This window comes from Ovis canadensis, chromosome 5 (assembly GCF_042477335.2).
Source record: "Ovis canadensis isolate MfBH-ARS-UI-01 breed Bighorn chromosome 5, ARS-UI_OviCan_v2, whole genome shotgun sequence".
Taxonomy (NCBI): Eukaryota; Metazoa; Chordata; class Mammalia; order Artiodactyla; family Bovidae; genus Ovis; species Ovis canadensis.
The window spans coordinates 37761209-37905387 of NC_091249.1; the positions used below are offsets into that span (position 1 = coordinate 37761209).

Sequence of the window (144179 nt, forward strand, 5' to 3'; positions counted from 1 at the left end):
GCCCTTAGAAAACATTACTACGAACAAAGCTAGTGGAGGCAATGGAATTCCAGTTGAGCTGTTTCAAGTCCTGAAAGATGATGCTGTGAAAATGGTGCGCTCAATATGCCAGCAAATTTGGAAAACTCAGCAGTGGCCACAGGACTGGACAAGGTCAGTTTGCATTCCAATCCCAAAGAAAGGCAATGCCAAAGAATGCTCAAACTACCGCACACTTGCACTCATCTCACATGCTAGTAAAGTAATGCTCAAAATTCTCCAAGCCAGGCTTCAGCAGTATGTGAACCATGAAATTACAGATGTTCAAGCCGGTTTTAGAAAAGGCAGAGGAACCAAAGATCAAATTGCCAATATCCTCTGGATCATGGAAAAAGCAAGAGAGTTCCAGAAAAATATCTATTTCTGCTTTATTGACTATGCCAAAACCTTTGACTGTGTGGATCACAATAAACTGTGGAAAATTCTGAAAGAGATGGGAATATCAGACCACCTGATTTGCCTCTTGAGAAACCTGTATGCAGGTCAGGAAGGAACAGTTAGAACAGGACATGGAACAACAAACTGTTTCCAAATAGGAAAAGGAGTCCATCAAGGCTGTATATTCTCACCCTGCTTATTTAACTTCTATGCAGAGTACATCATGAGAAACTCTGGGCTGGAAGAAGCACAAGCTGGAATCAAGATTTCCAGAAGAAATGTCAATCACCTCAGATATGCAGATGACACCACCCTTATGGCAGAAAGTGAAGAGGAACTAAAAAGCCTCTTGATAAAAGTGAAAGTGGAGAGTGAAAAAATTGGCCTAAAGTTCAACATTCAGAAAACTAAGATCATGGCATCTGGTCCCATCAGTTCATGGGAAATAGATGGAGAAACAGTGGAAACAGTGTCAGACTTTATTTTGGGGGGCTCCAAAATCACTGCAGATGGTGATTGCAGCCATGAAATTAAAAGACACTTACTCCTTGGAAGAAAAGTTATGATCAACCTAGATAGAATATTCAAAAGCAGAGACATTGCTTTGCCGACTAAGGTCCGTCTAGTCAAGGCTATGGTTTTTCCTGTGGTCATGTATGGATGTGAGAGTTGGACTGTGAAGAAGGCAGAGTGCCAAAGAATTGATGCTTTTGAACTGTGGTGTTGGAGAAGACTCTTGAGAGTCCCTTGGACTGCAAGGAGATCCAACCAGTCCATTCTAAAGGAGATCAGCCCTGGGTGTTCATTGGAAGGACTAATGCTGAAGCTGAAACTCTAATACTTTGGCCATCTCATGTGAAGAGTTGCATCATTGGAAAAGACCCTGATGCTGGATGGGATCAGGGGCAGAAGGAGAAGGGGACAACAGAGGATGAGATGGCTGGATGGCATCACTGACTCAATGGACATGAGTTTGAGTAAACTCGGGGAGTTGGTGATGGACAGGGAGACCTGGTGTGTTGCGATTCATGAGGTCACAAAGAGTCGGACACAACTGAGTAACTGAACTCACAACTACAAGTCCAGAGGAGGGTGATGGCTGCAGTGACGTCTGGTTTAAGGTTGGCATCTAATTCTCTCGCCTTGCCTCTTCTGGCCCCATGATAGGCACTGTAGTTCCAAGCATCACACAATTATGTTCAGTGCCTGACAGCAAGGGCAGCACAAGGGAAAGGAAGTTTATCCACTTCCTTGGCCATTATTGAAAGGAAAAAATCCTTTCCAGAAATCCTGGACAAACTCCTGCTGGCATGTCATTGGCCAGAAGCGGCTCACACAGCCACCTGTAGAAATATTAGTAGAAGCAGGTATTTTAGTACTAAGGAAGAAGGAGGGAATGGCTTCTGAGGCACAAGGAAGAATAAGGGCTATAACTACCCCAAGGTTAGGCTAGTCCAGTCTTCCTTTTCTGGCTTTGCTTAGTGAAGGCAGCAGATGGCAATTGCCCCAGTTTCCACTCCATTACTCTACTAGCAAACTTGCCATGTTTTCAACACATGAGCATTGCGATGGAAGAAGCCGGGGAAGCCTTGTACCTTCTCCACTCTCGTAACACATATTGCCTCTGTGAAGTGAAAGTCGCTCAGTCATATCCGACTCTTTGTGAACCCATGGACTATACCGTTCATGGACTTCAGGCCAGAATGCTGGAGCAGGTAGCCATTCCCTTCTCCAGAGGATCTCCCCAACCTAGGGATTGGACCCAGGTCTCCCTCATTGCAGGTGGCTTCTTTACCAGCTGAGCCACCAGCCATGCCCTAAATTTTTGATTCTGTCATTTCCATTAAGTTTGGGGCTGAAATTAAAATGTCATCAAGGCCATGCTCTCTCTGGAGAGACTCTAGGGGAGAATCTGCTTCTTGCTTCTTCCAGCTTCCGGTGGGTATTGGCTTTCCTTGGCTTGTGGTTGTATCATTCCAATCTCTACCTCCATCTTCCCATCACCTTTTCCTATGTCTCTCTGTAGTCACATCTTCCTCCCTCTTATATTTCCATATGATGCATGCATATACATGTGGTCACTTCTAGGGCCATCTGGGTAATCTCCACATCTCAAGATCCTTAACTTAATCACACCTACAAAGTCACTTTCTGCCATGTAAGAAAACGTTTACAGGTTCCAGAGATCAGGACCAGATATCTGTGGGAGCTAGGCTTCCTTGGTAGCACAGATGGTAAAGAATCTGCCTGCACTGCAGCAGACCTGGGTTCAATCCCTGGGTCAAGAAGATCCCCTGGAAAAGGGAATGGCAACCCATTCCAGTGTTATTGCCTGGAGAATCCCATGGACAGAGGAACCTGGTGGACTACAGCCCATGGAGTCACAAAGAATCGGACGCAACTGAGTGAATAACACACATGCATACCTGTGAAAGTCATGAGTCAGACATGCACAGTACATTATACTTCATATAATTCACACAGCCATAATACAGTCATTTCCATTTACTGATGAGGAAATGGAGACAGGGAGAATATGCAATTTTTCCAAGAACAAATAGTCATTAAATGGGAGTATCTGGATTTGAACCCAAGTTCTATCATTCCTATAGAAGTACTTTCCCAGCTGAAGGTGCCAAGACAGAGATCAAATGAAAAGAGTTTTCTCCTTTAAAGTTTTCTCCTAGATTATGGAATTTCCCTCACTTTCTCATATTTGGCAGGACTCCTTGTTCTAGTGTGTGCTTTATCCTTTCATACGTACGTAATCAATTTAAGTGCAGGGCTTTTAGAGTAATGTGAGAAAAGTATGCTGTACAAACTGTATTCTGGTGAGATGTTTACTGAATGAATGGACGTTCAACCAATCCATCAAAGGAACACCACTGTCAACAATAAGCGGTAAATAAGCCAGGTACTCCTTATCATTTTTAACACTGAAGACAGACCCTTCTAGAAAAGCTTTCTAGATTCTGTACTCTCAATATTTCAGCCAGTTAAGCCTTCTTCAGCCATTCATAGATCCCAGGAGAAGGTTTTCTAGATTAAACAGCCTATGGCATCAGATTCGTCATACTTCTGGCAGACAATCCTGGAACCCTTGGGCTATGGAGACCAGAAGATTTTTGCCCCTTGAAATGTTTGACCCATCCATCTCTGCATCTTGCTCAGGGCAGGCTGTTTAAACCCATCTGTATGCATGTTCTAAGGGTCCTTCCAGAAAGCTACCTATACCCTTCTCAAAGTCTACATTCTTTATAGCACTTTTTTTTAGTGAAATCATTTTCTATTCCTCTCCCCCATAAACCTAAACAAATTTCATAGTTCTTCACATCACCACACTCTGAGGGTCAGGTCACTTGGCCCAAAGGCTACATCTTCCTTCCACAAAATCTCATTCTCCCTTGGCCAGACTAGCATGAGAGCCCACATGCACTTCAGTTTATAGCCTTAAGCTGTCCTACCAGTTCTGAGACACCACAGGTATTGCTATTTTACAAAATACTGGAAGGATGTATTCAAAGGATAATAATCATAGAATTAAAATATTTTTTAAAATATATGTGGGTAGGTGCAATATGACAGTTCTTCATATATTTCTGATCAGCCTGTAAATTAATGTAACGCTTTAAAAAAACAGCTTGACATCATGTATCACAAATCTTAGACATATTAATGATCTCTGATTTAAGACTTCTATTGCATAAGTTGCTGTAGGCTGAGGTGCTGTAACTGATTCCAAACATGTAAATGGTTTAAACACAAAAGTTAAGTTCTCACTGATGTAAGTACTCAGGAAGCCTGGTTAGGGTGACTTTCCTAGACAACCTGACTTAGAGATGACTTCGAAATGAGGAGACTTCTTTCTAAATGCATTTCTAAAGCATTTCTAAAGCATTGTCATCCCTTATGCCACCATCATCTGCATCTGGCAAACAGAAGAGGAAAGAGAGCACAGGGAAGCTACATTCACTTAAAGCTTTAACCCAGAGGTGACAGAAATAACTCCCCCCATCTTCCACTGGCGAAAACTCATCATTCACCTAACTGAAAGAGAGCTTGGGAATGTAATCAAGCTATGTACTCAGATACAAGAGGATCTAATCTTTTGTTGATTAATGAACAGCCTCTGCCACATTAATTTTTCAAAAGAAATAAAACTGAATATTAAAAAAAAACCAATGTAGTGGGGATATAGACCCAGAACTCAGACTACATAAGTGTCAAGGACAGATAGATATATCCAGATTTGAATGTTGGCTTCTGGTCTTCATAGACTTCCCTGGTGGCTTAGACAGTAAAGCGTCTGTCTACAATGCAGGAGTCCCGGGTTCAATCCCTGAGTCGGGAAGATCCCCTCATGAAGGAAATAGCAACCCATTCCAGTACTCTTGCCTGGAAAATCCCATGGATGGAGGATCTTGTTAGGCTACAGCCCATGGGGTCGCAAAGAGTTGGACACGACTGAGCAACTTCACTTCACTCACTTTTTCTGGTCCTCATAAGTTGGAGCTCTGAGCCAAGTTACACACTGTCTAATTTTTAGTTGAGATAATCATCTCTCAAGGGGATTTGAAAATTAATTGGAATTTACTCTATTTAAAACACTTACTAAAGGAATTGTTACACAGTTATTGCTTGATGGGCTTCCCAGGCGACTCTAGTGGTAAAGAACCTGCCTGCCAATGCAGGAGATGCAAGAGACGCAGGTTTGATCCCTGGGTTGGGAAGATCCGCTGGAGGAGGTCATGGCAACCCACTCCAGTATTCTTGCCTGGAGAATCCCATGGGCAGAGGAGCCTGGCAGGCTATGGTCCATAGAGTGGCACAGAGTCAGACATGACAGAAGTGACTTAGCACACATGTATGCAATTGCACCGAATCTCTTGTTGTTCATCTTCCCTGCAGGTAAACACAACAGAATCTAAACATGTTGCCAATTGTCATTGTACTGCTCATCCAGGCTTCAGTTCAGTTCAGTCGCTCAGTAGTGTCCAACTCTTTGTGACCCCATGAATCACAGCACGCCAGGCCTCCCTGTCCATCACCAACTCCTAGAGTTCACTCAGACTCACGTCCATCGAGTCAGTGATGCCATCCAGCCATCTCATCCTCTGTCATCCCCTTCTCCTCCTGCCCCCAGTCCCTCCCAGCATCAGAGTCTTTTCCAATGTATCCAGGCTTAAATATCTGCTAATTTAGATAATAACTACAGTCCATCAGTTAATAGTATTTACAACAAAACCATGTGGCCAGCACTTAGAAGGGCAGTCATTAGCTAATGTGAGTCATTTCCAGATGATAGAGAGATCATTTATATTGTCTGTATGAATTTCACTTGAATAGTGTGGCATCTCCCAGGGTTGACCCTAACAGTAGATACTGGTGGCTTCTTATATGTTGACTTACTGAAAGACGCTGAAAAAGCCTACTCATTCTTCACAGCTGATGAGGTATGGACTGAAAGAACTCTCTCTAAGCTTGAGGGAGGCATGAGAGAGATGTAAGAAAGAGAAGAGTCAGAAAAGATTAGAACAGAAATTGACCAAATTAAAGTCTACTTGAGACAGAATAGGTGAGAGTTTATGCTGCAGTAACAGACAACCCCTAGTATAATACTTAACCCAACAAATAATTTTTCCTTATGTACATTATATATTCAGTATGGGTTAGAGAAGACTCTGACCAATGCAGTTATTTGGGAGGTGAAAGCTTCTGTGATCAGAGCCTTCTCCCTAAGTTGGTATACATCATTTATGACCACATTTGGTTGTCCCCTGCAAATTTCATGGCCACCTATAACGGACAGACTTTCCATGATATGCCTGGAAAGAAATTGGAGATCTTTGGCAAAGAGCATAATGACAACCTAAAACCGTCACTCTGTTTCTAAAAATGTTGGTTCAATGGTTTACTCTTTGCCCCACAAAGAGATTACATTTACCCCTACTCCAAGAAAGACAATCCAAAAATCCTATTCAAGGGACTTCCCTGGTGGGCCAGCTGTTCAGACTCCAGGTTTCCAAAGTAGGGAGCATGAGTTTGATCCTGGATTGGGGAACTAAATAAACTGAATATTGTGTGGTAGAACAAAAAAAAATCCCACTCAGTCATGGCATTAAGCTCAATATCTTGGATCTCTGCCTTATAGTCATCAGTTTCTACTTCAAATTTGGATGTAGCTACTCTACAAGTTAACTTTAGTAGCTTTGGATGTAGCTACTCTACAAGTTAACTTTAACTCAACAAGTTAAAGTCCAGCACACACATACACATATGCACACACATACCATACATTAGGGTATGCATGCGCTAATGCTGGCCACACTAGGAGGCTAGTTCAGGAAGTTAAGATCTGCTGAAAAATACTAGTTTAGTGGTAATTCTTCTGTGACTTTTACCAATGAGCATGATCAGTCAGGCATTTTATTCATGCTAAACTAAGGCAACACCTGGAAAAGATAGACACAAGGGCCTTCCAATACTCAATACCTTGCCAAATTAATCTGATGAAGTTAAAACTCCTATGTAGTCTGTCTAAAGATAATGGCACAGTTTACTTTTATCCCAGGCATGTTTATAGTTTTCTAGATCTGCAAAATTAAATTCCCTTGTGGGGCTGACTAAATTTAAACTCCAGACTCCTTTAGCAAATGTATTTCTCATCTATTTCCACCTCATCTTCTTCTCCCCTTGTCCTGCCTGTGTGGTCTATAAGCCCCTGAGCTCATTTGGACTGAAGGCTAGTGTCTGTGCTTCTGGCATCTAGTTTGTTTGGTCCCAACTGATTTTTCCCCTACTGAAGATAGATCTATAAACAGAAAGGGAATATTTTTTTACAAGGATGGGGAATTTTCACAGAGCAACCCTTTTCATTAACTGATGGCACAATTGGCTGAAAAATAACTATAGATGAGAAAGTATGGGGATATTTTTTAATATGTGTATTAAACTTCAAGAGGAGGGACACCAGGAAATAATGAAATAACCCTGAAAGAAGTACAGACTGCCAAACACCAAGGGGAATAAGCAATTGGAAAGAAAAACACATGGGGAGCCTTTAAACAGAAGTCAGTGAAGGAGACTCGCTCCTGCTGTCAAAGCATGATCTTTGTGCTAGCAGCATGGGGATCATCTGGGAATTTGTTAGAGATGCAGAATCTTGAGTCTTGAAACTTACAAAATCAGAGTCTGCATCTTAAATACATCACCTGGTGATTCATGTCTGTTGGTGCTGGCACTCATCTAAATGACAGTTATGAAAAGTTCTTAAAATGAAACAATAGAATTGTTCACATATTCTTACATTCAGAAAACATCGAACACAGTGCCTGACAACTAGTTGGTTTTCGTGACTATTTATCATGAAGATCAAACTCTCCCTTTTGGACTAGAAGTATTTCTTTTGCTGTGTAGAATATAATTGCTGAGATAAAGTTTATGTGGATGGCTAACAATGAACATGAAATCTGAAAAAACAATTTTACGTAGAGGAGTGTCTTACCACTCTGTTCTTACATATTCCTGTAAATGTACCCATGCATAAATCAGGTATACAAACATGTAAAATGTATTATAAATTAAAAAGCATAACCTTTGCCACATAAGCATCTTTATATAATAAACAGCACTTGGACACAGGGAAGTTAAGTGTATCCAAGGTCACATATCGTATAAGTGGCAGAATATGGAACAGAATCTAGTTCCTGTGATCATAATCTTACATTATATCTAATAACTTTGAGGCTTAAATATTTTAATTAAGATTAATTACAGTAGTAGTCCATGATGAATTTCAAACAACAATCAAATTACAATTTCAATGGTATGGTTTCAAGGTCATGTTCTTCTGGAATTTTAAACTAACACATGAAAATTTCATCTTCAGTTTAGCAATATTTTTCCATTATTTATAATCATATATTGTTAATGTTTGTTATGACTATGGGCTTACTCTTCTACTTTCTAAATAATTTGGTGTAATTTTAATTTAAACATTAAGGCTTTACCTCAGGGAAATTTTAATTTCACAAAATGTTATCAAAATTTTAAATCTGAAAGCTTTTCTTATACTTAAGTTGCTTTAATCTATTCAATTTTTGTAATGGAAACCATAAAATATAAAATGGCAAAACTAATTTAGTATTTCCCAAGTGTTATCACTATGCCATACTTTTTGTGTACCAGTAAAGTTGCTTTTCTTTAAAATGTTAATATATACTAGCTTCAAATTTTATTAGGCATAATAGCTTATCATTTATATCCATTGCATCTATGTGAGTTATGATTGCAATATAAAAATATCCATGCTCATGCAAGGTAAAATTCAAAGATAAGTTTAACACAGGGTTAACGAGTTTTGCTATTCCAGCCATATGCCTGCATGCTAACTCACTTCAGTTGTGTCTGACTCTATGAGACCCTACGGACTGCATCCTACTAGGTTCCTCCGTTCGTGGAATTCTCTAGGCAAGAATACTGGAGTGAGCTTCTGTGCTCTCGTCCAGGGGATCTTCCCGACCCAGGGATCAAGCTTGCTTCTGCCTGCATTGGCAGGTGGGCTCTTTACCACCAGCACCCCGTGGGAAGCCCTTTCTAGCCATATACTCAGTGTTAAATATTTTCTCAATAAAAAGTGAGTTTTCTGCACGTGTACATGTTCTCTCATAATCCGTGGCTTGAATTTTCATCTTCTTAACGATAAATTTAGAGAAACATATGGTCTCAATTTGAACTGAATTAAAGATATTAGCCATCTTCATAGTTAGTGTTTTGGTTCTGTTCAACTGTTTCACATCCTGAGTTCATAATCTCTCATTATCTAAAAATTTAATTGTTTTTCATTTCACACCGAGATTTGCAATCAACTTGTATTGAGTTTTGGTTGTGGCATGATGCCAAAACAAGTTTCATTTTCTTCCCACATGGATAATCCAATTTTCTTAACATAATATTTTGAAATCAATATAATTTTCCCACCACTCTTTAGTGCTACTTTTCTCATAAATCAGAAATTTACATGCATACAGGTATGTTTATGACTTCCCTATTTTCTTTTTTATTTTATTTTTGTTTGTGATGCTATGATAATATCATAAGTAATTTAACTGTATAATAAACCTTTAATTAAAAATTGAATTTACTTAATAGAAGGGTATTCAGATTTACCATTTTCTTTGGCATCAGCTTAAGTAAGTTGTATTTTTCTGAAGATGTGACATAGATTTAACTAACGTCCTAGAAAGGAAAAAGGAGAGAGAGAGAAAGAATGGGACAAAAGGAATATTTAAAGAGAGAACAACTAAGCATTTCCTAAAACTGATGAAGAGCTTCAATCGCTAGATTCAAGAAACTCAGATATTAATCAAGATAAATTTAAGCTAGTGGAAGATAAATAGGAAGATGTTTAAAGAAGTAATAACAGTTGAGAAAGGAAAGGCAAAGAGATACACTATGTAGAAAGTAGCAAGATGGTAAATTTTAATTCAAATACTATTGATAATGGTTATAATTTCAAATACTAATTACATTAAATGTAAATTACTAAGTGCTAGAGTTGGGATTTTTCAGAACATCTCAGATGTCCTAAAGCTATTCTATAGTCTCTGCAGAAGCTCATTCATTCCGTTTACCCTAACTTCTAGAATGTAATTTTTGTGCCTTAATTTTTAGCATTGGGGGTGTATAAGGTTCCCCATCATTGGTGGGCTCTGGAGGATAACTACTGTCCCATATCCTCCCAATTTCTTCCATAGTGTTGCTCAGCTTCCCTACCACAACTTCAGGGCTGATCAAAGACCCCTGGACCAAAATCCCAAAGAGATGCTGCATGTCTCTGCATTTGTGTCAAGACTTAATTCTCAGCATTTCTGTCTTCTCAGCCACTAATTGTTTTACTGTCTTGTTAGGATAGTGATCTTTTCAAATAAGTGTTTTATAACAAATTTTATGCAAGTTTTCTAGCTGGTTTCAGTGAGAAGCGTGGTCTTAATTACCTAATTTGCTATTACCAGCAAAGATAATTCCCCTCTTGCTTTTCACGTGCATAAGGGTTATCATTTCATCTCTTTGTAATCTAGTTTAAATGGCTTATTTATTTCTTAAACTTATTAAAACTAAGAGTTTTAATAGAATAGCATAAGATCTCATGGAAAGTCAGAATCTCTGAATTCAATCAATAATATTTTATTTAATATTTATAAGTCAAGCATTTAACAGGTTCATGGTATGCAATGCCTTATACCCAATTCTATCAATATTAAAACAGGCATAAGTTTTACGCAAACATGTTTAACATCAACTTCCTTTACCTTAGCTAACACTAAGGAAAACATGGGGAGCACAAATAAAATATTGGGGATATGGGGAAAGTGGACTCCAAATATTTATAGCTTAGAAGAAACAAGATAGGGATACTATGAAGCTAAAAGGAAGGATAGAAATCAAGGTAGATATGTGTAGAAGACAGATTCCACTATCTCTCAGTATTCCTAGGATCTGCTATGGCTCTTTGCAGCTGTTCTAGAATAGCTGGCAGTTTTCCTAGTATGCAAATAATGTTGAACTGGGGGCTCATGTGAGTATTTCTCCTATCTCAGTTTCACAACTTTATGCTTGGCTATTCTTGATAATGAAAACAAAGCCAGATGGTATAGCCAGTTAACAGGCTGGATGAGACAGCTACCAGAACTTAAATGAATAGAAGTTAGTCTTAAATAACCCAAAGGCTTGCAGTTGCTTTTCTTAGTGTGAATGAGCAATGTGCAGTCAATTGGCAAGAGATGGACTCAGTTACTTCAATACTTCAAGTTTTGCTTAATGCAGTTTTGTTCAGAAACTGTTTATGGATTAAGGAAGATTTCCTGATAAAGAAAAAACTTTGACTATTGAATAATGAGAACGAATTAGAAATGTTGAGAAGGGCATAGGGGGTGGATAACTGATGCAAGGAGACATCTAAGAGATATATTTTAAGATATTTTTATGTGACCACCAAAGGAGCAATTTCTGACTAAAAAGACACAAGGTTCTGACTTGAGTAATTGTGTGGATGGATAATGGTGCCATTTACTGTTACCAGAAATGTAGTAGGTTGAAATCCTGTGATGCATCAATATTTAAGAACTAAGTTGAGAAAGAGGGGCAAAGCACTTTGAGATAACGCAGAAATGCCGGAGAAAGTAGTGTCTTAGAAGTGGAGAGATTTGAGAGTTTCAAGAAGAAATAAGCACTCAAAGGTGTCAAATAAAGTCTGTATACCTAAACAGAAAATATTGCAAAGTCATTGGATTTAATGATATGTTGATCAGTAAGGACTTTTAGAGAGCAATTTTGGCATCAAAAATAAGATATCACTGAGTTAAGATGCAAAGGAAGGAAGTAACTGGAAATAAGGTCGGAGTAGACTTTCAAGACTTTCACTGTCTCAGTCACAGTGAGATGGGATGGCAGCTGTAAAGAAATGCAAGATTGAGGGAGGGTTTCTTTTACTTCTTCCAGAAGAATAAACTTAGAGACTGAGGAAGGCTCAGGAAACTGATAGGATACATACAGGAGGAAATGTTCATAATGGCTGGAGAAAATACCAAGTGAGAAAGGGGGTCTTAACAGAAAGTAATAGAAAGTGGTTGGCTATAATGTAGAAGAACGTGTTTAACAACAGGATAGGTGAAATTGCTTAAGGAAGATATAGATGTGAATATGTTTATAGAAGATGAGTTGTGTAGATGATGCATGACCCAGACCCTGAGCAGAGCAAGATAACATTGATTAAGCTGCACTCTGAAAACTCGGTAGAAGTTGATTTCAATGTAAATGTTATAATTACGAGGAATGACAATCTATAATAGTCATCCACATAATAAAGTATCTAAATAAGATAAAATATACTGTGAACAAATCCAAGAATTAGATTTTAATAAAAATCTTGCATACAAGATTGAGGTTGAATGACAATTATGGCATATAAGGGAGTTGCTCATGTTCCACAAAGATTATATTCTCATCAGTTAGGCTACCCTTAGACTTTAAGTACATACAGTCCCTCAGGATAGGGTGAGTATTTGAGACAGAAGTCAAAGAAGAGGACATAACTAAAGATATGATACAACATAAGAGCTCAGAAAAGGGCTTTTGAAGCTTTCACTACAACTTGCTGCACCTAGGAATCTTCCATTCATATTAACTTTTGCAATTTAGTCAGAGATCACACATCCCTGTCTGCCTGGTCTACAAGTGTTATCCCAGCCTCCTTTTCTATGTAGCATTTGTCATATGGTGAGCTTAGATTTAGGCACATCTAGTTGAATGTGAAGGGCTTCCCAGGTGGTACCAGTGGTAAAGAACCTGCCTGCCGATGCAGGAGACATCAGAGATGCGGGTTAGATCCCTGGGTCGGGAAGATCTCCTGGAGGAGGGCATGGAAACCCACTCTAATATTTTTGCCTGGAGAATCCCATGGATAGAGGAGCCTGGCAGGCTACAGTCCATGGGGTCGCAAAGAGTCGGACATGACTGAGCAACTTAGCAGCAGCAGTGGAATGTTAACACTAAGAAAGGTCACACTGGAGTTGAGTGAATATGTCAAGTTAGGATAGCCAAGAATTTTAAATCAGATGGTGATGTCTATTGAAATTTGTCCTAAGCTACTCCCAATGTAATTTGCTTTAATCTAATTTGACCGTGTTATTCTTGGTAATATAAGTTTAGTTGTTCAGACTATGGGAAATTAGCTAAGACTGAACTATTGACCTGATGATAAAAATCTATCCCAGGAAAAATGTCTAAGAGGCTCATAAGGCCCTGGAAGCTTTCTCAAGTCTCCTAGCTCCTAGGTTAAAACCCAGTGCCCTGGAAAGAAGCATTTATTTGCAGCCACAAGTGATTAGGAAAGGATTGTATTAACATTTTTTTAAGGAGAGAAAAGGGGCTTTCCAGGTGGCACCAGTGGTGGTAAAGAACCTGCCTGTCAATTCAGGAGACATAAGGAATGCGGGTTCGATTCCTGGGTGGGGAAGATCCCCTGCAGGCAGTCACGTCAACCCACTCCAGTATTCTTGCCTGGAGAATCCCATGGACAGAAGAGCCTAGTGGGCTATAGGGTTGCAAAGTCCACAAGGTTGCAAAGAGTCGGACACGACTGAAGCAACTCAGCATGCACACACACAAGGAGAGAAAAGCAGTGATAAAAAGGAAATCAAATTAATTTCTCCATCTTCTGTTAACTTATGTTTCCTTCTTTCTTTCCCTTCCCTATCTCTCTTCCCTTCTTGAAAAACCAATAATTTGAATATTGTTTCTTGAATACAAAAATCAATGAAAAATATTCAACAGATAGGTTAGGGATATTATGCTTTAGCTCAACGATTCACCAACTTTCACCTTATGAACACCTGGAGGGTTGTTAAAACACACTGCTGGGCCTGCCTCCAGAGTTTGAGTCAGTAGGTTTGGAGAAGAACCAGGTAACTGCATTTTTAACAACTTCTCATGTGCTGCTGCCACAGCTCCAGAACCACTCTTGAAAACCACTGGCCAGCTCAACCTAGCTGCTCAAAATTTCTTCTTCCTTGTGACTTACTTGAGAAACCCCCATTCATTCCCCAGCCACCCACCTAATGCCATCACCATTTAACTTCCTAGAGTCAGTGAAAATTCTGGTGTGCATTGAAATCCCAGATCACTTCTGATTAGTCATGTGCTTCAGGAGAGACTCTTTGTGACCCCCCCCCCCCCCGCCAGGAAGCTCCAAGAATTAAACTAGAACATGTTAAGTTAAATGGCTACCAAGGTGTCTGATCACAAATCCCAGAGTCCATTAGTTACCAACACTACGCTGATAGGAGGGTTTCCCTGGTGGCTCAGATGATAAAGCATTTGCCTGCGATGCAGGAGACCCAAGTTCGATCCCTGGGTCAAAAGATCCCCTGGAGAAGGAAATGGCAACCCATTCTGTACTCTTGCCTGGAAAATTCCATGGAGCCTGGTAGACTTCAGTCCATGGGGTCGCAAAGAGTCGGACACTACTGAGCTTTCTCACTCACTATGCTGATAGGAGATCCAGAGCATCTGTGAGAGCATCCTTGTGTGGTGAGCGTGCACAACTCAGACATCTCAGCAGGTCAGAAAGAACTCATGAGCAGTCACTGAAGCTTCAGTTATTTCACATCTTCATACAGATTCAGTTTTAATGATAACTGGAGATTTAAAGAAAGTGTTAAAAACAATTTAAATTAAATTGTTCATTTATTAAATTGAACAACAAACCATGGTTCTAATGTAGTGCTTCTTTCTTAAATTTTTCTAGGTTCTAGACTTACTTTGAGAAACTGAGAAAAGCTGTGGCCCCCTTTTCCAGGTCAGTGCAACCAACTTATTGTGGAAACAGCAATCAACTGAGGGATCTATGTTTTCCCAATTCAGAACCTTTTGTATTTAAGGTAGTATATTCACTGGTTCTGGAAATTAGGACATAGACACCTTAGGGTGTATGTAGGGGAGACCTTATTCTGTCCACCACAGCCTTAATTTTATTTACATGCTTCTAACATGGACAGGGAGGCCTGGTGTGCTGCGATTCATGGGGTCTCAAAGAGTCGGACACTACTGAGCAACTGAACTGAACTGAACTGAACTGAACTGAACTGAACATGTGCTAGCTCTTGGTAGATTATCTTTACCTTCAAGATCAGTAAAATACAATGAATAATAACTCTGAATGTCAGTTAATATTTGAACTCACTTTTAACATTTGGTAGAAGTTAGAAGTTAACATTTTTCTTAGAATAAGTTAAATGTTAAGGTTGCTTTTTTTTTTAAAATGCTATGAGGAATGGAAGGTGTTGGGGCAAAAATCCACTCATTTTTATAACCTATCAAATATTATGGACTGGAGTTCTCTTTCTCTCTCTTTTTCTCAAACTTATATTTTTATATTGTCACTAAGGGCCTTCCCTCGTGGCTCAGAGGCAAAGTACTCACCCGCCAATTCAGAAAACCTGGGTTTGATCGGGAAGATCCCCTGGAGTAGGAAACAGCAACCCACTCCAGTATTCTTGCCTGGGAAATCGCAAGGACAGAGGAGCCTGGCGAGCTATAGTCCATGGGGTCGCAAAGAGTCAGATATAACTTAGCAACTAAACAACAAACAAACGGTTGTTAAAGTAATACTTGTGTTCTTGCTAGAGGATTGTATTTTTCAAAGGACAACGTAAGTTTCATTCTACATAGTAGCAGAGAAAGGATCCAGGCACCAGTATATAAAAGCCTCATAGTCTCCTGGTATAAGTACACAATCTACTTATCCCTATGATTAATGTAATGCTATGGTTCTGTAAAGGGAACAGTCTGAAGCTGGCAACTTGGGCATGGTTGTCTGGGCCACACAGGCCAACCCCAGCTATTCTGGGCACTCAGGAACTAGCGTGCCAGCTACTAACACCAGCAAGCAGCAAAGAAGTACACCAATATCTTCACTCGTGTAGTTTACTTTGGCATTTGAAAGCATATTTAATCCATCTTTAAAGTACAATTTATATAAGGTAATATGTAGCAAAATGTGTTCTTGTAAGTGATTTTTTTCCATAATAATGGCCACTTCTAATTTTACTCTCCTTTTTTTCCTTCTGCTTATGGTTCACTACTGCTGCTAATACTATCAGACTCTGTGCTTGACTTCCGCATGAACCTGACTTAGCTGCTTTCCTGGAAGTCCCTGATGTGATTCCTAGTAGACAGTGATCACTTCAGGATACTTTCAATGATAGGTAACAGGAACTCTGCTCAAACTAACAGGAATTTATTGCCTCCTATAACTAATAATCCAGAAGAAGAGCAAATTATAGAGTGGTCTAATTAGGGCTTTAGCTCCACTTATCTGCAGTTGTCAAACTCTGTTCTTCCATGTGAAAGTCGCTCAGTCACACTTTGTGACCCCATGGACTGTAGTCTGCCAGGCTCCTCTGTCCACGGAATTCTCCAGGCCACATTACTGGAGTGGGTGGCCGTTACCTTCTCCCAGGGTTCTTTCCAACCCAGGGTTTGAACCAAGGTCTCTGGCACTGCAGGCAGATTCTTTACCATCTGAACCACCAGGAAACCCCAAGAACACCGAAGTCAGTAGCCTATCCCTTCTCCAGCAGATCTTCTCCACTCAGGAATCGAACCGGAGTCTTGTGCATTGCAGGTGGATTATTTACCAGCTGATCTACCAGGGAAGCCCTATTCTTCCATAGGTATCAGGTTCTTTTACTTGTTTGTTTTAGCTTGATTCCCCTCATCATTGTAACAGAATGTCATCAACAATGTTGTCATCAACAGTAATGGCATCCTGCATCTTCATTCATTCATGTCTGGCTGGAGAGTCTGGCTGGAGAGTCTGGCTGGAGAGTCTGGCTTTCCATTGTTCTTCCAAATAAGGAAGGACTTTCTCAGAAAACCTGCCCTGGTTTCTCATTAATTAGAATATGAAGCTCATTTCTGTTCTTAACAACTCACTAGTAAAGACAGCCGGAAGATCCCATGGACGGAGGAGCCTGGTGGGCTGCAGTCCATGGGGTGGCTGAGAGTCGGATACAACTGAGCGGCTTCACTTTCACTTTTCACTTTCATGCACTGGAGAAGGAAATGGCAACCCACTCCAGTGTTCTTGCCTGGAGAATCCCAGGGACGCGGGAGCCTGGTGGGCTGCTGTCTATGGGGTCGCACAGAGTCGGACATGACTGAAGCAACTTAGCAGCAGCAACAGCAGCAGCAGTAAAGACAATAGCAAGACCAACCACTTCTACCCCAAGAGATCAATCACACAGATCTTATAACTAGAAGGAGAAAATCATTATCATCATCACTATCATCAGCATTTCAGACAGATTTAGGGAATTAAACAGACTGCTCATTTATGAACTTCTTTTTTCTAGTAGAGACTCCCACTTCTGCCTCTTGCCAGTTATACCCTGAGGGCTTATTCCCTCAGCATGGAGCTTCAAGCAGGCTTTTTCTAAATTTCTTATATCTGATTCTTTCCTTCCCATGCCCCTCCTGCAAACCTCCCCAATCAAGCAATTTCTCTCTCTTTAGGGGTCTGCTAAATAAAAGTAAATAAATATACCATATATTATCCATTCATTTAATTGCTATTTAATTAAACTCCTTGTTTTTACTGACTGTGGTAGTTTTAAGGAGTACAAGACAGGTAGTTTGTAAAAAGTTCTTAATTTCTTTTTCATGATAAGACTAGGTTTATCTATAAGTTATTGTCTACATGTTGTTTCTTTTTTTTTTTTAGTTCTGTGTCAGTAACTAATGTCTAAGGAAAGCATATAAGAAGTCTGTATTATTGCTTTGCTCTCCTTACATACAGAACTTTCCCACATAGCCTATGAAAATTTCATTCATTTTACTACAAAACTCAATTTGAGCTAAATGTCTTTCATGCTTTCATGTAGCACACAATTAGATCTTAAAAGAGTCAAATAATTTTTTTTTAATTTAAATAGGTTTTGAAGGCAACTAAATAGTAAAATCGGGTATTTTGATGAAGATTAAAAACAGTTGACCATTCATAGATTTCCTTTTTCTTGCTTATCAATCACCAAAATATTTGACACAGAATTTATAGGCATAGGTTTGATCATTAGCTTTGATATAAACCAATTAGTTAATATCTCTCCCTTACTGACTTTCTTGGCAATGTCAAAAAAGAATTTCCTTTTTGTTTACTAAACTCAGTCTGATAACAATTTTTCATTATGTTATTGCCTCTTTGGCATAAGCTTTCATGTATCATCTTCAATAATTTTAAGATGTCTGCATGAGAATATAATATCTGGTCTCCATGCTGCAGTTCTTAATATATGAAGAATTGCTTTAACTTTCCATTAAGTTATTGACAATTTATATATAAAACATGTATCTACAGAAAACGTCATTTTTCGGCTCAGATGTTCACTTACAGATAATAGTACATTCAAGAAGTAGCACAAAGAGCTATGATAATAAAGATAGCAAATGTCTTACCTATTTCCATTTCCACACTTGGCAGCTCGGTGTCAGCACAAGTCTTTCTTTGACACACCGTTACTGATAATGGCTTCCTTGTTCATTCATCATGCACAATGAGGCCATAGTAATCCCTTGGCTGTTCTTCCTATTCCAGACCTAATTCACAGACAAATGGAAAGAAGTAAAATAGCTGTCAATCCTAAGAGATCTGCTCCATGAATCATTCTAGAAGACCCCAAGAAGCACAGTCAGTAAACAGTCCTCTGAATGTCTTTCTATAGAGAGGCTTCTTTATAATTCTATGTCAAGAATTAAAAGTTAGGGAATTTAAATTTCAGTTCAAACCAGAATTAATTTCCATTTTAAAAGGCAAGATTGCAGCACTTAATTTCAGGCAATTTTGACTTTTCTTACATCTATAATTTCTCTTAACATTGGGTCTAAGTTTTTGAGAGTGTGCTAAGGACACTTGGGGAGGAGGGGGACATTGGGCTACTTAAATAAACAATGATATTTGCATCAAAAACTACTATAAAAAATGAGAAAGCTCCTTGCATACTAATTTGCAAAGATCTCCCATATACATTATTAAATGGAAAACAGAATAGCATTTTATATGTTTGAAATGGGCACAGAAATAAGGATATATATTTATATTTATTATATTGTCATAAAGACATACTGAAAGTTATCACAAAAAATAAATAAAAATGATTCCCTACCATGGGTGAGAGACAAATGAGGATGAAACCAAGACTTACCATGTAATTTTTACATCTTGCTTTATGTTTTGCTTTATTTAAAACAATATGGTCTATTTAAAAGAAAATACAAATATTTAAGTTCTCTCTTGATATCATGTACTCTTCAAGTTCTTCATCTCTGTCCCCATTTAATGCAAACTTCATAAAATTATCTCTACTTTCTCACCTACCATTCACTCTTCAACCTATTTGAATCTGTCTTATTGCGTCTCCACCAGTTAAAAACTACTCTTGTTGAAGTCAGTCAGTTCAGTTCAGTTCAGTCGCTCAGTTGTGTCCGACTCCTTGTGACCCCATGAACCACAGCAAGCCAGGCCTCCCTGTCCATCACTAACTCCTGGAGTTCACTCAAACTCATGTCCGTCAAGTCGGTGATGCCAACGAGCCATCTCATCCTCTGTCTCCCCTTCTCTTCCTGCCCCCAATCCCTCCCAGCATCAGAGTCTTTTCCAATGAGTCAACTCTTCTCATGAGGTGTCCAAAGTACTGGAGTTTCAGCTTTAGCATCATTCCTTCCAAAAAACACCCAGGACTGATCTCCTTTAGGATGGACTGGTTGATTCTCCTTGCAGTCCAAGGGACTCTCAAGAGTCTTCTCCAACACCACAATTCAAAAGCATCAATTCTTCAGCGCTCAGCGTTCTTCACAGTCCAACTCTCACATCCAAGTCAGGAAGCAACAGTTAGAACTGGACATGGAACCACAGACTGGTTCCAAATAGGAAAAGGAGTCCATCAAGGCTGTATACTGTCACCCTGCCTATTTAACTTATATGCAGAGTACATCATGAGAAATGCTGGGCTGGAAGAAGCAGAAGCTGGAATCAAGATTGCCGGGAGAAATATCAATAACCTCAGATATGCAGATGACACCAACCTTATGGCAGAAAGTGAAGAGGAACTAAAAAGCCTCTTGATGAAAGTGAAAGAGGAGAGTGAAAAAGTTGGCCTAAAGCTCAACATTCAGAAAACGAAGATCATGGCATCTGGTCCCATCACTTCATGGCAAATAGATGGGGAAACAGTGGAAACAGTGGCAGACTTTACTTTCTTGGGCTCCAAAATCACTGCAGATGGTGATTAATGATACTTATTTTGCCAAACCCATGGATCAGTTTTCTTTCTAGCCTTGTCTTTCTAGGTCAATCAGAATCATTCTACACTGTTGAACTTTACCTTCATAGGTCTGTGACAATGTAGCCCTCACTCGCCCCTTACTTCTTTATCACTCCCATATTTCCACCTCCACCTGAGCTCTGTTGGTTCTCTTTATACTTTGGTCCTAGGCTTTCTGAGCTTGGTCTTGTATCACCTTTCATCCTGCTACTTGAGCTCCTTGAGTGTCCTGAACTCCTTAATTCTAAATATCTTATTTATGTGGCAATTCCAATTTTTTTCTCTAACTCAGACCATCCACTGAGATCTAAACTGGTGGAGACGAGTACACTTGGACTGTTCCCAGTATTGTACTACTACAGACAATGCCCAAGTCAGTGACCTTGTAAATATTTTTCTGTATATGTCCAGGTGCAACTCTTAGAATAAATTCCCAGAAATGAAATCACTAGACCAAAGATATCTGCTTTGTCAAGTTAGATATTGCTAAAGTGATTTCTATGGGATTATATAATTTTATACTTCCATTAGAAATATATGAAGGCCTGTTTTCTTATTCCCTTGCCAACTGTTGAGAAATTTTTGAATTTTGACAACATAAGTGCAAAATAGAAGCAAAGTGTACTTTCAGTATGTATGTGTTGCTCTTATTACGAATAAGCAAGGACATTTTTAACACACTTGAGAAAATTATTTTCTCCAAACTATTTATGTTTATAACCTTCATCTATTTTTCATTGTTGTTTGTGTGTGTTAACTCTACTACTTACCTTTTCTTTTTTTTAAAAAAATTATTTATTTTAATTGGAGGCTAATTACTTTACAATACTGTGGTGGTTTCTGCCATACATTGACATGAATCAGCCGCGGGGGTACACGTGTCCCCCATCCCGAAGCCCCTCCCACCTCCCTCCCCACCCCATCCCTCTGGGTTGTGCCAGTGCTCAGGCTATGAGTGCCCTGTTTCCTGCATCGGACTTGGACTGGCAGTCTGTTTCACATATGGTGATGTACCTGTTTCAGTGCTGTTCTCTCGAATCTTCCCACCCTCGCCTTCTCCCAGAGTCCGAAAGTCTGTTCTTTACACTTGTGTCTCTTTTGCTGCCTTGCATCTAAGATCATCATTACCATCTTTCTAAATTCCGTATATATGTGTTACTATATCAGTGTTTTGCTTTCTGACTTACTTCACTCTGTATAATAGGCTCCAGTTTCATCCACCTCATTAGAACTGACTTAAATGTGTTCCTCTAATAGCTAATATTCCATTGTGTATATGTACCACACTACTTACCTTTTCTAAGAGATCTTTAAGAGATTATCCCTTATCTGTGATGTGACTTGCAGATATTCCCCTAGTTTTTCCTTTGTCATTTGATTTTGTGGCATTTTTTTCCCCCAAACTGGAATTTCTCTTTTCTTTCTTCCTCCTCCAACTTTCCTTCTTCTTTCTCTTTCATATTTCCTCCCCATCGTCTCCCTCTGCTGTCTCCTCATTTTTCCTTCTTTCCTTTTATGTCGTCAAATATTTTTATCTTTCCATTTTGGTTTGTGAATTTTGAGTTGTATTTGAAAGGCCTTTGCCTCTCCGGTGTTATAGATATATTGGCCCATATTTTCTTTCATTGTTTCACTTTTAAATATTTCATGTGTTTAGGGGTTATCCTCATATACAGTATGTGGAATGAATTTTTTTTTTTTTTTACCAGAACATCACATAAGTTTATTTTCAGATGTAACAGCAATGTTAAAATCAACAAGTTTAAATCTTAACCGCACAAAGTAAACGTAGCTATTTAAGTATTTTTAAAGTTATTCCCTCCAAAAAACTGAGGGAGCTTTTCTTTTCCACCCCACATTCCACGGTTTCCCAATAGTTAGTTCTGTTTTTGGAGGAGTCTGAATTGACAAGTAAACTGCTTTGGGGATATTTCAGAACTTCTTTCCCCAAACGAAAACTAATCTGGGCAAATTATATATTGCATAGATTTCTCTGCAGATTCTTTTCTTTAGAACCTAAATGTTATTACCATATGATATAATTTAACCTATTTGCCCCAGAGAAAACAGCTATCTTCCCTAAAAAATACGATGGTACATTTTGCGATCTTCTAGTTAATAGAATTATTTTACCTCAATGATAATTATCATATTTCAGAATTAAGCAACTCAACATGGGACATTATTTCAGTCTTTACTGACTTCTAGGCACGTGAAAGAGTGCCTAGCTTCTACCTCTTCTACATCCTCCTCCTCCATAAACGGATGGAATTATTTCATGTAAGTCTGATGTAGGACAATTCACGTTTTACAAACACAATTTAGGTTAAAGTCAGTGACTAGTGTGGAGAAAGAAACACTGAAATGATAGGGAGCCTATACACTCAATTCAAAATTTAATATTTTTTCCTCCATAAATAATATGTACTTAGTTGTCATGAGGCAGCTATTCGGTTTTCATTAACCACATTTAGGGATACATTCATAGGACTGATTAGATAGTCCAGGTGAAATGGTTATAGAAATAGAGGCAGTGTCATCTCACAAAACTCATTTATATATCAAAATCTATTTTGACATCTGAAGTTTACAAAAAGACTGAATTCTTCAAACTAATCTTGCCTTCTGTAACTCAAGCATTCTTCTCTTGGCAAGAGCAAGCTGAAGCTTATCCATGAAGGTAAAGGTGCTCAATGCTAAACTTTTCTTCTAAGCTTAGATTTGGACTGCTTAAGAAACTGATACCCAAGAAATCAGCAAGGTCTTTCTACATTTTTACTATCTTAAGATTAGAACTCTATGAACTCACTCATCAACTATCTTCCTTTCCTATATTATTCTTGGCACTCAACTAAGACGGGTGAAGTCTACTGTACCTTGCATTTTCACATTCTCAAATAAGAATTTAAGATTATAAGATGTGCATAAACATTGTGTAAAATAACTTTGTCATTCAATGTATTTGAAGAGATGAAACTTGTATGCCAGAATTTACACAAGAGGACAAATGTTATCAACCAACCTTCTTTTTAAAGTCAAATGACAGAAAATCCAAGCTCTGTGCATTGTTTTAAGTCTAATGAAAACATTTCTTAGGCCACTGGTATTGGCAATGTAGAAAATTTTGAATATTGGAGATGGGATTATGGAGGAAAGCCTGAAAATTTTAGAGGTCTTCTATCTTACAGAAAGTTACTGACCAGTCAAGGCCACTCCCTAAGTGCCAGAAAATGATCTGGCATAAACCAGTCCTGTTGGTACAGGAGGTCACAGTGACATTCGTGTTATTAACACTTCTAGACTTCTACTTTTCCCAAGAACAGAAGCAATGTGTTTAATAGTTCCCCCTTCCCCAAATCCTTAAAGTCAGTATTACAGGCACAGAATGTAAGCAAATCTGGGATGTTCTCCAACAGATAAGCAATAGCACAGCTATGTTATTCTCAAAAATACTGTCTAGATATTCTTTCCTCTAAAATCAAATGCTCAGTGGCCACACTTCTAACAGACTGCGTTAGCTGACATTAAATGCATTTATTGTGCCACAAATCCATCTAAGCTTCCGTTTAGGTGTTTTTTTATATGTCCAGGAGACAATACCTACTTCAGGTTTATTTAAGGGCACTGACCTATCAAGGACATCAACTCCGTATTTAAGGTCTGACCAACTACTGTGGGTTTACTGAAGAAAAACAACAGGAGGAAAAAAGCAGATCACAACAAACCTCTTTAGGTCAGTTAAAGGCCATATCTCTAGCTGGGATATTAAAAAAAAAAATTAATCTCACCAGCCCATATGCTAAAAGATAATGCCACTAGTAACAATCAACAGCAGGAAAAACAAACCTGCTAACCACCAGCCCACTCATTAGCAAAAAGCAGTTTAACTCACATACTGAGACCAAAGTCTAATACTACCGATTCAAACTGTCCCACCCACCTTCAGCCACCAGCAAGGAAGGAAGAAATAACTGTTTAACAGAACAAAATAAGCTCAGTATTTCTTACAAGGATAACAACGGCCCAACTCCTGAGATAATACTCAGAAGGACAAAAGATGGAGTGAAGGCAATGTATAGGGATTAGTATCCCACAAAATCTTTAAAAACCCAAAGTACCACAAACACACTAAACTTGTCTAAGAGTTAGAGAACAAGATATTGCTGCTGCTTCTTTTTGTCCTTTGAAATATACAATATTTTGTAGGCTCTGCCCTTCAATGTGAAAGCAGGACATTTGAAAAAAAATGGAAATTTGACACTCAAATTTTTGGGACCCTATATATCTCAACTGTGAAACTAAACTGATCTATACCTTCTCCTTCCTACAATCAAACCACCTCACAAAAAAAAGAAAACTAAAACAATCCAAACATGATTAATAAGTCCTTAAAAGTTTAAAACTTTTAGAGGAAAGGGAAGCAAGTTTTGAAAGGAGGAAAAGAAAGAACAAGGAAGGGTGAAAGTTTTAAAAGAAAGGAGGGGCGGGGAATCAACGGGCCTCTCTTTTATTTGGCGACAAGCAAGTGCAAGAAAAGTTCATCTGTAGTTTGTTCAGTTGTCTGTCTTTTGCACGTCTGCGTTCTGCCCAGTAGGGACTTTAAGGTTTTTCTGCAGCACATGAGCATCTGCGGGCTCTATCCTCTTATAGTAGTTCTTCTTTGTCTCAATAATCTCAAAGCCAAACTTTCTGTAGAAGTCAATTGCAGACTCGTTGCTGATCTGGACATGCAGATAGATGTTGTCAAAAGTGCCATCCTTTTCACAGATGTTTAAGACATGATTTAACATTTTAGTTCCAATTCCTAGCCTTCGGTATGGCGCCAGACAGCCTAGTGTCATGATGTAAAGCCGCTTCTGATTCTGTGAATGATCCACCCTACAGCACACTGCACCCACTGCGATATCATTGAAATAGGCAAGTTTTGCTAGTTCGCCAACCTCCAACACATCCTTGTAGAACTTGTCATTGTAGCTGACTGGAAAGATGACCTGGTTTAATCTCTTCAGCTGCTTAATATTGTGTGGTGTCACATCTCCCAGCTCGATCCGGCCTTTCATCTTCCCCGCCTGCTGAGGCCGTTGTTACCGCCGATATCAACGCCGTTGTCGTCGCCGCCCTGAGCTCTCCGCGCCCTCAGCTCAGGCCACTCAACCCCGCAAGCCGGCCTCCTAGCCTAAGGCAAGGAGCTGAGCGGGTGACGGAGGCCGCGAGAGTTTAGCGCGGCCCTGCGTCTCCGGAGGGGGCGGAGGTACCTCCCGCTGCCGCGCTAGTGCAGCAGCTTCTCCACACGTGCACACGGGGAACTCGCCTCCCGCCCGCCGCCGCCAGCCAGCCCATATTTTCTTTCATTGTTTCACTTTTAAATATTTCATGTGTTTAGGGGTTATCCTCATATACAGTATGTGGAATGAATTTATCTTTTCCAGATGGTAATCTTTTTGTCTCAAGACCATTTATTTAAAAATGTACCTTCATTCTATTGCTGTCATTTGTTGTTGTTCAGTCCTCAGTCGTGTCCAGCTCTTTGTGACCCCATGAACTGCAGCAAGCCAGGCCTCCCAGTCCTTCACTATCTCCCTAAGTTTGCTCAAACTCATCTCAGTTGAGTCAATGATGCCATCCAATCATCTCATCCTCTGTCCTGCCCTTCTCCTTCTGTCTTCAACCTTTCGCAGCATCAGGGTCTTTTCCAATCAGTCAACTCTTCGCATCAGGTAGTGAAAGTATTAGAGCTTAAGCTTCAGCATCAGTCCTTCTAATGAACATTCAGGATTGATTTCCTTTACGATTGACTGGTTTGATTGCCTTGCTGTCCAAGGGACTCTCAAGAGTATTCTCCAACACCACAGTTCAAAAGCATCAGTTCTTCAGCACTCAATGTTCTTTATGGTCTAACTCTCACACGCATGCATGACTACTGAAAAAAGCCATATTTTGACTATATGGATCTTTATCGGCAAAATGATGTTTCTGCTTTTTAATATGCTCTTTAGGTTGGTCATAGCTTTTCTTCTAAGGAGCGAGCATCATGGCTGCAGTCACCGTCTGCAGTGATTTTGAAGCCCAAGAAAATGAAATCTGTTACTATTTCCACTTTTTCCTCATCTATTTGTTGTGAAATGATGGGACTGGATGCCATGATCTTCATTTTCTGAATGTTGAGTTTTACGCCAGCTTTTGCATTTTCCTCTTTCACCTTAATCAAGAGGCTCTTTAGTTCCTCTTCACTTTCTGCCATTAAAATGGTATCATCTGCATACCTGAGGTTGTTGATATTTCTCCCAGCAATCTTGATTCCAGCTTGTGCTTCATCCAGCCTAGCATTTTGCATGGTGTACTCTGCATATAAGTTAAATAAGCAGGGTGACAATATACAGCCTTGATGTACTCCTTTCCCAATTTGGAACCAGTCGGTGTTTACGTGTCCGGTTCTAACTGTTGCTTCTCTTCCTGCATACAGGTTTCTCGGGAGAGAGGTAAGGTGGATTGGTATTCCCATCTCTTTAAGAATTTTCCATAGTTTGTTGTGATCCACACAGTTGAAGGCTTTAGTGTAGTCAATGAAGCAGAAGTAGATATTTTTCTGGAATTCCCTTGCTTTTTCTATGATCCAATGGATGTTGGCAATTGGATCTCAGATTCCTCTGCCTTTTCTAAATCCAGCTTGTACATCTCGACGTTCTCAGTTAACGTACTGCTAAAGCCTAGCTTTAATTTTGAGCATAATTTTTTTTGAATATTGAGCACTTGAAGAATTTTGAGCATAATTTTTCTAGCATGTGAAATGATTGCAATTGTATGGTAATTTGCGAATATACAAATCACCATCTGGGAACAAAGTCATTTTCATAGTACTTGAAAAATGTAAGTCTACACTGCCTTTCTTTGGGATTGGAATGAACACTGATGTTCCAGTATTATGGCCACTGCTGAGTTTTCCAAATTTGCTGGCATATTGAGTGTAGCACTTTAACAGAATCGTCTTTTAGGATTTGAAATAGCTCAGCTGGAATTCCATCACCTCCACTAGATTTGTTCATAGTAATGCTTCCTAAGGCCTACTTTACTTCACACTCCGGGATTGCTGGCTGTAGGTGAGTGAGCACACCATCATGGTTATCCACATCATTAAAATTCTTGTCTTTGTTTCAACCTTTTGATCATTTTCCATTAGCCAACTGTCTATCCATGAACCAGGAACACACTGCTTTAACTGCTGAGTGTTTATGAAATGTTTTAATATGAGCTATGACTCATTAGCCCTCATGGCTCCTTTCGCAAAATTATCTTAGATACTTTTGCCTGTTTATTTTTCCACACATACTTTAAAATCACCTAGTTCAAGTTTAGTTTAGTTCTAGAAACAGGAAGTTTTTTTAAATGTTGGAAATAACAAGTCATATTTATATTCTGAGCACAATAACTGAATAGAGAGGAGAGATTAAATTCAGCAGAGAAAGGAAGATAATCAGGAAGAATTCTTAAGTTGGGGGAGAGAAGATGACTTCCAGAACATAGAAGGTAAGAACTTTTGATAATAAAAGGAACGTTCATCCCACAGCAAGAAAAATGAATGTAAGTGGCATGTGGACTTCCAGTTTTTTAAGTGTATGAAAATGACGGTGTTCCCAGATGGTGATTTGTATATTCTCAATAAGCGTGAGGCAGGCTATCAAACTGAATGCAGTGGGGTGGATGTGGCCTGGGAGATTGGGAAAGCATGGAGAAGTATGATATAGTAAAGAAAACATGAGCAACCAGCTGGTTTAATGAAGATTGGGACTGAATCTTAGAGGAGATATTTAAAATGCAAGTTCCCAGGACCTATATCCAACAAAGTTCCTGATTCAGTAGAGTTGGGGGAGCACCTGAGAATCTACATCTTAAAAGATGCACAAATGATTGTTGCTCACTCTGACCCTGAGAATCATGGCCTCTTGTTGGAGGCTGAGGACTGTGGCAATAAGGGCTTCCTGTAGTAATCAGATGAAGAGGAGAAATCATCTCTCTTCACAAGGTCAGGCTGCACTGACTGGGAAATGCAATCACACTTTCACCCTTTTTACCTCATTGTTGAAATATGACAGAGCACACAGATGGTAATCGTACAGCTATGCCCCTTTCTCCAGAAGGAAGTGAGTCAAATAGTTTACATGGGTGAAATGCCCATTTAAACCAGGAAACCAAAATTCTGACTAAGGAAAAGACAATGAGAGCACTGCAAGAGGTCAATAAACTCCACAGACATTTTTAATATTGCATATTAACTTTGACTTTTAATTTGGTGAAGATGTTACCCAGAGCTTTCCGGTCTGAAAACTACAGCCCCAATGATAAATCCTTTCACCAGTAAAAAAAACAGGTGTAACAAATCATGAAAGATTATCAAGAATGTGGTTCAAACTTGGTTTCTGTTATATATTTTAAATTTTACTTGCAAAGTAACTGAAATGTAGGCAGAATTAATAGCAGAGTGTGCTTCCTCAAGAAGATAACACTCGTGTATGAAATTTATAAAAAATATCAGTTTTTTAAATTCTTCTCTTGAACTGTCTTAAATCATCTTCTTTAATGTCAAGAAGTGATATAATCTACAGGGAAATAAAATATATTGAAAGAGAAGATGACAACTTAAAAATTATTTCTACTGAGAAAGGTTGAGTATATTACATTTTCTCCTGTAATAACTAATTCAATTCTCTGCTATCTATCTTATGGTTTCCTTAGAGATGTCAAGATAGTTAACTTTTAAGCTGTCTTAAAAGTATACATAAGCAGAGTTTTTCAATTCAAATGACACAGAGGGTATAGAGTAAAAAGTAAAAACCCACCCATTGCCCATCCAATTCTATACTTCTTAATCAATTAAGACTATTTGAAAATGTCCTTGCAAATATTTGTATTTCTCAATGTATTTTTAACAAATGATACTCTCTGGAAACTCTATACTTACTCATATAACTTAGAGATGATTCCATGTTAGCACATACTGACATTTTAGTCACATCTTGCAATCATTGCAGAGCATCACAAAATATAGATTCTACCTGTATTTATTTAGTTTTCTCTATTTTTAGGTTGTCTTCGATTAATAATATTGCCCTGAATTGAATCTAATCTAACATATATACTGGCTCACTATCAATAACTTTTTATTCCTATGAGTAGAATAGCTGGGTCAAAGTTATATGCATTTTATATTCTGACAGGTACTATTCTCTAGAAAGTTGCACTCATTTATAGGCCTACCAATAATACCTAGAAGAGTTCTATTTTTAGTATGTTGCCAGCTCTAGACACATCCAATCTTCATAATTGTTCAACTCTCATTGGTAAAAAGTATCTCATCCTAATTTTAAGTTGTAGTTTCCGAGTGTGTAAAGAACTTTAAGATTTCCTTCCCCCATTCAGTTCAGTTGCTCAGTCGTGTCTGACTCTTTGCGACCCCATGAATCGCAGCACGCCAGGCCTCTCTGTCCATCACCAACTCCTGGAGTTCACTCAAACTCATGTCCATCAAGTCGGTGATGCCATCCAGCCATCTCATCCTCTGTTTCCCCTTCTCCTCCTGCCCCCAATCCCTCCCAGCATCAGAGTCTTTTCCAATGAGTCAACTCTTCACGTGAGGTGGCCAAAGTACTGGAGTTTCAGCTTTAGCATCATTCCTTCCAAAGAAATCCCAGGGCTGATCTCCTTCAGAATGGGCTGGTTGGATCTCCTTGCAGTCCAAGGGACCCTCAAGAGTCTTCTCCAACACCAGACCCAGTGCTTCATAAATATCTGTAATTTTTCCATTGAATTTCACATTGTCTCTGCTATAATTATTATTTGCATTTTGCTTTTGTTTAGTCACTAAGTTGTGTCCAACTGTTTCTGACCCATGGATTGCAGCAGCCCACCAGACTCCTCTGTCCACTTCCCAGGCAAGAATACTGGAGTGAGTTGCCTTTTCCTTCTCCATGGGATCTTCCCAATCCAAGAATCAAACCTGCATCTACTGTGTTTCCTGCGTTGGCAGGTGGATTCTTTACCACTGTGCCACTTGAGTAGTTGTTTCGATCCTTTGTATTTCCATGGTGTCCATTGCAATTTCTTTTTAGTTTCTAATTTTATTGATATGAGCTCTTTACCTCTTTTTCTTGATGAGGCTGGCTAAACATTTATCAATTTTATTCATCTTTTCAAAGAGCCAGCCTTCAGTTTCATTGTTATTTTGCGTTGTTTTCTTTGTCTCTATTTCAATCATTTCTGCTCTAATCTTTATAATCCCTTTCCTTCTACTAATGTCGGGTTTTATTTGTTATTTTTCTCTAGTCACTTTAGGTGTAAGGTTAAGGTTATTGATTTGAGATTTTTATTTACTGAGATTTAAGCAAATAATTCAAGTAAATTATTAAGTAAATAATTTAAGATTGTGTTGCTATAAACTTCCTCTTAGAACAGCTTTTGCTTTTGTCCCACAGGTTTTATATCATGTGTTTTCATTTTCCTCTGTCTCTAGGTATTTTTTATCTTTGATTTCTTCAGTAATTCATTGGTTGTTTAGTTCAGCTCAGTAAAGTCGTTCAGTCATGTCTGACCCTTTGTGACCCCATGGACTGCAGCACACCAAGCTTCCCTGTCCATCACTAACTCCCAGAGCTTGCTCAAACTCATGTCTAACTAGTCGGTGATGCCATCCAACCATCTGGTTGTCATCTGCTCCTCCTCCTGCCTTTAATCTTTCCTAGCATCAGGGTCTTTTCCAATGAGTTAGTTCTTTGCATCAGGTGGTCAACGTACTGGAGCTTCAGCATCAGTTCTTCCATACTATTTCGCTGCCACGTGTTTGTGTTTTTCAGTTGTTATTTTTTTCTTGTAGTTGATTTCTAATCTCATAGAGTTGTGGTAGGAAAGGATGTCTCATATGATTTCAATTTTCTTAATCTTACCAAGGCTCACTTTGTTGTGCAGCATGTGATCAGGCCTGGAGAATGTTTCATGTGCACTTGAGAAGAATGTGTATTCTGATGCTTTGGGATGGAATGCTCTTTAAATTTCAATTACTTCCATCTGGCCTAATATGTCATTTAAAGCCAGTGTTTCCTTATTGATTTTCTGTCCAGATGATCTGCCCACGGATGAAAGTGTTAAAGTCCCCCACACTTACTGTGTTACTGTTGATTTGTCCTTTTATGGCTGTTTATATCTGCCTTAAATATTGAAATACAATGTGCATATTTATTAATTGTTAAATCGCCTTCTTGGGTTGATCCCTTGATCATTATTCAGTTTCTTTCTTTGTCTCTCGTAACAGTCTTTATTTCCAAATATATTTTGTTAGATGTGAGTATTACTAGTCCAGTTTTCTTTTGATTTTCATATTCATGGAATACTTTTTTCCACCTCCTCACTTTCAGTCTGTAAGTCTTCCTAGATCTAAACTGGGTCTCTTGTCAGTAGCATACGTACAGGTCTTATGTATGTACCCATTAAGTCAGTCTATCTCTCTTGGTTGGAGCGCTTAATCTCTTGAAGACAATTATTGGCATGCATTTTCTTATTGCCATTTTGTTCATTGTTTTGGATGTGTTTTTTATAGGTCTTTTTTCTTCCCTTCCTCCTTTGTTCTCTTCTCTTGTGATCTCATGACTAACTTTAGTGTTATGTTTGGATTCTTTGTTATTTCCTGCGTGTATCCATTGTAGATTTTCAGTTTGTTGTTACCATGGGATTTTGATAAAGCAGTCTATATATAGCCAAGATTGTTTTAAGGGGCTGGTCTTTCCATTTCAAATGCATTTCCAGTATTCTGCATTTGTGCTCTCCTCGCAGCTGCTGGTTTTGATATCATACTTGTGTATGAATTATTTCCTACCTTTACTATATGATTGTCTTCACCAGTGAGCTTTCCCATTCATTATTTTCTTGTTTCCAGTTGTGCATTTTCTTTTTCACCTGGAGAACTTCCTTTAGTACTGTTGCAAAACTGGTCTGGTGGTGCTGAATTCTCTTACCTTTTGCTTGTTTATAACCTTTTGATTTCTTTGTCAAGTCTGAATGAGAGCCTTGCTTGGTAGATTATTCTTGGTTTTTCTATCTTTTCATCACTTTAAATATATCGTGCCCTTCCCTTTCAGCCTACAAAGCTTCTGCTAAGAAATCAGCTGGTAACCTTATGGGAATTCTTTTATACATTATACATTGCTTTTAATGTTTTTCTTCATCTTTAATTTTTGACAACTTGATTACTATGTGTCTTGTATGCTCCTCCTTGAGTTTATCCTTCCTGGGACTCTCTGTGCTTTGCGGACATGAGTGACTGTTTAATTTCTCATGTTGGGGAAGTTATTGGCTATTATCTCTTCAAACACCTTCTCAGTCCCTTTCTCTCTCTTTTCCTTCTCAGTTCAGTTTAGCTCAGTTCAGTCGCTCAGTCGTGTCCGACTCTTTGCGATCCCATGAATCGCAGCATGCCAGGCCTCCCTGTCTATCACCAACTCCAGGAGTTCACTCAGACTCATGTCCATCGAGTCAGTGATGCCATCCAGCCATCTCATCCTCTGTCGTCCCCTTCTCTTCCTGCCTCCAATCCCTCCCAGGTTCAGGGTCTTTTCCAGTGAGTCAACTCTTCGCATGAGGTGGCCCAAGTATTGGAGTTTCAGCTTCAGTTATCACTCCTTCCAAAGAAACCCCAGGGCTGATCTCCTTCAGAATAGACTGGTTGGATCTCCTTGCAGTCCAAGGGACTCTCAAGAGTCTTCTCCAACACCACAGTTCAAAAGCATCAATTCTTCGGCGCTCAGCCTTCTTCACAGTCCAACTCTCACATCCTTACATGACTACTGGAAAAACCATAGCCTTGACTAGATGGACCTTTGTTGGCAAAGTAATGTCTCTGCTTTTCAATATGCTATCTAGGTTGGTCATACTTTCCTTCTAAGGAGTAAGCATCTTTTAATTTCATGGCTGCAGTCACCATCTGCAGTGATTTTGGAGCCCAGGAAAATAAAGTCTGACACTGTTTCCACTGTTTCCCCATCTATTTACCATGAACTGATGGGACCAGATGTCATGATCTTCATTTTCTGAATGTTGAGCTTTAAGCCAACTTTTCCACTCTCCTCTTTCATTTTCATCAAGAGGCTTTTTAGTTCCTCTTCCCTTTCTGCCATAAGGGTGGTATCATCTGCATATCTGAGGTGATTGATATTTCTCCTGGCAATCATGATTCCAGCTTGTGTTTCTTCCAGCCCAGCGTTTCTCATGATGTGCTCTGCACGTAAGTTAAATGAGCAAGGTGACAATATACAGCCTTGACATACTCCTTTTCCTATTTGGAACCAGACTGTTGTTCCATGTCCAGTTCTAACTGTTACTTCCTGACCTGCATACAGGTTTCTCAAGAGGCAGGTCAGGTGGTCTGGTATTCCCATCTCTTTCAGAATTTTCTACAGTTTATTGTGATCCACACAGTCAAAGGCTTTGGCATAGTCAATAAAGCAGAAATACATGTTTTTCTGGAACTCTCTTGCTTTCTCCATGATCCAGCGGATGTTGGCCATTTGATCTCTGGTTCCTCTGCCTTTTCTAAAACCGGCTTGAACATCGGGAAGTTCACGGTTCACGTATTGCTGAAGCCTGGCTTGGAGAATTTTGAGCATTTCTTTACTAGCATGTGAGATGAGTGCAGTTATGCAGTAGTTTGAGCATTCTTTGGCATTGCCTTTCTTTGGGATTGGAATGAAACTGATCTTTTCCAGTCCTGTGGCCACTGCTGAATTTTCCTAATTTGCTGGCATATTGAGTGCAGCACTTACACAGCATCATCTTTCAGGAAATGAAAGAGCTCAACTGGAATTCCATCACCTCCACTAGCTTTGTTCATAGTTATGCTTTCTAAGGCCCACTTGACTTCACATTCCGGGATGTCTGGCTCTAGGTGAGTGATCACACCATCATGATTATCTGGGTCATGAAGCTCTTTTTTGTACAGTTCTTCTGTGTATTCTTGCCACCTTTTCTTAAGATCTTCTGCTTCTGTTAGGTCCATACCTTTTCTGTCCTTTATTGTGCCCATCTTCACATGAAATGTTCCTTTGGTATCTCTCATTTTCTTGAAGAGATCTTTAGTCTTTCCCATTCTGTTGTTTTTCTCTATTTCTTTGCATTGATCACTGAGGAAGGCTTTCTTATCTCTCCTTGTTATTCCTTCTGGGACCCCTTTAATGCAAAGTTAGGTGCATTTAATGTTGTCCTAAAGGTCTCTTAGACTTTCTTTGCTTCTAATCATTCTTTTTGCTTTATTCTGTTCCACAGCAGCAAATTCTACCATTGTCTTACACAGCATCCTTATCCGTTCTCCTGCCTCTGTTACTTTCCTATTGATCTGTTCTAGTGTATTTTTCATTTCAGTTATTGTGTTGTTCTTCTCTGTTTGTTCTTTAGGTCTTTGTTAAATATTTCTTGTATCTTCTCAATCTGCTCCTCCATTCTTCTTCTGAAATTTTGGGTCATCGTCTTCATTATCATTATGCTGAATTCTTTTTCCAGTAGATTGCTTACCTCTACTTCATTTAGTTGCTCTGGGATTTTACCTTGTTCCTTCATCTAGGACATCTTCCTATGCTGCTCATTTTATGTGACATTCTATGACTGAGGTTTTTGTTCTGCTGGCTGCAGAGTTGTAGTTTTCCTTGCTTCAGGTGTCTGCCCTCTGCTGGATGAGGCTAAGAGGTTTGTGCAGGTTTCCTTGGTGGGAGGGACTTGTTACTGCCAAGTGGTGGGTGAAGTTGGGTCTTGTCCCACTGGTGGGCAGGGCTGTGTCAGGGAGCTTATTTATTGAGTAGCTGAGTGTTGATGAAAACTTTAAGCAGCCTGTTTGCTGATGGGTAGGGCTGTGTTCTCTCCCTATTGGTTATTTAACCTGACAAGTCCCAACACTGGAGCCTACAGACTGTTGTGTGGCATTACATCTTGATAAGAAAATGGTGACCTTCAAAAGGATTCATACCAATGAGTACTCTCCAGAATTATTGCTGCCACTGTCTTTGTCCCAGCAGTGAATGGCACCCTCCCTTCATGCCACCCTCCAACCTGCACCTTCTCAGAAGACCCTCCAATACTAGCAGATAGGTCTGGTCTAGTTTCTTACGAGGTAGCTGCTTTTCCCCTGGGCTTTGGTGTGCATGAGGCTTTGAGTGCATCTTCCAAGAGTGTTCTGTTTCCCCCAGTCCTGTGAAATTCCTGAGCTCCAACTCCATTGACCACCAGAGCCAGATCCTTTGGGGGTTCCTCCTCCCATTGACAGACTGCTCCCTGCCCCCCGCCACCCCCAGTATAGGAAGCCTGATGTGGGGATCAGAGCTTTTAATCTTGTGGGAAAACTTCTGTGTTATAATTATTTTCCAGTTTGTAGGTTGCTCACATGGCATGTATGGGATTTGATTTTATCATGATTACACCCCTCCTACCATCTTGTTGTGGCTTATTCTTTGTCTTTGGATGAAGGGCATCTTTTTGGTAGATACTACTGTTTTTTTGTTGATGGTTATTCGCAGTTAGTTGTATTTTGGTGTTTCTACAAGAAGAGGTGAGCTCATGTTCTTCTACTCCACCATCTTGTCACTCAATCTAGTCTTCAAAGATTTTAAGGAGCTATGAATTAGTATATAAAAAAAAGTTCATTCAAATTTATAGCATTTTAATCTAAATTTAAAAATATAAACATAAAAGCAAAACAGTTTTTTTTTAATGGGAAAGGTAAATAACAGATAACCAATACAAAAATTAAATAAAAATTTCATTTACTTAATAAATTTTTAATAAAGACAATAATCCATTTTCATTTACATAATAAGAGCATGGATACCCTTAGATTTATTTAACTTTTTCTATTCCTATTGATTTAAAATTTTTGTCTTAAAACTATGGATTTTTTCAAAGTTGACATTATTTTCTCTTTCATTTTCTTCATTAGAAAGTGTGACCTTTTGTTTATATGCTACTTATGATTAATCTTTACATTTAAAAAATATTTTCCTTTATAATATACATTTTTCTAACAATGCCAAAAAGGAACTATCTGCAACTTCTCTTCCAGCCAAAATAAATGTTTTAGCATGGGGAAGCAACAGGATGCAAAGGCAACTTTCTTTCTGGTTGTACAGAGAATTAGGTTTATGGGCAAAGGAGTTGCCTACTGGGCCTGCTTTTTGTCTTCTTCTTTTTCAACTTCCAATTTTGTATTGGAGTTTAGCTGATTAACAATGTTGCGAGAGTTACAGGTGGACAGCAAAGGGACTCAGCCATACATATACAAGTATTCATTCTTCCCCTAACACCCCTCCCATACAAGCTGCCACATAACACTGAGCAGAGTTCACTGTGCTATACAGTACTTTGAAGACCAGCTCCATCACCCACTCCTGAGGAAGTTAGCTTACTCTGATAAGAGAGTCTTTCACCTGCTTTTGGCTTCAGCCAAACACTGGAGCCTGGTGCTTCCAGATGGAGATAAGTACCACTGTGATTTTTACACAATTCTTGCGATACATTTCCTGGTTAACTATTCAGAAAACCTGTTCACATTCAAAGCCTTTATGCATCTGATCTTGGTGTTAACACATGGGTCCTATTCTAGCCTATCATTTCCCTGTATTGTTAGTGGTTTCTATAGCTCTGTTGAGGGTTTACCTCATAGCTCAGCCAGTAAAGAATCTGCCTGCAATGCAGGAATCTGCCTGCAATGCGGGGGTCCGCCTGCATTGCAGAAGACCTGGGTTTGATTGCTGGGTCCGGAAGTTCCCCTGGAGAAGGAAATGGCAACCCACTCCAGTATCCGTGCCTGGAAAATCCCATGGACTGAGAGCCTGGTGGGCTCAGTTCATGGGGTCGCAAGAGCCGGACATGACCTAGCAACTAAAGCACCACCAGCATAGCTCTGTTGGGTTTTAGCATCAACTTGATCTCATTTATATATCTTCCCCAAATTCCTAAATGCTTGGGGCTTACCAGTTTCCTGCTTTATTGTTTCATATTTTTACATTTCTTCTAGCATCTTCATGTGAATTTAGGAAAAGGGATATAGGAGTGTATGCATTTAGTCAGTTACCTTCCTGAATGAAAATTTACAATTAAAAACATCAAAACAAAACCTCAAAACTCATATTAATAAGGATAGTTTTATTGAGTTGTAAGACAGGGCACATAAAAATCAAATATTTGAGTAAAATGCAACCCTTCACTCAAAACTAGAAATTTTAAATATTAATATGTACATTTTTAGCATGTGTCTAAATGATTAACTACTTGTTTATTATTTTAAAACTTTAAGGCAGACATTTACTTATGCACTGGGTCTCCAAATAGATAAAAAGAATAATCAACTGAAGTTTGTTATCAGTTGAGACAAACTTAAATTATTACTTAAGGAAAAATTGTTTCATATTAAGTAAATACAGCACATGCGTAATTAATGTCAGTTCCCACTTTCCTTTTCATATTAAAGAATCACTCTGTTCTCATTCCTCCTAAGCAGCGTATGAAAATCCCATATATAAAAACATCTTAAAGTTTAATCTTCCCTAATATTATCTGATCATAAATTTCTTTGGTCAAGGGAACATATGATTTTTTCAAGTTATCCATGAAGTAAAGTGGGTCAGAAATTTTTAATGGACTAAATCCTTCTTCCACCAACTTAAACTTCTGTAGTTTGAATGTTCCTGTTGCTTCCATCTTTTCCTATAAAGCAATGATCTGGATTAGTGGAATCATTTAACATTACCTATGATATACAAATAAATGTTCAATAATACAGAGCATAATATTTAATTATAACATTTTTATGTCCAGTAAGCATCTCTATTTTTACTACTAATAATTTAACATTAAAAATTTTTAGATTTTTAAATTCTAAGTGCCCTTTAGAACACTTAAATCTTTACCTTGATTTTCCTGTAAACTTCATTCAATATATAAGAAATACGAATATAGTTAATAATTGATTACAACCGATTACAAACATGTCTAAAACATATAGATTTATCTGTCCAGTCCAATATCGATACAATATCATGTAGAAAGAATGCTACTAGACTGTAAGGAGATAAAAATTACAAAAGACAGCAATCTATTCCACAAGGCAGAACCCTGCAAGGACCAGAGAGCATAAGGAATAATCTAAAACTTGAGTTCCCAAACTATATACTGAGGTGCTTCATGGTACCTCAGTGAGTTGCCAGGGTCTCCATGGGATATTTAAATTTTTAAGGTAAATCTAGTGACATCTGATTTCACATAAGAAAACTACTGGCTCAAGGTACTGAACAGTTCACAGTTTCAATATTAGTTTGTGATACATTTTTTCCCATGATGTCATGTCTCTGGGAAACAGGATTTTCAGTGGTTGCTATCACAAAAAGCAAGCATAACCAAAAATCAATGTGGAATATGGAATTAGTCTGGTCCTGTTCAATATTTTGTAACTCCAAAATTTGAGGAGCTGTATAATACCCTACATAACATCTCCTTAATCCATCTGATTATTTAAATATGAAATACATAGATGCAAAAATCCTTAGCAAAATTCTAGCAATCAGAATCCAACAACACATTAAAAAGATCATACACCATGACCAAGTGGGCTTTATCCCAGGGATGCAAGGATTCTTCAATATCCACAAATCAATCAATGTAATTCACCACATTAACAAATTGAAAAATAAAAGCCATATGATTATCTCAATACATGCAGAGAAGGCCTTTGACAAAAATTCAACATTCATTTATGATAAAAACTCTCCAGAAAGCAGGCATAGAAGGAACATACCTCAACATAATAAAAGCTATATATGACAAACCCACAGCAAACATTATCCTCAATGGTGAAAAACTGAAAGCATTTCCCCTAAAGTCAGGAACAAGACAAGGGTGCCCACTTTCACCGCTACTATTCAACATAGTTCTGGAAGTTTTGGCCACAGCAATCAGAGCAGAAAAAGAAATAAAAGGAATCCAAAATGGAAAAGAAGAAGTAAAACTCTCACTGTTTGCAGATGACATGATCCTCTACATAGAAAACCCTAAAGACTCTACCAGAAAATTACTAGAGCTAATTAATGAATACAGTAAAGTTGCAGGATATAAAATCAACACACAGAAATCCCTTGCATTCCTATACACTAATAATGGAAAAGTAGAAAAAGAAATTAAGGAAACAATTCCATTCACCATTGCAACAAAAAGAATAAAATACTTAGGAATATATCTACCTAAAGAAACTTAAAGACCTATATATAGAAAACTATAAAACACTGATGAAAGAAATCAAAGAGGACACTAATAGATGGAGAAATATACCATGTTCATGGATTGGAAGAATCGATATAGTGAAAATGAGTATACTACCCAAAGCAATTTACAAATTCAATGCAATCCCTATCAAACTAACAGCGATATTTTTCACAGAACTAGAACAAATAATTTCACAGTTTGTATGGAAATACAAAAAACCTCAAATAGCCAAAGCAATCTTGAGAAAGAAGAATGGAACTGGAGGAATCAACCTGCCCGACTTTAGGCTCTACTACAAAGTCACAGTCATCAAGACAGTATGGTACTGGCACAAAGACAGAAATATAGATCAATGGAACAAAATAGAAAGCCCAGAGATAAATCCACACACATATGGACACCTTATCTTTGACAAAGGAGGCAAGAATATACAATGGAGTAAAGACAATCTCTTTAACAAGTGGTGCTGGGAAAACTGGTCAACCACTTGTAAAAGAATGAAACTAGATCACTTTATAACACTGCACACAAAAATAAACTCAAAATGGATTAAAGATCTAAACATAAGACCAGAAACTGTAAAAATCCTAGAGGAGAATATAGGCAAAACACTCTCTGACATAAACCACAGCAGGATCCTCTATGATCCACCTCCCAGTATTCTGGAAATAAAAGCAAAAATAAACAAATGGGATCTAATTAAAATTAAACGCTTCTGCACAACAAAGGAAAATATAAGCAAGGTGAAAAGACAGCCTTCTGAATGGAGAAAATAATAGCAAATGAAGCAATGGGCAAACAACTAATCTCAAAAATATACAAGCAACTTATGCAGCTCAATTCCAGAAAAATAAACGACCCAATCAAAAAATGGGCCAAAGAACTAAATAGGCATTTCTCCGAAGAAGACATACAGATGGCTAACAAACACATGAAAAGATGCTCAACATCACTCATTATTAGAGAAATGCAAATCAAAACCACAATGAGGTACCACTTCACACCAGTCAGAATGTCTGCGATCCAAAAATCTGCAAGCAATAAATGCTGGAGAGGGTGTGGAGAAAAGGGAACCCTCCTATACTGTTGGTGGGAATGCAAACTAGTACAGCCACTATGGAGAACAGTGTGGAGATTCCTTAAAAAATTGCAAATAGAACTGCCTTATGACCCAGCAATCCCACTGCTGGGCATACACACTGACGAAACCAGAATTGAAAGAGACACATGTACCCCAATGTTCATCGCAGCACTGTTTATAATAGGCAGGACATGGAAGCAACCTAGATGTCCATCAGCAGATGAATGGATAAGAAAGCTGTGGTACATATACACAATGGAGTATTACTCAGCCATTAAAAAGAATACATTTGAATCAGTTCTGATGAGATGGATGAAACTGGAGCCGATTATACAGAGTGAAGTAAGCCAGAAAGAAAAACACCAATACAGTATACTAACACATATATATGGAATTTAGAAAGATGGCAATGATGACCCTGTATGCAAGACAGCAAAAAAGACGCAGATGTATATAGTGAACTTTTGGACTCAGAGGGAGAGGGAGAGGGTGAGATGATTTGGGAGAATGGCATTGAAACATGTATAATATCATGTAAGAATCGAATCGCCAGTCTATGTCCGATGCAGGATACAGCATGCTTGGGGCTGGTACACGGGGATGACCCAGAGAGATGTTATGGGGAGGGAGGTGGGAGGGGGGTTCATGTTTGGGAATGCATGTACACCCGTGGTGGATTCATGTCAATGTATGGCAAAACCAATACAGAATTGTAAAGTAAAATAAAGTAAAAATAAAAATAAAAATTTAAAAAAATTAAAAAATGAAATAAAAGCATTTTCTTTCCACTTATATGCATTATCTTTACAAATAGCAACTAATTTATTATTTATTTTACTTTGTCCTAACTACTGAATAAATGAATGTTTAGGTATTTGTTTTGACCCAAGTGAAATCACTCAGTCGTGTCCAACTCTTTGCAACCCTATAGACTGTAGCCCACTAGATTCCTCCATCCATGGGATTTTTCCAGGCAAGAATACTGGAGTGGGTTGCCATTTCCTTTTCCAGGGGATCTTCTTGACCCAGGGATCGAACTTAGGTCTTCTGCATTGCAGAGAGACGCCACAGGGGGACCGTAGGTTTTGACCCAAGAGTGCTATGAAATAATTACTAAGGCACTACAGGTGCTATGGATCTAGAAAGCTTATGAATCTTCACTTTAAGGAACTTAAAGGAGACAAGGAATTTAAAGGATCTGTGTGGTAGTTTCAGGCATAAAGAAACAACCTGGTTTTAAGTCAGATGACATGTAGGCTCCATATCACTCACAGGTTCTATGAGTAGTTTGGCCATTTTTATACATCCTTATGAGCTAATTCAACTAAATCTACTTCTCTTTGAACTTTCTTCTCTAATCTCATCCCCTATCCTGCACTGTCATCACAGAACTAGATGTAATTGTGTAGAAGCATAAATTATTTTTTCTCTTTTGGAAAACTAGAAGTTCAGTATGTAAAATTTGATGTTCTGCCATTTTTAAAGAAATAACAAAAACATTATACTAGGTATTTTTCTCCAGATTAGGTAATTTTCATCAAAATATCACAATTTAATGGTTTCATAAGTTCCATAATTATAATATGCTAATTAACCTTACACTTATTCTTGAACTTACAGAGAACCGAAAAAAAATTTTACTACTGTGAAGAATAACATTTTATACATAGCATTTGTGCATCTTTAGTTATGTCCTAAGAGCAAATTTTTGGAACTGAAATTACAAAATCAAAATATATGCATATTCTAAGAGTGTGATCACACATTTACCAAATTGTTTTCTAGAGTGATGATAGCAATTTGTGCTTCCACAAGCAGACTGAAAGGACCAGTTTAACTGTATCTCGGCCATATTGAGTAATATCACATTAAAAATTTTTTTTGTAAATTTATTGGCAAAAGGATCCTTTTAAAATATGTGCTAAACAAATTTTTAATAAGATGGTCATCCTATTCATTTTGCCAGAAGTAACTTATACTTTTGCATGACTTAGATCAGATCATGAATTAATTAATTAATTAAATAATTGTGCTGCCAACTATCATGCACTATGCATGACATTATAGCAAATACTATAATAAACATACCACTCATGGATCATGAGTTTTAGGTGTTTAATGATTCTAAAATATCTTCTAAATTTGACAAGACTGATTTAATCTTTGGAGGAGTCTTGTGGCCAAAATATTTCTTCTGATTAATGATCATGAATTTTAAGTTGCCCTTGGAGGTACATGTTTAAAATATTATTTGATCCATCAACTTTCTACTCCATTAAAATATATTCTTCTGGGGCAAGATGGGAGGGACAGAAGAGAGCTGGGTGGAGTTATAAAAGGGTAACAAGAGGGAGCATTGTGGCAGTGGAATTGTTCACATCTTGACTATGGTAATTGATACAAGCCATAAAGGTTATAAAAATGTATGGAATGAGACACACATACACACAAATGAGTACAAGTAAAAACTTGTACAAGAGGAAATTTTAATAAGATGAGTGGACTGTATCATTGTCAATATTCAATAATCATTGTGAAAAATGGTACCATTAGAGGAAACTAAGTAAAAGGCACAGATGATTTTTCTGTATTGATTTTTACACATGCATGTGAATCTACAATTATTTCAAAAATTTCAATTAAAAATGTGCTACTTCTTTTTCATAATTACTGGATAATTCCATAGACTGTAAAGTCCATGGGTCGCAAAGAGTCGGACATGACTGAGCAACTTGCACTTTGGACTATATTTACCATTTCAGAGCATTGCTATAAAAATAATCTGAGATAATACATGTAAAAGGTCTTAAAATATGATGTCAATGGAGATGTACCTGTGAGAGTTTAGATGATACATAGCCAAGCAGTGACTTGGCCACAGCGAATTCTCAGCAAATATTTTAATAAACAATATTAAGCCAGCTGTTGCTCTATTAGGGATCTAACAGTGATATGACCCAGAAAAATTCTACATGATTATGTTAAGATAAGAAATAGTTGAACTATTTCAAATCCTAAAAGAATGATGTTGTGAAAGTACTATACTCAATATGCCAGCAAATCTGGAAAACTCAGCAGTGGCCACAGGACTCAAAAAGGTCAGTTTTCATTTCATTCCCAAAGAAGAGCAATGCCCAACAATGCTCAAACTACTGCACAATTGCATTCATTTCACATGCTAGCAAAGTAATGCTCAAAATTCTCCAAGCCAGACTTCAATAGTACATGAACCATGAACTTCCAGATGTTCAAGCTGGTTTTAGAAAAGGCAGAGGAACCAGAGATCAAATTGCCAACATCTGTTGGATCATCAAAAAAGCAAGAGTTCCAGAAAAACATCTACTTTTGCATTGCTAACTTCGCCAAAGCCTTTGATTGTGTGGATCACAACAAACTGTGGAAAATTCTTAAAGAGACGGAAATACAAGACCACCTGAACCTCCTCCTGAGAAACCTGTATGCAGGTCAAGAAGCAACAGTTAGAACTGGACATGAAACAACAGACTGATTCCAAATCAGGAAAGGAGTACGTCAAGGCTGTATAATTGTCACGCTGCTTATTTAACTTGTATACAGAGTACATCATGTGAAATGCCAGGCTGGATGAAGCAGAAGCTGGAATCAAGATTGCTGGGAGAACTATCAATAACCTCAGATACGCAGATGACACCACCCTTATGGCAGAAAGTGAAGAACTGAAGAGCCTCTTGATGAAAGTGAAAGAGGAGAGTGAAAAAGTTGGCTTAAAACTCAACATTCAGAAAACTAAGATCATGGCATCTGGTCCCATCACTTCATGGCAAATAGATGGGGAAATAATGGAAACAGTGACAGACTTTATTTTGGGGGGGGGGCTCCAAAATCACTACAGATGGCGACTGCAGCCATGAAATTAAAAGATGCTTGCTTCTTGGAAGAAAAGCTCTGAGCAACCTAGACAGCTTATTAAAAACCAGAGACATTACTTTACCAACAAAGGTCTGTCTAGTCAAGGCTATGGTTTTGCCAGTAGTCATGTATGGATGTGAGAGTTGGACTATAAAGAAAGCCAAGTGCAAAGAATTGATGCTTTTGAACTGTGGTGCTGGAGAAGACCCCTGAGAGTCTCTGCAAGGAGATCCAACTAGTCTATCCTGAAGGAGATCAGTCCTGGGTGTTCATGGGGAGGACTGTTGCTGAAGCTGAAACTCCAATACTTTGGCCACCAGATGCGAAGAACTAACTCATTGGAAAAGACCCTAATTCTGGGAAAGATTGAAACGGGAGGAGAGGGGGACGACAGAGGGTGAGATGGTTGGATGGCATCACTGATGCAAAGGACATGAGTTTGAGTAGGCTCCAGGAGTTGGTGATGGACAGAGAAGCCTGGCATGCTGCAGTCCATGGGGTCACACAAAGTCAGATACGACTGAGTGACTGAACTGATGTTAAGAGATGTTGAGGACTAATTTTGGGAAATTATTTTTGAGGCACAGTATTATATGAATAAATGGCTGAATAAATGAGCATGCAAGTTACCTAGTAGCTGAGTAAATCTGCTTTCTTTTTACTGGACTTTTCTCCAGCAGCCTAATAAGAGAGGGCTCACCTCTATATCTTCTCTATATCTCGCAAAGGACTTCTCTATATCTCAGATGGTAAAGAATCTGCCTGCAATGCAGGAGACCCAGGTTTGATCCCTGGGTCAGGAAGATCCCCTGGAGAAGGAAATGGCAACCCACTCCAGTATTCTTGCCTGGAGAATCCCATGGACAGGGGAGCCTGGTAGGCTACAGTCCATGGGGTCACAAAGAGCTGGACACGAGTAAGCGGCTAACACACACACACACACACCTCTCAAAACAAATGAGTTCAGAATTCCCCCAAGATATATAGTCACTGAGGGAGACTCGACAGAATGAGGATAAAAATTAAAAGCAAAATTGCTTAAATCCAATTGCCTTGAGGGTCTACACACATTCTGCAGATACTCTGAGGCGGCCTGGTGGAATCTAATTTTAGGTATACAGCATCAAATATCTTCACAAAGCACAAAGGCATGTGTAAGATGTGGGTTTGTCTTGCCACCATCACAGGGACCATCATTTATCCCCATTGAAGAGGAGGAGGGCAACAAATAGGACAAGGGCAAAGACTAGCATTTTATTGTGCTTTGTCTGTAATTAGGCTTCAAATATGGCATAAATTAGCATCCTAATGCTTTTCATTGTTCTTGAAATTTTCTAATAAAAACAAAATGAACATATTGTCTAAGTTGTAAGTATTATTTTGTAATTAAACTGTCTTATAAGTTCCTGGTCTTAAATTTTAGGGGTAGGTAAAATTACCTGCATTCTTAAAAATTGTGGACGGGCGTAAGCTGGTAAAAATGTAACAACTTGCTCATAAACTTTTTCCAAGTCTAAAGACTTGTTTGGTTTTAAAGTAATAGAAGCCATTCCTGCTTTTCCTTCATAACCTGAAAAAAAAGTTTGTAAAAAAGTTAGTTTTACAAGTAGTAGGTGAATTTAAAAAAAAATCCTGTTCATTATACCCTGTTACAAATATAGACATTACATCTATTGCATTAATAACTGCAACAGTAGCATGAATGAGTGGGACTTTCCTTGAGCTTATGATTTACTCTCTAGAAATGATTTAGGAAAGAGAAAGTGCAGAATCTATGTTTAATTACCTACACTACAAAAATGAAATAGATGGAATAGAAAACACCATAAATTACCCCTAATTTTATACCACTGCTATTAATATGAAATATTAACAGGAAACATTTTCAAGACAAATAGTTTTTTTAATGTCATGTTAAGTATCAGTGAAAAAAATAAGAAACTAGAGACTGATATTTCCATGACTAAATCCACAGATTGCTTACTGCTTAACATCCCATCTTTTTCCCCAGGGATTTGGAATCTCTTGTAGCATTTCCCCAGGACCCAGAGACTATTAAACAGACTTTTTTTTTTGCTGCCTTATCCAAACATCCCCACCATCAGTATCCCCTGCACATGCAAACATCAGTTGGAAAATACTGTCATTTGTTTAAAAAAAAACAACACAAAAACATGGTGAAGGGGAATAGCTATACTGTGATTTCAAGTTGGTTATTTCTCTTTGCCATTTTCGCCAACATGAGACAATACTAATATACATATTTATAAAGTTGAGGCCAAACAGATTTTTAAATAATTTCTGAAAAAGATTCAACTTAACTACAAGTCAGTGTTATTAAACATTTAAGTTAGAACATGTTCCTGTTTAGTGGTATGTATAAGCTCTAGTCATCTAGTCATTACACATTGTGGTATGTACAAATTCTAGTCATTTTTCTCATCAAGAGAAAAATAATAGGCCACTGAAAAGCTGTAACTATTTCTAGCACTATAACTTGACCATAGTTTTCAAAAGATGTGCTTAAAAATACATGCATACACTAAAATGCAATTGGTACCATTCTCCAGGTGTGACCGTGAAGTTTGCTAGCTTGGGGTTATGACATCACTTTGCCAGCCCAAACTAAGACATCTTAATATGTGAAAAATGAAATGTTCAATTAGCAAGATTGTTGCAAATGAAAGAAAAGTTTCATTTCATTCTAAGAATCCCATCCAAACCTGAAATCTATTCATACCTGGCACAACCACACCATAGACATTTGCTTCCTGTATGAAATCCAGCATTCCAATGATAGCACCAACCTCTGTGGTTGCTACATTTTCCCCTTTCCACCTACACAAAAAACAAGTTCCAGTTAGTACCCTTATATGTTAAGAATGAGGCACCCGGTTTTAAGTTTCAGTGCCCTGCATTTGTCTCTGTGCAGGCACCTAATTACCAAAAATAATGGCAGTTTTCAAAATGAAAGACATTTCTAAAGAAGAACTTTGTAAGTCAGCAAAATCAGTATCTATTTTTCAGTTAAAATTACTTTATCTGTTGTCTTATTGGTATAAATGGCTTACTGTAAAAAGTTTTTTTTAAATGTCATAAAAATAACTACAAATCTCTCTGCTTTGTAATATATTGATAATAACAGTTAAGTATAAAGCATTCTCTATCTATAATGATAGAAAACCTGAAAGGAAAGTGATAGGTGTCTTTCAGTTTGTTGCGCCTCTTTATTTTCTAGGGATTAACCTCTTTGGCTCTTTTTAATGCATACGAATGAATATTTTTTAAAAATGATTTTGCATAAGGTGTCCTTCTAACATGACATAAAGAAGCTGAGGAAAAAGGATGTTTCTGGACTGTCTATAATCTGGTCCTCCACTGTTCTACAGTCATTGATTAGAAAGGAAAATAAATTCATAAGCCTAAGATAAAGAATTAAAAAAACATATAAGAAAGGTAAATTTTGCTATTTCTTCATTTTTGCCATGAAGTCAAGAATTAGACAATATTTGACTAAATTGTTTTCTGTTTTAACCCTATAGTTTAGACTTCACATCAGCCTGCCTGTATCATATTTAAAAAAAAAAAAAGTCACTGATTTGGATCCAAGTGATCCAAGTGATTCACTAAGATAATTATAAAAATGACATCGAAATTTAACTTATGTTTCAATCTAGAAACAGATGGGCAGTGAATTTTTAAATGGGGAGCCATTACTGAGATAAAAGCACTCTGTGCCCTGAAGGTAGAGAGCAGGTGGTGTTTAATGTTTCCACAGAGCCTCCCTCAGAGCAGTGTTCACAATCGAAAAACAAGCTTTGCAACCAATGCTATTCCATACCTGAAAGTGTCTCCAATCCGGTCCCAAAAATAAAGGAAATTCTCCTGGTCTTGGACCATTAAATCTCCTGTGTTAAAGTAAACATCTCCCTTCTTAAAAACATCACAAAGTAATTTCTTTTCTGTCTGCTTCTTATTCCCAGCATAGCCAAAGAAGGGATTCTTTTCATTCACTTGAGAAATGAGAAGTCCGGGTTCCCCTGAGAGAGACAGGCATTTTCAATGATTTGATTAAAACTATTATTACACACACTATGTGTATACCTTGTTACATCTGACCAATACCTCCAGTGTAGCTTATCCTTCTTTCCTCTGAACTTATTTTTATTATATTTAACATCAATTACTCTGGATGCCTACGTCTAGCATACCCTTTTACAGACTACCAAAGTATAAGTAACTCTGCAAAAGCTAACAAAAAGGAAAGAGAATGTAAAAAAAGTAATTTTAAATTTATTTTACATCCTGAGTGGATACACTAATGGCTATGTTTTTGGATTACATAGATTCTAACACCAATAATAATGGCCATAATATAAATAACAACTAAAATGATAATTTTAAATAAGATTATGATGGTGGCAATATTTATTTATTGGGCACTTACTATGGAGCAAGCCCCATGAGAAATGCAACTGTCATTACTTTTTCAGAGAGATTCTTTGAAGTTGATCAATATAACCCCTATTTCACAGTGAAGGTGCTAAGGCCCAAAAGAGTGAAGTATATTAGTAAAGTTCAACAGATAGAAAGGAAGGCGCCTCGAACTCAAATTCAAGTCTCTATGATCTTTCTGTATAATATTAGATTTTATTTAATTGATACATTATTAAAAGTTTAAGAAAATCTTTATTCCTCTGGAAATCCTCAATAGGAGATAAGCCATGAAATTTTTTGGTTTTACTTACATTTAGACACATCATTTCAAATAATTTTAATCAGGTATATTCAAATTAATCAAGATATTGCTCAGCAGTCAGCAAGGTTAAAAAAAACTACTTCTAATAGTAGAAGACAAAGGGGACCAGCAATCGCTTCCCCAGAAGATTTCAAGGCCGATGACTTATTTTGGCCCCTGTGAAGACAGTTAACATCTGTGTGATGAGTCTGGTGAGGCTATATTCCAGCAAACTCTAAAGTAGTTTGTGTTATTTTAACACTCTTTCCAACTCTTACTGCTCCCGCTCCTTCTGGACATTGAGGGTTCCCAGGGCACACAAGCCATTTGCCAAAACTCGCCTGCCCCGCTTCAGCAGAGACCCCCCACTGTCGCTGTCATCACCAATGCCATCATCATCATCACTGCCACTGCTACACTTTAGGAGCACTTTCTGGGTACCAGTCACTATTCCGAGCACTTTACGTATGTATTCCATCTCAGTCTCATCAGAAACCTACTGAGTCAGGCCCTGTTATTTTCTTCATTTTACAGGTGAAGAAACTGAGGGGGAAAAAATAGCTCAGTTGGTAAAGAATCCCCCTGCAATGCAGGAGACCCTGGTTCGATTTCTGGGTTGGGAAGATCTGCTGGAGAAGGGATAGGCTACCCACTCCAGTATTCTTGGGCTTCCCTTGTGGGTCAGCTGGTAAAAAATCCACCTGCAATGTGGGAGACCTGGGTTAGATCCCTGGGTTGGGAATATCCCCTGGAGAAGGGAAAGGCTACCCACTCCAGTATTCTGGCCTGGAGAATTCCATGGACTGTATAGTTCATGGAGTCCCAAAGAGCTGGACATGACCGAGTGACTTTCACTTTTACATAGTTGCCAAATGTTGGAGTTTTTTTTTAACCACCTCCATCTGACTCCATGCCTGCCTCCTTCTGACTCCAGGGCATCCCTGACACCTCAGTTGGTAAAGAATCCACCTGCAATGCAGGAGACCCCAGTTCGATTGCTGGGTTGGGAAGATCCGCTGGAGAAGGGATAGGCTACCCACTCCAGTATCCTTGGGCTTCCCTGGTGGCTCAGGTGGTAAAAAATCCACCTGCAATGCGGGAGACCTGGGTTCTGTTCCTGGGTTGGGAAGATCCCCTGGAGAAGGGACAGGCTACCCACTCCAGTATTCTGGCCTGCAGAATTCCATGGATTGTAAAATCCATGCGATATGACTGAGCGACTTTTACTTTCACTTTCATCTGACTCCAAAGGTTCTCCTCCCTTGCTTATTCCATCAATCCACATTTCCTATATACATCTCAGAAGTTTCTAAGCCTCTTATATTTTCCTTAAATTTTATATTTTTTCTTTTTCTTCTTCAGGACACAGGTGATAGTTATTTACCTGACAAATTAATTATTGCAAATGCTTAAAAAGGTTACAGTGTATTCTTATCTTTCCCTCTTAGGAATAATTTATGAAAGACACAATGATTTTGTTTTGGAGGGGCCACATGCGTGGCATGTGGGATCTTGGTTCCCTGACTAGGGAGCGATCAAACCCATGCCTCACTGCAGTGAAAGCACAGAGAAAGACACAACGCTTTAATGGGAAAAAAACTGAGCAATCCTTTTCAAGAATTGCAAAATTATAAAGTGGATATTTGGGGACAATCTGCTTCTGAAAAACCCTGAGATTTCATAAGCAGTTTGGGGATCCAAGTTCCAATATTATATATTATGATAAATATAATAAAAAAAACACACTAGAAAAGTGGGGATAAACAAAGGTCTTTTCAATCTCCTTAGAAATGACTTTTCCCTTAGACACTGTCTATGGAGTTGAATTAGAAAGAAACATTTGATAAACGCTCTTAGACTTGAAATTCAGAGGATTGGAGTATTTGCTTTTTAATAGATAAGGCTCATCTTTTTGTCCAATCTTTCAGGTAGTATGGGGGCAGAGGGGAGGCAGGGAACAGGTCTATGAACTTTATCTCCATATTTGAAGTCATCTTCTGAAATGCAGTTGAAACATTATGAGGCAATAAAAAGTAACTTTGGCCTGATTGTCTCAGACTGGATCTCAAACCAATTTTAAGGGCACATCTCTACATTTAATTTTCTACCTTGATTATATGTAGCTGCTAGTTAATTGGGGCATTTGCTTTGATTAAAAATTTTCTAATCCAAAACTATAAGAAAGACTAGCTTGGAGAAGGAGGAACTGGATGAGGAAGAGAAAGGGAGGGAGGTAACAAGCTACATGCCAGGCCTTCCACGGGGCTCTGCAAACATCATCTCATTTAGCTGTCAACAGCAACCTAATGAAAAAATATTGTCACTGCTACCCCACATATAAAGAAAATGAGACTTTGATGGGTTAAGTGATTTGCCCAAAGTTGGACAGTTTCTAAGTGTGAGAGCCCAGATTTAAATCCAAGACTGTCTCACTTTCCTCTGTACATAGAATCATAAACTGCCATTCATTGTTATATCTTGATGACACAGGACATTAGACATATGCAACTGTAGGAGTGGTGGATTAAGAAAACTTTAAGCCCAACAGTAATCACTTGAAAATTTTTATAATTACCATCTGAGTGACCCACATGGGGCCTCTAACTTTTAACAATTAAACCATTCAACTTGCACTAAAAATCCAAATACATATCAGAAATAACCACTCTTTCTTTTCTAAATTCAGTAATTAAAGAGAAATTCAGAAAATTTACCTGAAGAGGCATCTTCCAATACAATAATCTTACCTTTTTTCACATCACAGCACCAGCCCTGCTCATCTCTAATGGGTTCATCTTTCTGAAAATCATACTTTATCAAGTGAAAAGTGAAAAAAAGCTGCAAAAGCAAAATTAAACAAAAACGAAATTTAGTAATTTATTTGTGCAGTAACATCCACTGGTAGGAGATTTAAAGTTCAGTCAGTTGAAATACCGTTTGTTTCAATTGACTGAACTTTAAACCCTGATGCTGGGAAAGATTGAAAGCAGAAGAAAGGGATGACAGAGGATGAGATGGTTCAGTGGCATCACCAACTCAATGGACATGAGTTTGAGCAAGCTCCAGGAGATAGTGAAAGACAGGGAAGCCTGGCATGCTGCAGTCCATGGGGTGGCAAAGAGTCGGTCATTACTGAGCAACTGAACAACAATAAGAACAACTGAAATACAGGATTAGAATGTGGATTTACTAAAAACAAGTAAGCTTTCCTGGTAAAAAAAAATTAAATGAATATTTCAAAATCAAAAGTGAAGTTGTTATTAACCAGCACTCCTGTACTGGCATTCACTTGCACTTCTTTTATTTTGCATATTACCTTAGAAAAGTTTTACTAGTTTTAATCTTGAATGAATACCAGGAAGCAATCTGTGCACTAAATCACATACTTTGCTAACTACAGTTAACAGGACCACTTTGTTGCCTTCTCTTTTTTGCAATCTTTCAAAACATCCTTTGAAATGGAAATTTTAATAGAACTAAAATGTAAATGGTAAGATCCTCTGGAGAAGGAAATGGCAACTCACTCTAGTATTCTTGCCTGGGAAAATCCCATGGACAGGGCAGCCTGGCAGGCTATAGTCCATAGGGTTGCAAAAAGAGTCGGACACAACTTGGTGACTAAACAACAACAAAATAGATACTATGTGAATGCAAGGATTTTGCTGTATATTTTAACTTATCATCCTCTGAGAAGGGATTTGATGCTTTAAAAGTACTGTTTTTGTCATTTACCTAGGCCTTTTCCCCAGTCTTTCACCTTAATGTCTTTAAACTAACCCCCAGCACTTCTGCACTCTATTGTGTAAGATGGGAATTTTTTGGAACACACCAGAGGGCTTCCCTGGTGGCTCAACTGGTAAAGAATCCGCCTGCAATGCAGGAGACCCTGGTTTGATCCCTGGGTTGGGAAGATCCCCTGGAGAAGAGAAAGGCGACCCACTCCAGTAGTCTTGCCTGGAGAATTCCATGGACTGTAGAGTCCATGGGGTCGCAAAGAGTCGGACACGACTGAGCGACTTTCACTCACTCACTGTCACACCAGAAAACAAGCTAGTTGGACATCTCTCCTTGACTCGCCATACTTCCTTCTCCTCTGCTCCTGTGACATTCATGTTACCATATCATGCAGATTCACAGAGCCTCAAAATCTGACCCTGGGAGAGAACTGCAGGTTGGTTCAATCCAACTCCCTCATGTCATACATAAGAAAACTGAGGTTTTCCCAATCAGTTAAACAAGCAATCTTATTAAGCTGAACCAGCACACAGTAAACTAAGTAAAAACAAAACCTAGGATGGACAAATAAAAGAGAGCAAGAGAGAAGGAGGAGGAGCGTGAGGAAGAGGAAAGAAATGAACAAACATAGAACAAAGGAGAAAAGATGGATAAGATCAATGAGCTAAGTGTAATAATACTATTTGCTATCAAAGACTAAACACCACTATCTGGATAACCAACATGTGACCACAATCACAATTCAAATGAGCTAATGAATTTCAATGAAATACAAATGACAGCAACTAATAGTAACTGAGTACTTACTGTTTTCTGGTCACTGTGCATAGAGCTTTTAGTTTAATCATTAAACACAGTATGAGGTAGAAGTTAATATTATCCTGTTTTAAGATGGGGACCAATGAAAGAGACAGCAAAGCAAAATATATAGTTACTCTAGACATAAAGATTCTTGTTACAATGCAAGCTTGCATCTTGGTGGTTTTGGTCTTTAATTGGCATAACCAGAGACTGGCCACTTCCTAATAACTGTTAAGAAGAAAGATTCCAGAAACTCCAGAACTGCATTTGTCATTTTGGGCAAACAAGAATAGAACTCTGTTTACGACCCATGTTTCTCCCTCCTGTTTTACCTGTTTTAACATGCTTTCTATCTTGAAAACTTTGCCCAGCAACTGTTAATATCAGCTTTAACTTTATTTCTTTGAGATTAATTTAGCAACCACATTCATGAGTAAATTCATTCTGCATCAAATCACTGTCAGTGCACTCCTTATTGGATACAGAGGACTTGATGGTCAGAAATCAAGTAATTTTATAATACAAATGAAATTTAAACATATCATAGCATCTTCTAGAAGTAGCCAGGATCAGAGTATTAAGTCTCAGCTATAAGGATTTCTACTTTTTTTTCTTTACCTTCAAGAGATCCTACAAGGCTACAAAAATGGTTATGTTATAACAACACAAATAAAAAGTAGATGCCACATTTTAATATCTCCTGAATGTATACATACAGATATAGGAAGAGGTATGCATGTCTAGAACACAGCTACAGGGGGTCTCATTTGTAACTGTCTAGGCAAATGGGTCCCCAGAACTGTATGGCACTCATCTTTGTGGCTGTGCACACTGGCCCTTAGAGTTCCCACACCTGTATGCTTCTGCATATTCAAATTTGTAAATTCAGAAGTTGGAAAGGGAACCCAAAAATTATTTCCTCTATTAATACATGAGTATACTTTGAATCCAGAGAAAGTGACTTGTCAAAGTGAGAAAGCAGAGCTAGAATTAAGTCCCTAGGTACAGTGATTCTAATTTGGGATGTTTGGCCTCAACATTATACCACGTTGCCTAAACCTGTACATTACAAGCTCATTTATCCTACACACACAAATATAAACTTCCCATCTGTTATAAATATATATTTATATATAGTAACATGTAGTATTATATAGAGTTGGGCCATTATGAATACATATTTCTAGGTGCAACAGCATAGTTCTGATTGGTTCACAGAGTTATATTTTAAAAATAATCATTTGTGAGGGAGGGTCCCGAAACAGTGGAGGAATAGGGTGGGGAGTTCACTTTCTCCCCCACAAATTCATCAAAAGATCATCTGGATGCTGAGCAACTTCCGCAAAACCACTTCTGAACGCTGGCGGAGGACACCAGGCGCCCAGAAAGGCAGCCCATTCTCTTTAAAAGGAGGAAGGACGAAATATGAAAGACAAAGAGAGAGACAGAAGAGTTAGGGCTGGAGACCCGGCCTGGGGAGGGAGTCGTGAAGGAGAAGTTCCCAAACAGCAGGAAACCCTCTCACAGGCGGGTCTGTGGGGAGTTTTGGAATCTCAGAGGGCAACGTAACCGAGAGGAAAGGGGGGGAAAAGCCCACAGAATAGGCGCCTAACCGCAACTCCCAGCAGAGAAGTAGCCCAGACACTCGCATCTGCCACCAGCGAGCAGGGGCTGGACAGGGAGGCGTGGGTGTCATTATCAGTTCTCAGGGTAAGGACCAGGCCTGAATGCCCTGAGGACAATCTGAGGGAGCTAATGTGAGATAGCAGCCCAAACTGTGGGATTGCCAGAGAGAGAAAAGAGAGAGAGAGAACTTGACTTGAACAAGGCTCTAACTCACAGCCCGGCCGCTCACTCACAAAGGATTGAGCGAACACCAAAGGAGAGCAAGCCGGCTGCGTGCAGGCCCCTCCGCCCTGCCGGAGGCAGAGAGGCAGGCGAGCGACAGCCAGAGCCTGAAGGCAAGGGGCTGCTCCAGTCTCAGCTCCAGAGACCCAGAGGTCAGCATCCTCCACCAAGCTGTGAGCAGGCTCTCAGTTGCTAACCATGTCTTCCTTTACAGATTCTTTACTGTCTGAGCCACCAGGAAAGCTCAAAAGATACTTACTTTAAGACAGCAGAAATGTTTATACAATGTGAAGGAAAGAAGCCTTTTTACCAAATCTCATAGTTTACTTTTTGTATCTATGGATTTACCACCATGAAAGATGAAGATAATTAGCACTTATAACCTTCTTCTTTCTTCTCACCCAATTCCCATTTTTGTTAGTTATGAATATTTCTGTGTTGTCAGGATTTACATTTCCATTCCATCTACAAATGTAATTCAGAGTTTTAAATCTTCTACATTTAAATGGATTCAATCAAACCTTTTAATAGAAGGTGGTTCCTTCATTTCTAAAGCCTGCTTTATCTTCATGTTCACCAGAATTTTTCATTCAGTGAATATAAAGCAGTAGTATACTCCTGTAAGTACATAGGAATTACATTCTCTGATTTCTTGAAAGTTTGAGGATGCTACTTTGTTGCATTTGGACTTGCAGGATAACTTCCTTAAACTAGCATTCTTAGCTGAAAACATTACTTTCCCTTTTGGGGGGAACTAGGTGTGATGTTTTCATTTTGAAAGATGCCTGAGCCATTTCCCATCTTCACCCTCTACTTCGTACATCTTTTGCTTTTTCTGCCTTAGCATCTGCTTATGGTTCTTCAATTTATATTCAGTAATTTCACCAGAAAATATTTTCTGATAATCATTCTGGACCATATATTCCATCCCTGAAATATGTGCTCTTTTTGCTAAACATTCAAATCTTTATTTTCAGGAAGTTTTCTTCTATTAGGTTTCAAGTAGTTTTTTTCATTTTGAGGGTTTTTTTTTTTTTTTCTGTAGGAACACAAATTAAGCACATGTCAGATCATTGTCTATGTTTTCATTTTATCTTTTTCATTTATTTTATATTAGTATTTGCTTATTCTTTATATTGTTTGTGTGACTTCTTAATCCCATCCATCTTGCTCCCTAGTAGTGTTTACAGTCTTATTTATTTTTAAGTCTTTCAATGTGATGTTTAGCTCTGTAACATTTTCATTTTTCTCTTATATTATTCTCCTTTGGGTTGAGCATGGCTACTTTTCAACTCCTTTTGTTGATTCATGCCTTTCTTGCACTTTCCTTTGGGCTCTTATTTTTAAACAATAATATTACAAGTTTTTGAACCATGGGAAATTATTTTTCTAAACATTTTCTAGCTATTTGGGGGGACTTATTTTGATATTCATCCATATTTTTTTAGCAGTTTTTTATTTAGACTCATTTTCTTCCTTCTTTTTTTTCAAGTTTTATTTCTTTCGATTTCATGTTTGTTCCTTCCCAGTTATAATTACTAGGCATAGAAAAGGAGAAGGGAGTCTACAACTTTTACGTGGATGTCTCTCAATTGAGCTGTCACCAAATTTTTTATATTATTTGCTTTGGAGGCATTTATGGGACACGCCTCCCTTCATGCATTTAAATAAATAAGACACAGCACACAAGAAGGACATCTGGGTCACAGGAACTTAGTGCTGTTGCTTCACCTTTTTCTTTTGGTTCTAACATCCCACCTCTGTTTAGACTCCTTTCTGAGAGGGTAACTGTAAGCCTCCAATAGGTTTACATTTTTGAGAGACACACATCAAATTTCCTCATATAACTATGAAACAATTATTGATCTAATTTTTTTCTGATTACCTTTTATATAATGAAACAATATGCAAATGAAATGATGAAAGACTAGAATTCATATGACATTAGGTACATTTTTTCCTTCTATTTCCAAACTGAAAAAAAAAAAAAAACAGAAGTTTTTCCAAATAAACTGGAGACAATCATAACTTTCTGTATTATGGACATTATAACAGTCTGACAGGGACTTTAACATATTAGAAAATTACAATGAAGTCAAGCTTCATTGTATTCCTACTACATAATTACTTAGGAATGACTCAGCTTCACCAAAAATGTTTAATATTAATAGCAAATTTTTAATGGAACCAGTGCAATTCACTGAGAAAACTAACCGTAAAGAATGTAGTACTTGATAATATCAGCACTTATTATTCCACCAATTATTTTTGTTCACAATTCACATGAATTTCTAAAATGTCAATCCCAAAGAACATATTTATAAAAACAGTCTGTACCTTCTTTAAGTTTCAAATATCAGAGCAATTAATATCATCTTTGAATCTATTTCTTTACTTTTAAAAATTCTCTTGGTACTCACTAAATAATTCTTTTCTACTTCTTTAAATTATGCTCTTTATCATTTTCTTCCTTTTATATTCTTTGAGTTTGTTTTAGCTGTTTTTAAAAATTAACTTACAGAAATGGATATTTAGATCACTAATTTTCAGTTACTCTTCAGTTCTTATTCTTCAATGTAACATTTTCATTATCATTTGGCTTAAATTATTTTTATTTTTCTATTATAATTTTTCTTTGACTCATAGATATTGAGATGCTTCATTTTCAAATATTTAGGAAAAGATCTAGCTGTTATTTTAAACATTTCTATCTTAATTAAGCTGTTATCAGAGAACATAATCCATATATATTTGATCCTATGAAATTTGCTGGAATTCACTAAGTGGTCCTGTAATCTTTGTGAATGTTTTATAAATGCTTAAAAATAACAGATATTCAGCAGTTTTTAAATGCAGTGTCCTATATATGTTCATCAGTGCAAGTAGTTTCTTTACTGTATTATTTAATACATTATATCATTGAAAAAATTTTTGCATGTTCTATTAAAGAGATAAAATATTCTACTGTGATTCTGGACTTGCTTATTTCCCTTTGAGGATTTGCTTATTTCAAATTTTCATTTTTATTCTTTAAAAATATTATTATTGAATATAAATTCTATTCGATAATTATTTTCTCCAAGCAAGTTGAAGGTATCTGTCCACTATAGTTTGTCTTCCAAGGTTGCTATTGAGAAATCAGCTGTATTTTACTCCTAAGAAGGTAATTTCTTGGCTACTTTTAAAATGTTAGTAATATCTTGGCATAGTTTTTAAGGAAACTATATATTAGAAGCCTACATATAATTTTTGACTAATATAAAAATGAATGACAGTAGAAATTGTAGATGGAAAACACAGAAAATGAAAAGACTCAAATTAATATATATCAGAACCTGTGCTTGCTGTTTATACATTTTATCATTAAATTTGAAAGCTGAGCAAAAGAATTAACTATCATTATCCCCATATTACAGAGGGAAAAGATGGGAGATAGGCAAGGTTTTCATAATCTATGGCACCACAGTTTACCTAGAGGCAACTATGTTATTTATAGTAGTTCTTAATTTAAAAAAAAAAGTGATAATATTTCCTATAAGTTACAGTATAAAGTCTAGAAGAGAGATCAGCAGATCTTAATATATCTCTTTTTTAAATAAAATATTGTACTTACTTTGTGGAAGAAATTCGCTCTCCCGACTGATCCAATTTTCCCAGTGTGATTCATGAAGCTAATGTTTCCTTCAGTAGCTCCATAAAACTCACATATCTTAATATTTCCAAATCTGTCTAAGAATTCTCTCCATACATCACTGCGTGCTCCATTTCCAATTGCCAAACGCACCCGATGATCCTTTTCTCCTTCTCTCTGTTAGAAGAAAATATTTTCCTCTTAAGTTATTAATTTCAAATCCCAATTTTTTCTGTTATTGCTTTACTTAAATGGCAACAATCCAGAAGTTGTATATGGCAAAGAGTAAAAAAATTCATGTAAGTCCCTGGCATAACTGGGTCCCCTAGCTAATGAACTAACACTGGCTCACAGTAATCCAGCTTTTATTTTCCTATATCTGGGGAAATCTCTTCCTAAATTTGAGATGCTGAAGTCTTATTTTCCCTAATATATATTTTCTTCCTTACCAGAATGGAAGTTCCTCAAAAATTTAAAAACAGAACCACCATGTGATCCAATATAGTGCACCCCATGAAGATGGGGAGAAATGGAAATAGTGACAGACTTTATTTTCTTGGGCTTCAAAATCACTGCGGACAGTGACTGCAGCTGTGAAATTAAAAGATGCTTGCTTCGTGGAAGAAAAGCTATGACAAACCTGGACAGCATTTTAAGAAGCAGAGACAAAGACACTTTGCTGACAAAGGTCTACAAAGTCAAAGCTATGGTTTTTCCAGTAATCATGTATGGATGTGAGAAGGCTGAGCGTCGAAGAATTGATGCTTTTGAACTGTGGTGCTGAAGAAGACTCTTGAGAGTCCCTTGGACAGCAAGGAGATCAAACCAGTCAATCCTAAAGGAAATCAACTCTGAATATTCATTGGAAAGACTGTTGCTGAAGCTGAAGCTCCAATACTTTGACCACTTGATAAGAAGAGCCAGCTCATTGGAAAAGACACTGATGCTGGGAAAGGTTGAAGGCACGAGGACAACGAGGCAACAGAGGATGAGCTGGTTGGATGGCATCACTGACTCAGTGGACACAACTCAAGGAGAGAGTGAAGGACAAGAAAGCCTGGCATGCTGCAATCCACAGGGTCGCAAAGAGTGAGACATGAATGAACTACTGAACAGCAGTAACAAATACTCACTGTGGCATTATGTACAAAAGCCAAGACATGGAAGACCCTAACGCCCATCAACAGATGGATGAAGAAAATGTGATATAGATACACACGAATATTACTCCATCATAAAGAAGAATGAAACCTTACCAACACAGAAGGACTTTGAGGGCATTATGCTAAGTGAAATGAGTCAGACAAAGAAGGATAAATACTGTATGATCTCATATATATGTGGCATCTGAGAAACAAGCAAACAGCACAAAAACAAAACCCCCAAACCCTTAACAGAAAACATATTGGTGGTTGCCAGGGGCAGGGTAAGGAGTGGGCAAAAACGGGTGAAGGGGGCCAAAATGTACAAATCTCTAGTCATAGGATAAGCAAGTCCTGGGGATGCACAACGCAGCGTGGTGACTATAATTAACAATACTGAATTGCATATTTGAAAGTTGCTAAGAGAGTAGAAAGTGAAGTCACTCAGTTGTGTCTGACTCTGCGATCCCATGGACTGCAGCCTACCAGGTTCCTCCGTCCATGGGATTTTCCAAGCAACAATACTGGAGTGGGTTGCCATTTCCTTCTCCAGGAGATCTTCCTGACCCAGGGATTGAACCTGGATCTCCCACATTGTAGGCAGACGCTTTACCGTCTGAGGCACCAGAGTTGACTCTTAAACAACCAGGGATTAAGGACAAGGACCCGCCATGCAGTAGAAAATCCAAACATAACTTCTAGCTGGTCCTTACTATCATCAGTTCCACATGCCCAGATGCAACAACAGCAGATCATGTAATACTATGATATTTACTACTGAAAAAAATCTGCGAATAAATGGACCTTTGCAGTTCAGATCTATGCTATTCAAGGGCCACTGTAAATCTTAAAGTTCTTATCACAAGGGAAAGAAAATTTGAAACTATGTACGGTCTTGAATGTTAATTAGACTTACATTGGTGATCAATTTGCAATACATACAATATACTGAATCATTATATTGCATACCTAAAACTAATATGTTTATGTTCATTATACCTCAATTAAAAAGTTACAGTAAGGATATAATATCAGCTTAGTCATGGTAAAACCATGATTCCCTCTGATGTACCATCATCCTTACAAAAGTAATATAAAATAACAAGAAATAATAATGTCAGCAATAATAATAAGATAGAGAACACAATGTCCCTGACACAATTAAAAATGGCCCAATGAACATTCTTTATCTCAGTTCCTTCTCAGTCTTAAGGAGATTTTTATCTATTAACTTTAAATAACACAGAGAATGGGAAAGGTAATTTCTCAACCTGAAAAGTGAAGAGATAAGAGGCATGTGACTAAGCAGAGGGGATAAGTTTGACCTCTAAGCCTGTATTTGGGAACACAATACACACTCCAGAGTGTGTCAACAAAGCATCAAAACAAAAAACTAAAAACATGAGGAAGGCAGAAATCTTGGTTGGAAATTTTAGGAAGCAGTTGCAGTCAGAGACATCCTAATACAGACAATGTATCTGGGGTTTGCCCTCTGCACATTGGTCAAATACTTGAGACTTACTCTCTAGAGAAGGCCAACCAGATACCATTTCAGGGGCAAGAATCTATTGAAAACAGTAGATTCAGTGCAAGCCTGAATATTACGTGGTGAGATCTCACAGCCAAACTAATCTGCAGGGGTAGAAATCAGAATACTGTTTACATTTGGTAGGACAATGACTGATTTTTGATGATACCTAGAGGAATATTTTCAAGAAGAAAATGAATAAAATTGATTAAAAATACTTGAAGTGTTAAATCATGTTCAGAAAGTTCAGCTATAATGGAAAGTTTTGAGATGAATTGGTAACAGGCATTTAGAAAACAAAATTTTAGAAGTCAATTAGTTTCAGGGATAAAAAGCTAAAAATTATCATTATATTTTAATTACATTGTGTGTATGCTATGAACAAACTATATATGACTTTTTAAAATGAAAACAACTAATCATCAACATATTTTAAAACATTTAAAACAAAATATTTTGAAACATTAATATAATTAGATTGGTGCCACAGAGGGAGAAGGAACATATGTGTGCGTGAATGACTATGTGAGTAGGAACGGCAGCAGATGACAGCTAAAACTGAAAAATCAAGAAGTAGTAACATGCATGTTTTATTAAGAAATATAGAAGTAGGCCACCAGGGGTGGCCCTGGTGGCTCAGTGGTAAAGAATCCTCCTGCCAATTCAGGGAACATGGGCTAGATCCCTGATCCAGGAAGATCCCACATGCTGCAGAGCAACTGAGTCCCAGTGCCACAGTCACTGAGCCTGTGCTCTAGAGCCTGGGAGCCGCAGCTACCGAACCACACGCTGCAACTGCTGAAGCCCAGGCACCCTAGAGCCCACGTTCCACAGGAGAAGCTGCTCAATGAGAGGCCCACACACCACACCTAGAGAGTAGCCCCTGCTAGCCACAACCAGAGAAAAGCCTGGCAGCAGTGGAGACCCAGCACAGCCAAAAATAAATAAATACAATTGTTCTTTTTAAAAAAAGAAATATGGAAGTAAATAACAACCAAAATATCTTAAAATAATTAAATATATTTACCTCTAGAGATCAAGTATTGACAGGACTGGGTACCACTTTCTCTTGAGAGTGCTATCTGATTTTTTAAAAAATTGTAAAAGTACTAGTTTAGTAAAATAAAAATTAAATTAAAAAAATAAAATAAGAGCCAAGGACTGTGGATACATCAGAATCTGACCTGCTGATTTTGTTAGGCCTTTAAATTCTTAAGGTAAATATTCCACTGATAAACAAAACAAAATGAATGAACAAACACAAACGCACTCAATCACAGTAGCTTCTTCCAAGACAGAGGGTTCTTCTCTACCACTAAATACAACCAGGAGCAATTCTGTCCTGATTCCTCCTCCCATGGGCATGTCCAATACTGCCCACCTGGCATTAAGGATTTTTCACTGCCATCTTCGTATATAAAAATAGTAGTCCTGCAAATCTTAGGATTTATTCTGCTTTAACAGAGAACAATCTTTTGTACGGCATAACTCCTGGATGCTTTTCAGGTAAGAGACAAGTTATAGCAAATACCATTAATTATAAAATGAACTGGCACACTCTGGAAAACCAGTAAGAAGGTTGTTTGCAAACCCAATTACATAGATTTTAACCTGTGTGGTGTATAGCTATATAAGCTTACTATTAATAAATAAGAATATTCATTCAGAGTCATTCAACGATATAGAAAATAAAATCACCAAAACTAGGATAAGGCTTTTGTCTAGAAATATTAAATTCACATATTTAACTCTTGAGATATGTATTTATTTAAAATGTTTAAATAATTATTCTACTTTTCTTTCCTTTAGAAGAAAACCCAGAAGATCATGCTTTGAGGGGTTTGACGAAAGGTCAACAGATTCATTATTTAGTGTTGTGGGAAAAAAGAAAATGAATATTTCTTCTTTTGTTGGTATGCATATACTTCTAAGAGTAAAATACAAATGACATAATTAATATAAGGTATATAGATTACAGTTATTTTACAGTTTATTGAGATATAAAGTTTCAATGACATTATTCAAATTTTTGTTTATCTGATTAAAACCATGAGTGTGGAAATATATAAATGAAAATAATATGATTCTTTTATTTATAATAATGATATAAAAATATATGAAGCTCTGGAGCAAGACCAAACTATATAATTATATTTGGCATATACCCACACAAAATCACATATATACACATATACTGTAAGGTGATCAGAGAAGAGAAACAGAAGTTTTTAAAAGACTAGTTTACACAGGAGTGGAAACTTTACCTGAAAGATATATGATACCCAGGGAGATGCTATCATAAATGCCATCAAGATGTTATCAAGGGTTACCTGGGGTAAATCCAGCCTACTTCCTCTTTTAGTCAATAAAATTTTATTAGGACGGAATCATACCCATTTATTTGAATTGTCTACCCTGCTTTTGCAGTACAGATGCAAGTACAGATGCAAGTAGTTGTGCCAGACAACATAATCCACAAATCCTAAAATAATTACTAATCTGGTGCTTTATGGAAAAAGCTTATTGACCTCTGCCCTAAATTATACACAAAGTGAGAAAAGCAACAACTTAATATTAACACATAGCTAACACCACCTGGTAAACTGGACAACACATTGGTGCTACAAATTAGTTCATTAAGCCTTTTCATCCAGATTCATTCTATGTTTTCTTCCTAAAAGAAGGGCTTTATCTTATTGGAAATAAAGGGGAGTTCGTTTTATTTGTAAAGCAGGTGAAGAATTTCTTATGTATACAAGCACATTGGTTGGTGGGCAAAAGGTTGTTCATGAGCCTTAAAAAATTCCTACCCACCTAGTGATGTTGGGAAGCTCTCTTGGTGACCCTGCAAGATGACTGGTAGCCAAGGAAAGGTACCAAGCAGAGCCTGAGGTAATAATAACAGTAAGCTGGCACCAATGGCATGATGGACTGAGAGTTTTGCAGCAGACAGCAGTTGAAATGATCCAGATAAAAGATGATAAGAGGAGGAACCCACCATATGGTCAGAGAAATGGTAGAGGAGGGTCAGCAAAAAGACAAATGTGTGGAAGAAAAAATTATCAAGCTTGGTAAACGGAGACGTCAAGCATACCCTGGCATATATGAAAATTGAGACTCTTGAGAGTCCCTTGGACTGAAAGATCAAATCAGTCAATCCTAAAGGAAATCAGCCCTAAATATTCATTGGAAGGACTGATGCTGAAGCTTAAGCTCCAATACTTTGGCCACCTGATGCTAAGAACTGACTTGTTGGAAAAGACCCTGATGCTGGGAAAGATTGAAAGCAGGAAGAGAAGGGGATGACAGAGGATGAGATGTTTGGATGGCATCACCAACTCGATGGACATGAGTTTGAGCGAGCTCTGGGAGTTGGTGATGGACAGAGAAGTCTGGCGTGCTGCAGTCCAGAGGGTCGCAAAGAGTCAGACACAACTGAGAGACTGAACTGAACTGATACGGAAATCGAGAGCAGGGTCTGAGGTTGTGAATTATACTTAATCTCATGTGTGTCCTTTTTGAAGGTGATTTGTGAAATCAGTGGTAAATCATCTAAAATGCAACCAAATCTTCCTAATGCATGTGTGCCAACTCGCTTCAGTTGTGTCTGACTCTTTTTCGCAACCTGCCAGGCTCCTCTGTCCATGGGATTCTCCAGGCAAGAATACAGGAATGGGTTGCCATGACCTCCTCCAAGGGATCTTCCCGACCCAGAGATTGAACCCTTGTCTTTTACATCTCCTGCACTGGCAGGCAGGTTCTTTACCACTAGCGTCACCTGGGAGGTCTCAATCTTCCTAATGCCCATCTATAATTTAAAGGAGTTCCTCTCTGTCTGAAAGTCTCTTAAAGACTTCTTTTGGAAAAATTCCAATTCCTTTCACTTCTTCCTGAGTTATGAGGTTACTGCCTAAATGTCACTGGATATCTAGGCTGTGTTGGGAACAGGATGAGGAGAGCATGCATAAATATAAGCACAATTAGATGAACAAATAAACACATAGCACCTACATAGGCACATACACAAAAGCAAGACACAGAGTGGCAGAGACAAAGAGACAGATGGAAGAGGAAAGGCAGAGAGTAAAACTTAGAGAGAGAAGATGAAAAAAAAAAAAAGGAACAGAGTAAAATAGAGCAACACAGAAACATGGACACAGTGACACTCAAGACAGCTGAAGACACACACACACACACACACGTGTGTGTGCAGGGATGTAAAGTGAGACACAGTCACACAGCACAGAGATCCACAGAGTGAGAGATAGTGACAAAGACACACGCGCACAGAGGGATGTTTTCTCTCTCACACATACACGTGCACACAAAACCGAAAATAATTAAAAAAAAAGAGATAAACTAGACACGGATATCCTGGAAGACAGAGGGAAGCACATACACAGAGACGCACAGCTGCACGCAGAGGCATCAGTGTGGAGGCACACAGAACGAGACACGTGCAAATGGAGAGACTTACGATCAGAAACCAAGACAGAGAGAGTCCAAGAAAGAGGGCCAAGCAGAAATCTGGACCGTGTGGGACGGGAACGAAAGACAAGCCTGCAGTCATGTCAGAAGAAGCAAGGGAGTATGTCTGTACCCCGTGACCAGGTTATTATATTATCTCATTTTAATCACCATGACAACTCTACGAAATAAGAAGCATTATCCTCATTTTGCACATTGGGATAATGAAGTTCAGGTCCAAAGTCAAACATCAAATAGAGATAGAATGTGAACTCATCGAAGCCTAAGTGCTCTGTGGGCAGGGAGGGAAGGAAGGAGGAACGGACAGAAGGAAAGAAAGAAGGGGAGCAGGGAGAAAACCACCTCAAAAGCCCTCAACAGCTCCTGCTCTATTTTCCCAAGCCTTTCTGCATGATTTTAGTAATAGAAAACAATTGAAACCTGGGCGTCTGGGCTTCCCTGGTGGCTTAGTGGTGAAGAATCTGCCTGCCAATGCAGGAGACGTTGGAGACACAGATCAGAGTTTGATCCCTGATCTGGGAGGATCCTACATGCGCTGGGGAAACTATGCCTGTGTGCCACAACTATTGAGACTGTGCTCTAGAGCCTGGGAGCCCAAATTGCTGAAGCCTGCAACAGCCTGTGCTCTTCAACAAGAGAGGCCACTGCAACGAGAAGCCCTCATACCACAACTAGAGACTAGGCCCCGCTCTCCACAACTAGAGAACGGCCTTCGCAGCAACAAAGACCAAGCACAGCCAAAACTAAATAAATACATAAAACTATTTAGTAACAATAAAAAAAAAGGAAACTCTAACTTAGCAGTAAGGGCTCAAGTGTTTACACACTGGTGCACACACAGAGTAAGCTACTTCATTGTACATAGAACAGACACGTTTTATCCCATTTGAAATTTAAGAGAGAACTTGCTCAATGGATCAGAGCTTTCAATGCCGACATTCCAGGGTCACAGTTTTTCCCTCTGGCTTTCAGTGCCACGCATCACAACGATGTGCCCGTAGCAGTGGAGGAGTCACAGTAATTTGTACCAAGGCTCTTGTTTCTTCAACATATCCTCTGGGAGCTGTTTTCCAGGAGAGTCTGTTGGGCTTCTGTACTTGAGGGAGTGGCTGAACTGCAGTTACCTCCTACCCAGTCACAGATTTATTCCTGTGCTGAAATATACAGGTCTCTAACAATGCCTCTTAGAAACAAAGCCTCCTTCTTCCAGACCACGTGCTTAATCCTATTCAGTGACTCTACAACACACCCAGGCTGAATAGCCTCTTTATATACTTATGAAAAGTGAAACTCTGGAGGCTGTTTTAATATAGGTAATTTTGTGTATCAAGCCTGATTTCTCAGGAAACAAAGACTGTTGATAGATGGAGAGACAAAAAAAAAAAAAACAACACACAACTCACAGTGAAAACAAAGGGGCAAATCTTTTCTGCCTTTTAGTCCTGGATAAGCAGTGAGTTAAGGCACAAAACAAAAGTATGGTGTAATTCGTAAAGGATCATCAAAAACAGACAACAACTTGTGTTAGGGATTACGATTCTTCCATCTTGAGTCTATTTAACAGAAGACCTCTTTTCTCTAAAACCTACTGTAATCACATATATACAAGTATCACACCCACACATCCCTGTATAAAAGAATGACTATAACACTCCAACAGTTTGCTTCTTTCATGGACACTCAACTACTACACACTGGAAAAATACAGACAGCAAGCCCAGTGGGTGTCACAGAAGAGGGACAAAGAAACTTAAGTTCAAACAGGGTATGAGAGAATCCTGTTGACAAGAAAACATGCACAAAAGAGCAGATTTTATACTGAAGCAGGAAAGCAGTGGTGGAGGGGAGAGGCCAGGGGACTCTTTTCAGAAAGGACCTAAGAGGATTTGAAAGCAGAGTCCCCTATTGCTAAGACAGTATAGGCTCAGCTGCCCCTGAAAGTCATGGTCAAGCTGCCTTTCCAGCCTGGGTATGGGCAAGCCACGATTTCAGAGATGACAGTCATCAGTTCAACAAACCAATCTAAGTCATAAATAACAGTAAGAAAAGACCTCTGGGACTGCAAGTGTTACCACAAAAAGCTGTAACACATTGTTGTTCAGTCCCTAAGTCCTACTCTTTGCGAGTCCATGGACTGCAGCATGCCAGGCTTCCCTGTCCTTCACTATCTCCCGGAGTTTGCTTAAACTCATGTCCATTGTGGAGAAGGCAATGGCACCCCACTCCAGTACTCTTGCCTGGAAAATCCCATGGACGGAGGAGCCTGGTGGGCTGCAGTCCATGGGGTTGCAAAGAGTCTGGACATAACTGAGCGATTTCACTTTCACTTTTCACTTTCATGCATTGGAGAAGGAAATGGCAACCCACTCCAGTGTTCTTGCCAGGAGAATCCCAGGGACAGGGGAGCCTGGAGGGCTGCTGTCTCTGGGGTCGCACAGAGTTGGACACAACTGATGTGACTTAGCAGCAGCAGCAGCATGTCCACTGAGTCAGTGATGCCATCCAACTATCTCATCCTCTGTCACCCCCTTCTCCTCCGGCCCTTGATCTTTCCCAGCATCAGAGTCCTTTCCAATAAACTGGCTTTTTGCAATCAAGGGAGCTTCAGCGTTAGCATCAGTCCTTCTAATCACACCGTGACACCTAATGGGCTTATTTCCACTCATTTTCTAGAAAATAATAAGTAATCAAGATTATCATTTGTAGACCACTCTGCACAAGTGCCTTCTATCCTGGCAGCAGTGGGAAAACTGAAAATGGGAGGAAAGCAGTGCTTCAGACCAGCAGCGCTGCAAAGTGGCCTTGTAGATAAAGACCAGCTCCAGGAGTTGACAAGACTCACCTCTAACCCAAACGACTGAGTTCACTCACCTAAAAGGGAGGATGATCTTCCCTGGAGACCCAGAAAACGTTCACCTGAGCCACAACTGCCATGAGTCACTAAAGAATGTTCTGAAAAACGCAGGATAATTTCTGCTGAGCGCCGCATTGGCCTCAGCACCTTTAGGCAATAATGCCAACTGTGATTTTTCTGAACTCTCCTTGGACTCTGTCTTCCCCAGGAACTTTGAGTTTCTCATTGCAGTTGAGCTTCCCTTGCAGGTCTGGGACTAGGCAAAGACTGTGCCGATCAGGAACACTTGTGGGTCCCAGCAACTGGTCTTCTCATATTTGTTACTTTATTTTTAAAAATAATACAACAAATTTTTATTGAGCACTACGATGTCAGGCACCATTCTGAGTACTGAGGATATAACCATAGATAAAAATGATAAACCTCCTGCTTTCCTAGGACTTATGTAATAGTTAGGGTGGGGAGATTAAAAGACAACAAATAAAAATTATGTATGAAATATATAATGAGGTGATAAGTTTTATGAGGAAAATGAGGCAGCGAAAGAGAACTAGGAGACTGTAGTGAAGAGCCTGCCTCCATTCTTTATGGTTGACTGCGCAGAGCTTTCAAACCACCCCCATGCCCCTTCCTCTTCTGCCCTAAATCTGCGCAAACTATTGAGAATGGCCAGGGCTCCTTCCTTTGGCAGCAACAGGAAGTTCAAAGCACTTGAGCAACGCTACATGCACAAGGTCCCTCACCCTAGTGCCGGCCTCTTAGCACAATAAAAGCTGAACTGGTCTCTTTCCTCCACTATTTCAAGCCAGTTTTTGACCTGCTTGGGCACCTGTCCTCGTCTCCCCAGAAAGTCACATTGTGTGAGTAATAAATCCATTCACATTCTCTTAGTGCATGTTTGACATCATTAGTCTCAACACTACAACCCAATTTTGAGTGTGGGGCCCACGTGAGTTGGGAAGGTGACTTGTACCAGACATAAATATGGGCTGTGGCCAGAGAAGCCCTCTCTGAGGAGGATGTGAATAGCCAGGGAGTGAGACCTGAAAATATCTGGGGGAACATTCAAGGGGAGGAACTGAGAGTCCTGGTGCATGGAAGAAAAAGCTAGGAGGCCACTGTGGCTGGGGTGGATGAAACAAGCAGAGTGTGTGTCGGGGTGCGGGTGGGGGGATCCTAGCAGCGCAAGCAGATCCCACAGAGCTGTATGGCCCCATGCTAAGGGGATCTGGATTTTCCTCCAGGAAAACTATCAGAGGGATTTGAATAGTGAAGTAACATAATCTGATTTACATTTTAACAGAATTATTCCAACTGCTACGTAAGATAAGAATCAGTTAGAAGGGCAAAATGGAGTTCAGAAGAGGCCATTTCTGGGATTTTGGGGGAGACGTTGCGCCAGCGCAGATGAGAGCAGCAGGGCAGTAAGAGGAGGTTTGAGTCTGGATATATTTAAATGTTGAAACTGCAGGATGTGCTCATGGAGGTGTGAGAAAAAGAGAGGCTGCAAGGAAGATTAATGACGGGGCTACAGATACACGTTTAAGAGTTGAGTTGTAGATGGTATTTACAGCTGGGAACATGTCCAGAGACAGAGAGAAGGGAAAGGCTTGACTGAGAGTTCTGGACATGCTAACATTTAGAGGTCAGGAAGACTGAGGAAGATCTCAGCAATAGAGCCAATGTAAAGCTATGAACTGGCTGGTTCAGCTATTCCTGAACTTGGTTTATATGAGTCTAATACAGAGATAGGGGCTGATAGATGCAATTGCAAACCCGTCAAGCTGGAGACTGGAACAACTTTGGCACATTTGTTACAATAACAAAAACATCGCATAAGGCCTCTTTGGAGAAGGCTATCTCCTCTTCCAGGAGACCCATCATTATGGCCCATCTGTCTCCATTTGTACTTCAATATCTAGCTCATTAATACTTATGTCAGCTTTGAATGTAATTGTTATTATACTACTCCTGTAGATGAAAAAACTGGTGTGGGCGCTGCTCAGAGAAGCTGAACAATTCGTCCATGATCACAGAGCTTGTAAGATAGGGAAGACAGGCTTGAATGTGAAGCTCCAACTCCAAGGTGCAAAGAAATTAAATGATTTGCCTGATGCCACATGATGAATTAATGGAAAAGATGGACTTAGAACTCTCTTTTTTATTTAAATTCATTGTCTTTCTTTCATTGGGAATAAAATCATCTGCTGGAAAATTCAGGATGCTAATAATTTGCTAAAGAATCTTGTATTTTCTGGTACGCCTTACTAGAAAGGCAGAGATCCACCATTTCCGACCTTGACTTCATATGTCCATAGCACGGACATTAGAAACAGATTATTAAATGAAGAGGCAATGTGGAAAATAGCAAATAAATAGTAAAATAAATAATCTTGAATATAAATGTTAAAATGTTAAATCAATATGGAAGGTAGGAAAACCTAACTAATACACCATGTTTATAGTAACAGCAGGATATAACCCAAGAGGAAACAGGTATAATATTTTCAGGGTTTCCGATTTTGTATTTTTATTTCTAATGTTTTTGTGTGACAAGTGCAATATAAACCTGTTAACATTTTAACATTAGTAAAGCTTTATTTTAAAATAATCATGATCTAAATTGATTTTTGCAATCAATGTTGCATGGTTTTTATTATTCAAAGGCCAAATATTTTTTAACACTACAAAATTACTCTAATTTTATAATGACATTCATGGAAAATATTACCACATTCTGCTTAAAAATAATATCCTTCCATTTGTGTTTGGCTTATCACTTCATGTTTTTTCACATATATCTCATAACTGGATGATTAGAATCAATGGCCAAATTAGGAGAGGTAGGTACTGTTATCTATTTTATATTGGGTTAGCCAAAAAGTTCATTCAGGTTTTTCCATAAGATGTTACAGAAAAACATGAATTAACTTTTGACTACACTAAAGCCTTTGACTGTGTGGATCACAATAAACTGTGGGAAAGTCTTAAAGAGATGGGGATACCAGATGACCTTACTTGCCTCCTGCAAAACCTTAATGCAGGTCAAGAAGCAACAGTTAGAAACCGGACGTGGAACGACAGACTAATTGCAAATTGGGAAAGGAGTAAATCGAGGCTGTATATTGCCATCCTACTTGTTTAACTTATATACAGAGTACATCATGTAATGGCGGGTTGGATAAAGCACAAGCTGGAATCAAGATTGCTAGGAGAAATATCAATAACCTCAGATATGCAGATGACACCACCCTTATGGCAGAAAGCAAAGAGGAATTAAAGAAATCCTTGATGAAGGTGAAAGAGGAGAGTGAAAAAACTGGCTTAAAACTCAACATTCAAAAAATGAAAATCATGGCATCTGGTCCCATCACTCCACGGCAAATAGGTGGGGAAACAATGGAAAGAGTGACAGACTTTCCTTTCTTGGGCTCCAAAATCACTGCAGATGGTGACTGAAGCCATGGAATTAAAAGACACTTGTTCCCTGGAAAAAAAGCAATGACAAACCTAGACAGCATATTAAAATGCAGAGACATTACTTTGCCAACAAAGGTCTGTTGGCAAAAGTCAAAGCTTTGGATTTTCCCAAGTAGTCATGTATGGATGTGGACCATAAAGAAGGCTGAGCACTGAAAAATTGATGCCTTTGAACTGTGGTGCTGGAGAAGTCACTTAGGAGTCCCTTGGACAGCAAGGAGATCAAAATAGTCAGTCCCAAAGGATATCAACCCTGAATATTCATTGGAAGTTCTGATGCTGAAGCTGAAGCTCCAATACTTTGGCCACCTGGTGTGAAGAGCTGACTCATTGGGAAAAACCCTGATGCTGGGAAAGACTGAAGGCAGGAAGACAAGGGGACAAAAGCAGATGAGATGGTTGGATGGCATCACTGACTCAATGGACGTGAGTCTGAGAAAACTCAGGGAGATTGTGAAGGACAGGGAAGCCTGGTATGCTGCAGTCCATGGGGTCACAAAGAGTCAGACATTACTGAGCAACTGAACAACAACAAATATAAAGACAGGACCTGTGGCTCCAAGAGAAGAGACCAGTAGAGAGTCATATAATAAAAGCTTGAACTGAGCCTGTGTCTTTTGATTCCACAGCCAACACACTACCTGATGGCTTTCCATATAAAGCAAATTTGTGGGGAAATCTAGTAAAAAAGGATATACGTATTCTAGTGGAAGTAACAGCAGGAAAGGTTTCAGCAGATAGACAGAAAAAGATATGTATGCTTTATATGTACCACTACCCAGGAACTATGAATCACTAAGTATTAAAAATGCATTTATAAAATGTCTTTAATATGTACACAGTTCTAAAACTTGCCAAAACATTAATTCCCTTCTAATTCTACCAACATTTAGGTTGCTAATAGCTATTTTTTAAATATTAGTCCCTCATATTTCTATGTTTATAGTTTCTCAGCAGAAAAGAAAGTTCTGGTTCCTTGCCAACTTTTCTAAAGCTTTCATATTTAGTATGAAGGTAGTAAACACATCTCTGATTTATTAAAGAAAAACTGGGTTTTAAAAGAGAGCTGATTTTCTCAACCATGTAAAAATATGCTTCAAATATCTGAGGAAAAGAAAAAATTTAAAAAGTGCTAAATATTTTTAAACAACTAGGTCTTGGAGATAAAATCAATTATTCTGAGTGCTGTCAAGAAGACAATGGCAATGAAACTAAATCAGAACATCTTGATAACAACTAAAATTCACATTAATTTTAAAGTGTCATTCTTTGGAAGTTACTACATGGGATGAGCAAAGTTTCCAGAGCTTAATGCTTTGAGAAACTACATCTTTCACAAGATGTGAAATGGGGAAAACCTAACAGTGAAACACTTGAAGTTATACAGAGACTCAGAAAATGAAAACACAATAAAAGAACAAATGCTTTAAAAATATTCATTTTTCAATTAGAAAAGAAAAAATGGTAATGCCCTGAATCAGGGACAAGGTGATGCCAATGAAAGCCTGTAAGTGTCTTCAGACCCGTTAAAAACATAACTGATGCAACAAAAAAGTTCAAGAGATTTAGGTTAAGCCAGCATCATTTTGTTACTGAGTGGGAAAGAATCTGCCCACTAATGCATGAGAGGGGGGTTTGAACCCTGGGTTGGGAAGATCCCCTGGAGAAGAAAATGGCAACCCACCTATGAATTCTTGCCTGGAGAACCCCTTGGGCAACAAAGCCTGGCGTGCTACAGTCCATAGGGTTGCAAAAGAGTAGGAAAGGACTTAGGGATTAAACCACAAAAATTGGAATTTTATTCTCTAGTACTAGTGAATTGTCTTTATCCTTACATCTTATCTAAATAGGACACAGTGAAAGTGTTAGTTGCTTGGTTGTGTTTGACTCTTTGCGACACTATGGACTGTAGCATGCCAGGCTTCTCTGTCCATGGAAGGAAACCTCTGAAAGCTTGAAAGAAATGATGGATTCTCTTTGGAGAAAGTAAAGCAGGTTCCCTTTCATAATGAAGTCTTAAAAAAATCTCACATCATCAATGTCAACATTTTCATTTTGCTACCTTCAAAAAAAACACAGCAAACACTTAGGGGTTCACTTCAGGACTATCTAAACATTACTAATGAAAGCTTAGTATAATCCATATGGAATTGAATGAAAAATATTTAATATTTAATGAAAAATATTCAACTAATATTTATCAAATATGTTTAAAAATGTCTCTCTTCATGATGAGAGTTGAACATAAACTATTTTGTCAAAGTTTTAATATTATCAGAGTTTAACACTCAACATTAATATTCACTATAATATTCAGAATCATAAGTATATTTTCTAGTTCCCAATAAATTTCTTAAATTGTAAGAAAATAATATAAGGGAAATAGGATATAATTAATAGAAAACATATATTAAAATGTACATATACTAAAGAAAATAAGCTATGCTTTGAGAATGTCAAAATGTGGGTGTTCTACATTGAGACCTATAGACAAACTACATAGTGTAAATGATAAGCTATAATGTTAACTTGAAAAAGAGGCATCATACATATGCATCATAACACAGGGCTTTGCTAATTAGGCCCCGTTCCCTGTACATTTTGGGCTCCAGAGTCCTGCATTCAACTGCCTATTTTACTACTTAAACAGGATGTCTAACACACCAAACTTAACACGTCCAAAAGATATTTAATTTTCACTTCTCGAATCTCAGTTTTCCTTATCTCAACAAATAGTTCACAATTCACCTAGACATTTGAACTGCAATCCTGGGGCTGACTCTTCCTTTATTCTATCCATTTCTTCACTCTCCCTGTTCCTGAACTAACAGGAATCTTATTATCTTGTTATCTTTCCTTCAAAATGGATTCCCAAATTGGTATATTTTCCAGTTTACCTTCATCTTTTCACAAATACTCCGAAGGGTACAAAATCCAAATGTCACCTCTAGGATCTACTGAGCCTCGTAAGATCTGGTCCATGGATGGCCCAGCCACAGTTTGCATCTCATTAAACACTCAGTGGTGTGTCTTCTGTGGGCTGCGTTGTTTTCAGTTTATTCCATCGTGACTGCAGTCCCCTAGCTTTGCCTTGGTGGTATCCCACCCACACCATCATGATTCCTCAGCTCACAGGTCACCATGTCAGTGAAGCCTTCCCTGACTGCTCAATCTAATCAGCAATCCCTCACCACTCATTGGTCTCCATCACCTCAAAAGGTTTTGTTTCTTTGTAATATTTATCATTATCTGTAATCACTTTTGTAATACTGGAGTGGGTTGCCATTTCCTCCTCCAAGGGATCTTCCTGACCCAGGGATTGAACCTGAGTGTCTCTCGTGTCTCTTGCATTGGCAGGCAGATTCTTTACCTTGTGCCACCTGAGAAGCCCCGATATTAAGAAAATATACTGCTAGATCTATGATATAATGTATGATGGCCTTCAGTAATGTAGAAAGTATGTAAGATTGGAAGAAGGGGAAAGAGCTGCTTTTCTAGTCTCAGGGGAAGAGGATAATTCCCTAACACTCCCTAACTAAGAGGAGCGAGTACCTCAGATAATTTTTTTTTTTATTTTCTTTAAGGACAGTGCTGCTGCCAGAAGTTTGAGGCACATCCAAATGTTTATGCCAAAGGAGATTTTGTAACTGAAGTTTTTAAAAAGAGAAAAATGATGGGGTTGAGTCGGGGGGTGGATAAGTGCTTCCAGCTAGGGACAGTCAACTCCAAGAGGTTTTTATGCAACTACATACAAACACTCAACTCAGACTGTGGCTTCTGCCTTCAGGTAAATGTCCAGAATATATTACTTAACCTGATGGACAACAGCTCTAGATATAGAGAATATGTGGTTGTGCTTTCTTTTAAATATGTCTATTAAATATCTTCGGGGCTTAAAACCATGTCTCATGAGACATGCAATTTACTTTCTTTGAGGGTGTGTGGACTGTGTCACTTGTTAGCTCTATGGCCCTACTTGAACCCGCTGCTATGTTGGCTGCACAGCACACACTGCCACATCCTTTCAGGGGAAGTTCATTGAAAGGAATGAACATTGGACAGCAAGAGAACAAGATCCCCTTGAAAGGATAAGATGTCATAACAAAACGACTTTCTTCATTCCCCAATCTTTAATGCCAAGAACTGTTTGTACTCTTTCTGTGAGAAATCAACAAAGAAGATTAGGTAATACAAAGTATCTCTGTTCAAAAAAAATCATTACGTTTTCCTTTTGGCAAATATGTTTATTTCCCTCTCTCCTCATCAACTTGTCTTTAGGTAAGTGCTTAGAGATTATTTCACAAACACATGTGTTTCCTCAAAGAACTTTAAGAATTAAAATACTTAATTAACTAAAAGCAACCAGGAGTTCCGCTCTCAGTTCAGTTCTCTCAAATTTTCTTCAGCTACAGTATTTCTCCCAAATCAGCGCAGTACAAGTTTAGAGAAGAGAAAAGAATATTTCACCTGACTTAAAAATGTCAAAGGAAAACATCTTGAAAAAAGGCTTATAGCAAATATAACAAACTATTAATTAATGTATTATATGAAATAGGAGCTCAAATGAATAAGATAAAACATGTGCCAAAGAGATAAGTAAAAGAGGTATTTTAAAAGGGAATTATAATTTAAAAACTACCCCACCTTGCCAGTAATCTTAACAAAGAAATTAAAAACATGTTAGCTTCTAGTTTATAAAATTAGAAATAAAATTAGAACTCTTTTCCTCATTTTTTAAAAAAAGAAACAATATTCTTTGTTCGAACAATATTACTACAAAGCCCAAGCAAGTTGGGTTTCATCCACTATATCTGAAAGAGTGAGCCAGGGATACTGGTCTTTTCTCCCTGTTCTCCATCCTACAGGGACTTTTGAAGAAACTTACAAAGCATAACGTATTTTAAGCGCTACCCACATAAATCAAATGTAAGCGTTACTAACAACAACAATGACAAAAACAACTAGTGTCTAGTTTTCTGTGAAGGACACTGGAAGACCGTTATTTTTAATACCACTCAGTATCAATAAGAGACTGTGCAGTGGGCATACTCCAAATTGTCAATGAGATTCTAAATCACATCTATCACTCTGAACAGCAATCTGGAAACATGATATAAAACTCACCAAAACATCCATGTTCTTTGACTACTTTCACTTCTGAGGCCCTACATTGACTATATTCCATGAAGACACTAAATATAGCATCATTTAAGATGGTAAAACTTATAGAAAAAAATTAATGAATGTATCCAACCATTTAATAATGACTTACAGAGCAAATGATCTTGCAAAAGTTCATGTTGCTAATAAAGGATGAGAGGAAATAGGAATGGCTGTGGCCATGGCCTAGAAAGGCTATGAAGAAGTTTGTTAGACTACCTGCACTGAAAAAGCCTTTCATTTTACTAGAGGGCATTTAATTCCTCAAATAGTTCAGGTATCACATCATCAAAAAATACAATAAAATCTGTAAGCAGAAATAAATCAGTCTGTACCCCTATGATTATTCTACTGGGAATCTTCAGGTAAGACCACAATTCTGACATTGGCAAACTCTCCTAGAGAAGAATAAAAGTCAAAAAGCTGAAACACTTTCATGAGACTCCTTGTCTAAGCTATGAATGTGGGGAATCCATAGGGATTTGGACCCCTATGGATTTGGTCATTTGCACTCTTGACCAAACAAAAGGGTAGGATGGTCTCTCCCACAGGAGGCAAGTCAGGAGTCAGATGGGAGATCTCATGATGGTGAACTCCAAGCTTAAAATGACAAGCATTTTGTAAATAAGATTCTCCAGTTTCAGATTCTTCTCTGTGTTATCTCTCCTGTGTAATTCCATATCTTTAATACAGTCTTATTTAAATGCCTCCAGTCTAGCCTCAGCTGTGCTGTGGGTAAGGAAGGATTACATGTCCATATTCTAGCTGCCAGAGAAGGCATTCCAGTGCACCATCCATGCCTTAAACCAGGGTGAAGATGGGAAAAGGTAATGAGTGAGAGATGTCTTAGAAAACGTGTTTCTCTCAAAGGTCAAGGGCAGGTCATCAGTCAGGCTCTGCTGCTTCACCTTGCATAGGGAGGCATCCTCTGTTAGCACCCTTCAGGGGGCTGGTGTAGATTTGATTACAGACAGAGTCCCTTCTTTGTAGCCTCAAGTATGTTTAGACCATCAGATAGTTAAAAAATAAGCATCTTGAAATACAAATGAGACCAGGAAAAGGACTATAACTCCTGAAGGCAAAAAAGCAAACCAACTAATATAAAGACAGCCTTCAGGCTTACGCAACTGTCCCTATCTGTCTGTTTCAGAAGGGGTGATTTATCAAAAGGTCGTGAAAATGACCACCTTAGCTGGAAGATAAGTGCAAAGTACAAAGCAACATTTCTTTTTAAGTCTACAGCAAAACCAAACCAAAAAAAAAATATTCTAATGTAATCACTTGTTCAAAAGAAAAAAAATAGAAAAACAAGTATAATCAGTGTCATTAGTTATTGTGTTTTTTTTTAAAAGACCAACATTTTAAAAGATGATCTAATTCAACCCTTGGAATAACTGCTCTCTGTAAACAGAAAGTAATTTCATAATCAGATGCATGCTATGTTTACAGAAATTTTTTTGTTGTTTACAGAAATTTTAATCTGTATAAGCATGAAATAGACCGGATTGTGAGTCTCTCTTCCCTTGCCTCAATAAAAAGCACATTAGTACATTCCTAAATAGCTCCTCTTTTATTTTCTTTGATTGTTTCATATTTATTTTATTTTGGAGTTTTGCATTTATCCTTGTAAGTCAGTTAAAGTATGTTCTGGAAAAAAAATGGAGTATAAGCAAACAAAAATTATTATCTCTCAATGCCTTCTTTCTGGAATTACTTTTTCTCTCTGGCAAAGATTACTCTTACCTTAGGTTGTTTGCAAAGGTAGCGACAAAGCTCTCCAATGTACTGAAACACAGTCACATTATACTTTCTGCAGTCATTCCAAAACTGGCTTGCTGAGAATTTCTTCCTTAACACACAAGTGGCACCTATGAGAAAAGGCATAAAAAAGCACAAGGGAAAAAATTCAAGGGCAGAATTAACATAAAACACAAATGATGTTGCTCTGTCCAGAAGAGTTTTGCTCACTTTCAAGGCTTTTATAATCTATCAGCGGCCATTTATGTCAAGTTCATTTGAAAACATTAATTTTACAGTCCAATAAATCTTTTAAAAATATTCATGCTGTAATTCTATATTTGACTGTAGATACACTTCTTACAATACATGGGATGAAAGAAGCAGTCAAAATAAACAGGACAATTATAAGTAGTAGAGAATGAATATAGATAAGGGCCATCCTTCTTCACAGAGACCAAGAATATTCACTTACTTTTGACCTCGTATATATACATAGTATTTACCTTTAAAAATTTTAAAGCAGCCTCATATATTTTGAGGTTGGGTTAGCAAGGCAGAATTAGTAAGAAAACACCAACAAAAAGGTTCATTGATGACTGCAGAGCCTAATTTTAACAACCTAATTTTAATAACAATTTTAAGTCATATGAATATGTTCCGAGGAAAATGCTAATGTCTCGACCTTCATCTTTATTTACTGTGGACATTTATCACATTCTAAACATACCATTCTACAAAATTACTTTATAGTATTTTAGATAGATATATATATAAATCAAGGTGAGTGATCTCTTAATATTATTTCTGAGTGAGCTAGTAACAGACACATAATCTCAGCATGATTATCAATGAAATCTACTGAGTTGTCATTTCCACCAAATGACTTCTTGGGTATCTGGAGTTCAATGTTTGCAAAGATAGCCTCAATAACTCCTCCTCTGCACTTACCTTTACAATGTGAATTTGACACCCTTTCTTTCAAGAAGTGGGGTCTATTTCCCCATTCGTCAAATCTTGATCCTGAGCTGTCTTGTGACTTGCTTTGAACAGCAAAATGCAGATAAAATGATCCATGTGACTTCCAAAGCTAAGATTTAAGAAATACTAGGCTTCTGATTGGGAAAGCTCCTACCTCCACTTAAGGAGGCAGGGCTTGGCCACTAAACAGTGAGTGATCACATGGAGAAGGAAATGCTGTCAACATCCAGTTCCAACCACAAGGCTAAATTCCCACAGCACTGCTCTTTCCAATGAGTGATGAAGCTGTGTCCTTTTAGTAAACGTTTTATAGTTGAATAACATGCGCACAATTACTCTGAATTCTACCAATAGCATTTCAAACTTTAATGAAGACAAGTTCTAATTAGACATTGTGAAAACTTATTCAAACACACAATAAAAGCATACCTAATTCAATACATCCACCAATCCCGAGAAGAGATGCTGCACTATGATACAGAGGAAGAGTCATATAAATGATGTCATCAGAAGTACAACCAAAAGCCCATAATCCAATAGAACTGTTTATAGCTACCAGATGACAAATCATAGCTGCTTTTGGTAGACCTAGAAGAAAAGGAAAAAGAAAATGTAACAGAAAAGATACTGTGTTGGTATCAACTACAACAGCAACTGAGACAAAAAGACATCAAAATAGTCTATATGCTTGATAAAAGGGGCCATACAAATGCCAGCTATGACTTTAGTTAATCTCTAGAATCTTGGATCAACCCAGAGGATTAAAACTATAAAATTATATAAGACTTTGAAAACTCAGCTCAGTTCAGTCGCTCAGTCGAGTCCACCTCATTGTGACCCCATGAATTGCAGCATGCCAGGCCTCGCTATCGACCACCAACTCCCGGAATTTACTCGAACTCACATCCATCGAGTCGGTGATGCCATCCAGCCATCTCATCTTCTGTCATCCACTTCTCCTCCTGCCTTCAATCCCTCCCAGCTGCAGGGTCTTTTCCAATGAGTCAACTCTTCGCATGAGGTGGCCAAAGTATTGGAGTTTCAGCTTTAGCATCAGTCCTTCCAATGAACATCCAGGACTGATCTCCTTTAGAATGGACTGGTTGGATCTCCTTGCAGTCCAAGGGACTCTCAAGAGTCTTCCCCAACACCACAGTTCAAAAGTACCAGTTCTTCGGCACTCAGCTTTCTTCACAGGCCAACTCTCACATCCATACATGACCACTGGAAAAAACCATAGCCTTGACTAGATGGTCCTTGGTTGGCAAAGTAATATCTCTGCTTTTCAATGTGCTGTCTAGGTTGGTCATAACTTTCCTTCCAAGGAGTAAACATCTTTTAATTTCATGGCTGCAGTCACCATCTGCAGTGATTTTGGAGCCCCCAGAAATAAAGTCTGACACTGTTTCCACTGTTTCCCCATCTATTTCCCATGATGTGATGGGACCAGATGCCATGATCTTCATTTTCTGACTGTTGAGTTTTAAGCCAACTTTTTCACTCTCCTCTTTCACTTTCATCAAGAGGCTTTTTAGTTCCTCTTCACTTTCTGCCATAAGGGTGGTATCCTCTGCATATCTGAGGTGATTGATAGTTTTCCTGGCAATCTTGATTCCAGCCTGTGCTTCTTCCAGCCCAGCATTTCTCATGATGTACTCTGCATATAAGTTAAATAAGCAGGGTGACAATATACAGCCTTGACATACTTCTTTTCCTATTTGGAACCAGTCTGTTGTTCCATGTCCAGTTCTAACTGTTGCTTCCTGACTTGCATACAGGTTTCTCAAGAGGCAGGTTAGGTGGTCTGGTATGCCCATCTCTTTCAGAACTTTCCAGTTTATTGTGATCCACACAAAGGCTTTGGCATAGTCAATAAAGCAGAAATAGATGTTTTTCTGGAACTCTCTTGCTTTTTCCATGATCCAGCAGATGCTGGCAATTTGATCCCTGGTTCCTCTGCCTTTTCTAAAACCAGCTTGAACATCAGGAAGTTCACGGTTCATGTATTGCTGAAGCCTGGCTTAGAGAATTTTGAGCATTACTTCACCAGCGTGTGAGATGAGTGCAATTGTATAGTAGTTTGAGCATTCTTTGGCATTGCCTTTCTTTGGAATTGGAATGAAAACTGACCTTTTCCAGTCCTGTGGCCACTGCTGACTTTTCCAAATTTGCTGGCATATTGAGTGCAGCACTTTCACAGCATCATCTTTCAGGATTTGAAACAGCTCAATTGGAATTCCATCACCTCCACTAGCTTTGTTCATAGTGATGCTTTCTTAGCCCACTTGATTTCACATTCCAGGATGTCTGGCTCTAGGGGAGTGATCACACCATCATGATTATCTGGGTTGTAAAGATCTTTTTTGTATAGTTCTTCTGTGTATTCTTGCCGCCTCTTCTTAATATCTTCTGCTTCTGTTAGGTCCATACCATTTCTGTCCTTTATCGAGCCCATCTTTGCATGAAATGTTCCCTTGGTATCTCTAGTTTTCTTGAAGAGATCTCTGGTCTTTCCCATTCTGTTGTTTTCCTCTATTTCTTTGCATTGATCACTGAGGAAGGCTTTCTTATCTCTCCTTGCTATTCTTTGGAACTGTGCATTCAGATGCTTATATCTTTCCTTTTCTCCTCTGCTTTTCACTTCTCTTCTTTTCACAGCTATTTGTAAGGCCTCCACAGACAGCCATTTTGCTTTTTTGCATTTCTTTTATCTAGGAAGCTTCAAAGAGCCATATTTGCTAGAAAAATGCCCCAAATACACAGTTTTTTCTCTGGTTTGACCTATTTACTGAATAAAACTAAGGTTGTCATGGGATTTTTAGTGAGAGCAGCACATGTGACTGCAAACCCCAGTCTACAGTGACTTCCGGACACTCTTCCAGAGTGAGCTTCATGTCTGCCTTGTTTCTGCACCTGCTTCAACATTTTCTGACAGCCTTTGTGCTTCAGTTTCATCAACTGGAAGAGACTTGATCTCATACACGAAATTGGCATGGTCTTGCCTACAATCCTAAGTAAAATTCATTTATTATGTTTTTTCAAAAGAAATTTCTGTGGCTCTTTCTGATAGCTAGGCGTCTCACAGCCTGAAAGAGTTTCTTGTCCTCCATATGGATAGAGGATCCCTCCAAAATTTCTTGTCAAAGCCATTATAAAGATTTTGAGTGAGACTAGCATCCTTGATTCTTGATACTGTCATTGCTTTTCTCGTCTTCATCCAGAGAATCTAATATTTATTCATTTTCTGCCTCTGAGAAGTTCCTACTTGCTGTTCTTCAGTTACCACATTCCCTACTTTCCATATTGTTCCTGATTTCATGGCAGCCCAGCTTTAAAAATAATTTTTCAGTTGAAAGTGTGTCAAAAAATAAGGATGCTTTATCTAGCTATTTTTCACCTGTGTGGTTATGTCACTCCTGTAATGCGCTTTAGTAGCAAACAAATTACTCATGTTTTGGTTCTTTATTTGGTTAGTTTTAAGTGAATAATGATCTCATTAACTTATTATAAAAGTTATTATAAATTATTTAAGGTACTCAGATGTTTTGATAAAGGAGACAACAGGAGCTTATCTAACAATGAAAATGATCAAAGGTTCATGCAGCCTAAAGTTTAAAAAAAAAAACCAACAGAATAAATGAAGCTTGTTAAAACTGGAACTTAGAGTCTCTCTTGAAAGAGTTGGTTTATTAACATACTAAAGCCTTTGCAGGGCCCAACTGTGCAAAAATGTTACTGCTTTTTTCAATGATGTTTCTCAAACTCCTGTGGTCATAAAGCACCTCTTCAAGTTTAATTTTTTTTCTTTGTAGACATGAAGGGATATGTGTGGCATAAGCTTGGAAAAATGCTACCTTAGATGGTCTCTGAAATCCTCTGCTTTTCTAACCTTCTTTGGATCCCTAGCATTAAAACTCTCCACACGTCCACAGATGTGGGGAGACCACTGTGATGAGGTCCAGGCATAAAGGTGGGAGTGAGGCTCTGTCCAGTGAATTGGTGATTAGCAGGAAGAAGGAAGAAGAGACGCTATTAAGAGAAAACTAATTTATGGGTAGGGATGAAAAAATCTGAAGAATCTGGGGATGATTTTGGAAATGGGAAAGAATCCCTAAGATTAAGCAGGCAAGACAGAAGGAAATAAACTTAGTGGTGATTGCAACCGGTCCCAGTGCAGCCTGGAAGGCAGTTCCATCTTTTTTCTCCTTCCACTGCTTGCAGGAGTGGCTGACCAGAAGGCTGCTGTTTCCAGGGTTAAAAAGCCTTTCCTGGAGATCTTGAGGCACCTAACAAAACTCAACGAGCCAGCTCAGAAGTAGATACTGACAGACTGAACACATACATAGGCCCTCAAGTCAAAAAAAGAATGGAATTGGAGGTGACAGCTACCCGATTTTAGAAAAGCAGGTGGACAGCTGACACAGCAGACCCAGGAAGATGAGCCTTGAAGAAAGCTGATTTGCTCCCACAAAATCCCAGCAAGGCTCAGAAACTTGGAGACTAGGTACCTCCCAAAGTGGAGTATCAATATGGAACTATAAAGAGGGAGCTAAATGTGAGTTCTGTTTAAGAAGCAATTTCATTGGTCATAAATAAGGGGAGCCTCTCTTGTTCATCAAGATCTCACAGAATCTCCCAGGTTGAAGACACATGAATGGTATAAAAATTGACCTCAGTCCTTTCCTTACTCAGAGACATTCTAAGTTTATCCCTAGGTCGATGGATATAATATTTTGGTGAGCTTCACAGCAGTAAAATGATTAGGGAAGGTTTGATGTCATCCAAAGGGCTCCCATACAACCTGCTTGATAGGGCCTGTGAGCGGACACTGCTTCCATCATTTTTAACTTTTCTAAGTCTCACTTCTTTACATCACTCCCTAACTTACATCAACACTTACTTCATTATCAACATTATAAGATTTTTTGTTTGAGAAAATCTGTTTGATTCTTATGATAGTAGGCAACACTAATATAAATTCTCATGATCATTACAACTACTATCACTTAATCCAGCTCTGGGTTTCGGGGTGCAAAACATCAGTTTAGAGAGAGAGAGATCAAGGAAGAGAGAGAGAGAGAGAGAGAGATGCTTTTAATAAAAAGCATCAATTCAATCTTTAATGAGGCTCAGTGTGAGACAGGCTGGGCTCTGGGGCCTGTGATCCTTTACTTGGGCTCCCTGTACCTCAAGTGACAGAATAGAAGAAACTATAAGGGACTAAAAATAACTGCATGCATGTACAGTTCAGGCAATTATGAAAACATTCAAAAGGGGCACAAATCAACTGCCATTTCTGAGGTGCCAGGAGCAAAAGGAGGTTACTGTACATGATGCCTGTAAACAGCACCTCCAAGGGGGTGGGCAGACCACTTAAGCCACCCCTGCAGCCCCACCCACCAATCCACCTCTACCCTGACCCCATTTTAGGAAGCAGCCTGCCCTCCCTAGTTAGGGAGCCAGCAAGAGTGCTTGTTACTTGTTTTCACTTCTCTGTGCTGTGGCATGAGTCCCAATCAAGCCTTGCCTGAATTCCTCATCTGATCCCTTTCCATTTTCTATTGATTAAAGAGTCCAAGGACCCTAGTCTGTAGCAAATGTGATTTTGCTACATTTTTTGACAGTTTTGTATTTATAAAGCATGACATCTACTGTATGCCCAATTCTATATGTTGCTTTGCTCTCTATAAGACCCCAAGTTGCTCAAAACTTCAAGCTAAAGAGAGATGATATTTGTGTAACTTATCCTGTATAGGATTATCCACATTCCAAATGTGAAAGAATGTCAATAAATGCTTTTGACATTTTAAAATGTAAAAAATAAAATGAAATTACAGCACCACATTGCTTCCCCCACACCGGTAAAGATCTGATATGTATTCTCTGGAAAAAGATGAGCCTCTGGAAACATCAGGAAGGAGAGAGACTGAACATATCGTGGGAATAAGAGAAAGTGGGCATCCTCCTCCAGCTCCTTTTTTACAGTTTACTAGTTTTCCCTTCAAGATTCTGATCTGAGGAATCTAAAGTACCTAGATGTAAAACTGATAGTCATGAATCTGCCAACAAAATGTCCTGGACACTGAAACTAACCAGCTCTCAATCCCGCTCAGTCACACAGAGCTTCTAGTTAGGATTTTGTTTGTTTTGGTATGTGTGTTTTGGTGGCTAAACTTTAAACATGAGCAGCCAAAGGTCAACCAATATTTGAGGAAATCCTCTAGAGTAAAGAACAGAGGCCACTGTAAAATAAAAGGTAAAAGGACATTAGAGAAAATAGAGACAAGGTAGAGAGGAAAAAATTTTTTTTTAAAGTATTAATATTCTGAGAGGTATGAGACAATGAAGTATCAATAATACAAAAATAACATGCTATAAAATGAGAAATATTCAGAGAACATACAGCTAAAATATAAATCTCTCAAAAAATAAACCAAAAGGTAAGAGAAGGAAAATAGAAGAGATTAGAAAATTAATAACAGTTCAAGGAGGCCAAGCTTTAAAAAGTTAGAGATCCAGAGATAAAAGAATGAACAAACAAACAAAATAATAGAAGGAGAGAATGGGCAGAAAAAAAATAGAAATAAAGAAAAGAACATGCAGTCATCTTTAAAAAAATTTTCAAGTACCTAGAATTGCAAGACATGAGTTTCTAGATTTAAAAGGCTGACAAATTTACCAGCAAAATGGATAAGTAAGACTAGTCCCAGTACAAATAATCTTGAAATCATAGAATACTGAAGGCTCATGAAATTCTAAAAATTCCTCCCCCTTGCCACCCACCACCCCTGCCCCCGCCAAAAGAAAGAAAAACACCACCAGGTTGACGTAAATGATATGAAAGCAGAAAAAAGGACTTCTCAATATATATACTGGAAGACAGAAGATAAAAAAGCAATGCCTTCAAACCCCTGTACCAGTATCATTTCTTACCTAGAAATCTATACAAGTGTAAGGGTAGAAAAAAAAAAGACATTCAGGCATGTGAGAACTTCAACTTACCTACTAACAAGCAGCTGCTAAAAAAAAAAAAAGTGCAGTGATAAAATGGAAAGTATACAAAGGAAATAAATTTAGAATCTAAGAATGAGGGGATTGGAAAGAAGGTCTGAAGGGAATTATCAGGGTGATGGTAAGAAATGAACCCAGGACACGTCAAGATTGAAATCATAGGGAGGAAAGCTTTGGGAAAGATGTGATCAAGAAATGACGTATATACACTAATATGTATGAAACAGAAAACTAATGGGAACCTGCTGTATAGCCCAGAGAACTCTACTGAATGCTCTGTGGTGACCTAATGGGAAGGAAATCCAAAAATGAGGGCATATATGTATACGTCTAGCTGATTCACTTCACTGGGTAACAGAAACTAACACAACGTAAAGCAACTATGTTGTTTTTGTTGTTCAGTTGCTCAGTTGTGCCAGACTCTGCAGCCCCATGGACGGCAGCATGCCAGGCCTCCCTGTCCTTCACCATCTCCCAGAGTTTGCCCAGGTTCATGCACATTGCATGGGCGATGCCATCCAGTCATCTTATCCTCTGATCCTTCTTCTCCTTCTGCCCTCAGTCTTTCCCAACATCAGGGATTTTTCCAATGAGTTGGCTGTTTGCATCAGAAGACTAAAAGCCTGGAGCTTCAGCTTCAGCATTTGTCCTTCCAACGAATATTCAGGGTTGATTTCCTCTAAGATTGATGGGTTTGATATTCTTGCTGTCCAAGGAACTCTCAGGAGTCTTCTCTAGCACCACAGTTCTAAGGCATCAATTCTCTGGCATTCTGCCTCCTTTATGGTCCAGCTCTCACAACCATACGTGACCAATGGGAAGACCACAGCCTTGACTACATGAACCTTTGTCAGCAGAGTAATGTCTGCTTCAACACATTGTCTAGGTTTGTCACTGCTTTCCTGCCAAGGAGCAAGTTTCTTTTAATTTCATGGCTGCAGTCACCATCCTCAGTGATTTTAGAGCCCAAGAAGAGGAAATCTGTCACTACCTCCACCTTTTCCCCTTCCATTTGTCATGAAGTAAAGGGACTGAAGATGCTTACTCCTTGGAAGGAAAGTTATGACCAACCTAGATAGCATATTAAAAAGCAGAGACGTTACTTTGCCAACAAAAGTCCGTCTAGTCAAGGCTATGGTTTTTCCAGTGGTCATGTATGGATATGAGAATTGGACTGCGAAGAAAGCTGAGTGCTGAAGAATTGATGCTTTTGAACTGCGGTGTTGGAGAAGACTCTTGGGAGTCCCTTGGACTGCAAGGAGATCCAACTAGTCCATCCTAAAGGAGACCAGTCCTGGGTGTTCATTGGAAGGACTGATGTTGAAGCTGAAACTCCAGTACTTTGGCCACCTCATGCGAAGAGTTGACTCATTGGAAAAGACTCTGAGGCTGGGAGGGATTGGGGGCAGGAGGAGAAGGGGACGACAGAGGATGAGATGGCTGGATGGCATCACCGACTTGATGCACATGAGTTTTGGTGAACTCCAGGAGATGGTGATGGACAAGGGAGACCTGGCATGCTGTGATTCGCAATGAGTCAGACACGACTGAGTGACTGAACTGAACTGAACTGAAAGGGGCTGGATGCCAAGATTTTAGTTTTTTAATATTTAGTTTTAATCCGGCTTTTTCACTCTCCTCCTTCACCCTCATCAATAGACTTTTTAGTTCCTCTTCACTAAAGAACTAAAGAGGAACTAAAGCAACTCTACCCCAATCAAAACAAAATAGAACAACAGCAACCAAAAGAATATAGGCTTGACAAAATACAGACAAGCTTTTCAATGTCTAAAGGTGAGTTACTTTTTGATAGAAGGATGGGTACAAACTGGTCACAGATATAGAGAAAACTAAGCAAACAAATGAAAAAACAAATGATCAATTCCAGATTGGGGAGAGTTTTATGTGAAAGAAAATAAATATAATTTTATTATACTATAGAGGACAGCTAGAAATAGTTATGATACTGATAACTATCAAACTGTCAATACTAAGTGATGATATTGATAACTAATCAAACCAATATTTATGATGAAACAATATATAGAGTGATGTCAGAGAGTGGTAAAGAAAGAAGATAAAATTTTCATCTTCCATTGAGAACAAGCAGTATCTATTTGGGGGGGGGGCACCTATTAAGTACCCAATAAAATTCTCAAGCTATTTAGATATTTAGAGATGATTACAGAAAGATCTGTGCTGGTGAAAACTCTTCAGAGTCCCTTGGACAGCAAGGAGATCATATCAGTCAATCCTAAAGGAAATCAACCCCAAATATTCATTGCAAGGACTGATGCTGAAGCTCCAATACTTTGGTTACCTGATGCAAAGAACCGACTCACTGGAAAAGATTCTGATACTGGGAAAGACTGAAGGCAGGATGAGAAGGGGTGACAGAGGATAGGATGGTTGGATGGCATCACTGATTCAATGGACATGAGTTTGAGCAAACTGTGAAAGATGGTAAAGGACAGGGAAAGCTGGCATGCTGCAGTCCATGGGGTCGCAGAGCCAGACATGACTTAGTGACTGAACAACGACAACAAGAAAAATACCGAACGCAATTGGGTTTCAGAATAGGTAAGCAGGGTTCAGTTCAGTTCAGTCGCTCAGTCGTGCCCGACTCTTTGCGACCCCATGAATCACAGCACACCAGGCCTCCCTGTTCATCACCATCTCCTGGAGTTCACTCAGACTCGTGTCCATCGAGTCCGTGATGCCATCCAGTCATCTCATCCTCTGTCGTCCCCTTCTCCTCCTGTCCCCAATCCCTCCCAGCATCAGAGTCTTTTCCAGTGAGTCAACTCTTCTCATGAGGTGGACAAAGTACTGGAGCTTCAGCTTTAGCATCATTCCTTCCAAAGAAATCCCAGGGCTGATCTCCTTCAGAATGGACTGGTTGGATCTCCTTGCAGTCCGAGGGACTCTCAAGAGTCTTCTCCAACACCATAGTTCAAAAGCATCAGTTCTTCGGTGCTCAGCCTTCTTCACAGTCCAACTCTCACATCCATACATGACCACTGGAAAAACCATAGCCTTGACTAGATGGTCCTTGGTTGGCAAAGTAATGACTCTGCTTTTGAATATACTATCTAGGTTGGTCATAACTTTTCTTCCAAGGAGTAAGCATCTTTTAATTTCATGGCTGCAATCACCATCTGCAGTGATTTTGGAGCCCCCCAAAATAAAGTCTGACACTGTTTCCACTGTTTCCCCATTTATTTGCCATGAAGTGATGGGACCAGATGCCATGATCTTCATTTTCTGAATGTTGAGCTTTAAGCCAACTTTTTCACTCTCCTCTTTCACTTTCATCAAGAGGCCTTTTAGTTCCTCTTCACTTTCTGCCATTAGGCTGGTGTCATCTGCATATCTGAGGTTATTGATATTTCTCCTGGCAATCTTGATTCCAGCTTGTGTTTCTTCCAGTCCAGCGTTTCTCATGATGTACTCTGCATACAAGTTAAATAAGCAGGGTGACAATATACAGCCTTGACATACTTCTTTTCCTATTTGGAACCAGTCTGTTGTTCCATGTCCAGTTCTAACTGTTGCTTCCTGACCTGCATACAGATTTCTCAAGAGGCAGGTTAGGCGGTCTGGTATGCCCATCTCTTTCAGAATTTTCCACAGTTTATTGTGATCCACACCGTCAAAGGCTTTGGCATAGTCAATAGAGCAGAAATAGATGTTTTTCTGGAACTCAATATTTCTAAAACTATTAGCATTTTCATCTTTGTACTGTATAACTTTAATATGAATAAATATCAAATAGAAAATTAATAGTGCTTTTGCTTTCAGCCTGCTGTGCAAATGTATCAAACACTGGTTTTAATCTTCAAGAACAGGAGCTGTTAATAGTCTACTTCACACTATTCTCTTTGGGGTAAGGAGGGTTGTAGGGAGAGGAGAGTGGTAAAGACTGTTTTGAAGACCAGAGTCACTTTTTATAAGAAAACAGCGTAAAGACAAATTGTCAAGTACCTTCTGTTGGAAGTTTTCAAAGATATAATTTCCAAAATTTTATTGTCTCTTTCAAAGTTAAGTCAGGTCATCTTTATGTTGACAACTTGATACACATTAGCATTTCCCAGTTCATTTATCAGAGCTGTTTTTTAAACAGAGTAACAACAACAACATGAACCATGAACTTCCAGATATTCAAGCTGGTTTTAGAAAAGGCAGAGGAACCAGAGATCAAATTGCCAGCATCCGCTGGATCATGGAGAAAGCAAGAGAGTTCCAGAAAAACATCTATTTCTGCTTTCTTGACTATGCCAAAGCCTTTGACTGTGTGGATCACAATAAACTGTGGAAAGTTGTAAAAGAGATGGGCATACCAGACCACCTGACTTGCCTCTTGAGAAACCTGTATGCAGGTCAGGAAGCAACAGTTAGAACTGGACATGGAACAACAGACTGGTTCCAAATAGGAAAAGAAGTATGTCAAGGCTGTATATTGTCACCCTGCTTATTTAACTTCTATGCAGAGTACATCATGAGAAACGCTGGACTGGAAGAAGCATAAGCTGGAATCAAGATTGCCGGGAAAACTATCAATAACCGCAGATATGCAGATGACACCACCCTTATGGCAGAAAATGAAGAGGAACTAAAGAGCCTCTTGATGAAAGTGAAAGAGGAGAGTGAAAAAGTTGGCTTAAAGCTCAACATTCAGAAAATTAAGATCATGGCATCTGGTCCCATCACTTCATGGCAAATAGATGGGGAAACAGTGGAAACAGTGTCAGACTTTATTTTGGGGGGCTCCAAAATCACTGCAGATGGTGATTGCAGCCATGAAATTAAAAGACACTTACTCCTTGGAAGAAAAGTTATGACCAACCTAGACAGCATATTGAAAAGCAGAGACATTACTTTGCCAACCAAGGACCATCTAGTCAAGGCTATGGTTTTTCCAGTGGTCATGTATGGATGGGAGAGTTGGACTGTGAAGAAAGCTGCGTGCCAGAGAATTGATGCTTTTGAACTGTGGTGTTGGAGAAGACTCTTGAGGGCCCCTTGGACTCCAAGGAGATCCAAAGAGATCATCCTAAAGGAGATCAGTCCTGGGTGTTCATCGGAAGGACTGATGTTGAAGCTGAAACTCCAGTACTTTGGCCACCTGATGTGAAGAGTTGATGCTGGGAAAGGTTTAGGGCAGGAGAAGGGGATGACAGAGGATGAGATGGTTGGATGGTATCACCAACTCAATGGACATGGGTTTGGGTAAACTCCGGGAGTTGGTGACGGACAGGGAGGCCTGGTGTGCTGCGGTCCATGGGGCTGCAAGGAATCGGACACGACTGAGCGACTGTACTAAACTGAACTGAAAAACAGCAACAACAGAAAAGCACAACACATCTCCAGGATAAGAGAGATTATTGTTAACCTGCAAATAGAAAAAGAAATAACAAAGTAAACTTTACTATGCAATAGTAGTTTTGCTTACCTGTGTATAAGAAATAAGTACCAATACTTTTGAAGTGAAGTGAAAGTCGCTCAGTCAAGCCTGACTTTGCAACCCCAGGGACTGTACCCTGCTTTTAACACATCTCAATTCAAACTCCTGGTCATCTTCAAATTAATTACAAAAGTTTATTCAAACTACCATGAATACCATTTAATTTTCCTCAGAATCAATTAAGTTTAACATTTCTTTTGAATTCCCAGGTAGTTTCATTATTCTTTGCATTGCAAAGTGTGTGTGTGTTGTTTACCTTATAAAAGGAAAGTTAGTTTCTTAACTTTTATTTGTAACCTCCCCCAAACGTGCAAAAACCTCAAGATTTCCTGTTTCTCACGTGTTTCAGTCAACCCAAGGAAAACCAGGAGAGCTTACTACAGGTCTTTAAATGCCAGCTCTATACTTGGATTGTGTTTAGGAATTAACATTTTATCCTAGAATAGAGAAACCTGTTTTAAAGTAGACTAATGGATTTTTTAATTCAGAAGGATGATTACAAATATTTAAACATCTTTTCATTTATATATCAGGCATCTAAGGGAAGCTAGCAAAGATCCTGCCAAAGAAGCAGTCCAAATTTCACACTCTGAGTAACTGAGCTGGATCAAGTCTTCAGATATTCCAGTGCCATTTGTACTACCAAACTTGAAAATCTTTCCACTTGCAACAATGGCCAAGTGAACATGGTGACTTGCCAAGCTAAAGGTAAAGCAATTACATTTTCCATCCAAGTTTGAGAGTTCAAAGACCTAAAGAAACCCAGGTCTTCTTGGATACATGCTTTCTTAGATTTTTGGTAGCTATGAAACTGAGCCCCACTAAAACCTAAAATTCTTTTACCAACTCTTTGTCCAAAGCTTTGTTCCCTTTCTTGTCCCCTCCGACCTCAACCCCCCGGGAACTGAACAGTAATCAACCAGTGTCAGATGACTAAAATTGCTGTTGCTGATGACATAATTAAAGCACTAAAGTGATTATCATAGCTATTGTTAACAGATTGTTTCTCCAGGGCAAGATGAGCTCACAGACCCTCAAGCCATAGACCACCTTGTCAGAGATTTGTAAACCAGAATCATCCTGACTTCCAAAATTGTCACAGAACTGTCACAAGATGATGACTAACCCTAGCTTCTTTATTCTTCTCCTTTAAGAAACCCCCAACTCAAAGGTCAAGTTGAAGTGGATCTGAGGCTTGGTGGGTTGCAATAAATCCTTATTTTTTGGCAATCTCCTGCTATCAGAGTTTGGCTTTCTATACCTTGGGTACTCAAGTCCTTTGCTCAGTTACAGCTACACATGGCAAAGATTTGTCCAAACTGGTTGCTTTTCAAATATAACACATTGTGTTCTTTTTAAGTTTCAAGAACAAATGGCTCATACCTGTTGTTCCAGAAGTAAAAATATAAAGATAAGGAGACTTGGTGTTTGAGATAGCATGGTGGCTGCGTGGCACCCGACAATCAGTTGCTGTGCTCAGTTTTTCTTTGAGTGAAGTTATGCCTTGTGGGACAGAGTCTTTCATTGCCCAAACGCTGATACCTTCCGGGAGGCTTGGAAGAATGTCTTCTATAGTTTCTAGAAAATCTAAAAACCAAAGGATTAGGAAAAAGTAAATAAGACATAAATCTCAAACCACTCACCTTGTGCGTTCTTTTGCCTGTTGGAACAGGGATGAAATGCAAATACAATGCCAACTTCCTTTTCACACTGGATAAGTAACATCCTAGCCATTTTATGATTCTGTTTCAACATGACCAACTTAGAGGAAAATCTAGTTATTACCTAATTTCATCAATGCAAAAAACCCAATTCAAACTGAAATTTGGAGATCCCATTATCCAGGGATCTGGATGTGTTTTTTTTCCCCCCAATTTTTAAATAAAACTCTGTTTCTGTAATTTGCCTTAAATTTAAATTCTGGACACTGCCCTGAACATTCTTTCTGAAATACAACTCAGTATCTCATTATTCTAAAAAACCATCTGTCTGTCACTGCTCAGCTCCACTGTAATGCAACAATCCAAGAGAAACATCTGACTTCTCTGGAAGCACAAGATTCCAGATTACGGATTCACAAGAGTCTGCCTTAGATGCCATTTCAGAGTGAAAAGTTAAAGAAGGAGATTTAGAGATGCTCTTTCCTCTGGATCAGAATTATTAAAGGTAAAAGGTCTTTGAAAGCAAAAGAAGGAAAAGAATGCTTTTCAGAAAAGGTGGCAGGACTCACAGTGCACAGTAGCAGTGGGATCCAAGGCCTCATTAGAACCAGCATCAAGCAAAAAAGAAGTCAAGAGAGTAGAAATCTGCAAACGCGGGTGTCCTCAGGCCTGAAGAGCTTAGGCATTTTCACAATATCAAGGGTCTGGGTTGAAATCCAGGCTTGAGAAAGGCAAAGGGATACTCATCTCAGGAATCATCTATTGTACAGATAACCAAAGAGTGATTGTGTAGGGGAGACTGTGTTGAGGTATTCTGGGAGATTGACTAGACCTTTTTAATCTGCTCTTCAATGTAGGAGAAACTGTCATCTCTCTAGGAGGACAATACTGGTAGAAAAGGAGGGAGCTGCAAGGTGGGTACAAATCCTTGAGAAGGAAATATTTAGTGTGAGGGTACCTGGCACTCCATGGGACACAAAAGAAGCAGAGCATCATCATTCCTGGATGATGTATAAGCAAGTGAGGCATCTTTTTTTTTTTTTCTCACTAGATTAGACAGACAAACAGTCCTTGATATTCTTTAAATTCTTTTAAAATGTAACGCTCCCTTCCTTTAACATGGATCTTTAACCATGTTCACTTTCATGTTCTACATGGGTGCTGCAGTTTTATTTCACAGTCCTACAACACATCATACTTTTTGAGATAAAAGGGATTTCTGAGTGCTACATTATTTATTTTAAAATCTATGTTAACATCCACAGGGACATTAAGCAGTGGCCTTTTGGAGTAGGAAATGGCAACCCACTCCCGTACTTTTGCCTGGAAAATCCCATGGATGGAGGAGCCTGGTAGGCTACAGTCTATGGGGTCGCAAAGAGTTGGACACGACTGAGCGACTTCACTTTCACTTTTGGAGTTAATGCGAGGAATGCTTAAGGTCACCAGCAACCACCAGAAGTTATGAAGAGGATAGGGAAGATTTTTTTTCTTAGACCCTTCAGAGGGGACATGGGCCTGCAGACACTTTGATTGTGTACTTTTAGCCCCCATATCTGAAAGGGAATGAGTTTTTGTATTTTAAGCTTACCCAGTTTGTATTCTATTACAGCAGCCCTGGGAAGCTAACTCAACCAAGGTCACATGTTGGTGAATAGAACTGCTAGTCTAACCTAAGTCTAACTAACTCTGAAATCTATATATTACCTCATAAATGAAGCCAGTGATAAAAAAAATACAACTAAATGTAAAATATACCCTGGTCAGAATGGTAAAGTCCACATAATTATAGACCTGTCCATTTAAGTACTTTTAAAAAATAATTTTTAAACAAGAATTAAAAAATAATCACTTGATATATTTTATTTTAAAGTTAAATTCAGGGTGTTGTATTAAACATACTTCTAGAAATGTAAAGCAGTGTCTGGTTCTTTCAAACAGCCATCTGTCAGCCCTGACTCAGTTCTACTATAAATACAAAACATTTGAAAAAAATACTCATGATTTACTCCCTCAAAATCTATAATCCAGATTGATTACAAAGGAGCAGCAAGAGAAATATGTCAAATAGGACTGGGAAACTCATAAGAAAACTAAGGAAACCCAGAAAAATGGTAAGGAGTTGATATGTTAGGATTGGGGAGGCAAACTGGCAATTAAAATTTTTTGAATTAATTTTTATTTTTTTAACAAATCCAAATAAAATAAGACGTCAGATTCCAGAGAAAAATCTTTTTCTACTGAGCATACACAGCATATTGCTGTATACAGATTGCTTAGATAAGAAGGAGAAGTGAAAAAATCATAAGGAATACTGGGGGAAGGATGAGTCATAAATAAATGAAAAAACAAGACAAACAAATGATCTGGACTTTGTATTTTTTCTTAATTTTTGGCACTAGATTTTGCTTAAATGATTCTCTCTGGCATTTTGAATATATAAGTACAAGTCTAAACTGACCCATTTCATTCCCTTAACTTCAAATCTGTCATGTGGAACTGTAAATCAACAAGATAAATTTTACATGTTCTTAATAATATGTGTGTCTAAATTGGCAAAATAGGTGCCAAGAAAGTTACAATATGATTAACTGTGGATCAAAATCTTTGTTGGAACCGTAGACTCTAGAAAAATCATAGTATTTACTAAGAGTGATGACCTTTATAAGAAAAAGGAAGTGAGTGGATATCTAGGAATCAGAGGAGATACAATTTAATCTCCTTCATACATTATAATGAAATTGACTTAGCTGAGACATTTAGAAATAACAAACAGAATTTTATCTAAACAAGTTATTTCTTTAATAGTGGTAGGAAGTATGAATGAGGAGAATGAAAATTGAGATAGAAATTTGAAAAATCTTGTAGGGGATAAAGGATCATTATTTACTTGTCACTGTCAGGCTTTCTTGATAAAATGGCAAGTTTTAGTGTCACTTTGAAAGTAAATTTTACATATTTATTCCTGCCCCCAAAAATAGCTTTTGTTTAAATACTTCATGAAACTTGGCTGTGTTTCGTGAAGATTTACTCTTAGTGAAGTGTCCTACCACTGAAAGCCACAGAACTGTAAGTACCTCAAAAGAATAATGGCTGTCCTACTCTACCCTTTCACCAGCTGTGCCTGGCACACAACCATAGGCGCTGGGTATGGAATGCAACTCATGGGCTCCACTGTAGGTACAGGTAGTAACAGTAAATTACCATAAGAAATTGAGACAGATGAAAATTCTATGAGATTTAACAAAGTCTACAACACAGGAAAAGACTGAATCTCTCTTTTCAAAGCAATAGATTCTTCCAAGAAATACACACTGTTTCTCGCATGCACTGGTTTAGGTGGGTTTGCAAGCATAAAAAGAGGTAAATTATGATCTCTACTTATAAACATTTACCACTGTTTGTACAAATTAATTTCTTGTTTCTATACCATTGCTATGTTTCATTCACATTTCTGAGACTATGAAATCAGTGAGTAAAAATGTAATATATCCCCTGAATATACCATTAGTGTGAATTATGCTATTCATTCTGCATTAAAAACTTTTTTTTAAATTGAGGTATAGTTGATTTACATTGCTGTGTTAGTTTTTGATGTACAGTAAATGATTCAGTCATACATACATATATATTCTTTTTCATTATAGCTTATTATAAGGTATTGAATGCAGTTTCCTATGCTATACAGTAGGACTTTGCTGATTAACTGCTTTATATATAGTACTGTCCTAATATATCCCTTCCCTCCTTTCCCCTTTGGTAACTGTAAGTTTGTTTTCTATGTCTCTGAGTTTGTTTCTGTTTTGTAAATAAGTCCATTTGAATCTATTTGAAGCACTTTTTAGATTGCACATATAAGTGATACCATATGATATTTGTGTTTCTCTGCCTGACTTACAGACATTATTTTAAAATTATCTTGTGCTGTGCTCAGTCGCTCAGTCATGTCCGATTCTGCAACACTGTGGACTATAGCCCGCCAGGATTTCCCAGGCAAGAATACTAGAGTTGGTTGCCGTTTCTGACTCCATAAATTATTTTATTCTACATAAAACAAACTGATATTTTCAAAGGTAGTTGCTCATAGCTCTTAAAACACTGGCGAACATTTAACTTTAAACTTTTAGCCCAGGACCAGATGGCTTCACAGCTGAATTCTACCAAAAATTTAGAGAAGAGCTAACACCTATCCTACTCAAACTCTTCCAGAAAACTGCAGAGGAAGGTAAAATTCCAAAGTCATTCTATGAGGACACCATCACCTTAATACTAAAACCTGACAAAGATGCCACACAAAAAAGAAAACTAGAGGCCAATATCACTGATGAACATAGATGCAAAAATCCTTAACAAAATTCTAGCAAACAGAATCCAACAACACATTAAAAAGATCATACATCATGACCAAGTGGGCTTTCTCCCAGGGATGCAAGGATTCTTCAATATCCACAAATCAATCAATGTAATACACCACACTAACAAACTGAAAAATAAAAACCATATGATTATCTTAATAGATGCAGAGAAAGACTTTGACAAAATTAAACATCCATTTATGATAAAAACCCAGAAAGCAGGACTAGAAGGAACATACCTCAACATAATGAAAGCTATATATGACAAACCCACAGCAAACATTATCCTCAATAGTGAAAAATTGAAAGCATTTCCCCTAAAGTCAGGAACAAGACAAGGGTGCCCATTCTCACCACTACTGTACAACATAGTTCTGGAAGTTTTGGCCACAGCAATCAGAGCAGAAAAAGACATAAAAGGAATCCAAATTGGAAAAGAAGAAGTAAAACTCTCACTGTTAGCAGATGACATGATCCTCTACATAGAAAACCTTAAAGACTCCACCAGAAAATTACTAGAGCTAATCAATGAATATAGTAAAGTCACAGGATATAAAATCAACATACAGAAATCCCTGCATTCCTATACACTAATAATGAGAAAATAGAAAGAGAAATTAAGGAAACAATTCCATTCACCATTGCAACCAAAAGAATAAAATACTTAGGAATATATCTATTTAAAGAAACAAAGACATATATATAGAAAACTATAAAACACTGGTGAAAGAAACCAAAGGGGACACTAATAGATGGAGAAATATTCCATGTTCATGGATCAGAAGAATAAATATAGTGAAAATGAGTATACTACCCAAAGCAATCTATAGATTCAATGCAATCCCTATTAAGCTACCAACGGTATTTTTCACAGAGCTAGAACAAATAATTTCACAATTTGTATGGAAATACAAAAAACCTCAAATAGCCAAAGCAATCTTGAGAAAGAAGAATGGAACTGGAAGAATCAACCTGCCTGGCTTCAGGCTCTAGTACAAAGCCACAGTCATCAAGACAGTATAGTACTGGCACAAAGACAGAAATATAGATCACTGGAACAAAATAGAAAGCCCAGAGATAAACCCACACACCTATGGACACCTTGACAAAGGAGGCAAGAATATACAATAGAGAAAAGACAATTTCTTTAACAAGTGGTGCTGGGAAAACTGGTCAACCACTTGTAAAAGAATGAAACTAGAACACTTTCTAACACCATACACAAAAATAAACTCAAAATGGATCAAAGATCTAAATGTAAGACCAGAAACTATAAAACCCCTAGAGGAGAACATAGGCAAAACACTCTCTGACATAAATCACAGAAGGATCCTCTATGACCCATGTCCCAGAATACTGGAAATAAAAGCAAAAATAAACAAGTGGGACCTAATTAAAAGCTTCTGCACAGCAAAGGAAGCTATAAGCAAGGTGAAAAGACAGCCTTCAGAACGGGAGAAAATAATAGCAAACGAAGCAACTGACAAACAACTGATCTCAAAAACACAAAAGCAACTCCTGCAGCTCAATTCTAGAAAAATAAGTGACCCAATCAAAAAATGGGCCAAAGACCTAAACAGACATTTCTCTGAAGAAGACATACAGATAGCTAACAAACACATGAAAAGATGCTCAACATCACTCATTATCAGAGAAATTCAAATCAAAACCACAATGAGGTACCATTTCACGCCAGTCAGAATGGCTGCGTCCTAAAGTCTACCAGGAATAAATGCTGGAGAGGGTGTGGAGAAGAGGGAACCCTCTTACTCTGTTGGTGGGAATGCAAACTAGTACAGCCACTATGGAGAACAGTGTGGAGACTCCTTAAAAAACTGGAAATATAACTGCCATACGACCCAGCAATTGCACTGCTGGGCATATACACCGAGGAAATCAGAATTGGAAGACACACGTGTACCCCAGTGTTCATTGCAGCACTGTTTATAATAGCCAGGACATGGAAGCAACCTAGATGTCCATCAGCAGATGAATGGATAAGAAAGCTGTGGTACATATACACAATGGAGTATTGCTGCTGCTGCTGCTGCTGCTAAGTCACATCAGTCATGTCCAACTTTGTGTGACCCCAGAGACGGCAGCCCATCAGGCTCCCCCGTCCCTGGGAGTCTCCAGGCAAGAACACTGGAGTGGGTTGTCATTTCCTTCTCTAATGCATGAAAGTGAAAAGTGAAAGTGAAGTCACTCAGTCGTGTCCAACTCTTAGCGACCCCATGGACTGCAGCCTACCAGGCTTCTCTGTCCATGGGATTTTCCAGGCAAGAGTACTGGAGTGGGTTGCCAGTGCCTTCTACTCAGCCATTAAAAAGAATACATTTGAATCAGTTCTAATGAGGTGGATGAAACTGGACTCTATTATACAGAGTGAAGTAAGCCAGAAAGAAAAACACCAATACAGTATACTAATGCATATATGTGGAATTTTAAAAGATGGTAACGATAACCCTGTACGCAAGATAGCAAAAGAGACACAGATGTATAGAACAGTCTTTTGGACTCTGGGGGAGAGGGAGAGGGTGGGATGATTTAGGAGAATGGCATTGAAACATGTATACTATCATATGTGAAATGAATCGCCAGTCCAGATTCGATGCATGATACAGGATGCTCGGGGCTGGGGCACTCTGATGACCCAGAGGAATGGGATGGGGAGGGAGCTGGGAGGGGGCTTCATGATGGGGAACACATGTGCACCCATGGTGGATTCATGTCAATGTATGGCAAAACAAATACAATATTGTAAAGCAATTAGCCTCCAATTAAAATAAATAAATTTATATTAAAAAATAAACTTCTATGCATTACTAAAACTAATATGAAATTCAACTATACAGGGTTAACGTGAGGTTTCCATACTGCAAAGCAATATTTACACAGAAACCAAATTGAAATTGTAGATCTCATCGCATGCTCTTAACTACCAATTTGGTGCTTAACAACAGCTTAATGGGTTTCTCACAAAACACCTGGGCCAGTTATGGTGCCTAAGGAAACTGATGCTTAAGTAAGCAATCCTAAAGCAATATATATCATGATGTAGATAACAACAGTTCTTATCAGGCCAGACACTAATCTCATCATCAACAATGTGTCAGTTATTTTTACAAACAATAGTTTACTGATAATAATAGCCTTAGGAAGTACATAATTATTTCATTCATGATAACATATTCCTCCCTGAAGCAATTTTATTAACTGCTCTGAATGGGTACACACAAGTTTGTAAATGGGTTTCTGGGTTTCATTTTCAGCTGTCCCCACATCTTTTAGGGCATAGACAGTATATTTATTATAGGCAAAATTGTGCAAGAAAGTAAAATGTAGAATACTTCATTTGTTGTTATTTCAACACACTCTATTTCCAATAAATAATTATTACTCAGATGTGTGTTTTTCCAGTTTGGCCTTGCGACTTCTCTGAGGAGGCACAGTCCCTGTTTAAATTGTTTTTGCTCCTGTCAGTATTCAAGTTTCATTCCCTTATAGCAAACATGTGTTCAACATAAACTGTATATAAGAACTCTAGGGTCGGTATCCTCATGATCAGTGAAGAAAATCATCATCCTTAGAATACTACCTTTTCCAACTAGTAAATCATGAACAATCAAAATTAGTTATATATATATATATATATACACATTTTTTTTTCAGAATGGAGTTATTCCTTGACCTAGCTGAGTCTAAAATGGGAGGAAAAAAAAAAAAGGCAAAACGGCCATTCATTCTACTCTACATAAAAGTATAGAAATGCCTTGAAAATGAAAATAGATATGTCGAGGCTAGCACAGTACATGGATAAAATAATACAGGTTCACATGAGCCACATACCTATCTGAATACATCTTCCTTTCTATAGAACTTACAGGGTTTTTATTTTTTCCTCTAACTATTCCTCTTGGTCTTTGAAAAGCAGATGTCTTTATGGCTGAAAGTCATTTGGAGAATTACAATGGTTTGATTGTTAACTGGAACATTTGCCCCTGCAGAGTGTGAATGTGTCAGATCATGAAAACAGACAGGACAACGCTGCACGCATTACTGTAAGTTTAGAGAACCGACATAAGAGCGTATTTCTTGTGAAAAGAAACAAAACCCTTCCCAGAAGGTTGAGACACAACATACTATTGAATCTAAAGTAAAAAGGGCCAGGGTAATATTAATATATACTTTTCAGTTATTTACTTATAATTATAATGATTTAATATGTGATACACTGAGAAAGGAGAGAGTGCAAAGTACACGCAGGCATGAATGCATGCATGCTCGGTCGCTTCAGCCGTGTCCGACTCTTTGCAACCCCATGAACCGTAGCCCACCAGGCTCCTCTGTCCATGGGATTTTCCTGGCAAGAATACCGGAGTGGGTTGCCATGCCATTCTCCAGGGAATCTTCCCAACCCAGGGATCGAACGCATATCTCCTACGTCTCCTACACTGCAGGCAGATTCTTTACTGCTGAGCCCAGAAAATACAAAAATGCAAGTAAATCTGAAATTTTGGGGATACTAAGTCTAGAAACTAAAGACTACAAAGCTTAAAATGCTTTTGACTTTCAGGGAGTCATGATTCTAACATTTAGCAACACTGATATAAAATAACCAGTAACTCACTGATATATCTACTGCCAAAATCAACTATCAGAAGAACAGCACAGGGACAATTCCTGGGCAAAAACAGGCAAGTAAGTAAAGAGTTACTGAATGCCCCTTGTGTACCTTACAGTTTTTCATTAGGTCAATCACCTATTCATTCATCCAAGCAGTAATTACTTATTGAGCATCTCTTTTACACTAAATTCCAAGAATTTAACAACAAACAGAACAAACTTCCTCAGCTCAAAGAGCTTACATCTGAGCTCTTGGCCATGTCCTCCAAGTTGCACAAGTACCTCTACGTGATCTGGCAAACACATCTTTGCCTTTCCACTAAGTCACTGAGAGAGCCATGGCACACAGTGCCAGAGGCAAGAGGATTGGTGGGGAAAATACTGAAACCAAGTAGGTGACCAGATGGAAGCTGACAGAGAGAACTGCGGGAAAGCAGCAGGGCAGACGGAGGGGCCTGGAGGGAAGGGAAGAGAAAGGGAAAAGATGGAGATGAGGAAGTGGGCAAGAGCAGAAATGAGGACAAAGACAAAGGTGTGCTCAACATCAGAAAATCCAGGCTCCCGTTCCCACACTGCCTTTCCTAAATGCACGAGCTTGAGCAAAGTACTTGCCCACTCCAATCCATGCTTCCCTCCTCTTTAGAACCAGACTATGGCTGTGGTGAAGATGACAAAAGGCAATGTGTCTAAAAACACCTTATTACTTACATAGTGCTTTAAAAAGGAAGACAGTTATTATTGCTAAATATGTCAAAGGATATAATTATATAAACTTTTAAATACTACATACAAATACCTCAACATTTCATGTTTGTTCTGAGTAAAGAGGAAAGCCTATATAGGTAGATGATAATATTGGCTGCAGGTATTGTTGGCAAAATCAGACTTGAAATATTGGCGGGGAAGGACTAGGTTTGATCTAAGATGATTTAATATTCAGTAAGTGCTGAAATTTTCCAAAGAAAGTTGGGATGCCACTTGGTACATCTTCTAAATCAAACTACACAAATACAGTAATACTTCTTTGCAACTATTTAACTATTTTTGAGTCTTCAGACTGAGAAAAAGGACTAATAGTTTTATAAGCATTTACATTTTTTCTAGTGATAGGAGCATGAAAAACCTGATGTCTTAACACTGGCAGCTTTTAATTTTACTATATTTATATAACTGGAATGCAATTTTTTCATGGTTATAGCAAAAGGGGATTAACAGCCCCAGAAACCACTGAGCTATAATGTATAATACAGCAGAGTCTTAGATCAGAGACCAGGTTTTGAGTCTGTTCTGCACCTACTAAGCTGTGTCACCCTAGACCTTAGGTGAACTTCTTTCCCTCTCAGTTTCTAAACTATAGCTGTGCACTTGCCTTTCAAAAGGTACTGGGTGCACTTTTTACATAGTCAACCTTGAGTAAATGGCAACATTGACATCTTTGTTAGCAACCACTAGAGCAAGAATAAGGTTTATTCTTATTCTGGAGACAGAACTATCAGGCAACTGTCATGATTGTAATGTCATCTATCACCATGGACCACCATGGACATTATCTGGCCTGCCTATAAAACGTGTTTGACACTGGTTTTACATAACTTATGAATTTTGCTAAAACATAGCAAAGTGTTAAACGTCCTGGACCAAACAGACGAGTTACTAGTCTTTTTTGTAGCTAATACCAAATTAGAAAGTGGCATCAAAATTCAAGTGAAATCCCTTAGTAAAAGCCTCCAATGACTTTACAATGATAATAGCAATTATTTTGATTCACCAAGGATTTACTTTGTATGCACTACTGCCTCAGCTAGTCATTTCACCAAAACTTTGCTATTTAATCCTCAGAACTACATTGTGAAGGAGATGGTATTATCACCAATTCACAGCAAAGCAAAGTATCACTCCAAGCAGCTGAGGACCTTGTTTTTCAATCACACAATTAAGAAGAGGCAGATCAGAAGTGAAACCTGGGGCTGTCCAGCGTATCTAAACCACTGTCTGCTCTTTCCGCTTTAATACACTCTTGCTGGAGATATAAGGATTTCATACTACATCTCCATTAGAAACATCCAGTGAGAATTTAAGAACTCTGAAATGCAAAGTTCTAAAAATTGTATGTATATATGGCTCATGGATTAGACTCAGGATGCCAAAAATACAGTTTTCAGGGTAAGAGCTTCAAATACAGAAAAGTGACTGTGATGGAAACCATGCTGTCTTATAAAACAAAACAAAACTAGCAGTTAATTAAAAGGGAACTGTCCCATCTTTGAAAGAAACATATGCTATTTATATATTTTGGAGGTGCGCTAATAAAGAACTGTTACTAGGACTTAAGGTTGAATTCTCCAGGCACCTACTTACTGAGCAAAGTAATTAAACATGTTTGGCTTAGAATTCCAGCATGCCAATGTGGCTTTCATATACAAAACTTGTAATGGTAAAAACAAAAACGAGGAAACAATGCTATTAGTTATTGGCAAAGCAAAAGCTGGCACAAGTAAAACTGCAAAATTAATTGGTCCTAATTGGGCAACAGCTCAGTCAACACCAAAGTCTGAAAACTCTGAGAGTTAAACAGCCCTACACACTTCAGGAGGAGTCCCTCAGGAGACAGGATATAGGATGTTTCTCAGGTTGACTTCAACATCATAGCCACAGAAATCTTTTCAGAGATATTGTGGCCCTTCTAGTTTGCTCTTCTGAAGAGAATTTATGGCTTTACTAATCTCTTTGCACAATTTAAGGTTTAGATTGGCTCCAGAAACTGCAATCTAAATTAGAATGAGCAACTAAAATGTCAGAATATATCCAAAGATGAACTGTGATAGTTTTCCCTGCTGTATTCATATTGTCACTGCCCATGGCACGAGAGGTAAACACTGCTTCACCATGTTACGGGACCTAGTGTGACTCCTTTATTCTGCTTACTGCTACAGTTCAAAGAAATTTTCCAAGGTGAAGAGTTGAATTTCAATCTCGGAGGATATGACTGTTGAATTAAAAAAAAAAAAAAAAAAAAGAGGATTTCTGGTTTCTCCGCTCCAGTAATTTAAGATAAAATTGGTCCTTAAGAGTAATAAGACACATTTGGGAGTCTGGATTGACATGTACACACTGCTATATTTAAAATAAAATGCCTTTAAAAAGAACAAACATTTTGCTTCTTCATCTAGTCACAAATTGAGCTGGAAGGACAAATGAAACAAGCAAACGTGAAAGCCTTGAATAAATAACCTTTTTTTTTTTTACACTATATATTGGCTAACTCATTTTCATGTGCTATACAATTATTATATAAGAAAGGGTACACACAAAGTATTATACTTTATAAATCACTGGTATATAAATGTAGATCCCCTCCCCCCATATTTCTCTGTGAATCTAAAGATTCTATATGACTATAGCCCACCAGGCTCTTCTGTCCATGGGGTTCTCTAGGCAAGAATACTGCAGTGAGTTGCCATGCCCTCCTGCAGGGGATCTTTCTGACCCAGGGATCGAACCCATGTCTCTTATGTCTCCTGCACTTGCAGGCCGGTTCTTTATCACTAGCGTCATCTGAGAAGTCCATATGAGGTGTTAGAATGTATCTATTAACCTAAAATACTTAAATATTTTCACTAAGGTCTTTGCCATGATCCTCTACCTTCCTACCCTCATGAAAGAAACATATGCATAGACCACTTAGATTACATCAAATAAGATCAATTTTCATACTTCGCTTCCCCTGTTATGCAACTTATCATCCTAGGTTCTTCATTAGTCAGGCACTCAACCAAAACCTTTTCTTTATAGTTCACTGTCAGTACACATATCCAAAGCCTAAATCCAAGGGGAGGGGAAGAAGGTCAGCACTTACTGAAAGAAAAATAAATGATGCACCGGTGGGGTAAGGAGACGGGGGAGAAAGAGACTGAGAGTCTGCCAAGACCTTGCCACTGGCTGGGAGGTGGGAGTCCAACTTTGCCAGGCAAATCCTAGCTTGCACGCAGTGCAGAATAAGAGTAGACATAAAGACAAGAATTCATGCACTTCTAATTAAGCATGTTTCTTCTGCAAAGGCAGTCAACCTCCATAGTGCTTCTATTAGAGGCAGAAGGTATTCAACAATGAAACAGGATCGTCTTCCTTCACATCAGATAATTTTGTCAGATCTGACAAAATTTAGAATTTGCCAAGCTCTCTCTGTGTTCTTGTACTCACTGAAGGTAGCAAGAACAGTAAAACGTGCCCCTTAGACTCATCCTGTCCCTTTGCTAAAATAATAAGATTTCAGAAAAGTCTGAGATTTCAGTAAAGCTCTTCAGAAGCTGTCCTGATAATTAGTCATCTACAACAGTGATTGAAGTGAGAGAAGGAGAAATTAAACCACTTGTACCCTTAACATCCATACTTCATCACATACCCAGGATACTAGTTGCTAATTGGTTCTAACAAAAAAAATGAGGCGGGTGGGGGTGGGACAGGAGGCAGGGCTGCCATTCTGCTCAAGCAGCTCATTTCCCACACTTTACCTGCACCCACCACGAGGACCCTGGGCTCACAGCTGCGGATGCAATGCAGGAGGGAGACCGACCGAACGTTGGAGTTGAGGAAGGCCACCACGCAGCCCAGCTTGGCCAGGCCAAACCACACGTGAATGAAATCCGGTTCGTTGCTCATCAGCAAAGCCACAGTATCGCCCCTTTTCAGCGGGGAATGGTTCAGGAAGACATGGGCCACTTTATTACTTCTCCTGTCCACATCCTCATAGGTGTAGATGTCTCCCTCGTAGATGATGAAAGGTTTCTGCGGCCGCTTCTTGGCCTGGATCAGGAATTTATCCAGGACAGTGACTAGCTCCCCTTTCTGTCTGTGCTTCCCTGTCCAAAGTCCACAGCGAACCACCTTCAGCAGGTACCAGAGGTCACTCCAGAAGTAAGGGTACAGGAGTTTCTGCAAGAAGCTCAGGAAGGCCATTCCAGCTACTAGTCCTGTTAGCCACGGCAGGAACGTGGGGGCCGCAAGACCAGAAGGCAGCCCAGATCCCGGTTCTGCCATTGTTCTCTCCCGGGGGCACCTCTCTGCCGAGACCACCAGTCAGCAGTGTGCAAGGCTAGCACCTGCAGTTCGCCCCAACCTTTATGGGAGGGAGAAGAATTCTTGCGAAACTGAGTTAAAAGTCTTCTGCACAGAAGGTGCTCCAAAGAATGCTGGGGATAAGGCCTAGGACACCTGGCGGGTGAGCAGTTCGAGTGTGAGATAAGCTCAGAGGCCTCCGGGGTGGATCGAGGAATGCAGCACAGCACACATTGACTTCTGAACCCCGACGGCGGCCCGCGCCCTGCGGAGTTTTGAGGCACCTACCAGTTCTCTCCGGGCTGGCTGGATCAGTCCCCGGTGCCTCTCAAGCAACTGAGAATACCCCACCACCCTCGGGGGCAGATGCTCTCCGGTGCCTGCAACTTGGAGGCTGAATTCGAGTCGAGAGAAGCTGGGGTGGCGAAGACTGAGATACACAGCGGCTTCCCGCCTCGATCTTGCAGAACCGCGCAGGGTGTCGCGGCCACGCCTCCGTCCAGGGTGTCCCCAGGTCTTGTGGGATCTCCGGGCCCGCAGCGCCGCCTCGGCTGTGCCCCGCGTAGCAGCCCAGCGCCCCCTGGGCTCCCCTCGGGCGAGATGGGTCTCCGCGCTACTCCCAGGTGACGGCCGCGCCCGCTGGGAAAAGCTGCCTTCTACGCGGATCGCAGGTCCCCTGCTAGGTTCTTGAGCTGAGGTATCTCTCCTCCGAGCCCCAACGAAGGGGCTCGCCTCCCGTCTGCCACCAGACGCCGGGCCAACCCTGCTTGGACCGCGGTCGATGCAGCAGCTTCCTCCGCCCGTCCTCCGCCGGCTGGTGTGCAGCGACCCGAGTCCCAGGAGATACAGCCGCACAGCATGGGGCAGAGGGCAGCCAGGCTCCTGGAACCCAGTCGGGGAGTTCATTCATTCCATAAATGGTCAATAAAGGAAATTAAACTAGAGGCTACAGAGGCGAGGGGAAGAATTAAAGACAAGAAAAACTAAAGCTGCCAGCAGGGGGGGCGAGAGGGGGCGGCGGGGACGGGAGGATAGGCAAGGAACAGGCAAACAGGCGACGAAAAAGATATTTATGAATTGGACAGATGCAGGAATATTTGAACTCTTTGTTCATAAAACATCACAAAGTGAGTTTGCGGTTATGCAAAAAGTAGTTTTGAAAACTTATATTAGTAGGTTGGTATTCACATTTATACTAAAGTTCAATCCTTAGAGTGCCTTGATACTGCTTTTTACAAAATTTTCCAAAGTACTGTTTGAGGTGAGAGCTTAAGTCCATATTCACAACCACATTAAAAAAAAAAAAGGATAAAATGATTTTTTTCCAGTGAGATCATTTAAAAAACAATCAGAACTAAACTAAAGATTCTAAAAGGGGGGAGGGCAAAGTGGAGAGGCAACAGGTAATTAAAAATAACAATAAATTTTATACAACGGTGAAATTTTACTGAAGATAAACTGAAGGGTACTTAATTACGTATTTTTTTTCCTTGCAGATACCACCATTCCAGCGCTCTGCCTTTAAGAAGTGTGTATAAACGGTTAATTGCACATATTGAAATAACTAAGCACTGCCTCACTTTGTCAGCTTTTCCTTCTTCAATCATGTTCTCCAGCTGGGTTCTAGATAACCTCAGATTTCCTAATAAATGAAAAACTATAACTCCAAGGCAGACTTTGGTTTATTAATCTGAAAATGATTACTTTGAAGTCATAGTGAAGAGCTTAAAAGAATGAGAGGATCTTAAAACTCTTTTGTGTAGATCAAGAAAATCCTTTCTGAATTTATTCAGAAACACTACTCTTTTCAATTCAGAAACACCTTTCCATTTGAAGAAAAGTATTAGTATCCAGTAGTTTACAACTGAGAAGTTAGTTTACAACTTGAAAAGCATCTTTGACATGCTATGCTTTTCTTTCCTAGCTCTAGTTTGAATCAGACACCTCCTAGAAAACAATAATTGAAGCAGAGAATAGAATATGTAGCACTTGGTCTCAGACTTTTGAATTCCAATACAAGTAAAATCTGTCTTTCTCTAGTGGAAAATGAATACAGAAACATAGGTGTCCCATATTTTTAATATGTAAAATTAAAAACATGAAGCTCACATTAAAACAATTATCATCTACTGTGACCATTGTTTCATAAACAGAAGAATTTACTTCAGTATTAAAAAGAAGAAAAGGAATACCATTATAATAAAAGACAGTCTTTGAGAATAAATCAAATTAACTTCATGAAAAACTCATGTGTTACACTGATTTTTCATATTATGGATCTTCTAACATGATCACAGGGCATGGAACAAAATTTTTAGTAACTACTGATGTATGTGAGTTGAGAAAATATTTGGCACCATAAATGTAAGACAGTTTGATTTATTAGGAAAACTTAAAATATATGTTGCCAAAATTTATATTGGCCAGAGCCAATTCCATGCCTGAAATCTCACCACAAAAGAAGGAATCAGTGATCATCTTGGGACAGCTAGAAGTGTTGTGTGTATTTCTACATCAGCCTGTGAATCTGTTTTCATTTTTTCCAGGGATGTTGATTCACTTTCAAATAGTGTCAAAGACAGCTAAGTAAAAATAGATATAATCATTAATTATAAATGTTAATTATTACATTAATAATGGGGGAAAGGCAGTAACAGTAATTACAAGTAAGCTTGTCATTTAATTAAAATAAAGAGAAATAAACACATACACATAGTCTAGACATTTCTGTTAACATTTAAGAACAATGCAATATTTCTCAGGTTCCCCTTCAGGAAATATAAAAACAAAAGTATTTTTTAATGTAATTTGAAAATAATTATTGTGACTAAATACAAATCTATGTAGAAGAAAAATTCTGCTTATTTTCAGTCTAAATATGCTCTACTCTACCCCTCTCTCATTTCTGATTTGCTTTCCTCTCTAATACACTCCTATCCACCTCTGTAGCCTTAGTATGTTGAGGATGAATTGTTCAGTGAGTAGATCAAAGTAAAACTGAACAAAGCTTCATATGATGAGCCATGACTCATCTTGACGCCCATAGGGTTTTACCAATGTAAGCTAAAAATTTTGACTTTGTGCAGATCAATTACTTGTGTTCATGTTTTCTGATGAAACTGTACAGCAGTCACATTTTAAAATATGGGAAGTATGGGGGGAAAGGCAGAAGCTTAGAAAGGCACCAGATGATGCTACGTTGGCACCAAAATACCACAGCAGGTATTTGCACCATGCCAAGAAGCAATGAGTTCCTACACTGCAGCTGGCACATGGGGAAAGGGTGGGGATGGAATAGAATGTGTGAGGAAGAAAGATGCTGAAAGGAGGGTGAGAAATGCTGAGTGTAAGATTTATTCCCTTTAAAATTCTGTTAAAGAACAGACTTTTGCTCAAGTTTTAATTAGTGTTTTACTCTCTGATCAGAGTTTAGTATTTTTTTTAATGGGAAGCTTGCAATCTCTTTGTTTGTATTAATGAACAATTATTGCCCACAATTATTCCTCACAAGGATACATGAAGTGAACTCAACGTTAAAGATGATGAGGCTTGTTGTTAGAGAGTTGGGCAGCATTAACTTTATCATATGTCTTAGATACACTAAACACTTCCTGAAGTATAAAATTTTTATAGTAGGAAACAAGCGATTCGATAATAATAGTCTGGGGAACAATTCCGAAATAAACTAAATATTTAATTATCATTTCTGCTACAGACTACAAACTATGCCAAGAAACTCTTGCCAGTCAGAATTCTGCCAGGAAGACACTTTACACTCGTATTTTATTCATGATTTTTAAAAAGAGTTTGCATATGCCCAAATACTTCTGTTTATGATAACTTCCTCAGTGTTGGTGAAATACACTATTTGGAAAAGATAAAACACTTGTATAGTGTTTTATCACTGATTCTGAGTCCTCAGTGTAGCCTCATTTCTATTTTAATATAAACCACCTTTATTGACTGGTTCCAAATAGGAAAAGGAGTACATCAAGGCTGTATATTGTCACCCTGCTTATTTAACTTATATGCAGAGTACATCATGAGAAACGCTGGGCTGGAGGAAGCACAAGCTGGAATCAAGATTTCCGGGAGAAATATCAGTAACCTCAGATATGCAGATGATACCTCCCTTATGGCAGAAAGTGAAGAAGAACTAAAGAGCCTCTTGATGAACGTGAAAGAGGAGAGTGAAAAAGTTGGCTTAAAGCTCAACATTCAGAAAATTAAGATCATGGCTTCTAGTCCCATCACTTCATGGCAAATAGATGGGGAAACAGTGGAAACTGTCAGACTTTATTTTCCTGGGCTCCAAAATCATTGCAGATGGTGATTGCAGCCATGAAATTAAAAGACGCTTACTCCTTGGAAGAAAAGTTATGACCAACATAGACAGCATATTAAAAAGTAGAGACATTACTTTGCCAACAAAGGTCTGTCTAGTCAAAGCTATGGTTTTTCCAGTGGTCATGTATGGATGTGAGAGTTGGACTGTGAAGAAGGCTGAGCACTGAAGAATTGATGCTTTTGAACTGTGGTGTTGGAGAAGACTCTTGAGAGTCCCTTGGACTGCAAGGAGATCCAACCAGTCCATCCTAAAGGAGATCAGTCCTGGGTATTCATTGGAAGGACTGATGTTGAAGCTGAAACTCCAATACTTTGGCCACCTGATGTGAAGAGCTGACTCATTTGAAAAGACTCTGATGCTGGGAGAGATTGAGGACAAGAGGAGAAGGGGACGACAGAGGATGAGATGGTTGGATGGCATCAATGGACATGGTTTGGGTGGACTCGGGAGTTGGGGATGGACAGGGAGGCCTGGTGTGCTGTGGTTCATGTGGTTGCAAAGTCGGGCACGACTGAGCAACTGAACTGAACTGAACCTTTATTGAGGCAGGTTATTTGATCATTAGTGAGATAAATCAAAGTAACTCTTGGGCAACTTTTATTAGGAACTAACAATGTTCTGAATATTGCAGTGAGTTATTCAAGGACCCTAATTTTTTGTATGTCTGATAAAGCCTGAGGTTTAGTCTGGTAGGTGAGGGAGGGGTGAGTAGGACTTCTGAGGTTCAGAGCGTAGATCTAATTTCTTGACACATCTGCAAATTTATAACATCTAAAATTTTTAAGAAGTTCCCCAATGGCTTAATTATAGTAATGATTTCTCCCTGGGTAGCTGTGTTATCCAGAGCTGACATGACTCCACAGACTTCAGGGAGTGCCTTCCATGAAAAAAGCAAGGCAGCCACTTCAGCTCTTGCCCATCCCCAGCCACCAAGAGGAGGAGAGAGGGGACCAGGGAAGTCATCTAGTGGGTGTTTCTTTGTTTAAGCTTCACTCTTTAGCCTTTTATTAAATGAAAATTTTCAAATATACATCAAGATAGAAAAAGAGAAATAATGCGAAAAAAAAATTGTTTCCAAACCAAACTTGGTTTGGCTCGCCCAACACGTAGCAAAGCAGTCTAAGGACACCTGGTTATGGTGAAAACAAATTTCAGTATGTATTGCAGGGAGCCAAGCAAGAACAAGCTCAAAAGCCCCAAACTCCTTGATGACTTTAAGGGAAGGGTTTTCAAAGTCAAACTTAAGGGGGAAGGTTGTAGGGTATCTGATCAGCTCATGGGTTTTCCTCTGATTGTTGGCAGTGAGGTAACAGGGTAATATTTTGGGAATTTCAATTAACCTTGTTCCAGTCAGTCTGGCATCTACTGCTTGTGGTCAGTATGGTAGTTCCCATCCTCTATTTGGGTGGCAAGGCATCAGTTTTGGCAGAAACTCAAATATATGTATCAGATTGTTATACATATCCCTTCCGGAGGAAATAGGACTCTTATTGCTGAACTATTTTTTAAGCTATCATATTTTTCTTGCTTAAGTGCTTTTCTTTGTTTCTGCATTCCCTCAACTTTCTAATTTGTAATTACTTGAGTCTACTCCTCAGAACTTGGGGAAGGCCTAGGAGACCAAAGCCTTTTTCTACAAACAAGAAATGGAGGATATGGAGGGGCTTTTGTACCCAGGAAGGCCCTGCAGAGTCCTGCTTTTCAGTCTTCCCTTTTCTTTGCTACTCCTCAATCCTGAGAGGAACAGGGGGGAGAGCAAGAAAGAGAATAACATTTTTGATTGAGACATTAATCACAAACTCAGCAGGGGAGCTCAGTTTAGGGGGACTTGATTTCACAAGGCCACCTGCCTGCCCTCTGCCCCCATACTTATCACCTGGGTTTCATAACTGTTAACCTTCTGCTGATTTAGTTTCAACCGTTTTTTTTTTTTCTTCTCCTGAAATATTTAAATTACAGATGACATAGACTATTTCTACCATAAATACTTCTGGGCGCCTGCATATCTGATAAAAGGATGTTTGCCTACCTAATTACCGTACCATAATTACATGAGATAAAATTAACAATTCCTTCAGTTCAGTTCAGTTCAGTCGCTCAGTCGTGTCCGACTCTTTGCGACCCTGTGAATCGCAGCACACCAGGCCTCCCTGTCCATCACCAACTCCCAGAGTTCGCTCAAACTCATGTCCATCGAGTCGGTGATGCCATCTAGCCATCTCATCCTCTGTTGTCCCCTTCTCCTCCTGCCCCCAATTCCTCCCAGCATCAGAGTCTTTTCCAATGAGTCAACTCTTTGCATGAAGTGGCCAAAGGACTGGATTTTCAGCTTTAGCATCAGTCCTTCCAATGAACATCCAGGACTGATCTCCTTCAGAATGGACTGGTTGGATCTCCTTGCAGTCCAAGGGACTCTCAAGAGTCTTCTCCAATACCACAGTTCAAAAGCATCAATTCTTCAGTGCTCAGCCTTCTTCACAGTCCAACTCTCACATCCATACATGACAGTTCTTTAGTGCCATCTAATACTTAGTCCATATTTAATTCCTTCCAAAATGTCTTTTAGAGTTAGTTGGTCTAAACTAGAACCAACTCAAGCTCCAAGTTCTCTTTTAATCTGAATAGACCTCATCATAAACCTCTGTATCTTTGCCCAGGACATTTCCTGGTTAAAGACAACAGGCCAGTGGTCTCGCAGAGTGTCCTAACTTCTGCACTGGTATGATGCTTCCCCATATCTCCTTTAACATGTTCTTTGTCCCCTGTATTTAAAATAAGCTGACAACTAGATTTAAGGACCTGATGGGATTCAGGTTAAATATTTTTGGCTGAGACTGCCTATACAGCATCACCTATAACATAACATAATATGTTATGACATAACAATGTTCAGTTCAGTTCAGTCACTCAGTCATGTCCGACTCTTTGCGACCCCATGAATCGCAGCACGCCAGCCCTGCCCATCCATCACAACTCCGGGAGTTCACTCAGACTCACATCCATCGAGTCGGTGATGCCATCCAGCCATCTCATCCTCTTTCATCCCCTTCTCCTCCTGCCCCCTTTCCCTCCCAGCCTCAGAGTCTTTTCCAATGAGTCAACTCTTCGCATGAGGTGGCCAAAGTACTGGAGTTTCAGCTTTAGCATCATTCCTTCCAAAGAACACCCAGGACTGATCTCCTTTAGGATGGACTGGTTGGATCTTCTTGCAGTCCAAGGGACTCTCAAGAGTCTTCTCCAACACCACAGTTCAAAAGCATCAATTCTTCAGCGCTCAGCCTTCTTCACAGTCCAACTCTCACATCCATACATGACCACAGGAAAAACCATAGCCTTGACTAGACGGACCTTTGTTGGCAAAGTAATGTCTCTGCTTTTGAATATGCTATCTAGATTGGTCATAACTTTTCTTCCAAGAAGTAAGCGTCTTTTAATTTCATGGCTGCAGTCACCATCTGCAGTGATTTTGGAGCCCCCCAAAATAAAGTCTGACACTGTTTCCACTGTTTCCCCATCTATTTCCCATGAAGTGATGGGACAATGTTAGGTGATGCTATATACTTTATGTTGTAGTTCATCAAGATAAACATATCTAGTTGCCCTGAAATAGCACATCACTACTGATGATTAAAGGTATCTGTATACACTGTATATACTTATCTCCACTTTGCTTCCTTCACCTAATAATCCCTGTGGTTATAAGCTATCATTATTTAGAAATCCTTATTCTTTTGTGTGCTTGCATGTACTCCACTGTGTGCTATTATCATAACCTGCTCAACTCACTCTCTACTGATAGACTTGTTTTTTAATCTTTTGCCATTACAAATATTGTTACAGTTAATGAGTCTGTGTACATAGTATATACTTTTGCCAGTGTAACTTTGGGATAGCTTCCTAGAAATGAGATTGCTGAGTGAAAGTGTAAACGTTTCTGTGATTTTTCCAGATATTGCCAATTTCCATGGCATGCTCACCATCAAGGTATGAAAGTATTTAGGAAGTGCAAAAGCAGTTACTAATGACTTTCATTGAACTGGAAATATCAGAGACAATGTATAACATTTTCATATTATACAAGTTAGTTCACATACATACAAGTTAGTTCATGTTATATATTGAAAAGCTTTTGGTTCTGTTTTATAACGCTATTAACAAAGTGTTTCATGCCTATCAAATATAAATTTTTCTTTTATTTTACATAAAACTATTTTGTTGGGGTCCTTTAATGGACCGGAACCTGGTGGTCTGGAGTCGATGATAAGAAAGTGAAAGAGAGAGACGGAGGAAGGGAGAGAGAGATAGAGAAAGAAAGAAAAAGACACGGGGACCCAAGCTCTGATGGAGCAAAAGTATTTTATTAGCAGAAATGCAGGCTTATATATCATTAGTAAGATGATTACTCAGCTATTACACAGGATGAAATTTTATCAATAGCCACAATATGGATAGTCTAATACATACAAGGTTGCTGACACTGAAAAGATTCACTGAAGGGAGTTACTGAAAGGAATCCACGCAGGTACCATTTCTCATGATCTCAGTCCTGAGAGCTGTGTACAGCTCTACTTGTTCTTGGAATAGGAACTGATAAGGAACAGAGAGTTTATAAGAAACAGCATGTAGGAATCCTCCTGTTAAACATTCCCTGACAATTCCCCCTTATTTATTTATAATATTTGTAAAAAGGGTTTGACCATTTGAGTTTGTTTAGATTTAACAATTTTTGAAGACAACAGTAAATGACAAATATAATTGTCAAGACAATCACCAAAATTTCAGTTCTAGACCCAATGCTGTGAGTAATGCTTTGAAACCATCTGTGTGGGTCTAGCCCAGATAATTGATAAGCTAGTTGTTCAGCTAAAGTTTTCAAATTAGTGGAAGAGGGCAGATTTTTAGAAAAGGTTTCAAAGATTTCTTTTTGTAATAATTATACATTCAGAGAGGCATTATCATGTATGTTTAGTAAATGAAATTTGATTTGTTCCCAGTTGTAGGCACTATTATTGAATTGAACAGGAGTAACACAAAATTGAGTAGAATTTTAATCATATTTTAGTATCATCTGATTTTGTACATCTATTAATTGATCTCCAATCCATCTGATGGCTGTTTTTAGTTCCTGTATTTCATCTTGAATATCCTCAACTATCTGAGCCTGAGTGGCCCACATAGTATGAGCCTCTTAAGTCCAATTTTGGATAAAATTATCTGTTTGAATTGAGGTTTGTAAAGCAGTGCCAGTGACGGCAGCAGTGGTGCAAATAGTCATTAATCCCAAAATGCCAAAAAATCAGCCATCCAGTGAATCGTTTAGATCACCAGAGCAATTTAGTAACTAACCGGGAAGCAAGTCTAACCATGAGACCTTCTTCCCAGGGCCGCTGGAGATTTACTGGTAACCATGGATTATGTCGAGATCGAAGAATCAAAAAGGGAATCATTTCTTAAGGAAACAGAAGAGTTAAGTATATAATTTGCAATTTATACAAGTTCAGTTCAGACTCTCAAGAGTCTTCTCCAACACCACAGTTCAAAACCATCATTTCTTCGGCGCTCAGCTTTCTTCACAGTCCAACTCTCACATCCATACATGACCACTGGAAAAACCATAGCCTTGACTAGACAGACCTTTGTTGGCAAAGTAATGTCTCTGCTTTTGAATATGCTACCCAGGTTGGTCATAACTTCTTCCAAGGAGTAAGTGTCTTTTAATTTCATGGCTGCAGTCACCATCTGCAGTGATTTTGGAGCCCAAAAATAAAGTCTGACACTGTTTCCACTGTTTCCCCATCTATTTCCCATGAAGTGATGGGACCAGATGCCATGATGTTAGGTTTCTGAATGTTGAGCTTTAAGCCAACATTTTCACTCTCCACTTTCATTTTCATCAAGAGGCTTTATAGTTCCTCTTCACTTTCTGCCATAAATGTGGTGTCATCTGCATATCTGAGGTTATTGATATTTCTCCTGGCAATCTTGATTCCAGCTTGTGCTTCTTCCAGCCCAGCATTTCTCATGATGTACTCTGCATATAAGTTAAATGAGCAGGGTGACAATATACAGCCTTGACATACTCCTTTTCCTATTTGGAGCCAGTCTGTTGTTCCATGTCCAGTTCTAACTGTCTTATACAAGTTACAGAATGTCAAATCTTATTGAATTGTAAACTTCCTATAGCTAGGACAAAAGGAAGGGGAACACAAGGTTGTATGAAATATGATTGATTATAATGAAAGAAATAGTTTCTATGTCTACAATTGGTCCCTGTGAGATATCCAGTCCAAGTCCCAAGTTCTTCGGTGCTTGCAGCAAGTTCCAGATGTCCCATTGTTAGGCCCAATTTGTTTATTGAGGATGATTCAAGGACGAGGGGGGAGGCATTCCACCATCAAGCCCCCCAAGAAGTCCTTTGTCAGGGTAATGCTCCACTGTAATGTTAGTAAACTTCTATGCTACTTGAGTAGCATAGTCACACATAGTGTTGTTAATATCATCTGAGAAGTTAGATACCCACATACCATAGAGTCCCCAATCAATAATGATGTTCATTGGCCACAAACATTAATTTTCCTGATTTAGCTGGACATCTATCTCAATAAATAGGAGTATATTTAAAGTCTTTGTAAGTAAACCCCTTACATTCTAACTTTTGTCCTTTTCTTAGAGTTTTGGAAGTATTGACATGGTTTTTATAAAACGACAGGGCAGTAAACAGTCCAAGCAATGTGTGGAAGTTCCTTTATGGAGGCAGGACGAAAGCCCATGTTTGTCAACTAACATTACAATATAATTTTGTTGGGCCCGTGCATAAAGGAAGGATTTCATAGCCTAGAGAAATGTTAATTAGTCTTCCTTCTTCCTCAGGATGAGAGGGCCCCTCCAGGCTCCAAAGAGGGGGCATATGTGTTGAGTCGTTAGTGGATACAATTGGTCCTATATATGTCCATTCATCAGTTCAGTTCAGTTCAGTCGCTCAGTCGTGTCTGACTCTTTGCGACCCCATGAATCTCAGCATGTCAGGACTCCCTGTCCATCAAAACTCCCAGAGTTCACTCAAACTCATGTCCATCGAGTCGGTGATGCCATCCAGCCATCTCATCCTCTGTCGTCCCCTTCTCCTCCTGCCCCCAATCCCTCCCAGCATCAGAGTCTTTTCCAATGAGTCAACACTTCGCATGAGGTGGCCAAAGTATTGGAGTTTCAGCTTCAACATCAGTCCTTTCAATGAACATCCTGGACTGATCTCTTTTAGGATGAACTGGTTGGATCTCCTTGGAGTCCAAGGGACTCTCGAGAGTCTTCTCCAACACTACAGTTCTAAAGCATCAATTCTTCGGCGCTCAGCTTTCTTCACAGTCCAACTCTACATCCATACATGACCACTGGAAAAACCATAGCTTTGACTAGACGGACTTTTGTTGGCAAAGTAATGTCTCTGCTTTTCAATATGTTGTCTAGGTTGGTCATAACTTTCCTTCCAAGGAGGAAGCGTCTTTTAGATTCACGGCTGCAATCACCATCTGCAGTAATTTTGTAGCCCCCAAAAATAAAGCCTGACACTGCTTCCACTGTTTCCCCATCTATTTGCCATGAAGTGATGGGACCAGATGCCATGATCTTCGTTTTCTGAATGTTGAGCTTTAAGCCAACTTTTCCACTCTCCTCTTTCACTTTTATCAAGAGGCTTTTTAGTTCCTCTTCACTTTCTGCCATAAGTGTGGTGTCATCTGCATATCTGAGGTTATTGATATTTCTCCCGGCAATCTTGATTCCAGCTTGTGTCTCTTCCAGCCCAGTGTTTCTCATGATGTACTCTGCATAGAAGTTAAATAAGCAGGGTGACAATATACAGCCTTGACATACTCCTTTTCCTATTTGGAACCAGTCTGTTGTTCCATGTCCGGTTCTAACTTGCTTCCTGACCTGCATACAGGTTTCTCAAGAGGCAGGTTAGGTGGTCTGGTATTCCCATCTCTTTCAGAATTTTCCACAGTTTATTGTGATCCCCACAGTCAGAGGCTTTGGCATAGTCAAGAAAACAGAAATAGATGTTTTTCTGGAACTCTCTTGCTTTCTCCATGATCCAGCGGATGTTGGCAATTTGATCTCTGGTTCCTCTGCCTTTTCTAAAACCAGCTTGAACATCAGGAAGTTCACGGTTCACATATTTCTGAAGCCTGGCTTGGAGAATTTTGAGCATTACTTTACTAGCGTGTGAGATGAGTGTAATTGTGTGGTAGTTTGAGCATTCTTTGGCATTGCCTTTCTTTGGGATTGGAATGAAAACTGACCTTTTCCAGTCCTGTGGCCACTGCTGACTTTTCCAAATTTGCTGGCCTATTGAGTGCAGCACTTTCACAGCATCATCGTTCAGGATTTGAAATAGCTCAACTAGAATTCCATCAACTCCACTAGCTTTGTTCATAATGATGCTTTCTAAGGCCCACTTGACTTCACATTCCAGGATTTCTGGCTCTAGGTGAGTGATCACACCATTGTGATTATCTGGGTCTTGAAGCTCTTTTTTGTACAGTTCTGTGTATTCTTGCCACCTCTTCTTAATATCGTCTGCTTCTGTTAGGTCCATATCATTTTTGTCCTTTATTGTGCCCATCTTTGCATGAAATGTTCCCTTGGTATCTCTAATTTTCTTGAAGAGATCTCTAGTCTTTCCCATTCTGTTGTTTACCTACAATAAAAAGGGGGGTTAGGTATATAAGCTGAAAAAGTGTGATGAATCAAGTCAGCCTGAGCGGGGGAAGAAAAAGCAAGCAAAGCAAGCATACCGACAAAAATATTTTCAGGATTCCGAGGCATTCCCTGTTGAGGAATCAGATTTTCAGCTTGGTTCATAAGGGTTTTTATCTCTCTCCAAGTAGGGAGATCATAAGGTCTGTGACGTCTAGTGTGGCATTTTTTGGAAATCTTTAAAGCCACCATGGCTTGTACTGGAATTTCTTCCTCCCGGGGTTTTTGTTGTTTCATCTCTAGTTTGAATGTTGGGGGCCCCCTTAGGTCAAATCTTCCAAAGAGAAAGCCATGTGAGTTCATTGGATCCATCTGGAGAAATAGAAGCATACCCCTTTCACTGTAAGATTAGTTTCCTAGATTTCCATTGATTAGTTAACCCGTCTTGATACCAAATGGGCAGAGGAAGGGAGGTGTCCTTCAATGTCTCAAAATGTTTTTCTGCTTTTGTCAAAATATCTCCTTGTGGTAGGTTTAAAAAATTTAAAACAAATAAAGCTATATTAACAATAGTTACAGGCTTAAAGAATATATTGCATTGGAATCTAGTAAAGTCTGCTCTGGATAAGGAAGCGTTCCCCCTTTTTTAATTTTTTATTTGTAATTTCAAGGTGTAATGTGTTTGTTTAATTATGTCTTGTGTTTGTGGATTATAAGCAATGTCTGTAATTTGTTTAATAGAGAATGAATGTAAAAATTGTTTGAACTGCTTAGAAATATAGGCAGGGCCATTGTCTGTTTTTATAGAATTAGGTGTTCTCATTATTGCAAAGTAAGCTAACAGGTGGGTTATAACATGTTCTGTAGTTTCACCTCAGAGAGGTGTGGCCCATATAAAAGAAGAATTTGTATCTATCGAGACATGTAAGAAGGAACAGGAAGAAAGTTCAGGGCAATGAGTTACATCCATGTGCCATAAAATTCTCTTTCATTTGTCTTAAACCTTTTTTATATTTTTGTATTCATCATTTTATTTGCCATTTCTTATATTTTTTATTAAAATCATATGTCTTACTTTTCTTTAGCAACTATGAAGTGTCTTGTATGTTAGCATTTTATAGATTGGTGAATATATTTATTATATTATATAATGTATAATATATATTTATATATTTATTAATAGTCTAAAAGCTCTTTAGTTTTTCTATAAGAAAAACTTTTTGTAAGAGGAAGTTAGTGTTCAGTAATTAATGTTTAAAATCTTACTTTATTTGAAAATGACCTAGCTATTTAATAAACTTTTATCATTTAGTTTATCATTTCTAAAATATAATTATTTTAATAGAGTTTATCTAAAAGTTTTCATCTTATTTATATATTTATATAAAGAGTTATCTTTTTCTTGACAAATTTAGTTTTACCTTAAATCTAGGCATAATAAAAGTATTATACAATGTTGATGACTTAAGACATGTCTTAATTAGATTAGCAAACAATTATATTTAAATTATCTATTTAAATTATATTTATATGTGAAAAACATTATATTTAATATTGAATATTTTTTAGTTCATATAAACTTGAATTTAAATAGAGCTCATTAACTTCATATTATCCAAAAAGAAAGACATATATTGAGACATAGTTAGATAGACAGACAGACATAGTTTTCTGCTTGAAATTTAAAATATCTTTTTGATATATATATATATATATTTTTTTTTTTTTTTTCTGAGTTCCACCAATTTGTTTATGGCTGGTGTCCCAGATAGAGTGGGCTGTGTATCCCAAGGACTTATAAGAGTTAACTTTAGGTTTTTTCTTAGGCCTGTTTTTGTTTCCCAGGCAGAATTGGAGCTCCAAAAATGTATTTCAACAAGTTAAACTCTTCCTAACTGCACGTGTAAGAAGAACTGGTTTTGCAATTTCAAAAAAGATTTTATTTTAATCAGTTTTCTCTGGAGTCTAAAGAATATCATGGCCATTCAGTGTCAAAAATATTATTACTCTTTTTTGTAGTTACAGTAGATTATTAATGATATATGCATGAGGGAATTGCTGTCACATTGGATGTAAAGCCTTGGCTACAAAATTTTGACAAATACTGGGACTGTTAAGCATACCTTGAGGTAACATCAGTTCAATTCAGTTCAGTCGCTCAGTCGTGTCCAGCTCTTTGCACCCCCATGAATCACAGCATGCCAGGTCTCCCTGTCCATCATCAACTCCTAGAGTTCACCAAAACTCATGTCCATCGAGTTGGTGATGCCATCCAGCCATCTCATCCTCTGTCATCCCCTTCTCCTCCTGCCCCCAGTCCCTGCCAGCATCAGAGTCTTTTCCAATGAGTCAACTCTTCGCATGAGGTGGCCAAAGTACTGGAGTTTCAGCTTTAGCATCAGTCCTTCCAATGAACATCCAGGACTGATCTCTTTTAGGATGGACTGGTTGGATCTCTTTGCAGTCCAAGGGACTCGCAAGAGTCTTCTCCAACACCACAGTTCAAAAGCTTCAATTCTTCGGTGCTCAGCTTTCTTCACAGTCCAACTCTCTCATCCATATCATGACTACTGGAAAAACCATAGCCTTGACTAGACAGATCTTAGTTGGCAAAGTAATGTCTCTGCTTTTGAATATGCTATCTAGGTTGGTCATAGCTTTTCTTCCAAGGAGTAAGTGTCTTTTAATTTCATGGCTGCAGTCACCATCTGCAGTGATTTTGGAGATCAAGAAAATAAAGTGTCTCACTGTTTTCATTGTTTCCCATCTATTTGCCATGAAGTAATGAAACCAGAGGCTATGACCTTATTTTCTGAAAGTTGAGTTCTAAGTCAACTTTGTCACTCTCCTCTTTCACTTTCATCAAGAGGCTCTTGAGTTCCTTTTCACTTTCTGCCATAAGGGTGGTGTCATCTTCATCTCTGAGGTTATTGATGTTTCTCACAGCAATCTTGATTCCAGCTTGTGCTTCATCCAGCCCAGCATTTTGCATGATGTCCTCTGCATATAAGTTAAATAAGCAGGGTGACAACATACAGCCTTGACGTACTCCTTTCCCTATTTCGAACCAGGCTGTTGTTCTATATCCAGTTCTAACTGTTGCTTCTTGACTTGCATACAGATTTCTCAAGAGGCAGGTCAGGTGGTTTGGTATTCCCATCTCTTTAAGAATTTTCCACAGTTTGTTGTGATCTACACAGTCAAAGGCTTTGGCATAATAAATAAAGCAGAAGTAAATGTTTTTCTGGAACTCTCTTGCTTTTTTGATGATCCAACGGATGTTGGCAGTTTGATCTCTGGTTCCTCTGTCTTTTCTAGCAACTGTTCCAGGGCACAAGATTAACAAGTAGAAATCAATATTACTTCTTTGTACCAACAATGAACAATCAGATATTGAAAAAGTTTATAAATACTATATATAGCTATATCAAGATTATGAATTACTTATATAAATCTGACAAAAGCCTGGCCATACCTGTGCAACAAAACTTCCAACATAATGTTCAGTTCAGTTCAGTCACTCAGTCATGTCCGACTCTTTGCGACCCCATGAATCTCAGCACGTCAGGCCTCCCTGTCCATCACCATCTCCCAGAGTTCACTCAGACTCACGTCCATCGAGTCCGTGATGCCATCCAGCCATCTCATCCTCTTTCATCCCCTTCTCCTCCTGCCCCCAATCCCTCCCAGCATCAGAGTCTTTTCCAATGAGTCAACTCTTTGCATGAGGTGGCCAAAGTACTGGAGCTTCAGCTTCAGCATCATTTCTTCCAAAGAAATCCCAGGGCTGATCTCCTTCAGAATGGACTGGTTGGATCTCCTTGCAGTCCAAGGGACTCTCAAGAGTCTTCTCCAACACCACAGTTCAAAAGCATCAATTCTTCAGTGCTGTGCCTTCTTCACAGTCCAACTCTCACATCCATACATAACCACTGGAAAAACCATAGCCTTGACTATATGGACCTTAGTCGGCAAAGTAATGTCTCTGCTTTTGAATATACTATCTAGGTTGGTCATAACTTTTCTTCCAAGGAGTAAGTGTCTTTTAATTTCATGGCTGCAGTCACCATCTGCAGTGATTTTGGAGCCCCCCAAAATAAAGTCTGACACTGTTTCCACTGTTTCCCCATCTATTTCCCATGAAGTGATGGGACCGGATGCCATGATCTTCATTTTCTGAATGTTGAGCTTTAGGCCAACTTTTTCACTCTCCTCTTTCACTTTCGTCAAGAGGCTTTATAGTTCCTCTTCACTTTCTGCCATAAGGCTGGTGTCATCTGCATATCTGAGGTTATTGATATTTCTCCTGGCAATCTTGATTCCAGCTTGTGTTTTTTCCAGTCCAGCACTTCTCATGATGTACTCTGCATATATGTTAAATAAGCAGGGTGACAATATACTGCCTTGACATACTCCTTTTCCTGTTTGGAACCAGTCTGTTGTTCCATGTCCAGTTCTAACTGTTGCTTCCTGACCTGCATACAGATTTCTCAAGAGGCAGGTTAGGTGGTCTGGTATTCCCATCTCTTTCAGAATTTTCCACAGTTTATTGTGATCCACACAGTCAAAGGCTTTGGCATAGTCAAGAAAGCAGAAGTAGATGTTTTTCTGGAACTCTCTTGCTTTTTCGATGATCCAGCGGATGTTGGCAATTTGATCTCTGGTTCCTCTGCCTTTCCTAAAACCAGCTTGAACATCAGGAAGTTCACGGTTCACATATTTCTGAAGCCTGGCTTGGAGAATTTTGAGCATTACTTTACTAGCGTGTGAGATAAGTGCAATTGTGCGGTAGTTTGAGCATTCTTTGGCATTGCCTTTCTTTGGAATTGGAATGAAAACTGACCTTTTCCAGTCCTATGGCTGTTGACAGATATTAAAAGGAGACTGAATAAGTGGAGATATATATTGTGTTACTGGTGTGGAAGATCAATGATGTTAAGATGGATATCAAGTTTCTCTAAATTGATCTAAAAACCCAATGCTTTCTGAATAAATATTCCACCGAATTTATTCGTAGAAATTGAAAAACTGATTCTAAAATTCAAATGGAAATGCAAAAAGATATAGAAAAGCCAAAATGACTTTGAAATAGAAAATTAATATTTGAGGACAAATGATATCATATTTTAAGATTACAGCTAGAATACTGATAATATTGAAAAAAGTCTGTACAGATACATACAGAACAGTAGAGAGATTATAAAAATAAAACCATTCATTCATAGACAACTGGTTTCCAACAAGGTTGCAGAAGACATTTAGTACAGAAAGAAGTCTTTTTAACAAATGTTGCTGAAATATATATCAGAAAATGAAGTTAATCCATACCCATACTCTATAAAGGATTAACTCAAAATTGATCGTAAATGAAAACATAAAACCTAAAATTCATATTCATCAAGTAGAAATTATTATGAAACCTTAGGCAAAAGAACTTAAATAGGATATAAAAAGCATGAATCATAAAAGTAAAAGTAAGTAAGACTTCATCAGAATAAAGAATTTCTATTCTTTGAAAGACACTCATGAAAACTGGGATGAGAGTGGGAGTACACAAACTGAGGAACTAGGAGAAAATGTTTACAAATCACAGGCTGATAAAGACCCTTTACCCAGAATATTTATGGAAAGAACTCTCAACACTCTACAAGGAAATAACACAACAAAAAACACAATATAAAGTAGACAGATGATTTGGATAGACACTTCACCAAGGAAGTTGTAGGATGTCAAATTAGCATTTGATTAGTAGAGCATTATTACTCACTAGGGATATAAACTTAAAATCACAAGGAGGGATCACTGCATGGATATTAGAATGTCTAAAATGAAAATGTTTTAGCTTGCTAAGTGTTTTTTAGGCTGTGGAGCAACTGAAATTCTCATTCACTGTCAATGAGAATAAAAGCTGTCCAAGCCCTGTGAAAAACATTTTGGGAGTTTCTTCTAAAGTTAGATAGATACTCATCCTATGACTCAGCCATTCTACCCCCAGCTATTTATTTATGAAAACAGAAAGAATATGTCTAGACAAATATTTATACAGTAATGTTCATAGCAGCTTTACTTGTAATGCCCAAAAACTGGGGAAAAAACTCAAATTTTCTTTAAAAGGTGGATGGATAAACAAGTTGTGACATGTTCATTCAAGGCAATACTATTTATCAATGTAAAGAAATAAGTCATTTCCACTTAGAGCAAAATAGCTTAATACAAAATAAATTATCCTGAATGAAAGAAGCCAGACCAAACCAAAAGTGCACACTATATGATTCCTTCTATAGAGTTCTAGAAAATGCAAACTAACGTATAATGAGAGAAAGCATTGTCAGGAGGTCCTTGGGGACAGGAGTCGGGCAGGGGTGGTGGGGAGTGGCAGGAAGGAGGGATTTCAAAGGAAGACACTTTGCAGGTTCATAGATATTTTCATTATCTTGACTGGTGATGATGTCACAGGCATAAACATATATCATGACTTATTAAGTTGTACATTTTGAATTTTTACCTTTTCTATATTAGCATATTTTACAAAGTTGTTTAAACAAACAAGATGTTCTTAAGAAATTCACTGAGTCACCTAAAAACATTTAAATTTGACTAATAATAATAAGATTTCTTATTATTGGATATTACAGTGAAACAATATACATCTGTACATACATATACATGTATACATACATATATTACTTTGCATATAGACACATAAACTAATTCTGAATTATTTGCCTTGCTGAGATGTTAAAACAAACAAAAGAACCCACATATTATTGTGACTGCCTTAGCAGTAGATACTTCTGTATATGCATTTCTATTATTGATGAATCTCTACTTTTAATCTATTGAACAAGCATTTGGAAAAGGTCAGTTTTCATTCCAATCCCAAAGAAGAGCAATACCAAAAAATGTTCAAACTACCACACAATTGCATTCATCTCACACGCTAGCAAGTAAGTAAAAATGTAAAGCCACTCAGTCGTGTCTGACTCTTTGTGACCCCGTGGGCTGCAGCCCACCAGGCTCCTCAGTCCATGGGATTCTCTAGGCAAGAATACTGGAGTGGATTGCCATTTCCTTCTCCAGGGGATCTTCCTGACCCAGGGATCAAACCCCAGTCTCCTGCATTGCAGGCAGACGCTTTAACCTCTGAGCCACCAGGGAAGCCACATGCTAGCAAAGTAATGCTCACAATTCTCCAAGCCAGCCTTCAACAGTACGTGAACCATGAACTTCAAGATGTTCAAGCTGGATTTAGAAAAGGCAGAGGAACAAGAGACCAAACTGCCAACATCCGTTGGATCATCAAAAAAGCAAGAGAGTTCCAGAAAAACATCTACTTCTGCTTTATTTATTACACCAAAGCCTTTGACTGTGTAGATCACAACAAACTGTGGAAAATTCTTAAAGAGATGGGAATACCAGACTACCTGACCTGCCTCTTGAGAAATCTGTATGCAGGTCAAGAAGCAACAGTTAGAACTGGACATAGAACAACAGCCTGGTTCGAAATAGGGAAAGGAGTACGTCAAGGCTGTATGTTGTCACCCTGCTTATTTAACTTATATGCAGAGGACATCATGCAAAATGCTGGGCTGGATGAAGCACAAGCTGGAATCAAGATTGCTGGGAGAAACATCAATAACCTCAGAGACACAGATGACACCACCCTTATGGCAGAAAGTGAAAAGGAACTCAAGAGCCTCTTGATGAAAGTGAAAGGGGAGAGTGAAAAAGTTGACTTAAAGCTCAACATTCAGAAAACTAAGATCATGGCATCCGGTCCCATCACTTTATGCAAATAGATGGGGAAACATGGGAACCATGACGGACTTTATTTTTTTAGGCTCCAAAATCACTGCAGATGGTGATTACAGCCATGAAATTAAAAGATGCTTGCTCCTTGGAAGAAAAGCTATGACCAACCTAGATAGCATATTAAAAAGCAGAGATATTACTTTGCCAACAAAGTTCTGTCTAGTCAAAGCTATGATTTGTTCCAGTAGTCATGTATGGATGTGAGAGTTGGACTGTGAAGAAAGCTGAGCACCGAAGAATTGATGCTTTTGAACTGTGGTGTTGGAGAAGACTCTTGAGAGTCCCTTGGACTGCAAGGAGATCCAACCAGTACATCCTAAAGGAGATCAGTCCTGAATATTCATTGGAAGGACTGATGCTGAAGCTGAAACTCCAATCCTTTGGCCACCTGATGCAAAGAACTGATTTATTGGAAAAGACCCTGATCCTGGGAAAGATTGAAGGCAGGAGGAGAAGGGGACGACAGAGGATGAGATGGCTGGATGGCATCACCGACTCGATGGACATGAGTTTGAGCAAGCTCCGGGAGTTGGTGATGGACAGGGAAGCCTGGCATGCTGCACCCTGGGGTCACAAAGAGTTGGACATGGCTGAGCGACTGAACTGAACTGAAGATGCTTTAAGAAAAAAAAAAAAAAACCCACTTCATTCATATTTGTTAATCCCTTCCTCAGTCTAACTCCATTGTTGATGTTCTGTCATGTACGATTCTTTGTGATCCCATGGACTGTGGCATGCCAGGCTTCCCGGTCCTTCACTATCTCCCAGAGTTTAATCTCCAGTAATCTGTACATTTACTCCACCCTTCTCCCAATCTACTGCAAGGAAATACAGCAAGCACTGTGCCTGGAAAGAAAAGTCTTCGACTATTTGGAAAGTTTCCATCTTGCTGCCAGTGTCCCTGCTTCCTACACATTCTTCTGCTCCACCATCTACATTTGACCCTTGTTAACCCTCCTCTTTCATACTGAAGGTATATTAAGCCTTAAATTCTGTTTGCAGCTTAATGCCACCCAGCTCCTGCACTAGGGTCTGCCCCTTCCCTGCCTCAAGTAGCAAACAGGGCTGGAATAAATTGTTTTACACACATTCTAGGATTTGTCTGATGGCCTCTGGAAGGTACAAGGGCAAGCCTGAGATATTGGTAGTAATAGACAGAGATGCAATAAGCCAAACAGAAACTTTGAAACATTAAAGAAATTCTCAATAGTTCAGCAAATTATCTTTTAGTAAATTAGATATTGGTGGATGTGTTAATAGGTTATAGAATATTGAGTTCCCTGTGCTATATAGCAGGTCTTTGTTGACTACCTGGTTTATATAGTAGTGTGTATATATTAATCCCAAAGTTATAATTTAACCTTTCCCCATCCTTTCCTTTTTGGTAATGATAAGTTTTTCTTCTTAGTCTGTGATTCTATTTCTGTTTTGTAAATAAGTTCAACTGTTTCATATTTTTAGATTCCACATGGTAAGATCATATGATATTTATCTTTGTCCATCTGACTGACTTTACTCAGTATGACAGTCTCTAAGTTTATCCATATTGCTGCCAATGGTATTATTTCATTCTTTTATATGGATGAGTGATACTCCATTGTATATATGTACCGCATCTTCATCTGTTCTTCTGTTGATGGACATTTAGTTCGTTTCCATGGTTTGGTTATTGTGAACAGTGCTGCTACGAAGACTGTAGTGCCTGAATCTTTGCGTGTTATGGTTTTTTCTGGATATATATGCCCAGCAGTGGGATTGCTGGATCATACAGTAGCTCAATTTTTAGTTTCCTGAGAAATCTCCGTACTGTTTTCCATACCAGCTGTACCAGTTTACATTCCCACTGAGAGTATAATAGTCTTATTTTATTTAAACTGATGGTCAGAGTCGGACACGGCTGAAGTGACTTAGCATGCACTTGGCACGATTATCAGCCTATTAGCTTTTATTTCCATAGAAATATGTTAAATATTCCATTTACTTATTTAATAGATATACATTTAGTACCTACTGTATAGTATATTTTTATATATTCTGGGGATACAACATGAAATATCACAGCCCCCTATCTGAGGAAAGAGATCTTCCCAACCCAGCCAGGGATCAAACCTGGGTCTCCTGCATTGCAGGTAGATTCTTTTTCATCTGAGCCACCAGGGAAGCCCAATAAAGTATAATAAATATAAAGTATAAAGTATATTAATACGGTATATTGATGGGGCAAAAGGAAACATTTCTTGAACTGCTTGGGAGAGCCAGAGAAATCTTTCTAAAGGAAGTAATACTTGAAATGAGCTTTTCTGAGGTTTCTCATATCAGAGTAGGGGTACTCTAGTCACAGGCAGACCACCTGGGTGTCACCTGGGTCTTCCTGTTACACAGCCAGGCTACTTAGTCTCTTTGTGTTTTACATTAGCCACTTACCATCATGACTACTATGGACAATAAATGAGATAAAGAACAGCATTGTTTTGCAGATAGTAAGTTTCTAGTAGATATGATCCATTCTTGCTCTCTTTGCATTACCAGATGATTATTTAATCTTATCAGGTATTAGTACATACCATCTAGCTCAGGATTCACAGCAGAGGAAAAGTAAACCCAGAGAAGCTGTTTAGCCACAGACACACAGGTAATTAATCTCCATAAATAACTTCCAAAGTTAATTTAAACTCTTCTAGAAACAGAATTTATTTTCATTTTTATTGACTCTAAATAGGTTTAGATCCTGAACTTCTCATTCCTAATGAAGGCAACACTCAAAAACATTATTTTTAAATAGTCATATAGTTTTGATAAACCCTTAATTATTTTTTATCGGTTGGATCAAAGACTAAAACTATAAAACTATTTGTTCTTACTTAAAATGTATTAGGTACTTTCCTTCTCATTTTGATTATGTAACTATTTGTGAAGATACATTTATTTGTCAGTTTCTGGAAGCTACCTTTAGCAAGAATTATTTTTCCAACACATTAATACTTTATTGGATAAACTAGATGATGCCCCTAAAGATCTCTTTCTTCACATCTCAGAACTGCATCAAGTGTACGCAGCACAGCTTTAATTATACTCAAGTCTGAAATGACAGGTAATACCCTTTGATCATTTATTCATCCTGTTCAAAAATCTCTACTGCACAAAAGTCTATATGAACAAAATATCTGCCTTATATCTATAACTCATTATCACAATGCAGCTGAAGAAAAGTCCTCAGAAAAGAAAAATTTCTAAGAAAATAAATAAAATACATCTAAGTCTATATTTTTAATGAAAATTCATGAGATCAATGCCAGTAAAATTAGCTTTCCAAATTTTTAATATTAAAATTGATATTTAGACATTAAAAGAATATTTATATTAATTATACCTATATGTTCACTACCAAAGATAAACTAGCCTAAGTTTAAATGAAATTGTTTTTTACGTCATCCTTTTTTGTTGTTGTTTTTGTGAATCTATTGGTATTTCACGTTTGTTTCCCTAGATATTTCATAAGCACTTATTTGCTCACAAAAATGTATTTGTGCTCACTCATCTTAGGAGGAGGCATAAAGAGTCATCACATTTACACATCTGTCAGTCCAGTGCAGATTTGGTAGTCTGGTGATATCTGGGGTGTGAAGATATCTGGGGTGTGAAGATATCTGGGGTGATATCTGGGGTGTAAGATATCTGGGGTGATATCTGGGGTGTAAAGTTTTCAACATATCTGTACTAGAGTTGTACACAAAACATTTAGTCTGAAATCTCTTGTGCGGTAAGCATGGCCAAAGTGCGACAACATAATGTTTCAAATAAGAGCAGCACTGGAATTTAATGAGTGTTTGCCCCAACCAACCTGCATCTTTGTAATACGTGGGTACTCCTTGTTTCAGTCCTATTGACTAGAAACTGTACAGAAATTGAGCACCATCCGGATGAACCAACCAGAGAATTTATACTATTAATCTGGCTCTTGATCAGGAAGCACTAAACTGGATATCACAGCCTGTCAATAAAATAAAATAATTTTAATTATTTTAGTATTTATATTATTTAATAAGAATCATTATTACTTTTTACTCAGATGAATGCTCATGGATAGTAGATATGTATTTTAGCTTCCTTGCCTGGAGAATCCCAGGGACGGGGGAGCCTGGTGGGCTGCCGTCTATGGGGTCGCACAGAGTTGGACACGTTACTAAAGCGACTTAGCAGCAGCAGCAGCATAGTTCTCTACTCTTACATACCCGGGACTGGCCTCTTGCATGTGAAAGTCTATCTCTGGAAGTCACCACAATGGCTTGCTTTTATTCCCCAATGCTGCAACTAGGGTTCCTTTCTTTTCTTTGCCTATGACTTTGAATCTTGGTCTTTTAGTAACCCCATAGTTTTTGTCAATAAGAAGGAAAATAATGAGCAAGCTAATTGGAAAGGAAAGGTGGAAAACTCCAAGATGCATTCTTCCTCAACATAATGCCTCATCAGCAAGCCACATTCTCAATCTCCCAGTTAAACTTTCATCTCAGAATTCCCCAACCTTATCTTTCCTGGACTTCTAATGCACATTTTGCTGAGGATTGCCAAGACAGAATATTTTTTTTTGCATAAAGTAGAGCTAAAATCCCCAATGTAATTAAACCTTAGGGAAATTATTGCAACTGATTGCAAACAAGAGAAATCAACTTACACTATGCCGATTTAAACAGGAGAAGAATTGTCAGTACAGCAGAGAATAAGACATAGGCAAGGCAAAAACTGAAGCACTGGGCATGACTGCGGCTAAAACATACCACCAAACACCCTGTGGATGCAGACACTGCTGTTCTTCCCAACAGATACTGGAGGCAGCATCTCGTGTACAGGTCTACCCGGCACTGGATAATGTACACTGTCATACCATGGTGTCTGTGGCCAAGAATAATTCAGGCTGCCCGATGACCTCATGCTCCAGACCAAGGAGGAAGGTTGTACTTATCCCTCATTTCCAGCGGGCAGAGAAAGAGGGTGTTTGGGTAGGGAAAAGGGATTATTTTACAGTAGGAGAAAGCCCTGCCTCCTCAGGTATCAAGAGGTGGAGAATTTTCCAAAAGTAGGAATGAGCTTCAACACCTAGAGAGTCAAACCAGCAGAGTCACATTTTAGAAATTTTGTGAATTTTCCCTTGTTAGTTTAAACTTTAAAAAAAATTATTATTAAAATATATTTTTATTTATTTTTATTTTACTTTACAGTACTGTATTGGTTTTGCCATACATCAACATGAATCTGCCACTAACCTTAAAATGAGTTCTTCAAACAACGGGATGTAACCTATAAGTCAGTCATGAAATCAGTTAGTGAGCATTGACTAACATTTTTTTAATATATATGTTTATTTATTTTAATGGGAGGCTAAATACTTTACAATAATGTATTGGTTTTGCCATACATCAACATGAATCCACCACGGGTGTACATGTGTTCCCCATCCTGAACCCCCCTCCCACCACCCTCCCCATACCATCCCTGTGGGTCATTCCAGTGCACCAGCCCCAAGCATCCTGTATCATGCATCGAACCTGGACTGGCGATTCATTTCACAAACATGTTTTTAATACACTAGAATGGAACAGAAATTCTCATTGAGCGTATCACATAGTATGTTGAGTTTTGTCCATAGAACTTTTTTTTTCAGTTATGTATACATGTAGTGAGAGTGAAAGTCACTCAGTCGTGTCTGACTCTTTGCTACCCCATGGACTATACAGCCCATGGAATTCTCCAGGCCATATTACTGGAGCAGGTAGCCTTTCCCTTCTCCAGGGATCTTCCCAACCCAGGGACTGAACCCCAGTCACCCACATTGAAGGCAGATTCTTTACCAGCTGAGCCATAAGAATATATCTATTTAATTATGATGTAAAATGCTTCTATTACTGTGGGTCTTAGGTTTTTTTTTTTAAAATGAAAACCTCTGCTCCAAAGAACAATGTCTACAGATGTGGAGACTAGAGAATAACTTCGGGTTTTGCAGGGCAGTGGCCTGGGGGAGGAGACAAACTATGCGAAAGAGGGACAGGTCAGTGTAGTAGGACGGAGAATCAGTGGGCCATTCTCAGAAACGTCCTTAGAGGGCCTTATGAGAAATGTGCTTAGAAGCTGATGTGGAAGGAAGGACCTCAGAGGACTATTCTCACTCTCCACTGTCCTTCACCCAAGCCTCAGATGTCTGGAACTCTTTGCTGTGCTGTGCTTAGTCGCTCAGTGGTGTCTGACTCTTTGCTACCCTATGGACTGTAGCTTGCCAGGCTCCTCTGTCCATGGAGATTCTCCAGGCAAGAATACCGCAGTGGGTTGCCTCCAGGGGATCTTCCCAACCCAGGGATAGAACCCAGGTCTCCTGCATTGCAGGCAGATTCTTTACCATCTGAGCCACAAGCGAAGCCCCTGAACTCTTTATCCGGTTCCTAATAATCATTCTGTGATTGAACAAAAGTTCAAAAGAGTTACAGCAGTGGGATCTGGTTCCTGTCATCACAAGTTAGAATTCATTTTGCATATCCCCTGAGAGGGCTTGGAGTACAATGCTGGAGTCAACAGTGTTATTACTGCTATATTTGAGCAAAATGCGACTCAGATAGGCTGCTGCTGCTGCTAAGTCGCTTCGGTTGCGTCCGACTCTGTGCGACCCCATAGACGGCAGCCCACCAGGCTCCCCCGTCCCTGGGATTCTCCAGGCAAGAACACTGGAGTGGGTTGCCATTTCCTCCTGCAATGCATGAAAGTGAAAAGTGAAAGTGAAGTCGCTCAGTCATGTCTGACCCTCAGCGACCCCATGGACTGCAGCCTACCAGGCTCCTCCATCCATGGGATTTTCTAGGCAAGAGTACTGGAGTGGGGTGCCATTGCCTTCTCCATCACATAGGCTATAAGCATAATATTATTTTTCTAGGAAATAAGTTTGATTTCTAAAGAACTGACTCAATTTTCTGATCATATGATAAGCTCCTCTAATAGTTCTAAGCAGCAGTGGGGGCTGGTAAAAAATCATGTGGATAGTGGAGAAAGTATCTCAGTTTAAACACAGGAACAGGCAGTAGAAACCATGTAGAAATTGCTTTGTTATTTTTTTCATAGTGTACAATTCTTTAACAAAAGGTCTATAAAGTATAAGCTTATAATTTGGCATTTTCACAAATTATAGTAATGCTAGACAGGTTTAGTGTTGCCATATTCTGTCATTATTTGTTTTCTGGTCTCCCTAAAACTGGGAGTTATCATTAGCTTGAACAAATTAAGAGCCAGACTACTTGTTTCTTCTTATGGGGGAGGGGGTTGTATCTCATGATACCATCGTGTTGATCTCCCTGTGTGCTACGCCAAAGCGTCTATTCTTGGCAATGAAGGATGCACTGAACTGCATAATCTATCTGCTGATTAAACACTGTTCTGTAATTTACCTTGTTTTGGTGTGCTGTGATCCACAGGAACTACAAAGAGAATTCATCCATGAGAATATGAAACACCAGACTGTGAACTGCTAGAGAGTAAGAAATATAAGAGCTAAAGATAGTGCATTTTAAAAAACTGAGATATAATTATGTACAACATTGTGCTAGTTTTAGTTATACTATATAAATGATTTGATATATATATTTGTATAATAATTAGCAAAATGATCACCACAGTGTGTCTAGTTACCATCCATCACCACACACGGGAATACTTTTTTCTCTCATGATAATAAGGACTTTTAAGAGTTACTCACTTAGCAACTTTCACCTATGCAATTCAGTAACATTACCTACAGTCACCCTGCTGTACAGTGTATCTCAAAACTTATTTATAACTGAAAGTTTGTACTTTTTGACCACCTTTGCTTATTTTACCCCATTTCCACCCCCACCTCTGGCAATCACCAAACTGTTCTTTGTATTTTTAATTATGTGGTCTTTTTTTTTTCTTTTTTTGATTCACATTTAAGTGAAATTATACAATATTTTTCTTCTCTGACTTACTTCAGTAGTATAACACCTTTGGGATTCATTTATACTGTTACAAATGGCAAGCTTTCATTCTTTTTATGGCTGAATAGTATTCCATTGTGTGTATATATACCACATTTTCATCCATCAACAGAAACAGGTTATTTGCATGTCTCGGTTATTGTAAGTAATGTTGCAATTAACATGGGGCTGCAGATATTTGAGTTCTTGTTTTTGTTTCCTTCAAATAGAAACTCAGAAGAATTGCTGGATCTTAGGCAATTGCTGGATCTAGATTTAATTTTTTGAGGAACAACCATTCTGTTTTCCAGTGGCTGCACCAATTTACATTCTCACCAACAGGGCACTAGGATTCCCAGCCAATAGTTATAGTTTCTTGTCTTCTGATAATATCCATTCTAACAAGAGTTAGAAACCAAAGTGAAAGTGAAATATCACTTTAATTTGCGTTTTATAGATGATTAGTAATGTTGGTCACCTTTTCACGTACTTGTAGGCTATGTGTTTGTCTTCTTTGGAAAAATGTCTAACTAGACCCTCTGCCCATTTTTAAACTGGATTGCTTGCTTTTTGCTATTGAGTTACATGAGCTCTTTACAGATTTTTTTTGGATGTTAATTCATTATCAGATTAATGTTTTGGATATATTTTCTTCCATTCCATAGGCTGCTTTTGCATTGTGTTGACAGTTTTCTTTGCTGTATAGAAAGAAGCTTTTTACTTTGAGATAGTTCTACTTGCTTAGTTTTGCTTTTATTGCTTTCGCTTTTTATGAATCCAAAAAAATCATTGCCTTGACCAATGTCGAAAAGCTTACCACTTTTCTTCTAAGAATTTTATGGATTCAGGTTTTATGGTCAAGTCTTTAATCTATTTTGAGTAGCCCAGGTGGAGTCCAGTTTCATTGTGCATGTGACTGTCCAGTATTCCAACTCCCACATCCATACATGACCACTGGAAAAACCATAGCCTTGACTAGACAGACTTTTGTCGGCAAAGTAATGTCTCTGCTTTTTAATAAGCTGTCTAGGTTGGTCATAACTTTTCTTCCAAGGAGCAAGCGTCTTTTAATTTCATGGCTGCAGTTACCATCTGCAGTGATTCTGGAGCCCAAAAAATTAGTCTCTCACTGTTTCCATTGTTTCCCAATCTATTTGCCATGAAGTGATGAGACCAGATGCCATGATCTCAGTTTTCTGAATGCTGAGTTTTAAGCCAGGTTTTCACTCTTCTCTTTCACTTTCTTCAAGAGGCTCTTTAGTTCTTCTTGGCTTTCTGCCATATGGGTGGTGTCATCTGCATATCTGAGGTTATTAGTGTTTCTCCCAGAAATCTTGATTTCAGTTTGTGCTTCATCCATCCCAGCATTGCTCATGATGTACTCTGCGTATAAGTTAAATAAGCAGGGTGACAATATACAGCCTTGACGTACTCTTCCGATTTGGAAGCAGTCTGTTGTTCCATATCCAGTTCTAACTGTTGCTTCCCGACCTGCATACAGATTTCTGAAGAGGCAGGTCAGGTGGTCTGGTATTCCCATCTCTTGACTTTTCCACAGTTTGTTGTGATCGACACAGTCAAAGCCTTTGGCATAGTCAATAAAGCAGAAGTAGATGTTTGTCTGGAATTCTCTTGCCTTTTCAGTGATCCAGTGGATGTTGGATACAAAGAAAGCTGAGCACCAAAGAATTGATGCTTTTGAACTGTGGTGTTGGAGAAGTCTCTTAATTGTCCATTGGACTGCAAGGAGATCCAACCAGTCCGTCCTAAAGGAGATCAGTCCTGAGTGTTCATTGGAAGGACTGATGCTGAAGCTGAAACTCTAACAATTTGGCCACCTGAGGGGAAGAACTGACTCATTTGAAAAGACCCTGATGCTGGGAAGGATTGAAGACAGGAGGAGAAGGGGACGACAGAGGATAAGATGGTTGGATGGGATCACTGACTCAATGAGCATGAGTCTGAGTCAACTCCGGGAGTTGGTGATTGATAGGGAGGCCTGGCGTGCTGCAGCCCACGGGGTTGCAAAGAGTCAGACATGACTGAGCGACTGAACTGAACTGTCCAGTATTCCTGACACCATTTATTGAAAAGACTGACCTTTCCCCATTGTATATTCTTGGCTCCCTTGTCATAAATTAATTGACCATGTATGCATGGGTTTATATTTGGGCTCTCTGTTTTGTTCCATTGTTCTAGGTGTCTATTTTTACGCCAATGCCATATTGCAGTGCAGGGAAGATGGAACTTAAGTAAAGAATGTATGTAGAACTTGTCAATGACTGTGATGTAGAAGCAAAGGCAAGACCCAAAAAGGTGTATCCTAGGCCTGGAGGTCTAGGAATGCGACATTAACACATCATTTTGTTAAAGTTAACAAAATGGTAAATGTACTAAAATGTCCTTCTTCAAAATAGGCACAGTTTATCTTACTAGAAGGAAATAGAGTTCCTAAATAGTATCTTTCATTTAATAATGAAAGAATCTAAAAAGAATTGGATATATGCATAATTGATTCACTTTGCTGTATACCTGAAACTAACACAATATTGTAGATCAGCTATAAAAAAATTTTAAAAAATACCAATCATAGACTTATTTATATATAGACCATATGGTAAACAAGGGATTAATATAAAATGCCCGAAATGCTGTAAGTTCTAAATTCAGCAAGAGATTTTGGTTCAGTTCTTTATAAATTATAATTCCTTTATTTTTCTCTCTTGCCTTGAATGCTAAGTTATTCTGCTTTATTAATAACAAAGTTATTAGCTTTGTTAACATGCTTACAATTTTTGTCTCTTGAAACAGAAACTATATTACCAGGTCCTTATTTAGCCTACATTTTTTTCTCTTCATTTAGCAATTCATTTCCAATAGCTATGGTAGCCAAATGGTGGTTTGTTTATGTTATATACCTTTTGAGAAAATCTGTAAAGTTTCACTCCTTTATATTAAATGGATGTATATGTCTTAATCTCAAAGAGAGGAGAAAACAGAACTCTAGTGGAATTATTGAACATTTCCTGTAGAGATCTCTATAATACTTCCAGGAATTGAGGAAGATGTTTAGAGTGGTGGTGGTGGTGGTGGTGGTGGTTTAGTTGCTAAGTTGACTCTTGTGAACCCATGGACTATATAGCCCACCAGGCTCCTCTGTCCATGGGATTCTCCAGGCAAGAATACTGGAGTGGGTTGCCATTTCCTTCTCCAGGGCATCTCCCCAACCCAGGGATCAAACCCAGGTCTCCTGCATTGCAGGCAGATTCTTTACCAAATGAGCTACAAGGAAAGCCCTTTCGAGTGTGGAGAGAGAAGCAAATACTCTATGAAGGCCTGACCCTGTCATTTCTCCAGAAAAAAGGGCAAGTTAATCATGATTTTCACCTTACTCTCCAAATGTCTTTTTGGAATTGCTGGATAATTTGGTAACTCGTTGGTAACATTTTAAGGAAATGCCAGACTGTTCTCCAAAATATTTTTCAGATTTCATATTCTCACCATCAGTGTGCGAAGCTTTAAATTTCTTCACCTCCTCACTAATGTTTGTTATTATTCTCTTTGATTACTTACCATCCTAATAGTTGTGAAGTGGTGTCTCCTTGTGCTTTTGATTTGCATTCCCATGATAAGTAATTATGCTTAACATGTGCTATTGGTATTCATACATCTTTTTGGAAGAAATACCTATTTAGATCTTTCATCCATCTATTTTGGTATATATATAGAAGTATTGTGGCTTTAGTTATTTATTTTTCCAGTCTCATTGGGGTATAATTGACAAATGAAATTGTATGTTTTTACTGTACAATAAGATGATTTGATAAATGTATACACTGTGAAAAGACTACCATAATCAAGTTAATTTTATAGATCTTTTTAAAACAAGGCTTTTACTGACTTGACTTTATGTTTCCTAGAATCATGTTTTATTTTTTTCTTTCTCCTTCTACTTTGAGCATTTGAGTAATCTTCCTGTATTTTATATAGGCTAACTCAAGTTATCTGGAGTCAAAGTTGAGTATAAAGAAAGAAATAATTGAGCCAAGGACTGTACTGACCTAGTTTACAAGTTGCTTGGATAGAACAGAGAATATTTTTACCTTCCTCATGGTCACATCACAAATATTTCTCACTTCCCCACTTTTAAATCATTTACAGTTTCATGAGCATGAAGTAATTGAAAATCTAATCGAAAAGGTCACTTTTAGGCTGTGAATATTTCTTTTAAGTCTACAAAAGTAATGGTAAGTCTAAGGATTTTAGAAAATATTCTTATTAAAGATAAGTGTGTTAATTTCATTGCAGATAGATCCCCATGAGTTCTTTTTAATAAACTAACTTAATAAACACAGATGAGTTTTTTTTAATTTACATTTTAATAGTCAAGCAGTAGACAGAATTAGCCACAATATAGACCCAAGAGTTAGAGGATGGTCAGAATCCACACTTCAAAAAAAAACAACTGTCTGTACTAGAGACATTTCATGTAGATAGATGCAGGAAACATCCGTGTATGCTTTGACTGAAAGGGGAAGTATTAGTTGCTCAGTCATGCCCAACTCTTTGTGACCCCAAGGACTGTAGCGAGCCAGGCTCCCCTGTCTATGGAATTCTCCAGGTAAGAGTAGCCATTCCCTTCTCAAGGAGATCTGCCCAATCCAGTGATCAAACTGGAGTCTCCTGCATTACAGGCAGATTCTTTACCATCTGAACCACCAGGCGAGCCCTGTGCTTGACTGATGATGACACAAAAGCTAAACATGCACAGCCAGAGCTGTAGATGTTCGGCTGGTTGAGTCAGATGAGAGCATTGGATGATTTCAGCAATAGCTTCTTATTTGAAATTATTATTTTTAAAAACAACAATTTATCTCTGTTTCAACCCATTTTTCACTCAGTAGCTGTATTAGTATCTTTAAAATACCAATTCTAGGTCATCTCCTCAAAACCCCTCAGCTATCTTGAAAGACAGAACTCAAATCTCCCATCCTGCTTATAACATGCTTTCTAACTACTCTTTTCCCCTCAACTATTCACCTATGTCTTCTATGAATACTTAATACTGCTCTGTGCCTCAAAACTGTGCTCTTCCAACTTTGTCTTATCTTATGCTTTTCATGCCGCTTGCCCCTTAAACTCTCAGCTCTTTAGCTCAAGCCCAATTTGTTTTTAAAATATCTCAATATCTTTGGCACTCATGTATATGAATTCCTGTAGCACTTAATTTTTCATCTGCTTATTTTAGCACCTAATTATATACTTCTCCATCTCGTTGATTATTATTTTAAACTTTAATCAGGTTTCTCTAATTAGGTATTTAAATAATAATTACTCCTGTATATGAGACTTTACTGTTTTCCAGCTAACAATTATGTTTTGCTCCTAACGGACGATTTTTGTCTGTTGAATGAATGAGTATTGAGAGAGTTCAAGTAGAATGATCTAACAAAACTGAAAGTAATATGAGGTCTCTTGGTTATATAAGTCCCCAAAATATATAATATCTTATATGTGACCACATCAGGAAATGACTTGGATATGTGGTCAAGAAACATCTTCAGGACCTCAATAAAGATTTTGAGTATTTTTTTCCTAGTTTGTATTGTTTTTAGTATGTCTTACTCTGACATTGTGGAATATGTAGTTAAGCCTGCTACTGTCTCACTTTTACTCTTTGGAAAAAATAAGATTGTTTCCATATGTGCCTGAAAGACTGTTCCTAATTTTTCAAAAAATCAAAAATACACATTACACTTCCAAGTAAGGTTAGATGGTCTGTTTGTCACCGGATTATTTAGTCATCATCATTGAAATATATTTTAAAAATTTATAATCAGAGCCAGTTTACAAGTTATATGAGACAAGATAAATCTTACATTATCACCACAACTTGTTTTGGATTCCAGGTGACATGCGCTGTATTCACTAAATTTAGCTCCAAATTGAGTTGCCTTTAAAACAAATCTACCTTCAAAGGATGATTTGACATTATTGATAAGATTTTTAAAATCTAGTTCAGACACTGAAGGCAATTACAAAGGAAATGTTCCTCCCCACAAAGGCAAATTGTATGTTTTTGACTCCCAAGATGTAATCGGGAAGAACCTTCATATTCTATTAGTAGTTGATCAACCCATTCCAGTATTCTTGCCTGGGAAATCCCATGGACAGTGGAGCCTGGCAGGCTGCAGTGCACGGGGTCACAAGAGTCAGACACAACTTAGCAACTAAACCACCAGCACCACAAGTTAATGACCAAAGGGACACTGCTTATAAGCTTAATTTATGCATAATAACCCATCTCTGGAAAGCTTGCTTTCTGGGTAATGAACATTAAGCTAAAATACCTTTGTTTAGGTCATAGGGAACATTCTGACCAGACCCACTTTGAATGACTACAGGGAGGAAGAAATTAACACATCCCCTCCAGAGGCTGACCAGAAGGAAGTCTGGTTTAACTTCCTTCCCTCTGCATAAAAGAAGCCTGAATTCTAACTTAGGCAAGGTAGTTCTGGG

At 38.6% G+C, this 144179-nt stretch overlaps 1 protein-coding gene and 1 pseudogene across 1 annotated transcript; both read right to left on the reverse strand.

The window, feature by feature from the left end:
• Positions 1 to 22675: 22675 nt before the first annotated feature.
• Positions 22676 to 25617, reverse strand: LOC138440288 (N-alpha-acetyltransferase 50 pseudogene; annotated as a pseudogene).
• An 11823-nt stretch (positions 25618 to 37440) lies between these two features.
• On the reverse strand, positions 37441 to 109696 carry SLC27A6 (solute carrier family 27 member 6). Its single transcript, XM_069591634.1, has 10 exons — positions 108293 to 109696; positions 94523 to 94726; positions 81094 to 81252; positions 79690 to 79814; positions 59277 to 59471; positions 52027 to 52117; positions 48383 to 48581; positions 47282 to 47379; positions 45981 to 46111; positions 37441 to 38021 (listed from the first exon to the last, which is right to left on the reverse strand). The coding sequence occupies exons 1-10, from the start codon at positions 108816 to 108818 to the stop codon at positions 37845 to 37847; spliced, it is 1905 nt and encodes a 634-aa protein (XP_069447735.1). The 5' UTR covers positions 108819 to 109696; the 3' UTR covers positions 37441 to 37844.
• Positions 109697 to 144179: the final 34483 nt, after the last annotated feature.

Excerpts from the sequence above, each read along its gene's own strand:
- SLC27A6 (XM_069591634.1), bottom strand. The coding sequence starts at position 108,818 with ATGGCAGAACCGGGATCTGGGCTGCCTTCTGGTCTTGCGGCCCCCACG. Across the intron at positions 94,727-108,292 it reads GGTCCTCGTGGTGGGTGCAG|ATTTTCTAGAAACTATAGAA; the intron begins GTAAAGTGTGGG and ends TTTGGTTTTTAG. Across the intron at positions 79,815-81,093 it reads TGGTGGATGTATTGAATTAG|GTGCCACTTGTGTGTTAAGG; the intron begins GTATGCTTTTAT and ends CTTTTCTCATAG.